The sequence below is a fragment of the Saimiri boliviensis genome, chromosome 4, assembly GCF_048565385.1.
Source record: "Saimiri boliviensis isolate mSaiBol1 chromosome 4, mSaiBol1.pri, whole genome shotgun sequence".
In the NCBI taxonomy this organism is placed as follows: Eukaryota; Metazoa; Chordata; class Mammalia; order Primates; family Cebidae; genus Saimiri; species Saimiri boliviensis.
The window spans coordinates 37,323,585-37,467,763 of NC_133452.1; the positions used below are offsets into that span (position 1 = coordinate 37,323,585).

General features: G+C 37.5%; 1 protein-coding gene across 2 annotated transcripts; it reads left to right on the plus strand.

The window, feature by feature from the left end:
* Positions 1-3,921: 3,921 nt before the first annotated feature.
* Positions 3,922-114,626, plus strand: MOXD1 (monooxygenase DBH like 1). Of its 2 annotated transcripts, none has more exons than XM_003932439.4 (12): positions 3,922-4,287; positions 29,424-29,570; positions 31,143-31,307; positions 31,445-31,528; positions 78,919-79,098; positions 79,389-79,491; positions 83,373-83,539; positions 84,610-84,801; positions 86,752-86,811; positions 91,672-91,814; positions 112,400-112,568; positions 113,375-114,626. In XM_003932439.4, exons 1-12 carry the CDS (start codon positions 4,024-4,026, stop codon positions 113,537-113,539), a joined length of 1,839 nt encoding a protein of 612 aa, XP_003932488.2. In that variant the 5' UTR covers positions 3,922-4,023; the 3' UTR covers positions 113,540-114,626. The 2 variants fall into 2 exon arrangements, with proteins under 2 accessions (XP_003932488.2, XP_010341315.1); XM_010343013.3 differs by lacking the exon at positions 3,922-4,287 and adding an exon at positions 9,157-13,476.
* The last annotated feature ends 29,553 nt before the right edge of the window (positions 114,627-144,179 follow it).

Here is a 144,179-nt window from a genome sequence, read left to right on the forward strand (position 1 = left end):
TTATTTATTTATTTATTGGAGATGAGGTGAAAGCTAGAGAAAGCATATAGTTAAAATAAAAACCCAAAACACTGTAGTTTTATTATTGGCTTTTCTGCCACTGACTCATAGTATGAATTTGAACCAGTCACCTATCCACACAAATGACTTAGTTTATAGACTAACGTAAGAAAATGCTTTGGCTTTCCTATTTTGGAGAACTGCTGAGATCGCTTACATAAATATTTTTCTTTGAGCTCCCTAGAAGACAGGAACTTTATAAATATTTAGTATTATTGTTACACCTTAGGTACAAGTAGACAGAAAAATGATGATACTCTCAAGAATAAATAATTATTTTAGACCATCCTAGCTCATACAGAGAAACTGCATTGGCTTATAATTGTCCTTTGGGTTTCTTTTTTCCTCACTGCTTCCCCCTACCCCTTGCAGTTGACTAATGTAGAAATATAAATAAACCTTAGCAGCAGAGGGTTTGGAGGTAAGGAAACTCAGCATGGGGCAGTCACACTGGCAGATTGCAAGCTATGTATCAAAGTGAGGAGTTAAAATAAATATTGCATTTCAAATCCTTGATTGAAAAGTGTGAGAAAATGATTCATTTTAGAAATGACTAATTTGGCTGAATGTTCTGAACTTAAGACCTCATTGAATCGCTAGTTTTGACTATTTGATTTCTTTTGTCTATTCATGTATCCAAAGGATGTACGTGGAGAGAAGCCTAAAAACAGTGCTTGTAACTGGTATATTTAAAGTTGGTCCGTTTATTTCAAGCAGAGTCTTACAAAATTAATTCACCTGTTTCTCTGCAAATGCTTGCCCAACCGACTGTTCCTCCAGCCTTTTCATGGAACTGGTTCTGGAATGATGTTCCCGGAATGCATAAAAGGTTATTTTTGGATGGTGGAATTTCAGGTGATTTTTAAATTTACTTTCTTATTCACACTTCTCTGCATTTCCTGACCTTTTTCTTTAAATAACCAGCAATTTTCAGTTTTAACAAAAGCAATAGTTTTAAAAACTAATTTAAAAAAAACAACTAATTTTGAATCCCCTTACCATGATTTTATTCTCTTCTATGCCATATTCTCTGAGTTTTTAACAGACCTATGCTTTCTTCCTGCTTCCCTTACAAATTTAAGACAAGTAGCAATGCACTAACTGATTTCTAAAATCAGAAAACTGAGTCCACTATGCAATTGAAGTGTAGAGTTGGTTTTGATCCAGAGAACTCAAGCAGTGTACAAAGCACACACAGATAACATTTTCTATTTTGTCTCAAATTACTGGGGTGATTCAAGCCAAAGCAGACTGGGTCTCTTGAGTATGAATTATGCTAATAATGTTCTGTTTGTTGCCCTGATCTCAAAATGGTTTTATTAGTTTTAATGTTTCTTGAGTGTTCAGGGCGTTTTGGATGCAATACCCATCACAACAAAAGACAATAACTTCATACTCAATGAAATAATAAAAACAATTTAAAACTTTCTCTTTTGTGTATTCATGTGTGGTCTTTTCTATTTTTGCCTCAGTACCAATGCAGAGCAAAACACTCAGTTACATCTGGGACCAAGCTTTCCCCCATAGAACAACTTTGTTAAGAGAATGCTTACAGGAGGGTCTGGGCATGCGTGTATTCACTCTTCCTACAGATATTCATGAAGCATCTATTGCATGATCTCCACATTCTGGGCAATGAGGAACCAGATGTGGTTCCTGATCTGAAGAAGCTACTGGATGAAAACAAGCCTGTAGACAAAAAGCACACTGAAGTGTAATGGGTGCCATATGGGGTCTGGCAGAACATTCCACGGAGACTACTGTGGACAGTATCCACAGATAGGATGCTATCTTACAGTGAAGTGTGAGAAGGAGAAGAAAACACTTCAAAGGAAGGAGGAGAGAAATGAAAAACCCTGCAGAGCAAGCAATGCAAATAGGCACAGTAACGCAAAATAGCGTGGCTCTCCATTGAGGATCCCAGAGGGAGTTTTCATGTGGTCTAGAGGCCAATGGGTGAGTGAGAAGACAGTGATAGAAGGTGAAGCCAAAATAGTTCATGGTGGAAGAATTATGGAAGGCATGACTTCTTTTTGTTTTAATAAGGAGACAAAAAGTCCTGATGGATGTGAATTTGGGGTTTATATAATGAACCACAGGAAGGAGTTGTAGCAATGTGCTTGTTCCAGGTTCCTCCAAGCTAGGAATAAAAGTAGGGTCACAAAACAGAAAGTTTACCTTTAATCATTCTACAATAATCTTACTTCCCTGAAATCCCTGCCCAGGATAGCAAGAGGATAGTGAGTGTGGCCCACAGAGTGCCATGAGCCACTCCTCTGGGGCTCCAGTCCCCCTATTTTGTTCCTCTTTCTCTCCATATCCCCCTTCTTTTCTTCATGGCTGAAGCCAAGTCCCTGGTGCTTGTAGAAAGCCAATTCCAAGGTTGTCACCCTTACATTGCTGTATGGTTGTTGCTGCCCTCGACATTTGCCTGGTGGGTCCTGGTGGAAGTGAGGCACCAGCTACTTATATTTCATAGTCTCCATGTCCAGTTCTTTTAAGGCTTTGGAAGCTCTATTATTTCTCATTTTATTTCGAGGTTCCAATATCAGTCTTCTCTGATGCTGGCCTGTTGCCTTTGGGCAGCCCTGCAGACCTTGATCCAAACTCTCCTTGGGAAAAATCCCTTCCCAGGCAAGTCTCTGCGCACTTTGGTAAGCAGATCCACCTACAGGTCACCTTCAAGACATGGTCAAATATTCCTGTATTCTTCGCAGAACATAGATTAGATGCATGATGGTAATTTTGGAAAAGTTATCGGAAGAGATAGGCAGGGGGAAAGAGGCTGAGACACGAGGTGAGGAGGGAGAATGGCGCGTGTAGGTGGCTTGTGCGCAGCCTGCTTTACTAACCCTTATTTTTCATCTGGTAGTCTCTCTTATTTGTTTTTCTATTTTGTATTGTTTGTATTTTCATAAATACAAACTTTCGAACTATTTTGGAAACTTGGCAGATTATACGTAAATAAATAAATAAGCAAGGTCAACTTTAGTGGCCATATTGTATTTAACATTCTGAAGACAGTGGTCAAAGGCAGAGGCAAAACCAAAACAAAACAAACTTCTGATAAACATGGTTATGGCCAGAACTTGGAATAGGAAGAAAAGAGAATGTTAAGTTAAAATATAACTCTCAAATGACAATTCAACCCTGACCACCTCTGCTGGTGGCAAAGTACTTTGGCTGACTTTGTTCCCTCAACGCCAAACCAAACCAAACGATAGCTAGGTGAAGGCAAGCGCCAGGGCTCCAACTCCTGCCGTGTGGAGCAAGCTCTGGGGCCACGCAGGGTGGGAGGGTGAGAGAAATCCTCGGAGGGAAGTGAACTGGGTTCCTCCATGGAAGTAGGGACGTCACTGGAAACAAAGGCTCTGGAAAGCAACGGATACAGATATGTGAAGGTTACCCTGGACGGGGGCTTTTTCTCCATCGGACCCCAGACCACCCCTTTGGCTCACTCAGTTCCCCCCGCTCCAAGCTGAACTTGCCCTCTCTCGTCAATTTCCATTCTTTTCCCGGGAACGTCTGGCCCGAGTTCCGCAGAGCTCACGCTCTTCCCGCTCTAGGATTCTCTGGCCCTCCTCCTTTTCCCTCTGCCTCTGGCCCCCTTTTCTCCTCTCTCGGCGTCTGCCTCCTCCCTTTCTTTCCAGGAAGCCCCTCGCTTTCCTTCCCATCCAGCCCCGACCTCGGGGACCAAGTCAGGGATCGGGGAGGCAGGTGGATCCGAGGGAAGGGCCGGGCAGGGTGGGAGTTGGCAGGGCCGGGACCGGACGGGACGGGACGGAACGGGGCGCGCCCTGCCGGCCGCAGGGGGCAGGGAGAACGGGTCTTGCCCCTCCCGGGCGGGCGCGCGTCCGGCCCGAGGGGCGGTCCCTGGGCTCCCGCTCGCCGCCGCCGCTCCTCGTCCTGTCCTTGCTCCGCAGCGGCGGGAGCCGGGTGCCGGCGGGCAGGAGGCGCCCGAGGATGTGCTGCTGGCCGCTGCTCCTGCTGTGGGGGCTGCTCCCCGGGGAGGCGGCGGGGGGCTTGGGCAGGACCTACCCGCACTGGACCCTCCTCGACTCGGAGGGCAAGTACTGGCTGGGCTGGGACCAGCGGGGCAGCCAGATCGCCTTCCGCCTCCAGGTGCGCACCGCCGGATACGTGGGCTTAGGCTTCTCGCCCACTGGGGCCATGGCGTCCGCCGACATCGTCGTGGGCGGGGTGGCCCACGGGCGGCCCTACCTCCAGGTAAGCGCGTCTCCTCCCGGAGCCCGCTCGGCAGAGCCGGGTCGCGTCCCGACCCCAGCGAGGGCGCAGGTGCGGGGCGTCCCCGGGGCCAGGAGCTCAGTCTCGCCTGGCGCAGCCCCGAGCCCCCGGCCAGGCTCACTCTCACCTCTGCGGGCAGCGTCTGCGCTTCCCGAGCCGCGGAAGGCGCGCGGAGGCTGGGCGCCCTGGGAAGCCGAGCACGCGTGACCCCAGGCAGGTTTCCTTCTTTGAACACTTTCCTATCCCCAGCTCCCCACTTAAAAGACACCCCCCCACCCCCGCCTACACACCTGCAACGCATCCCCCTTCATCCCTGACGGGAAGGGAGAAGGACCTCAGCTTTGGCTTTGCGACCTAACGGGACAGCTCTCAGAGGAGGGAGGGGACAGAGCGCTTTAGCGCTTCGCGGACTTGATGTCTAGGAGTGGGAATCTCAGAACTTTCCAAATCGTGGCTATTTTGGAGCCCCCAGGCGCGGGGCTGATAACAGCTACACCATTCTCCAGAAGAAGGTCCCTAAGAATCGCTTAGGGACTTTGCTATTCCGAGAGCTGTTCAGAAAGCCACATTTAGAGACTAAAATAGAAGGTCCCCGTGCAAAACCTGTGAAGTGGCAAAACTTTCGCTTACTTTAATAACCAACAAAGTTAATTTGACCGCTGCTGATTTGCTTTGAAGGAGCCTAAGTAACCACCTTGCCTGTTCATAGGTGGCGCCTTACTAAACAGAAAAAGGAGAAAAAGATTGTGAGATGACCAAAATGATTAGGTGATTAGGTTTCCTGGACATCCTTGTTTAATCGTGACCAACGTTTGGATGGCGGTGAATGTACACACTTTGTTGCTTATAAAATTACATCCAAACATACAGCCCTTTGCTAAAAGTCTTTTGATCCATATGAAAACTCGTAATTGCTCTGGCATTGCATTAAGGCTTTGATAATTTTAAAATCGGTGTTCTCAGTGGATTTAGAGTGCATTTCTTAGTGATTTTATCCCTAACTTCTCAGTTCGATTTCTACACCGTTTAGACTGAGATAAGCCAACAAAATTGAACCCTGATTCTGGCACTGAGCCGTTAACTCTGGCAGGAAATAAAGTGACAACAATAAAAAGTTCAAAACCACTCTATTATCTATTTTTTTTCACAAATTAATCGTTTCTTCCCCGAAATAAGTAATTTTACAACTCCAATAAAATAAAGTTTATGAGGATTGCATTCTGCTGAAGTCACTGATGTAAATCTCCTGGTGCAGCATCTCAGACATTAACTTTATGAACCAAGGATTTGACCAGAAATGCAGGCCTCACTAGGGGAATGACTTATTCTCCTGGGATGTAAAGTAGACAATCCCCTATTTAAATACCTATTTGAGCCAATGTTTTCTAAAAATCGAAATTTTAACCGTTTGTTTCCGGTGAGGAGTATAGCATGCCTTTTAACTATCCTTGCATGTTCTGCAAAAGGGAGAATGAGAGCTCTTACTATGTTAATATTAAAATGGAACACATTTTGAATGTTAACTCCATGTTATTTTCCCCCAAAGAGTAGCGTTTCTAGAAAGCCCACGCAATTGTAAGTCAAATGAAAGGCCATGAGTAGAATTCTGATTCAACACGCCATAATAGGCCCACCACAAGGATAAACTTGCTTAAACTACAGTGTTTTCACCCTGTTGGTGAAAGATTGCATAAGACTTAATTAAGTACTCGTTAGATTGATTTTGAAACATAGAAATTTTCTTTAAGTAATTAGTGAATACACATCACTATGAGATAAATTAAGAATGGCTACATTCCCAATATATTTAATAAATAGGATTTCCCCTTCATTTTTATTCCTATGAAAATAAAATTAGTTTTACATGTAAAGGATGATCATTGTCTTATTTGGCTGACATATTTTTACCTTTCCATTTCCATAAACATTGTACTCGTTTTAAGGCATATAAAATGCATTAAAAGTATGCTATTCAATTAAACAGAAAGACAGTTTACTTAAAATCTGTTTAATAAGATGAAATACACCAAATACTATAAGTGAAAGAAATCTATTTCAGTTTTTATCATCCAGGCTGAATGATTCCATTTTCCAGTACTCGAAATTTAATCTTCTCTCTAGAAACTATTTATTTAAGATTCTTCATACACTAGTGTGAGAAAGGTATTTTCAGTAACTGTACCAAAAAGTAAATAGTATTATTTTTTCTTTTCATTTTTTTCAGACAGAGTCTCACTCTGTCTCCCAGGCTGGAGTGCATTGCCACGATATTGGCTCATGGCAACCTTCCCTCCTGGATTTAAGTGATTCTCGTGCCTCAGCCTCTCAAGTAGCTAGGATTACAGGCACTGGCCACCACATCCAGCTAATTTTTGTATTTTAGTAGAGATGAGGTTTCAGCCTGTTGGCCAGGCTGGTCTCAAACTCCTGACCTCAGCTGATCCACCCTCCTTGGCTTCCCAAAGTGCTGGTATTACAGGTGTCAGCCACCGTGCTTGGCCATAAATAGGATTCTTAAATGTAGCATATGTGATTCTATTAGTAGAATTTATATTTTGTGTGATTTTGCTCCCGGTGAGAACAACATTTATATAGAACAATGACACAAAATAATGGGCTCCTGGGGCATCAATATATGCATAGCAGCCACTAAGAGCTGGGCATTGATACCAGGGTGTATGATAATAACCTAAGTCGCTATCCTAGTCATCTCATCATGTGGCTTTTTTGCATATTTTATTTTATCCTTTTAAATTTAATTATAAACTAAGACTTCACTTTTTAAAAATTATTCTGATTTTTATTTTCCCAATTATATTAAACTCGTCTTTTCAAAAGGGTGTTAACTTCTTGAGAACTATATAAGTATACATTTTTATCAATCAGGTAGAGAATCGTTGGCTTACTGTCACAAGTCCAAATGTCTGTAGATGTCAGGAAAGAAATCTAAGAGTGACTGGAGGCCATTAACTTAAGTGAAACAAGCTAGATGCGGAAAGATAACTACTGCATGTTCTCATTTATAAGTGAGAGATAAAAAAATGTGTACACAAGGATGTGGAATGTGGAATGATAGACGATGGAGACTCAACAGGGTGAGGGAGTGGGAAGCTGTGGAGGAATAGAAATTACTTATTTGGTACAAGGTATGTTGTTTGGGTGATGGATACACTAAAAGTCCTGACTTCACCACTATGCAATCTCTGTGTGAAAAGAATCTGCACTTGTAGCCTATACATTTATACAAATTAAAAAATGAGAAAAAAAAGAGTGATGGGAGCTTGAATGGAACAGGGAGGATGTAATGCAACAGAGAGGAGACGGGACTGAGGGAACCAGGGGTTTTGTGAGCAAATTACTGTTATAAGGGAATGTAAATCCAGCATTGCCAGATCTTCTGTTTGTTCTATTTTTTTTTTTTTTTTTTTTGGAGAGAAGACAAAAAATTAGATTTTCTGTACTCTTTTCTCTCTCTCTCTCTCTCTCTCTCTCTCTCTCTCTCTCTCTCTCTCTCTCTCTCTCTCTTCTCTGTGTTTGTATAAAAAGATTCAAATTCTTAAATGCTGGCAACGATTCAACCATCATATAGTGTGCCTGCACACACATTCACATACAATTTCAGCTGGGATATATCTCACAGACAACCTAATTTGGGACTCAGAGAGAGGCTAATATTAATAAAGAATCAACCCAAATAATGAAAATTCATGAAAGGGAGACGGGCAAGTCCCATTTCTTTTTAGGCCAGTTCTATTCTACGCCAGAAAATGGGTCCAGCATTGGGGGCCTTGCCCACTGTTTTGGCTGGCTGTTCTTGTGTAACAAACTATCCCATACAGAGTAGCCTACAACAATGACAGCATTTCTTTTGCTCATAAGTCTGGAATTTGGTGGGGACAACTCCAAAGTGGGTGGTTGGAAGAATATGAAGCCTTGTTCCCTTGAAGTTATGGCTGGCAGTTGATGTTGGCTCTTGGTAGGGACCTTGCCTGGTGCTGTGGTAGGATCATACCCTCTCTATGTGGCTGCTCGACTTCATCACAGTACAGTAGTAGGTACCAAGAGGGGACCAAGAGGCCAGGAGGAAACTGGATAGCCTTTCATGACTTAGTCTTCTACTGTGGTCACAAACCCACTAGATTCAAGAGGGAATGCAGACTATCTGAACATCACATTGGAAAGACAGTCACATGGGAATTCAGCAGTGAAGCCCCAAGTCTTGAACTTTCTATATTGGGAGAGACTTTTTATTACTGATTCAATTTCATTACTCATTGTTGGTTTATTCAGGTTTTTTAGTTCTTCCTGATTCAGTCTTCATAGGTTGTATGAGTCAAGGAATTTATCTATTTCCTTTAGGTTTTCTAGTTTGTGAGTGTATAATAGTCCCTGATAATCTGTTGTATTTCTTTGGTATCAGTTATAGTTGTCTCCTTTTTCATTTTTGATTTTGTTTATTTGGGTATTATCTATTTTTCTTGGTTATTCTAGCAAGTGGTTCATCAAGTTTGTTAATCTTTTCAAAAAACTAACTTCATTTTGTTGATCCTTTGTATTTTTTTGTCTCTGTTTTGTTTAGTTTTGCTCTGATCTTTATTATTTCTTTTCTTCTACTAATTTTGGGTGTGGTTTTTCTTGTTTTTCTAGTTTGTTGAGGTGATTGTTTATTTGAAATTTTTCTACTTTTTGATGTAGGTGTTTTTGCTGTAAACTTGCATCTTAGCACTGCTTTTACTGTACCCCATAAATTTTGGTATATTATGTTTCCATTCTATTTAAGATTTTTTAAATTTCACCTTTAATTTCTTTCTTGATCCAGTGTCATCCAGGAGTATATTGTTTAATTTTCATGTATTTGCAGTTTCCAAAGTTCCTCTTGTTATTAATTTACAGTTTTATTTCCTTGTGATCTGAGAAGATACTTGATATGAATTAGATTTTTAAAAATTTTATTGCGACTTGTTTTGTGTCCTAAACATTTGGGCTGTCCTGGGAAATATTTCATGTGCTGATGAGAGGAATGCATATTCTGTAGCTGTTGGATGAAATGTTCTGTAAATGTCTGTTAGGTTCGTTTAGTCTAATGTGCAGTTTAAATCCAATGTTTGTTTGTTTGTTATTTTCCATTTAGATGACATGACTAATGCTGAGAGTGGGGTGTTAAAGTTCCTATTACTCTGTTGGAGTCTGTCACTTCCTTTAGATCTAATAATAATTGCTTTATGGATTTGGGTGTTTTGGTGTTGAGTGCATATATATTTAGAATTGTTGTGTGTGTAAATATATATGCAGCTCTTGCTGAGTTGCTCCCTTTATCATTACATGATAACTTACTTTGTCACTTTTTAGTGTTGTTTACTTAAAGTATGTTTTACCTGATATAAGCATAGTCACTCTTGCTCACTTTTGATTTTTGTTTGTATGGAATTTCTTTTCCATCCTTTAATTTCAGTTAATATGTGGCTTTACAGGTGAGATTAGTATGGTAAGCAGTGTGTTGTTAGGTCATATTTCTGAATCCATTCAGTCAGTCTGTATTTTTAAGTGAAAATTTTAATTTGTTTACATTCCAGTTTATTATTGATATGTGAGATCTTATTCCTCTTATTTTATTAATTGATTTATAGTTGTTTTGTGTATCCTTTGTCCCTTTCTTACTCTCTTGTTTTTCATCATTGTGGTTTTGTGGTTTTCTGCAGTGGTAACATTCTAATCTTTTCAATCTTGCGTGTTTGCTCTAGTCGTTTTTAAATTTCATGTGTTTTCATGATGTTAGATATGGTTCTTTCACTTTTGGGTGTAGAACTCCCTTGGCACTTCTTGTAGGTCTGGTTTAGTGGTGATAAACTTCCTCAGCTTTTGCTTGTCTGGGAAAGACTTCATTTATCCTTCATTTTATAAAGAATAACTTTTCTGGGTATGGCATCCTTGGTTGGCAGTGTTTTTTTCTTTCAGAACTTTGAATATATCAGCTTATTCTTTCCTGACCTATAAGGTTTCTGCTATTAGTCTAGTCTGATAGGGGCACCTTTACAAGAAACTCTGTGCTTTTCTCTTGATTTTTATGAGTGTTCTCTGTGTCTTTGACTTCAATATTTTGACTTTAATGTGCTGAGCAGAAGAACTTTTTAAATTGTGTCTATTTGGAGACCCCTAAGCCTCTTGTTTCTGGATGTCTAAGTTTTTTGCAAGACTTGAGAAGTTTTTATTCATTGTTTTGTTAAGTAGGTTTTCTAACCCTTTCATTTTCTCCTCACTGTCTCAGATCCTAATTCAAATATTTGGTCACTTTATAATGTCCTGTGTGTTATGTAGGCTTTGCCCATTCTTTTTTTTCCTTTTTATTTTTGTCTGAGTTATTTCAAAAGACCTGTCTTCAAGTTCTGAGATTCTTTATTTTGCTTCATCTAGTCTATTGCTGAAGTTTTAGAATGTCTTTTGTATTTAGTTCAATGAATTATTCATCTGTGGAATTTCTGTTTGGTTCTTTTTTTATGACATCTGTCTCTTTGGTAAATTTCTCATTTATTTCCTGAGTTGCTTTTCTGGTTTCTTTGCATTATTTCTCAGTATTCTGTTGCATCTCACCTAGCTTCTTTAAAATCAATATTTTGAATTATTTTTGGGGGAAGATTTTTAAAATTTCTTTTTGATGACAATCTGTTGCTGGAGAATTATTGTGTGCCTTTGGAGATACCATATTTCCTTATTTTTTTTCATGTTTCTTGTGTCCTTACATTGATAATCTGTGCATCTGAGGTAGCAGTTGCTCCAATTTTTTGAATTTGCTTTCATAGGGGAAGACATTTCTTGAAGATGTATCTATGGTGTTGGCTGGGTAGGGCACTTTGGCCTTGACTTTAGGTGTGGGCAGTTGTATAGTCTCTGTATAATTTTTCCAGCTACATTAAACAGTGTAAGTGGTGTCTGCAATTTCCTCGGTGGTTTAGGGTGTGATTATTAGTGGAGGTTGTGGTGAAGTTTTGCTGGGAACTAGGACATTAAGTGGGCCAGTCTTTGGGCATCAGTAGTGGCAGCAGTGGGTTGACCACTAGCCTGTCCAGGTCCTGGGAATGTCATGGTGGGCCAGGATGATAGGCAGGTTATCATGCCCCTGGGTAGCAGGTGTGCTGTGGGCAATGGCAGTCGATCTGGTGGGACAGCTTTCTGGAACCCCAGTGGTCAGTGCTGGTGTTGGTGATGTCAGTGATGAACTGTGCAGGCCAGCCCCCAATCCTACAGATGGCACATGAAAATGTACAGCTGCCTTTTTGTTGGGGTGGCAGGGTCACTTCCAGTGGCTCATGTCTCAGCCCGACAGTGGTGTCTGTGAGTAATGAGTGTCAGTTGGGCTCCAGGGATATGAAGGTGCAGGGCTCTTGGGCCCCAAGGCAGGACTCATTTTGGCAGAAGCAGGGCCTCCATAATGTCACTGTGCTGCAGCTGCTTAGGACGTGGGGTTTGCAGAACTCAGCATGAGCTTCCTCTCTAGCACAATGCCATTATGTGATCTCCAGGCAGTTCTCTATGTTAGTTTTAGGGCCTATGAGAGTCAAGGGGCTGTCCTGTGGCTAGCATTGTAGAATTCTGTGGCAGGAATGTGGACCACTTGGTGTCTCTCACTTACCCTTTCCTCACTTTAAAGAGCCTCCCTGGGCTCCTAGGTGATCCCAGCCAAGTGGCTTCCTTGCTTTCCTCTCATTCCTTGCTTTCAGTGACTCCATCACTTCTCTGTTGAATTCCAGTATTCTCTCTGAGATGATCTATTCAAAACGTGATTATCTAATTGCTATTTCAGCTCCTCTCCCTGGAAAAGGTGAGTACCATCAGGTGCATGTAGTCAGGCATCTTGAAGCTTCTCTACCACCACTTTTGAGTACCTGTCTACATGCATTCGTTCTCTCTTGGCAAAATTGGGGGCAATTTTTATTCTCCTTTCCTTTTCCCACGCCCTGCTCTCTGACACACAGACATGCACACTCACACACACACACACACACACACACACACACATACACACTCCACTCACAAGGAGTTGGAAGCAGTTGGTAATTTTTAAATTGTCCTTCTATTCCATACCCTCTCCACCCTAGAAAAAGACTTCTGAATCTCAGCAACCATATGTTTTTCAGTGGTTGCCAATCACTAATTCAGGGTTAGATCCAATGAGACTACCTCCAGAGGGCAGTGTGACATTTACTTGCAGACTTGTGGAGTTACAAAATCTACTAAAAAATACAAAAATTAGCCAGGCGTGGTGGCGGGCACCTGTAATCCCAGCTACTCAGGAGGCTGAGGTGGGGAGAGTTGCTTGAACCCGGGAGACGGAAGTCGCAGTGAGTCGAGATCACGCCACTGCACTCCAGCCTAGGTGACACAGTGAGACTCCATCTCGGGGCAAAACAAATCAGATTTTACTTAAGGCCACAGACCCTTTAAAACTATATCCAGGGACCTGGCATATGGAAATTTGTGCTGCCCATTTTAACCTTTCTGACTCTATCTGGAGATATTTTCTCAAAGAGGATATTAACAGATATGATCAAAATGGGAAAGAAAAGAGAAATGTGGTTGTAAAGTGAAGCCTATCTCAGTGTCATCTGTTAGATAAATTGTTCTGGAGCAGCTCATGCTTGTGGAAACATTTCCCTTGGATGCTGGGGAGGTCGGTTTCTACGCTGTCTTTAACAGAAGTGCCAGGGGTGAGGTGGGAAGCCATCTCCTTTTGCACTGGCTTTTCAGAACCTCACTATTTTGTCTCAGTGAATCAGTTCAACTTTCATTGCCCTGATGAATTCATGTCCTTTCCTTCTTCTGTGCCCCTTTTTGATACATAGCAACTCCACCCCCATCCGAATCATTTAGCAAGTGAGTGCCCATTTGAGGCAAGTAATGCAGCTGATGAATGCTGAGTTTGTGTGAATTAGAGAAAAGAGCAGCATTGTTGGATATGCCTGTTGAATTTGCACAAAAATTGATTCACCCTTCTTATGGGGGTATACATCGCTGGTGAATGGAGGCTGAAACATGTTATCATTTCTTACAGGTTTGCTTGCTTGTCTCAAAAACTGAGGCCTTCTGTGATGTGAAGTGTCTTCAGCAGCAGGGTAATTGCTGCCGGGCCACTCGCTGAGGAAGTGCTTAGAACTGATTTGGAAATCATAGAAAACAGTGAGCATTCTTTGTGGTTAACGATGTGCTTCTTTTAAGTGCACCCCAGCCAACGGCAACAAAGAAATGTTTGGAAAGCAAATTGAAAGGCTGTAAGGGAAAGACTAAGAGAGCGTACAATCCTGACACAGCTCAGCTGGTGCATTGTTAAGAAATTTAAATTTATAAGTCTTCGGATTATGCCCCCCAATTTCCAGACAACGCAGGGACCTCTCCAAGCGTCATGCTTTGTGCAGTAGTAATAAGGACACATGCTCCAGAGTAACCCTGGAACACAGGTTGATGCTCTTCAGCTGTATGCTTCTCCCTGGCAGAGCAGATGATTTCGTAATTAGCCTGAGGAAACAGGCAGCCCTAACAGCCAAGGAAACAATGCACCTGAATTAACAAACGAAGTTCAAGGCTTTAGGCAAACGAGCTGGAAGGAGAGGCAAGAGTAGAAAGTGAACGGTGGTTTATTGATTTTTCAATTGTCATAGAGCCTTATTAAAAATAAAGTTACTGGTGAAAGGGGTGAATTTATTACACATTGTCGTATTTCTGCAAGTATTTGATTCATATGTAATACAAAAAAACTGTGCCTATGGATGACTCACAGTGCTTTTTATTGTAACTTAAAAAAAATTGGTAAAGAACTTTTAAGCAGGAAAAACATTTCTCCAGGAAGCTTCTTCTAAATCTCTTTCTTTTTAACTTGTTAAATTTCAGTAGAAAAAAAAAAGCTGTTCATAAGGGCACTGTATAGCAATATATGCAAAAATGTCAGCAAAAATAATTTCAAAGGATAATTTTTATTAACTGTAACCTAGGGGTTATATATCTGAGTATCATACAGATCATGTACAGATCAGATTCAATTTATTATGAAGGTCTGTCTTATTCATCTAATTTAGCCAAACATTGTAAGAAAATCTTGACAGCATTCTTGCTTTTTGAGCTAAATGTCGTTGATGTTTTGTGCATTTACTCCCTGCCTCTTAAGAGCTCATACTTTGGTTGATTCCCCTCAGACTTCCCACTCTTCCTTGCCTCTCCCCGTAGTGTTTCAGGTGAGTAAACGAAATCTTAGGTAACTATTAAATGGCTTATTGGAGGCCATACAGATCAGTAGCCTGGATTTATTTCCTCTGTGTCCTCGTTCTTCTCCTGAAAGCAAACTGAAAATTAACAAGAACATATGTTAATTTTCCTCCTAAACAGTGAAAGAACAGGTATGATCAGATACATTTTAAACAGATTGATAAAATGAAATCATATCATTTCTCTTACTGCTGTTATTCCACTATAAATGGCATACTTATACATTTCCATAATACGATTTTTATGGTTTTTCATTCATCATATGCCATACCTTGTGAAAAGTCTTTACTGTGTGTTCTCATGTAATTCTCATGATAGTCCCATGAGGTCAGTATCTCATTTCTCTCATTTTGTGGGGTTCCAGGTCACACCGCATGGCAATCGTCTATGGATGTCATATGGCTACTTCAGTAAAATACTCAGAATGTTGGAATGTTCATTTAGTGAATATTTACTTGTATTGTGGTGGGCGGGTAGCAGTAAACAAATAAGCAAGAGAAAAATCAGAAAGTGCCAAGTGCTGTGCAGATAATGAAAATGGACTGATGTGACAAGCAGTGTGTCTGTGTGGCTATTTGGGATCAGGGTGCGGATACTCAAAACATGTAAGAAAACAAGTGTCCCAAGTTTCGAAGGTTGTCTTTCGACGTTAACCGTAGTGTGTACAATTCAAAACATTATATACTATGAAGAAGATCATTTGGCATGGGCATCAAAGAACTCAGTACACCTTGAATACAGGAAACTACCTACCTGGGGAAAATATAATTAATGTTTTTTCAAATGTGTCTGAACCGCATGAGCTCTCTCTTCTATTTCTGTGGCATTGTTACACACATGCTTAGTAAGCTCAGCTAGAGTCTTTTAAGCTTTGATCTAGAGACTTGGTGATTTTATAGCAATTTCTTTCTTAATACTAGGCATGGATGTGTTTTTTCCAGATTCTGTATTACTTCTCATCAATAATATTAGAGAACTAAAGTCTTTGAGAAGATAGATCAACAAAAAAGATGTATGTCTGGGGAAAATTTCCATCTTTCATGCAATTTTTAAACTAAAACTTTGAAATCTCAAGTTTCTTAGGAAAAACTAAATTTCCTCCCTTTTTTTCCCTATGAAGTGTATACATTGAAATCTCACTTATAAAAGGAAACCCATGGTAGGTAGATGCTAGCCCTCCTGATACTCGGGAGACCCAGGTCCTTTCGGATAGGGCCAAAATGAGTTCATACTATGGCAGATTGCAGTCCAGTAACGAGCAGGCAGAGTTTTAATAGAGAAGTGAGAACTGGGAAAGATACTTTTTATTCCTTTGTCAAAATTTCAAGTTCATCTGCACATTAGAATCACTTGGAGATGTTTTAATAATTCCAGTGCCCAGGCATCCCCACCCCCCACCAGTCAAAGCACAATCCCTGGGCGGTGGACAGAGGCATTAACGTATTTTTCAAGTTTCATTGATTCCAATGTTGGGTAAGTTCAGTAACTACTGACCTATGTGGTTAGGTTCTTTGGTAGGAATTAGGCAACTCGACTTGCAGGGATATGGAAAATTCCAGGCATAGGGTGTGGGGATACAAAGCAAGATTCCACACACAGCCATTCAGAGTGACCATCTGATGTTTTAAGCAAGGGCTAGCATATGCTTGCACACTTCAGATTATTTTTTAAGAAAGGAAAATAAGCTGGGTTTTCCTAGCATGGAAACCCTTCTGGGATAAGCTTAACGAGTTTGTTGATAACTCTAAGTATTTTCTCTAATTTATATAGTGAGGGCTGGGCACAGGGGCTCACGCTTATAATCCCATCTACTCAGGAGGTTGAGGCAGGAGGATCACTTGAGGCCACGAGTTTGAGGCTGAAGTGAGCTATGATTGAACCATTGCACTCCAGCCTGGGGAAAGGAGCAAGACCCTGCCTCCAAAATGCTAATAATAATAATTTATGGACTGAGACAGCAATTGTTGAACTGAGGGTGGAGGTGTGTTTCAGAATATTCTGAACTAGGAACTTTTCTTTCTTCCTCATAGCCTCCTCCCATTCCTACACACCTTTTGTCAACTGGTATCAGCTGCTATCTTTCTAAGCAACAGGAATAACGGCACACACAGAGTTTAAAATTTAACAGTTACGTGTGGTCACAGGGCATCAAAGCAACGTTATTTGGTCTCATTAGTAAATGAAAGTCCCAGGTAATTCTGAGCTTGTATTTAAGCCAAGAGAAGTGTTCTCCAAAATCTTTTGTTAGAATCAACAGTGACAAAATGGACCCCCTTTTTATTCTGAAAAAATTTCCAGCATCTTTCCGGTTATGTAAATAGATATCCTTTCCCTTTCCTCTCCATTCTCCAAGGTTACTAATAAGCAGTGAAATGCCTGCAAGCTATAGTTGCAGAAGGGAGGAGGAGGAAGAGTAGCAGCAGTGGTGGATAATTAGTACCTTATTAGAGTATGGAGGAACATTTGCAAGTCGATGCTGTGTCAATGCTGCCAGTTCTTCTGGAGGTACCAGGAACAATTCCATGTGCTTGGCAGATGTTCAAGAAATATCAAGCAGGATATCTTCTAGACAGGGTGTGAGTCCCAGCACTGCTGCTTCTTATTCATTTTGTGGTCCTTGGAGAACTCCTTAACCTAAGTGACAGTTTCCTTCTGTGAAGAAGGGAGATCGTATTTAACTCATGGGCTTTTCTGAGGATTGAATGAAATAGGCGTGTTAAACTCTTAGTAGAGTATGTGACACACTGAAAATACTCAATAAATACAAGATATTATAATGAATCCATCGCTTAGTGTAATGAGAGAATGGTCAGAAGACCACATGAAGACAAATATTCCAGCTTTTTAACTTAAGGAAAAGGTCTGCACTGAATGTATACATGGGAGAGATTATAGTAATTTTTGCAAGAAATTTGAAGTCAAACTTTAAGCAATTGGTTTGTGAACCCCTTGGAATCATTAATGACTAGAGACCAGCATGGTTTCAGTACACACAGACTATACAAGGTGGCATTTTCTTTTGCGTTTGATTTGTTGGACCAGTAGATTACGGTATTAAATATAGATACATCTGAGTGATAGTAAGGTATGTTTGCAGGGTTTCTCATCATATCCTTGTAGAGGATGCACTAAAAAGTTGAATTAGTTATAATCATAAATATTTAAAACCCATACCCCAAACTTTTTTTTTTTTTTTTTTTTTGAGACGAGTTTTGCTCTTTCGCCAGGCTGGAGTGCAGTGGCGCGATCTTCACTGCAGCTTCTGCCCCACTGGGTTCAAATGATTCTCCTGCCTCAGCCTCTTGAGTAGCTGGGATTACAGGCTTGTGCCACCACACCCAGCTAATTTTTGTATTTTTAGTAGAGACAGGGTTTTGCCATGTTGGCCAGGCTGGTCTCAGATTCCTCACCTCAAGTGATCCCCCCATCTCGGCCTCCCGAAGTTCTGGGATTACAGGCATGAGCTACTGTGTCCAGCCCCAAACTCATTATTAATAGACTGTCGGCATTAGGTTACCTAATGAGGACTTAAAAGATAGTGGTATTCTAAAATAATCATAGGAAACTAAAGTTAAAAATTCATTGAGGGTACAAGTAAATAAAGTTCAACAACTCTTAAAAAATGATCTATCTGTGTATGTACAAAGTATAAAATTGTACTTAATTGGAATTCATATGAAAAGACTCTAAATATTAGTTCATATTGTATTAGCTCAATACAGTATGGCTGCTAAACAGATAAATGCAATGTTAGCCTATAAATTGTACTGTTCACATCAAGGGAAGTAATATTGACGTATCATCCCGTCTTAGACTGACTACACCAGAGGACTCCTTCTGGAAATAGCTTTTAATGGACATGTGGATAATTGGAGAATATCAAAGAATTGCATGATGAGTGAAACCTTGAGAAATCTGAGTACCTGGGGAGTGAAAAACAGCTGAGAATATTTTACTTGAATAAAGACATAATCATTGTCTTTAGAGTAGTAGTGGACGATCTTGCTCAGGAAAGGTGGATTAGTTCCTATTTATTAAGCCCCCGAAGAAAGAAAAGAAGACCCAATAAATATACAATAAAGAGTAGAAGAATGTAGCTTACTATAAGGAATACATTTTTGACAATCAGAGGTATTAAATTTGAGTGGATTGCCTTGTAAGATTGTGAGGTTGTGAGCATTATCACTGGAAGTATTGAATACTGTGTGATCATTTCTTAAAATATTTTTGAGACAAATTCTCCTTTGGTGGGAACTGGGATTATGTATCTTTCAGTTTATCTTCCAACTTATGCGTGATGCTAAAATTACTTTGCATTTACACTTTCAGGTTATTCAAGAAATGAATAAAAGGGAAGATATCAGCAACTATAACACTGTCTGTATTATTTTTTCACCTGCCTCAAGAAGTTCACCTGGTATCTGGATAGATATGCACTGAATCATTACAACGGTTATGAGAGTATTTCATCTCTTTTCCTGTTATTAATTTCAGTATATTGGCTGGGTGCAGTGGCTCACACCTGTAATCCCAGCACTTTGGGAGGCCAAGGCAGGCAGATCACTTGAGGTCAGGAGTTCAAGAGTTTGAGACCAGCCTGGGCAACATGGTAAAACCCTGCCTCTATTAATAATACAAAAACTAGTTGGGCATGGTGGCATGCACCTGTAATCTCAGTTACTTAGGAGGCTGAGGCACGAGAATCACTTCCAGGAGGCGGAGGTTGCAGTGAGCCAAGATCATGCCGCTGCACTTCAGCCTGGGCAATAGAGTGAAACTGTGTCTCAAATAATAATAATAATAATAATAATAATAGTAATAACAATAATTTCAGTATATTTTGAATCTCTATAGTTGTTGTGTATAAGTTTTGAAATCTGAAAAAAAATCATAAAAAGAAGGAAAAGAATGTTTTATGACTGGTATATATTCAAAAGAAGGTGGAGGGCTTCAAAAGCAAAGCTGAATGTGAAGTTTCTGAGGTCCTGAGTCCCTCCCCTCCTGGTGCCTTACTTTGATCCTAGAACAGTCTATATATTCTCTGCCTCCTGGCCTTCCCTTTAGGTAGGCAACTTAAACTTAACCTGGCTTACCTCCAACCTGCTTCCTTCCCAGGCTTCCCCATCTCTACAAATGGCACTTCTTGTTAGCTCCAGTCAAAAGTTAGGGGCCATCCTTGTTTCTGCTCCTTCCTTCACCCAATATATAAAACTCATCTTCAAGTTCTATTGACTCTTCCCTGAAGCTAAATCTAACACAGGCGCACCTCTCTCCAGTGTTACAACTACTCAAGCTTGAATCTGCAGGACCACTGCCAGCTCCTAAGTGTCTTCCAGCCACCACTCCTATTCCTTCTCATTCTTCACATGGAAGCCACAGAATTATAGAGATACAGATATAGATATACATTATGCCACTTGCTGTTTATAGCTTCCTACAATAGCGTGTACATTATCACAGTGTTTGGGGCCTCATCTGATCCCTGCTGACCTCGTGGACCCCTTTGGGCACTGTAATTCAGTCCCACAGGCTTTTGTTGTTTCATCACACTGGATAACCCAACCTCCTGTCCAGGCCCTTTTCAGTAGCTATTCTTTCTTCCTGGAAACTACTGTCTCTACACTTTGCATGGCTGGTTTCTAATTGTGGAAGGAAGAAAGGAAGGAAAGAAGGGAGAGAAGGAGGGAGAGAGGGATAAAAGAAATAACCAGTTTTATCTTCAAAATTTATTCCTTGCCTGAAATGGACATGACCAGTTGAAATGGACATGGCCTGAAATGGACATGATTGAAAGGGAGAGGGAGGGAGGAAGGAAAGAAGGAAGGAAGGGAGGAAGGGAGGAAGGAGGGAAGGAAGGAAGGGAGGGAGGAAGGAGGGAAGGAAGGGAGGGAGGAAGGAAGGGAGGGAGGAAGGAGGGAAGGAAGGGAGGGAGGAAGGAAGGGAGGGAGGAAGGGAAGGAAGGGAGGAAGGAAGGAAGGAAGGGAGGGAGGAAGGAGGGAAGGAAGGGAGGGAGGAAGGAAGGGAGGAAGGAAGGAAGGAAGGAAGGGAGGGAGGAAGGAGGGAAGGAAGGGAGGAAGGGAGGGAGGAAGGATAAAGGAAAGAACAGTTTTATCTTCAAAATTTATTCCTTGCATAAAATGGACATGACCAGTTAAAAGACAAGATTGAAAGGGAGGGAGGGAGGAAAGGAAGGAAGGAAAGAAGGAAGGAAGAAAAGGAAGGAAGGAATAAGGAATGGAAGAAGGAAGGAAGGAAGGAGAAGGAAGGAAGGAAGGAAGGAAAGGATAAAGGAAAGAACCAGTTTTGCCTTCAAAATTTATTCCTTGCATAAAATGGACATGACCAGTTAAAAGAAAAGATTAAAAGGGAGGGAGACAGGGAGGAAAGAAGGAAGGAAGGAAGGAAAGAAGGAAAGAGAAAGGAAAGAACCAAGTTTATATTCAAAATTTATTCCTTGCATAAAATGGACATGGACCAGTTAAAAGAAGTCATTTAATTTTTTTTTTTTTTTTTTTTTTTTTTTTTTTTTTGAGACAGAGTCTCACTCTGTCGCCCAGGCTGGAGTGCAATCAAGCGATTTTCCTGCCTCAGCCTCCCAAGTAGCTGGCATTACAGGCACCCACCTCCACGCCTGGCTATTTTTTGCCGATTTTTGTATTTTTGGTAGAGACGGGATTTCACCAGGCTAGCCAGCCTGGCCTCAAACTCCTGACCTCAAGTAATCTGCCCACCTTGGCCTCCCAAAGTTTTGGAATTATAGGCGTGAGCCACTGCACCCAGCCATCATCTAAATTTTTTAAAAATGAAGGTGTTGGGATAGGATGAAGGCAAAGTGGGTATCTTACTTGGATGGTGTAGTCTGAAACTGTTTTTTCCACTGAAATGTATTATTCCAAGTGAAGAGTCAAAATTTTGATTTTATTCTGTATCTTTGATGATTTTATAAATATAGCAAGGTATCACATTATCCTACCCAACAACTGAAATGAGACATTTGGCATGAGATGAAATTCAGGATGTGTTTTTAGAAGGTGACGCTTAAAGAACAAACAGATTGCTCAGGTGGGCCTCTTTCTCCTTGGAACACTGGCTGTAGGGTTTAAATTTTGGCACTTTGATAGGTATTTAACAGATCCCTTATTGGACATAGATAGTTTCAGTTTTATCTGAAGTGGTTTCTAAAAGGTAAGCCCCTTCTATTTTGACATTCCACTTCAAGTTCTAAGATTAGTGAAGAAATAAGTTATTAAGATCAGCTTATATTGAACTCTGAAGATTGTGTTTCTATAATTTGTTTATACGGTTCTATGATTTTTTAGGATCAAAGATTCCCTTTAACACAAAATATTTATTATTATACTATTAATATTATTAAATCGCCATAGCACTTATTATAGAAATTGATATTATAAACAAATGTTTGAAGTAATGAGGCTTTAGAAATTTAGAAAAATAAGAAAACTACAAGCACCTGTTGAAGAAAATGATGACAGATGGTAACATTTTTCTCAAGAATCTCCCAGCAGCTGTGCTTACATTCAGTTTTCTAAGCTCAACCAAGGTCTATTCATATCTTTTATTATACCCGTAAGAGTTTTCACTTCCTCCTGTGTAACATAGCACCAGTCAAAGATTTTATTTGAGAGAAAAATGACTGACAATGAGAGAAGCAATTTAACATCTGTGTCATCATGCTTTTAAATAAGAGGTCCATAGCAAGCTTTTTTGGTGTCAGTTTGAAAGTGACGGTAAATACTCAAGCCATCTTGCTAAATAATAGATAACTTCCTCTCAGCTTCTGATGGCAATTTATGTTATTGGTGCTATAGAGCTTTTGACACCTCAAGTACATATTTCATTTGTTTTTCAAAGCATGATGTGTTCGAAAGAGAAAATATCTTGTGATGACATGTTTCAGGAGTAATATTCTATGGTATAACTGAAAATTAGCTTTATTATTGGAATTGAATTATTAACATATTTTCAGGTATAACATTTTTATCTAAAAATGTATGAACAAGCTAAATACATAATCAATATCATAATCCACAATAAAAACAAAAAAAGTCATGCCTCAGTGATGATTTATGTTGAAGCTGATCTTAATCAAAGTGTTTGAATTCGAATATGACTGAGATCCACATAAAGCCATTCATATAGAGTAACATTACCTCAAGTAAATTTCACTTTCCAGATCATTAATACTGTATAAGTGTGAGAGTGACTTCTGTATATCAGCTTTTCATTTACATTTTAAAAACATCTATGTTTTTGTTCTTAAATTCTTACAAAATTTCTACAGAATCATGATTCTCTTAATCTACTCTCTCCTTACCTACACAAAGTCCAATTTTAATGATTCTTAATTAGAGCTACTTTTATCAATATTGTGTATTTATGATATATATGATATATTAAATACATATACAATTAACTTTTTATAATGATTGTGACATCAGGCTATGACAAAAGAGTGCACAGTGATCAATATTTCTATTTTTATTTTTAAAAACCTGGAATATAAAGCACCATAGGAAGATGGCTGAGGAATGGCCTTTACCATGAGTGCATAATAGAGCTGCATTCGATACTATTTGCTAAATAAAATAAGGAGTGGGTGAGGATGTTATTTGGTTCTAATTCTAAAGGTGAAATCAGATGTAGTAAAAATGATCTGGGAAGTTTTCTTAAATATCTCCTAAGTACTATATCGTATGGTTGTGTGAATCAACTTCTAAATGACTTTAACTGTATTCAAACTCTTAATTGGTCAATGTTTTACTGTGTTTGTTTCATTCTCTAGTATATTTTTTTAGAGAATGATGGTAACACGATAACATATCCATTGATTATCCACTTGAATAACATTTATCCCTTTGTCAGACTGTCAGGAAACTTAAATTCATTGAACACTTGTTTTCAGGTTTAGTCAATCTAAATCTCAAGACTGATGGTTTTATTGCTGACTGTTCCTCTATTTCCCTTTTCTTTTCTGCTTTTCTTCCTCCAGGCAAGAATAGTTAAATGCAATGAAATTCAGGACCCAGAATTTTTTTTTTGTTTTGTCTTTTTCTCTTCTTTTACTTCATGTAATTGTGCTTTTAAGATTGTCCAATAGACCACTTTTATTGTATAATATTGACAGCATTAAGACTGTTTTATTACAGTCTGAGTATTTTCTTATACAGACAGAAGAAATAAGGTACTACTGGGGAATACTTTGGTCCCATTAAGGTAAACTCTTTGTATACCACAAAGCTGTGAATATCAGATGATGGGTTCTTATGTTCTTATATTTTATTTTCAAAATTATCTCCTTATTTAGATTTAACAGAAAAGAAAGGCAGGATGCTCCTTTTCAAAGTGTATGCATGTATTTAACGAGAATCTTCAACATGCCAGTCACTGTGTTGTGTACTGAGGATATAAATTAACATTAGAAAACCTTCTGAAACATGACTTCTCCCTGTAGATGTATTCTTTTTCTTATTTATTTAAAATAGGTAGGGGATTATCTCCTTGTGTAAAAGGATTTTAAATAGTTGTTGCATGTATAAACTCTTTTTTTTTCTAAATACTAATGTCAGTTTCCTAAGATTCATGTGCATGGAGGGGCTGAAAGGTCACAACAACATTCCCAGATTTCCGTGCCAGATGTGTCTGTATGGCAGATCATGCAGACCCAAAGTCATTCTAGCATCTGGTTAAACACATGCCATACCTGGTCTTAACCATATGTAAATAGAATTAAGATTAGATGGAAAAATAATTGTCTCCCCCACCTTTGTTTTTGTTCTATTGACAGTGTAAATAAGTATTCCAAGACACAAATTTATAACTGAATTACTAAGATTAACTTCTGAATTCTAGGCAATTATCATATATTGAAAAGATCAGGCAATGCCTAGAATAGATTGCATGCTACACAGGAATGTAAATAGAGGAATAGGGATTCAGAGAGGGAACCATGACTTCCAGTTGGAATGATCAAGGAAAACTTCATAGGGGAAATAGAATCATGAGCCTTAGCGGGAAAAAGAGATTCAGTAAGTGGAGTTAGTGGAGAGGATGGATTTCTTAGTTGAATGAAGAGAGGAGGGGGATAGGGAAGAAGAATGGGAACAGAAGCAAAGAGCTGAGAAAAGGCAGAGTAATTGAAGGGGACAATGAATACAGGTCCTGTGGTGAGATTGATAATAGGTAACCTGGAAAGCCAGGTTAGGCTTGATGTGAGGAAACCTGGACTCTAAATTACAGACTTTGTACTAAATACTGTTGAATAAAATGCAGTGACACACTGAGAGTGATTTTCAAGGAAGACCGTGACAGAGTATGTAAATGATAGCATGTGGGAGAAAGGAGAAGTCAAAATGAAATCGAACTAAAAGGCAGGTTAGTTTTTAAAGGAAGACTTGAGAGAGGCAGGGCTATGTGTGGAGATGTGAGTCACAGGAAAGAAGTTAAAGAAAACTACAGGCCAAGTGTGGTGGCTTACACCTGTAATCCCAGAACTTTGGGAGGCTGAGGCAGGCAGATCACTTGAGCTCAAGAATTTGAGACCAGCCTGGGCAACATGGTAAAAACCAGTCTCTACAAAAAATAAAACTGAACCCGGGAGGATGAGGCTGCAGTGAGCTGAGATCGTGCCACTGCACTCCAGCCTGGATGACGAAGTGAGACCCTGTCTCAAGAAAGAAAAGAAAAAGACTACAGTTTTGAATTTAGATAGCTAGGAGAATGGCAGTATAATTAAAGAAATTCAGGAACACTAGTCTTCCAGGTAAAAGATGAATACAATTTTGAATCTATTGCATTTGAAATGACAATAAGACTTCCAAGTGAAAAAGACTTTTGGATATGTGATACTGAATAAAGGGTGAAGATTTGTAACTGTTGGAGCAGATGTGATTCACAAATGATGAAATATGAAGACAGAAATAAAATTTTAAGGACAGAACTTTGAAGTCCTTAGTTAGGGAATGGGAGGTGAAAATATAGCCAGGGAATAACAGAAATAAACTATTCAAGGTGGACAACCACTACAAACTTGTAGTGCTTTCCACGTGGAGAATGTGCCTTGTCTTGTTTCCAGGACTTACTTGTACCTAAACTTAGGGGGAGGAATTCAGTCTCATACCATTAAGTATGTTACCTGTAGGTTTTTTATAGGTGTCTAGGGTTGAAGAAGTGCCCTTCTATTGCTAGTTTACTGAAGATTTTGCAGTGAATGAATGTTATCAACTCTTTTTTTTGCATATATTGAGTTTACCAGATGGTTTTTCTTTTTTAGACTTTTGATGTACTAAGTTGTATTGATTGATTTTCTGTTGTTAAGACAACTCTGCATGGTCATGCTATATTATCCTTTTTTTTATGTTGCTGACTTCTATTTGCTAAGAAATATTTCTATTTCTATTTTTAAGGAAATACACATCTAGGTCCATGAGAGATAATGATCTGTAATTTTTTTGGTAGTGTCCTTAATTTTGGTAACAGAGTAACGTTGTCATAAAAAAAAAAATGAGTTAGGAAGTGAAAGCATTTGGCCTAGAATTTTCTTAGGAAGGTTTTTACCCATGAGGACTATTCAGAGTACTTCTCTTTTTCTGAATGACTTTGGCTGGATTTTGTCTTGTAAGGACTTTGTTTCTCATCTAAAGTATCCAATTATTTGGCTTCAGGGTAACCATAATATTATTAACTTTTTAGTGTCTGTAGGATCTATTGTTATGCTTCTCCATTCCATTTACATCTATTTTCTATTTATTCCATCTTCTTTTTATTTTTTCCTCTTTCTGCTTTCATTTAAAATCAGTATTTTATTTTGGTTCCATATAGTAGATATTTTTTAGGATAGAATGAAAATGGGAGCTCTCATGTATTATAACTGAAATTCTCTCAATAAACTGAGATGTGTGATCATAAGCTAAGGGTGGGGAAATGTTGGAATCTTGCATAGAGAAGGTTTAGAATATTTGTTTTGGGAGGTGTCTTTGGAAAATAGCAAGAGATTAACATGGATTTCCAGCCATCAGTGAGGGCCTAGCTGCAGTAAACATGTTAAATAATAATATTATTTGGAAAGTTAAGGCATATTATAATCAAATCTAAAGATCTGCCTCCAAATAGAACCTAAAAGTTGGAAACTGTGAAAAAAAATTTTTTTTTGAGACGGAGTTTCGCTCTTGTCACCTAGGTTGGAGTGCAGTTGCACAAACTCGGCTCACTGCAACCTCCACCTCCCAGTTTCAAGCAATTCTCCTGCCTCAGCCTCCTGAGTACCTGGGATTACAGGTGCCTGGCACCACGCCTGGCTAGTTTTTGTATATTTAGGTATAGAGACGGGGTTTTGCCATGTTGGCCAGGCTGGTCTTGAACTCCTGACCTCAAGTGATCCACCCACCTCAGCCTCCCAAAGTGCTGGGATTACAGGCATGAGCCACCATGCCCAGCCTGTGAAAAAATTGTAGTGGAATTATAGTGGTGGCTAGGTTAGTTCACATTTAAATTTTGTTTAAAATAAGATCCAACCATTTTTTCCTTCAGAAAGGTTGAAGATATGAGTTTCTTTTAGACAACTGCATTTTTCCTGGAGTCCAGAACTTTGAAGTAATTGGTGGCCGTCTTTTCTAAATATTAGGCACTCACCTGATTACACAGGGCAGATGGCACAAGGGGTCATCAACGTACGTTGAGTGAAATTTGTCATTTTCTAATAACTAACTGATGTGAAAAGCCAGAAAAAGATGGAAGAGCCAAAAGGAGTTGGTATGGTTGAGTGGAAATAGAACGAGTGGAAAACTGGCAAACCAGCTGGATAGTTTGTGGAAATAATGGTTTTGGAAACTTATTTGCAAGACTAGGATAATTATTCTACTCTTTGAACTGATTACTGTTTGTATTGTATTGCAAAAACTGCTTGGATCATGTAATAAAATATGAGTTCATTGAAAAGGCACACTTAACTGATCTAAATTTCTCTTTGTCTACAGACATTATTTCATTTACATATGGTAAAATCTATGTGATGAAAAATGGGAAAATCACAAACTCACAGGTGTATTTCATTTAAATTGCTTTCACAATTGCAATCCAGTTCTCAGAATAAGAATTTTGACAAACCTCAACTTTGGCAGAAGAAAAGTAACATTTTATTTGAAAAACTGACATAGTTTCTGTAGACAGAAAAAATAAACAAAAATGTACATACCCATCCTATTCCAGCAGTGGCCACTACACTGTAAAAGAGTGAAAAAGGATCCAGACTCTGGGGCCAGAGTACCAGGGTTTGAAACCTGCCTTTCCGTTTACCAGCTGTAAATCCTGGACAAGTTGCTTAACTTCTTTGTGCTTTGATGTCTTCATCTGTAAAATGGAAAAATAGTTTTATCTAATAGATTTGATTTGAAGATTAGATTAGCTAATACAAGTAACAGGTGTAAACAGGGCTTGGTGAGTATAAGAAGCTGTAGTAGTTACTGTTACCGTTGTGAAGAAAGGTGAGTTAGACTCTGCATTGCCAATAATTTGGGGTTTTTACATATTAAAGAAAATCTAGATCTGGTACCCTGGATGTGAAATGTATGCACACTTGATAATTACCATACAAAGGTGCTAGGAATAAAAATGCCAAATGCCATCTATTTTAGTATGACTTTTATAGAAACTGTGAGGTTTTATCTTGTATGTTGCATTTTCTCAGTCAAACATCACAATCAATTCTTCAAATACAAATTTACTGTTAGTAAAAGGAATTATAATTATGTTTCAGCATAATTATGTTTCTAAATCAAGGGTACAATTTCTCAAAAATAAAATATCATTAAGTACTGGAAAACCAGTAAGGCAGTAATTAAGGCAAATTTTATGTCTTTCATAACTGACAAAAGTTAATACTGTGGTTTTGATGACTCAGCAAAGTAGGCGAATGTTAAAAGGCATAAGAAGATATTTTGGTGATAAAACCAAACTATGGTGCAAAAGAGAAGAGGAAATTAGTATTAAATGAGTGCTAACCATGGTGGGCAGTTATGCCCTGCCCATACTAGCTGATTTATTTTGCAAAATGTATAAAATAGGTATATATTATCCCCATTTTGCTAATATTAAAACTAAAGCTTTCAGAGTTTCACTTCAACAGTTCTTCAGGGCTGTTTAAGAGTACAGCTGGGGGTCACAGCCTAGTCATTTTCTTGCAAAGCCCATGTTCTCTCCACTGAACTGGTCTGTCTCTCAGAAGTGATATGTACACCACTAAACAAGTTTAGTACAAAAATTATGGCCAATCCCTAAACACAAAACTTTCCTAGTTTTTCAATATTGTCTAATTCAACTGGTTTCCTTTCTTTGCATATTTTCTATTGCATTTCATTTGAATAAGGATATGCCATGAAAAGTCATAGTGAAACAACATATAATCCGGACTTGCCCATGGATGTCTTTGCTCTTATGACTAGTGAAGTGGGGCTCCAACAGGAGTTGTAATAGAAAGATCGATGACCTTAGGGCTGATTCTGGCTTTGCTGCTAACTAATTATATCACTTTGCGGTAAGACATTTCATAGTGCTATTGTCCCTCTTTTAAGTTTTACCAGGAAAGAAAGGCACACAATGATATCAAAGGTTACTTCATTCCATCTCGTGATGCTCTGTGATGTTATCAGTCTACACCATGTTTTCCTCAAAGGCCAGAAGTTCAAAGATGGACTCATTTCCCAGGGACCTGATTCTCCAGTTGGAGTACTCCATCTCCTTGGAAATTCCCGGCATTTATAAAATAACTCTAGATAACAAGATTTTGTTTTTAAATAAATTCATTTCTCTCTGTATTTAGGTATCCTGATTTTTCTTTCCCATATTTTCCACAGGATTATTTTACAAATGCAAATAGAGAATTGAAAAAAGATGCTCAGCAAGATTACCATCTAGAATATGCCATGGAAAATGGTACCCACACAATAATTGAATTTACCAGAGAGCTGCATACATGTGACATAAATGACAAGAGTATAACGGTAAGGCGTCTGTGAGTGAATTCATGCACGAATAAATTGAATAGTTATACCTGTGAATCACTTTAAAGAATAAGAGAAACGAGTCATATAGTCTTTTTAGGAATATTTTTGAAATCTTTTTTAGAATCCAAAAAAGTATAAGACTACAAATTTCAATAAAATCAACTTTTGTGTGACTTAACATTTTGAATATCCCATTAAAATTTATATGATTTAGTATAAATTCATTTTAGTTTCTTCTCTACAAAGTCAGAAAATATGCAACAGATAAATGCTTGAAGAAATGTATTACACAAGAGAGAATTGTGAATCTGAATATTAGGATATAATTCATCTGATTTGTAATGGACTCATCTGTAAATTTCTAAAATCAAGATGAATAGGTGGCTGATTATAATTGCCTACTGGCATATTATATGAGATTTCTTATAATTAATATCTTTATGCACATGCAAATTAAATATTTGGAAGATATGTACTACTTCAGAAATTTCCATGAATTGTTTGGATTGATTTTATTTTGTATAGACCAATATAATTATCTTTCACTATTTGGTAAATCAAAGCTTCAAAAATGGGAATGTAAAAAATATGAAGCATCCTGATTAGCATTCAGCATAGAGAGTGAAAGAGGCAGAAAAAAACACGTGAAAGAGGCATTACTTTTTATGCAATATACAGTGCAATTATACTTTAATTGGAATAATAATTACAGTCATTTGACTTATTAAGGAAGAGTGTAGCAAAGAGAACATTTAAAATAAATAGCTTTTGCTTTATTGTTTATTTTCAAAGTTTTTATTACAAAGATCTGGCAAAAACACCTTTATCTGTGGGAGGATTGAACAGTTTCTTTACACCTCAGCAAACCCTTCCCCCACCCTATAGCCCTTTGGGCAATCTCTCTTGGTTGCTCAGTGGAAACCAATTTCACCTGACAGTACTTTCCCTAGTTGCAGTAAACCAGTTCCTAGGAAATTCTCAGGATTCATAAAATGACTATAGATTCATTCTAGTATAATTAAAAAACTCAGAATCAGAAATCCTTCTATATCTATTCTTTCTTTAAATTTATACGTGTGAGTAGGCTAGTTCCTAGGAAAACATCTACTGTAAAAGGAAAAGTCTTAAGGTAATTTTAATTTTCATTGTATTAATTTATTTTTCCCTAAAGTAGTCCTTGGCATTTAACTTTCCAAAATCTCTGCTACTGAATAAGAATATTTGTTTAGACGCTACCAGTTCCAAGTTTAAAGTTTCAGCACGGTGATGATTTATTGTTGTCATATTCTTAAGAGTGTAATTACTGAGTTAGTCGTCTTTCAGTATGGTTTGGAACACACAGTCTCGCATGCTGAGAGATGATTCCTTCCACAAAGTAACTCATGTGTTTGGATTCTTAATGATTTAATCAAATTTGTGCAATTAATGTTAGAGACCATGTTGAGAACTCCAAATGTTATTTTCTTTTCTTCACTTCTATATCTTGTTTACAATAGAGTTCTGTAAACTCAACTCAATGGTCAGGAAAGTGGTCTCATGAGACCTAATCACACTCATGTCCATTCCCAGGATAGCACTGTGAGAGTGATCTGGGCCTACCACCGTGACGATGCAGAAGCTGGTCCCAAGTACCATGACTCCAACAGGGGCACCAAGAGTCTGCGGTTATTGAATCCTGAGAAAACCAGTGTGCTCTCTACAGCCTTACTGTACTTTGATCTGGTAAATCAGGACGTAAGTGTTTTCAGGTTTTACGTTTATAGGGATGGGTTTATTGAAAGTGTATATGAACATTTTTGCTTATATTATTTATTTAGTAGCATGTTAAGAGAATGTGACTTTGTGTCTTCCCCCCATTTTTATTAAGACAGGTTCCCATTCCAAACAAAGATACAACATATTGGTGCCAAATGTTTAAGATTCCTGTGTTCCAAGAAAAGCATCATGTAATAAAGGTATGTGATTCACAGGCTAAAATCAGTTTATACAAATGGAAGAAAAAATTGATGTTGTTAATTTGATGAAAACAGTACAAAATATAGAAATGTTTTTCAATTATTTGAAAGTTTTTTGAAAAAAAAAAAAAAAAAAAAAGAACTGGCTTGGTTGACCTGCATACTGTTTTAAAAGTCTGAAAGCTTGGATTATAGCTAATATTTTGGTTATCTCCTAATTTTATGTACATCAAAGGTCCTAATTTTGGTATGCACCTGAACACCACTAGTTATTATTTTAGGAAACATTTCTACAAACGGAATTGCTGAAATTGCAATTTAAAATAATATGTTTACATATTGATAAATTATGCCCATAAAGGGTACATCCCTCACCAATAATGATCGAGAACATCTGCTTTATTGAAAATACTGGATACTGTCATTTGAAAAAAAAACACTGTGATAATTTTTTTTTTGAAAATAGAAAAAAGAAAATTAGTGAATTCAGAAATAAAAAAAATACAGAATTGGGTAATAAATAAATTCAATTTGCCTGTGGCATACAATTCTTTTCCATTCTCCTGGAATGGGCCTCCCAGAACTTTTGCATCTACCTAGTGAATGAACAAATATTTTTAAAAAGTTACAAGTCCTTGGCTCTATGCTAGTAATTGTTGGCAATTCCACAGAGGCCAAAGGTATGATCCGTGCTCTCAAAGAACTTACAGTATACTGGGGAGACATGGCCAAGATACCAGAAAGAATAAGATAGAATTAAATAGTGCATACAGAATACTGTAAACATTCAGAAGGCCAGACTTTGCTGCCTTTACATCAGTCCCCAGACTATGTAGTGAAGTGGCATGGACAAGGAATGAATTGCCAGACTCTGGAATCTAGAAGGAAATACATGGGTTTGAGAATCGTAAGTCTACCCTTTAATTAAACTGTGTACTCTGAGGTAAGTCTCTCTGGGGTAGTGCTGTAGCCCTAGTTTACTCATCTGCAAAAGGTGGACAGTCATAACACTTTCCCTACCAACCTCAACACATTTTGGCAGAGATAGAAACACTGAGCACATTCTCCAAGTTTATTTGTGACTTAAATTTGTAAAATTCTAATGTATTTCCCTAGTTGCCTTTTGTTTACAAACATTTTTGTTTACAAACATTTTTGTTTACAAACATTTTTGTTCACAGATCTGCCTTTGGTTCACAAAATAATTCATAACTACATACAGAGGCAAAGGGGTGGCTTTGGGGAATGTTATTGAGTTAATACGTTGTTCTGAATATTTCTAGGATATTTTTGCAAACAGGAGACTTAGCAACAACGTGACTGCAAGTGAGTCATTTACCTCTGTGCAATAAGTTATTTTCTACTTTGTGTAAGGGAAAAGGAAATGCAAATTCTAATTTTGTATAATTAATACCATGCCAAGGTCCTTCCTTTTACCAATGAAAAGACTTTCTCAGAAAAGAGGATGTTTCATTTATATATACTATATGTCATTTGCAGTAAATTTAATTGAAACTTGGCGTAAGGGACAAATGTAAAACTATAGATTCAGAAATAAAAACAAATGTTTTTGAATAATAGGTCCTTTATCCACTTTCTGGCAAACATTAATTGTACATTTCTTAACCACTTAATGTTAATGCATTTTTATTTTTTCTATTATTAATGCTAATAATCAAGTTGAATGAAATAAAAATAATTATATATGTTTCAGGGAGGTCAATATATGTTCTAGCTCCTTATGTTGGATATTTGCTTGGTACCTCATCTTTCTTAGCTAACTTTCCTATAAGAAGCATATCAAATAATACTCGGATACACTTTCCTATAAGAAGCATATTGAGTAATTCTCAGATAAATGAACTTAGAATTAAGTACTTTGGGGACGACATAGCTGTCTTCACTAGATGTTTGCATCAACATGAAAGGCATTGGAGCATTTTTGGCAATGTTTGGAGGTCTCCTAGACAACAAAAATTCTTTACCTTGAGCAAGAGGGGATTTGAGGGAAGGACAGTAGGTCATAAAAGAATGCTTATATACACTTTTGTTATTGTTATAGGGGACAGAAATTTGGTGGCTAGAATTTAAAATTCCATTATTATGTGAGAATACCACTTACAGGGTAGATTTCTTATCTTGCTAAATCTTAAAATATTTTAAAGTTTCTTAAGTATTATAAAACATTTTCCTTGAAAATGAACTCAAATAAGATACTATTCAAAAAGCAAAGAAAGCTCCACTGGAAACATAAATTCAAAATATTTAGTAATATGCAAGTGGTTTTAAGGCAGTCTTTCAAAACCAGATTTCATTTGCAACTTACTCAAGGTATCAGTAAAACTTTAATGATGTAGAAGTCATAGATCTATGACTTGCCTTAAGCTGATTTCCATGCTCTTTTTTTCTAGTAGAGAGAATTTCTAATAATTTAAGAAAAGTATATATTCTTTTCATAAAATCAAAGACTCCTATTTTTTGAAAAGCCATCAGTTAAGGGCTTCTCCTTATTCTTTATTTTATATTCCACAAATCACTGTATCAAAAAGCCTCAGTCCTTTTCTGCTGCAAACAAAAAGAACTTTCACAGAAAAGAGAATATTGATTTTATATTGTGTTGTGCAGTGTGCAATTGCAGTGAGTTTTAAGAATATCGATTACAGTTGAATTGTGAGAAATCAGTTTCATTTTCTGGAGTCTAATTCACACAAAGAATCCATTTGTATTTGCAGTTCAAATGTTGATAGTGCCTGGATCCACTTACCTGTGGTTCTATGGGTTAAGTTGCCCATGGTCAGCTGTGGTCTGAAACTATTAAATGGAAGATTCCAGAAATAAACAATTCATAAATTTTAAGTTGCATACCATTTTGAGTGGCTTGATGAAATCTTGCACTGTCCTGCTCCATTCCATCTGGAAGATGAATCATTCCTTTGTCCAGCATATTCACACTGGAAACGCTGCCCACCCGTTAGTCATTTAGTAGCCATCTCAGTTATCAGACTTACTGTTGCAGTTAACAGATTGTCATGGTATCACAGTGCTTATTTTTCTTAACATTGGCCCCAAAGCACAAGAGTAATGATGTTAGCAATTTAGGTATGCCCAAGAGAAGCCATCAAGTGCTTCTTTAAGTGAAAAGGGGAAAGGTCTCAATAAAGAAAGAAAAACGATGAGGTTGCTAAGACCTATGCTGAGAATGAATGAATTCTGCCTGTGAAATTGTGAAGAAAGAAAAAGAAATTCGTGCTAGTTTTGCTGTCTCACTTCAGACTGCAAAAGTTATGGCCATGGTGCATGATAAGTGCCTAGTTGAGATGGAAAAGACATTAAATTTGTGGGTAGAAGACATGAGCAGAAACGTGTTCTAGTTGACAACGTGCTGCGCTGGAAAGCACGGAGCCTATACAAAGCCTTCAACAAAAAAATCCCCTGAAATGAGTGACACAAAGCCATTTAATGCAAGTGAGGGATAGCTGCAGAGATTCGGGAATATGGAAGGTCAGTAGTAGCCTAATACTACATCACAATGCCTGCGTCATTGATCACACTTCATTTTGTTATGTATGTATTGTATCATCTCACATCACAGGAAGGGTGAGTACAGTACGATAAGATATGTTGAGAGAGAGAGAGAGAAAGAGAGAGAGACCACATTCACATAATTTTAATTACAGTATATTGTTATAATTGTTCTTCTTTATTGTTAGTTATTATTGTTAATTTCTTACAACAAAAGATTTGGAAATCTCCTAATTTATAAATTAAACTTTAATGCATGTATAGGAAGAAGCATAGCATGTATAGAGTTTGTAGTTTCTGCCATCCACTGGGTGTTTTGGAATGTTTTCCCCTTACATAATGGAGGACTACTGCATACATTTTATACTTATAATAACTATAAGACTGAGCAAAGAAAATATATCCATAGTTTGATAAGAATCAGTAAATTTAAAAATATTTATTACATTTGAAATGTACATTTTAACCATGTAAAAATTATTCGCTTCTAAAATTATAAAATAAGTTAAATCTCTAAAATGACTAAAATATAAAATAAACATACATGATTTTATCTCTAGAAGAGATAGGATTATAATAAAATTATCGGCTGTCACAATTTATTTGTGATCTCAATTTTTTGATTTGCATTTTGATTCTTGAAAAAAAAGTTTAAAATTGTGACTTGAAAATGTGAGTATTATCAGATGACAGCATATCACACTTTCAGGTAAATATGGGAATTGTAGAAGAGAATATTCTTGGGACTTTATATTTAAACTGTACTTTTCATGTGAGATCATCTCTGGGACAGGTACTTGAGCCCACTCTGCAGCCCACTTCTCCATATTTCAGCATGACACTCTTTAAACTTTATTTTTCATGTGACTTTACTGTAAATTTAAAGTTTTTAATGAAGGATGATTACAGTGAACAATAATGTCATTGTCATGACTGTGAGTCATGGTTGGATATACTTTGCTAGAAACTGGGGTTATTAATTGGTTTACCACACTACTTCTTTTGAGGGGATTTTACTGTCAGAGAATTCTCATAGATGAACTACACTCCTAATTCATCTGCTTAAATGTAATGAGTCTCATTCCATTTCCTAAAATCTTGTTGATGACCCATTATGGCAAAAGAAAAAAAAAAGCCAGCCGAAATCCTCATTCCTTAGTCCTGTCTCCTTAAAGGACTAGCTCCCTAATAGGGAAGCAGTACACCTCATGCTATGGTAGGTGAGTTCCGGATTGGATGGATAGTTCAGGTTTGAATTCCTTCTTTCCATTTATTAGTGGTGTAACTCATGGAAAAGCTGTTAGCCACCCACAGCTCAGTATTTTCATTTAAAGGGAAATGGTGCCTCCTAATGGGATTGCTTACATTAAGGATCAAACAGGTGTTGCTGTTTTTGTCAGCACTTAGCACAGTATCGGACACTTAGAAAACTATGAATAAACTCAACTATTATTATCAGGCAACTATTTTCAGTGTTGCTCCCTGAATGACTTTTCATTGAAAAGTACTCTTTAGTGAGGAGACCCAGAAAAGGTTGCAGCATCAAGCTAAAAGGTTGACCATTGCTGAGTTTTAAGAGAGGATTATACTTACTAGTTGTGTGACCTCAGACAAATTAATTTATCTTTCTGTGCCTTAGTTTCCTCCTCTGGAAATTGGCAATAATAATAGTTCTTACCTCACAGGATTGCTATGAGTATTAAGTGAATCAAATGAGTTTGACATTTGTAAAGTATTTATAACAGCGCTGGGAACTTAGTTTCTGTTAAACAAAGTAAGAAAATTAAATAACATTTTGTAGATCACTAGCAACAAGCAGTTGTTAATCTGTCGATCATCTTATTAGGTTTCTGGGTTACAGAGGGATCCCAAATAAGTTAACCCTTTCTAGGCACTCAGAGTTCCAAAGAAAACCCAACTTGTTCATTACTTCATTTTGGGAGGTCACCTTGAAAACTTTGAGTTTTGGAGAAATGAGAAGTTGAAGTAAAACACTGTCATCATCATCTTCATCATCAATTGATACAGAAAGAGAAATGCTATGCTTTATTACTTGATACTGAACAGAGCATCTTTTTTTTCCATGAAATATCTATGCTTCTGTTCTCTTCTATTGGTAGCACCCATAAATCTCAGTGATTTCATTTGGAGAATGTTTCCTAGAACATGAAAATTGAAGAATAATTGACATTGAATAGCCATGGAATGTCCTTGAAGCCAGATTACTGTAGAGCCATGAAATAGTCACTCAAAATTGATTTTCATATAGTAGACACATAACATGAACATTAGACTTAATACACCATGTCAAATAGACTTTGCTGCCCATTTTTTCTACTGTGTTCACTTAAAAAGACACAGCCAAATGGAAAACCTCATCATTATCACATTTCTGAAATATCAAGTGTGGTAGGGGGTTTCTATTTTCTGAGAATGTGTACATCTTTGGGGTTAGATTTAGTAAATTGTGGGAATTTGAGCATTTTCAATGTCAAACTACATGATTTTACAGCTGTCAGAATTAGCTCTTCTCTGACAGTATATGTCTTTCCTTTTTTCCTTAAATAATATTTCAAAATATATTTTAATGGACGCAGTGTTTCCCCCTGATGGAAGTAGCGTTTTGGTTTGTTGTCAGCCTGCATTTGCACAGAGGGCCCAGTCTAATTCTCACTGTTTTTTCGTGTGTTCACCTTCTGTTTCCTTTTTCACATGGGAGACTACGTGTTTGCTGTTGAATATTGACTTAATGGTTGTCTTTTTACCCATATTGATTCCAATTCTTTAATTTTTTCCTTTTTACTTACTGATGTTTTCCTTTATCCTTTCTTATTTAACTCTATTTTCTAAAGGCAAATCTATGGGTTTTTAGCTAGATGCATGTTGAAAGAAATTGACTTTTACAATCTATCTTACATGAAAATACTTTCCATTTCTTTCAATACTTTGCAATACTATATTTGGTTATTAAATTATTAACACCAATGGATTACCACTACACCTCTGGGTTTTGTCATCACTTGATAAAATGGATGACTCTTGATCTTCCAGAGAAAAAGTTATGCCATAAAATCAAAAGAATCTTTTCCTTTAAGAATCTGTGGTACAATGTTTATGGATGACAAAGATTATTCCTCATTTCTAAGTCTAAAGTTTTATTGATTTTTTTAATCTACTAGACAAGAAATGAAAATACTGGGGCATTTATTGTGGCTGAAACTATAACTTTGTACAGAAAAAAAGTTGGTAGGAACACTTCCCCTAAAAATAATGACTTGACTCAAATTAATGCATTTTAAAGACTGCTAACTTAGATTGCTCAATGTCATAAAGTTCATTCTAGATCTTCTTGAGTTACATCTACTTCACAGAAACACTGGAGATTGTCTAGCTGCATGGGTGTTCTTATTCATCACTTGAGAGTACAAGGTAATTAACTTTGCTTTGAAAGCATGTTTTTTCATGGAAGTGATTTATTGCTAACTCTGTCACTAATTAGCCTTCTGACCCTAGAGAAAGTACTTAACCTTGCCTGGTCCTCAAATTCCTTGTCTGTAAGATAAAGGGATTGGACCAGATGACCTCAATGGGCTCTTTCTACTTCTAAATATCTGTGATTTGATGAAAACAGGAAGAAAAGTCTATGCTGGAGTTTGGCTGCTGCCCTGTGGTCTGAGGTCCTGACATGCATGCTTTTTAGTCACTGGGCATGCCGAGGTGAAAATGCTGCCTCCCTTGAAGTTAAAAGGCCCCTTTCTTTAGCACCTCGAGCATGGACTTGGAGCAGAGGTTTTGAGGCATCCTAGTCCTTTCTAGAACATGCCAAAGTGCCCCAGAATCCCCAGAAGAATCCAGAATGTCTAGAAACCTTTGTAGCTCCTTAATCTGTTGACAGAAACACTTGATTTTTTTTAAAAGAGGCTCATAGACTTTCTTCTTTCTGGGCTATAAACCACTCACTTTTTAATCTTTAAATTCCCATGCACTTAACTGAACTTGTTACAGATATTATTTAATGGCTATTACGTTTCAGTAACAGCTGGTTCTAAACACAAAAAGATTACAAATGTGAAGTATTCACGACAAATAAAATTTTGAAACCACAGCTCTTTACAGTGTCCATGTTATCTAGTGGTTGTGGCACGGCCTATAGGGTCAGACCAACTGGTTTGAATCTTGGCTCCCCAGCCTACTTATGCGGAGTCCAGAGCAAGCAATTTAACATCTTTGAGTCTCAGGTTCCATCTGTACATAAGACTCATAACAGTATTTGCCTTATATGTTACCTGTCATCAAATGAAGGCAGTATCTGTAGGATGCTTATATATTTAGCAATGTATTTTATAGCTCAGTAAGTACTGGCTACATTCCTAATTTGCCTTAGTTTTCAGATACCTCTTAAGTCACAGAGATAAAATCATTTTAAAATAAAGATTCAAATCAAGAGGGCCAGGGTGAGCAAGACTTTACTGAGATAAGCTGGTGCAGTGTACAAGGATTGGCTCTAGAGAAGGTAACAGTTGTGTTCAAACTGTGTTTCTCATTCACTCGATAACTTTGGGAAGACTAACTCTCACAGCTTGCATCTTGACTTGCAAAGTAGGACAAATAATTTTCAGCGAAGATGAAATGAAACAAGTGAAAACACCTGTTGCATAATAGGCTTGTCATTGCTTGTTTTCTTCCCTTGAAGGGGATTATAGAGATGAATGACTGAAACTTCTAGTGTGTTCTCATTCTTAGAGTCAGGGCTGCACTGAAACAATGGTAGGCAGTTAGTCTCTATTCTATTTTGAAGAAAAGATTCCCTGGGAATTAGATTTCATACTTGCTTCCATTACTTTAACCCAAATGAAATTTAAGCTAATTTCTTCCTGTTCTTGTCTAAGTAAGGATAAAAACCAACTGGTGACTATCCTCTGGGAAGTAGCCTTTCACATTCTTAAGTCACCCGTTAGTCTTTCATTCTATGGCCTTAACTAATGCATTTTCAACTGACATGAAACGATTTTTTATTTTTTAGTTTTTCTGCCACCACCCAAGTCTACTCCAACCTTGTATATCTTTCTCAAATAGTAAAAAAAGTTTAGATGACAGAATTGAAAAGCACTAGCACATTTCTTATTCATTACAAAAATTAGTAAACAATTTAGTTAGCAGCACTTTATTGAAAGGATACTAAGATATTTAGGTTGAATATTAGATGTTGATAGCACCATGGGATTAAGAGGTATGGTAACATTAAATTTTGAATGACTTTTACTTACATACAAGGAAGTTTGTAGGTGAAATACTTTCTTATTTTTTTGATACTTTAAATACATTATCTCATTAGATTTTCACAGCCTCCCACGAAGCAAGTTGAATAACCACCACTTTCCATGTGAACACACTGAGGAACAGTAAGCTAGCTTATGTAGCTTGCTCAGCGTTACACAGATTAGGTAAAGTACAGCCAAGACTCGAATGCAGATCCTCTGAGCAATGCTAGTGGGGCTTTCTCCATACAATTCAGCTAGCCTTCTACTTCTAAGTATCTATCCAAGCCTTATTATTTTTTTCAAGATGCATATGTTACATTAAAAAATAATTTGTGTGGGAGATGTCTGATAGCTTATAACTAGTCATGAGCCCCTTAAGTAAACTTCTCAGAGCCTGGGCTGCTTTTTACTTTTTGGCAGCTTTATTGAAGTGTAACAGATACACAAAGAATTGCACAGTTTTAATGTGTACAATTTGATGAGTGTGGACATATGCAAACACTTACAGTGACATCACCACCCAAGGTAATAGACATATTCATCACCTCCCTTGTTTCCTTGTGTCTCTTTTTGTTGTTGTTGTTGTTGTTGTTGTGGTAAGAACATTTGACATGAGATCTATGCTCAACGATTTGGAGGTGCACAGTACCATATTGTGCTGGACTCCTTCTGAGTCCTACAGAATTAATGCATAGACACAGGACTATGTGACCCCACCAGAATCTTTCGGAGACATCAATCCAGAGATCCTGGGAACTGACTCAGACCTAGTCGCATATGAGTACACAGAGGCCGGGTGATTTCACCCTTGGGGGTTACAAATGCTTATTAACAATGGATGACACATGGGAAGTTTCATTTGTGATTTAGGAAGTCATTTAAGTAAGATTAGAATTAAGATGATTAGGCTAAAGATTATGCATATGGCTGCAAAAAGGCTTCATGTTAAATCTTGGAGATGATATTAGAGAGAAAGGAATTGGAAATAATTCCAGTGGAAAGAAGTTAATGAGCCTGCTAATCTTATTAGACACATCCTGTAGTATAAAGATTGTTGGAAACAAGCCGAAAGCCTTCTGTTGAAGCCGAGTTAAGATCTTCTTTGGAGTTAGGTGAAAATAATGGTAATGGACTGTTTGATTCCCCTTTGCTGTAATGGTCTGTAAAAAACTACTCGTGAAAAGAAATACTAACATTTTTCACTTTCAAGTTAAATTTATGACAAAATGCTTAAAGTGCTCTAAAACACGAAGAGATATATGTTGTCGGGAAGAAAACTAGACGTATTGGCATCTCAGAAAAGACCTAAGAACCAGACTAACAGTCTGGGTTGTAAGCTTGCCTTAACCCTTGGTCAGCTGAAAATTAATGTGACTACATCACAATGCCTCTCAAGAGACTGAATTCATGTTAATAACACAACTCAAAGACTATAAATCTGTACAACTGAGAAGTTATTCTATGTAATCTTTAACCCTTGAAATTCTGTGTCTTCTTTCATTATATTGTGGGAATTGACAAAGTTGGAAATTTATAGAATAAATGTATAAAAATATACAAATAAAATTATAAAGATTGTCTTAAAATTGTGAGAGGAATTCAGATAATTTTTGTGTGTTGCCATAGGATAGAATAGGTCAATTTTACTTTTATGTTGTCTATTTTCTTTTCTTTCTTTCTTTCTTTCTTTCTTTCTTTCTTTCTTTCTTTTTTTTTTTTTTTTGAGATGGGATCTCACTCTGTGACCTAGGCTGGAGTGCAGTGGCACAATCTTGGTTCACTGCAACCTCCGCCTCCTGGGTTCAAAGGATTCTCCTGCCTCAGCCTCCTGAATAGCTTGGATTACAGGCACACGCCACCACATCAGGCTAATTTTTGTATTTTTAGTAGAGATGGGGTTTCACCTTCTTGGTCAGGCTGGTCTTGAACTCCCAACCTCATAATCTGCCTGCCTCAGCCTTCTAAAGTGCTGGGATTACAGGTGTGAGCCACCGCACCCGGCCATATGTTTTCTGTTTTCAATGTAAACAATTGTATACTTATCAAAACAGGAAAATGTCTATTGCCCTATGATGCAACAATGAAATTTTTAATAGTTTTTATAAATGGAGCTGTTAGTAATGCAGAAAAAATTATATATGGAAACACTTTTCATAAATGTGATATTTTGTATTCTAGTGCATATATCTCATAAGTCAGAGAATACTTTTTCACACCCCCCTTTAAATAATTCATAATAGGCTGCACAGTTGGATTCTTTAAGGTATCAAGACTCTCTTTGGGTCATTTAGCATGAATGTATGTATACATCAGAAATTCAGATTATATATAAGAGCTTAATAATATATCTATTTCATGAAGAAAAATTTCTGTGTACAGTTTCTAAAATAGATCCATTACACCATAAACATGAATGTACAGAGTTAACCTCCATGTATATATCTCACTAGAACATAAATTTTTTTTTTCCTTTCATAGAAGAAATTATCCCTTCTGTCTGGATTACTTTAAATTTCATCGTAAAACTCAGCGGTGGTTCCAGGAAACAGCTGGTGTTTTTGCCTCTCCACTTTCACAAAAAAAAAAAAAAAACATGCAATGCATTAAGGAATAAGCTATCTCAAAACCATAAACCGGTTAACTCTTTTTTATGTGTTAAAGAAGAGTTGTTGCCTAACTAATATATCAAGAATGTTATGGTTGAGGTTTGCTGCATTGGGTCATTATTGTAGTTTTCTTGATTCATAACCTAGAGTATGGATTAGAATCAGAATCTGCAGGGATGGAGTCCAGGCCTTTGTGATGATAGTGGTTGTTGCTGTTTTTTGGGGGGAAGTTCCCCAAGTGACTCTGATATAAACCCTCCACTTGAAAATAAGTGTTTTATATTTATTAAAATTTCCCAGGAGGTTGCATTTGTTAAGTTATATTGTATGGCACCTAGTAAAATATCTTTCATATTAAGTAGCACCAATACATCTTATTATAGTAATAAACTATTTTATTCAACAAATATCATAAAGTGTGAACACACATTGACTGTCTCTCAAAATATATTATGGTAGTTGCCTGCATGTGAAGAAGAGTTAAGCAGTTTATGATTTTGAGATAGTTTATTCCTTGATGGATTGCATGTTTCTTTTTTGTGTGTGTGAAAGTGGAGAGGCAAAAACACCAGCTGTTTCTGGAACCTCAACTGAGTTATGATAAAATTTGAACTAATTCAGATAGAAGGAATAATTTCTTCTACAAAAGAAAAAAGATGTATGTTCTAGTGAAATATATACATGGAGGTCGACTCTGTACATTCATATTTGTAATGTAATGGGTCCATTTTAGAAACCATACACTGAAAACCACCTCACTGACTTTAAAATGCATCCCATTACCAATAAAGAGAGATCTTTGCACCACTGAAATCTCAATAAATTGCTCTGTGTGGAATTTTAAAAATTAAGTAAAGGCAAGACCATGTAAATAACTGTTAATAATGCTCCCATAGCTTCTCAGCCTTTAGCTTGTCTTGAGGAAATGTTGAAAATATAGGAGAGACATTTTGGTTTATGGTGTGTTTCAGAAATCAGATGTGTACTCAATATGTCTACTGTGTATCTTAATCAGCTGGAAACATTCCTTCACACAACACCTCTAAATCGTGAAGAAGAATTAACGAGTATCTAATGAGTGTCTGCTTTGGACAGAGCTCGGTGCTATGTCTTGTATATAAAGCAGTATAACACATACCTTTTTACCCCAAAGACCTCACAGTCTGGATGGGAAGAAGAGATGTACACATAAATGATACAGAGCCACAGGCTGGCAAATCGACATTCGTGTCAAGCTATGTGATAGTGGCAGTAAATGGCAAGAAGAAAGGAGAAAGCAGTGATTGTTTGGGCACAGTCCCATGCCATAAAGAATAACTTGGGGAAAGTACAAAGTAGATGAATTTTAGGCAGGGGGAAGTAGGGGCATGGTGAAGATGACTGCAGAGGCAGAAACAGAGGCAACCTCTGCTTATGTGCTTAAGCATCAAAATAAAATTTGATGATAACCAACATTTATTGAGAGCTCTGTCCATTTTGTGGATTGTCAGTCCTCATAAACAACCTGTGATGTAGGCAGTGTTGCTATCTTTACTTTATAGATGAGAAAACTGATGCCCAGAGAGGTTAAGTAACTTGCCCATTGCCAATAGTTTTCCTTTCCCTGGAGAAGATGACCTATTTAAAAAAATAACTAGATATAAACACTTTTGCTGGTTTAGTCTCCAAACATGACTGTTAGGTCTATGGAAAACAGCATTTATTGACTAAAAAAATAGGACCCTGATTTCAACATTAACATTCTTTAGTATTACACATTGGTCTGTGAGGAAGCTCCACTTGGTCCCACATGTGACAAAGAATACTTGTTACAACCAACATCTGCCCATACTAAAGCCAGCCAACAGCTGCTGGCTAAACTTTAAACCCATAGTCTAATACATCAAATTAGAATGCAGAATCCCTGCAATTACTTGTCAGGATAACTGCATTTTTTGATCAGAGAATGCCTTAACCATATCAAAGTCCCCAGTGTGTAATACTGAAGGGGGAACTGAAGTCCAAGGCTTTTAATACCTAAATGGAGTCACTAATTTTATTTTGAATGATACTATTGTGTGGTGTTAACAAATTTTACTTACTGTCAAAACTCTGGCCAAGTGTCATATTGTCTAAAATAGAAATAAAGCCAACCTTGTAATTACACACATGTGCATGTAACCATTTAGTTCTTTAAAGTGAAGTGAGTCGGGCACAGTGGCTCTCACCTGTCATCCTAGCATCTTGGGAGGGGAATTCAAGACCACCCTGAGCAATACAGGGAACCCTTATCTCTATAGAAAAAATTTAAAAATTTAGCTGGTACCAGCTACTTGGGAGGCTGAGGTGAGAGGATCACTTGAGCCCAGGAAGTTGGGGCTGCAGTGAGCTGGTTTCTCACCCCTGCACTCCAGTTTGGGAGACAGAGCAAGATCCTGTCTCAAAAAAAAAAAAAAAAAATAGGAAAGCTGCAGGCAGTTGGGAAGAGGATGTTGGCCTTTCAATTCTTGTGGAAATGACAGTCTTCCCTAGAGCTAATGAATTGACAGTGGAGTCTGTTAGAACCATGTTCATTTCCATTGCCAATGTCAGCTGTGTTTTCTTAATAATTTAAATGTATGTGATACATGTGAGTTTCTTTATAGAAAAGGCTTGTCTCATTTAGCTTTTTATTTTATTGAAAAATGGACCTAAATAGGGTCTCAAGGACTTACTTACTTTTTATTGCCCAAGCTTTGAAAAAAATACTGCTTTAAAGTCATCCTCCAAAGATGTGTATTTGTTTCTCTTAACTATCAAAATCTTCCATAGTCTTTACACAATTACCTTTATTAATGAAATAGAGTATTTTCTCCATAATAGCTGATTTTAGTCTCATACCTTCACGGTAAAATTGGTCCTTTTGGATAGAAACCAAACAAGGATTTTATCAACAAGGCTTGATAATATCAAGCCTTGTTTTTGAATATGCCCCTTTTTCCTTAACTTTTATGATTTTAATGTTAGTATATACCCATATATAACATGAAAATAATAATTTATGTCTTCTCAAGATTACTTTGAAAATGCTTTCAAGGTATTGAATTTTAGAGAATGAGTATATCTCTCCTTCAACATGTGAAATATGAAACAATTTCAAAATAAAAAATATACCCAATATCTATATACCTTTCTACTGTATCAACTTGTACCAATCTATAATTAAATAACTTTTAGAGCTTTTGAAAAAGCTCTAAATTACTTGGATATTATTATTCAGTAATTTAGAACAGTTGGACATTCACTTTGATTTCATTGACTTTTCTGAGATATTTAAAGAGAGAAAAATTTAAATATATTTATTTATATCAACTAGATTTTATATGGTATAGTAGTTCCTTTGTAACTTGGAATTCATTACTTTTACTGTCTTTCCTTTTTATTTCTATAATTATTTTTAAGATAAAGTTTAGTTGTTTAAGAACTAGACCTCCAAATGATCTTTATTTGTTTAGTAAGGCAAGCTCTCATTGTAAGTGTTTTAAGATTCACAGATGAATTACATTTACAAGGTTAGAGAACTAAGTTCTTATTTCAATGATAAACAGGAAATGTCATTACTCTGAGTAATATCTTCCACTCATATAGCAAATGGGATTTTCCAACAGATTGTTGGTTCAGTCACATTTTTTTCAGACTATACTCCAAGTGCTAAAACATATTTTATGAAATAATTTATTTCTTCTTTAGCTTGAATTAATAATCAGATAAAATTCATATATGCTCCTGGACTGGCCTTTAACAATCTTGAAAAGATATCACAACTGTTGAGTTTTTATCGCTCATCATTTGAAATATTAAGGAGTTTGTTTCTCTAGAGAACACTTTGTTTTGTAATATGAAAATGTTTTCTAACATATGTATTTGTTTTATTTCCAACGTTATATATACTTTTTATAACAAGTAAAAAAGTAAAAAATATAAAATAAAAATTAGTAGTGTCCTCTTTCTCCAAATTCCACTTTCCTGAGGTGACCGTTGCTAACAGATTTATTTCTTTCTAAAACTTTATGCTGAAGAAAACATTCACAACATTTATATAGGATTTTATTGGATTAATCTCTTTTATTTTTGAACAAATTAGGATCACTCCATATTTATTACTTTGAATTTTGCTTTTCAAATTAATGCCCTTATCATTACTGGGCAAAATGTTATAACACATTATTTTTAATGTTTACATGATTTAATCCCCTATTATGTATAAACCATAATTTTTGCAGTCATCCACTTTTGATGCCTTCAAGATGACTTAAGTTTTTTGCTACCATAAACATTGCTTCTATAAATGTTCTTGTAGGTATAGCTTTATGTGTCAGTGGTTTCATTTCTATAGGCTAGGTTGCTAAATGCATTGAATCAAGATTACATGTATTTCAAACTTTAATATATTTGTCAGGTTACTTTATAAAATTCACACACTAGCCATATGTGAATATTTTCTCATTCCCTCTCGAGCACTGGATATTTTAGTCTTTTAAATGTATTGCCTATTAATGGGTGAAAACCAGTATTTCTGATGGCTTTGACTTGCTTTTCTTAGCCTACTAGTGAGGCTGATGCTCTTTTTATTTGTTTCCTCTTCTGTCAATTTGCTGTTCAACCCTTTACCGATTTCTTTTGAAAACATTATTTTATTGAATTGCCTAGATAAAAGTGCACAAACATAGTGTACAATTCATTGAATTTCATAAGGTGAACTGACTCATGAAATCAGAATCAATATCAAAAATAGAGTAGCAACTCAGAAGTAGTCTTTGAATCCCCTCTCAGGTACTGTTTGTCCCCAGAGCTCACCACGGTGCTGACTTAAATCACACTTTATTAATTTTGTCTGTTGTGAACTTTTTGTAGATAGAAACACTAGTGATCTTCTGCATCTGGCTTCTTTTGCTTAACAGGATGTGCAAATTGACCACGTTTGTAGAAAAGAATGTGTTCATTTTAATCTTTGAATTTCATTTCTGAACATGCCAGAATTGTTTATTCATTTGTAGTGGTTAGCTATTTCTGTGTACCAAACCAACCCAAAGTTCAACAGCTTTAAATAAGCTTTAAATGAAGAAGTGTATGTTATAGTTTACAAGTTAGCTGGGTGGTTCTTCTGTTTGTAGCTGGGCTTACCCGCAGATATGCAACCAGCTTGGGTTGGGTATGCAGTTCACTAATGGTGCCGGGGCTCTCTTATGTGATTGGGAGTCAGCTCTTTGTAAGCCAGTCTAGGAGGCCTCAGCGGAGCAAGGGGGCTGTCCTTTACAGTATCTTGTTCTTGAGAAGTCTAGACTGGGCTTGTTCAGATGGTGATGGCAAAGTTCCAAAAGAGGATAGAAACTGCAAGGCCACTTGAGGCTTGGTTTGGGATTAGCACACCATTATTCTTCCCGTCAGAAGCAGGCCAAGTCTATATACCAGAGAATGGTGATAGATTCCACCCCTTGATGGAGCTGCAGCCAAACCCTATCTCTACTCTGTCTCAGTTGTACCATTTTACATTCCTGGCAACAACGTATGATTATTTCAGGTGCTTCAGTTCCTCACCAACATTTGTAATAGTCAATCATTTTAAATTTTAGTCATTCTAGTAGTTGTATCTATAATTTGCATTTCCCTAATGATGGTGAACATCGTTCATGTGCTTATTTGCCACTAATGTATCTTTCTTGAAGCAGCTCATCAAATCTTTGCCTATTTGTTTTTAATTGAAGATTTATTTTCTTATGTTTGAGTCTTGAATGTTCTTTTTTTTTTTCTGAGACGGAGTTTCGCTCTTGTTACCCAGGCTGGAGTGCAGTGGTGCGATCTCTGCTCACCGCAACTTCTGGCTCTCGGGTTCAAGCAATTCTCCTGCCTCAGCCTCTTGAGTAGCTAGGACTACAGGCACTCACCACCATGCCCGGCTAATTTTTGTATTTTAGTAGCGATGGGGTTTCACCATGTTGACCATGATGGTCTCGATCTCTTGACCTCATGATCCACCCTCCTTGGCCTCTCAAAGTGTTGGGATTACAGGCATGAGCCACCGCGCCTGGCCTTGAATGTTGTTTAATATTCTATATACAAGTTGTTTCTCATGTATATATATATATATATATATATATATATATATATATATATGAGACTTTATATATATATAAAACTTGGAACTATTTTGTCTTAATCTGTAGTCTGTCTTTTCATTCACTTAACAGTGATTTTGAAGAACAGAAGTTCTTAATTTTGTTAGTCTTAATCTCAGTTTTTGTTCTTTTGTAAATCATGCTTTTGATGTTGTAGCTAAGAAATTTTTGCCTAACCTAAGGTCATAAATAGTTTCTTACTTAGCTTATCTTAGTTTATCTTGCCAGTTTTATTAAGAGGTCTTATATATTTTTGTCAGATTTATTCCTAAGTTTTTTATATATTTGATGCTATTTAAAATGGTATTTACTTTCAAATTTGTTCTCAAATTGTTGCTAATATATACAATTTATTTTGGCACATGAATCTTGTATTCCTAAAACACACAAAACTCACCTCTTAGCTCAGGTAGCATTATTATGCATTCCACTACATTTTCTCAATGGATGAAATATCATTTGAGGATAAAAACAGTTTTCCTTCTTCATTTCCAACCTAATGCCCGCCCACTCTTCCTCCCTTCTCTTTCCTTATTGCACTGTGTAGAACCCCCAGTATAATGTTAAATATAAATGCTAAGAGTGGATTCTTGCTTGTTACTTATCTTAGAAAGTGTTCAGTTTTATATCCCTTGGTAAACTGTTAGCTCCAGGTTTTTTGATCACTCTATTTCTATGATGACTCCAATTACATGTATATTAGGCTGTCTGAAACTGTCTTTATTTTTTTTCAGCCTTTTTATTTTGAGTTTTCTTGCTCTCTATTTTCAGATACACTAAGTCTTTTCTTCTTTATTGTCTAATCTGCTTTTTGTAACATGCATTGTATATCTCATCTCAGACATAGTTTTAATCTCTAAAAGTTGGATTTCAGTATTTGAATATCTTCTATGTGTCTACTTAACATGTTTAATTTTTGCTTATCTTCTGGAACATATGCAAGGACATTATAATGACTGTTAAATGTCCTGCCTATTACTCTGTCATTTGCATGATTTCTGTCTGTGTTAGGTTTAATTGAGTTTTCTCATTATGGGTTTTATTTTCTTAATTCTTTGTGTGACTGGTATGTTTTTGTTAGATGTTAGACATTTTAAATTTTACCTTGCTGAATGCTGGATATGTTTGAATTCCTGTAAACACTCTGTAGCTTTTTTTCTGGAATTTAGTTAAGTTATTGAAACCAGACCTTTGGGTCTTATTTTTAAGCTTTGTTACAAGGTGCTAATTTTATCCACTATATTTTTTTCCCTATAGTGGATAAAGTTCTATGTACTTTATCTAAGTACTCTGCCTAATGCTCTATGAATTATGAGGTTTTTTACTCTGTTGAGAAGAAGCTCCTTTCTTTGTGTTTTGATAGTTCTGTGACTTTTCTCTCTAATTCTTTAAAGTGATTTTTATATGGCCTTGTGTAGTTTCCTCCCATGCATGGGAGAATCAGTGCTCCGTAGAATATTTGAGATGGACCCTCTGCAGATGTCTGGAGTTCCCTCTCTGTGCAGCTCTTTTATCTCCCATGTTTACTCTCTGGGCTCCCAACTGTACCTTCTCAACTCAGAGAAAATGCCAGATTTGACCTGGGTTTCTTCTTCCTATAAAGTAGCCTGGAAACTCTCCCCAGAAAGTAAACTGAAGACATTATGGGACTAACTGATTTCATTTGCTTTTTGTTTCTCAGAGATCACCCTCTTTTTGCCTAATGTCTAATTTCTTGAGACACTTCTCAACATATTGCTCATTAAGGGAGTGCAAGTTAAAGCCACACTAGAATACCACTACACACCTATGCGAATATCTAACATCAAAGGGTTGGCAAGATGTGAAGTAACTGGAATTCTAAAACACTGCTTGTACAGTGTTTTAGTAGAACCACTTTGAAAAACTATTTTATACTTTTCTTAATTAAACATATATTTACCATATATTCCAGCTATTCTTCTACTAGATATTTGTCCAAGAATAACAGAAGCACATGCTGTACAAAGACTTGCATATAACAGTGTTCATAGCCGATTTATTTGGAATAGTCAAGAAATAGAAATAATCTAAATCTTCCACTAATAGGTGATAAATAAATTATGATATACCCATACAATGGAGTACTGCTTAGCAGTTAAAAACATGAACTATTGATACACACAAACCAACATGGATTAACGTGAAAAGAATTATGCTGAATGAAATAAGCCAAACAGAATACAAACACATTTCATTCCTTTAGTAAGAAATAAAATTCTACAAAGTACAAGTTATCTACAGCAATACGAAGCCATTCAGGAGTTTGCTGGGGATGAGGCTGGAGCAGGGAGGGAAGACAATTAGGAATTGCCCAAGGGCATGAGAAAACTATTGGGGCTAATAAGTGTATTCATTCTCATGATTGGGGTGATGGTTTTATGGATGTGTACATATATCAAATATTATCAAATTTTATAATTTAAATATATACAGTTTAGTGTAGGTCAACTATAACTTCATAAAAGTAAAAACTGTCTTGGAGAAGCTTTAGATCAGGATGATATTTTCACATTCAGTAATCCCTTCACAAATTGTTTTAATATGTTATTTAACTCATCCATGGAGTTTTAAATGTCAACTACTACATAATTTTTATTCCTAGAAATTCTATTTTGTTCTTTCTCTTATCTTCTGATTCAACCTTGAGATATTTTGCTTATCTTTACAAGTCAATCATTATTTTTAAAAAATCTTACTCACATCTTCTGGTTCAACCTTGAGATATTTTGCTTATCTTTACAAGTCAATCATTATTTTTAAAAAAAATTTAAATGTAATAAAAATTTTAAAAATCAAAATATGTACTTATTTTATATTTAATGTCTGATAATTTCTGTAACTCAAGTCCTTGGGGATGTGAGTATGTTGTAGATAGTCTTTTGTTTCCTCAAGTGTTTGTCAAGTTTTGCCAAGTGACCCTAATCCACAGGAATGGCAAGGTGCTGTAGTCAGGACTCTTTTTTCCAGTAAGTATTATACCATATTTGCTTTTGTCAGAAAGCAGGGATGCATACCATGAGGGATCCTTTATTTTTTGGTCTGAAATCTCTCCTACCATACAAGGCTACATATTCAAATCCCGCTGTTATGTGAGGGTGGACTTATATGTACACTCCATGGGAGAATATTTTTATTATTCCTTTCTACCCATGACTTAGTCAGCTTGGGCTGCCAGAACAAAATATCATAGAGAAATTTACTGCTCATAGTTCTGGAGTCTTGGTAGTCCATGATCAAAGTACTGGTAATGTAGCTTTCATTCTGAGGCCTCTTCTCTTGGTTGTAGGTGGCCACTGTCTCACAGTGTATCCCCATGTCTGCTTCTTTGTGCGTTGTCAGGGAGAGAGATAGATTAAGTTCTCTGTGTCTCTTCTTACAGGGGCAGTAATTCCACCATGAGAGCCCTGCCCTCATGACCTTATCTAACCCTAATTACCTTACAAAGGTCCCATCTCCAAATACCATTACATTGGGGTTAGGACTTCAACATATCAACTTTGGGGAGACACAACCTTTAGTCCACAACAACCCAATATTGTGGCAGAAACAGGTTTTTTTGATTCGCCACCTTTGCTAGCAGTTAGATTTTATTCATCCATCATTTCAATGGAGTGTATCAACTTGGAGGGTCCAGTTTCTATGTCTAAAAGAAAGGAGCAGGAGGCAAAAGATGTGTACTTTAAGCCTCCATCATTCAATTGACCTATTTTGTGACCATTATTTTTGGAGACTCTAGAATCATAGTATGAGCATATGTTCACACAGTAGCTTTACCTTCTGTTTTTTCTTATCACTTTGATTTCAATTTAATATTTTTCTTTTACCTTTGAGAAATTTCCTTAATTTCTTGCTAACTTTAGCAATACATTTTAAAGCATGTTTGTTGTAATATATAAGAATCTAGATGTTTTCCAAGTAAGGGGTGCTCAGAGCATCTAGTTATCCTTTTCCTGGAAACTCAGGTCTGATAGGTATGCTTCTATTTTAACAGACTCAGAATTGAGAAGGTGGAAATGCCCTGATCAAAGGCACAGAGAAAAGACATTTCTGATAGTATTTGGGGTCTTTTGACAGGCTCACAAAGAACATGGATAATAGTGAGTTTTTCTTGTGGGAAAGAAGGACTGTTGGATTTTGAATAGAGGAATGGCATGATACATTGTAGAGATTTGAGAATACAGATGATTAGAGCCAGGAGTATAGTCTTATATATTACGACAGTGTAGGTGAGAGTCAAAACAGCTTCAACTGGGGAAGTGGCTTTGGAAATACAGAGAGAACGGGCAGCTCCAACTCAGATGGACAGAGTAATGTGCAGAGGCTTACAACATGAATTTTAGCTCCAGAATTACTGCAAGAGCATACCAGGAATCCCAGGAGGACCCAGAGAACCTCTGAAGGGAGTGGACTGCTCCTGCAGGGCTCAGGAGACACCCCAAATACTGTGAGTGCCCAAACTGCGGATGCGGAAAAGGGAGATCCTCCACTCCCAAACACACACCCCACTGGAGAAACTCAAGGTCTCATTTGTGCGAGAAGTTTCCGATCTTACCTGGAGCCGAGTCCATTTAGAGAGCTGAGCAAAATCCAGTGGTAGAGGAAGAAAAGGAAGAGGGCTTGAGAGCTCGTGGGTTCCCAAGCAGGCCATCCCTGCTTGGCACCACAGGGTTCCTTTGGGAGGGTGACCAGAGGTGTGAGGTAAAGCGCTGCAGGGAGAAGGAAGTCCCCAACTGAACTTTGTAATAATTTGAACCCAGTGAGAAGCCTACTGGTCAGAACTCTGGTGTGCAGACTCTACAGGCAGGGGAAAAACCAAACCCCTTTCTTTTTGCATCTGGGAGGTGGCTAGCCTGAGGCAAATTCTCAAGGCCTGCTCACCTGTTGCCTGGAAACAGACTCGAGGGTGTTACTGAGTCTTCCCAGGCAGTAGGTGAACAGGTGGGAGGGAGACTGGTCCCTGGGGGGCGTGGAGGGAGGGAGACTGGCCCTTTGGATTGTGTGGGAGCTGGGTGAAGGCTGTGACTGCGGGCTTTCCTTCAGTTTTCTGACCACCTGCATGACTCAGTAGAGGCAGCCATGATCCTGCTAGGTATACAACTCCATTTACCTGAGAACCTCACCCCCGTTCCTCACAGCACCTGTAGCAAGTCCCACCCAAGGAATGTCTAAGCTCAGACATTCCTCACACTGCCCCCACCTGATGGGCCTTTCTAATCCACCCTGGGAGCTGAAGACAGAGGTCATATACTCTTGGGAGTTCTAGCCCCCCACCCACCACCACCACTGGTTCTTCTCCACCTCCCAGCAGGAGACCAACCAGCACAAAAATAGAACATTAAACCACCAAAGCTAAGAAACAGCATAAAAATAGAGCATTAAGCTACCAAAGCTAAGAACTTTCACAGAGCCCATTTCACCCCCCTGCCACCTCCACTAGAACAGGTCCTTGTATCCATGGCTGAGAGACCCATAGACAGTTCACATCACAGGACTCTGTGCAGACAACCCCCAGTACCAGCCTGGAGCCAGGTAGACTTGCTGGGTGGCTAGACCCAAAAGAGAGATAACAACCAATCACTGCAGCTCAGCTCGCAGGAAGCCACATCCATAGAGAAAAGGGGAGAGTACTACATTAAGGGAACACCCTGTGGGACAAAATAATCTGAACAACAGCCTTCAGCCCTAGACTTTCCCTCTGACAGAGCCTACCCAAATGAGAAGGAACCAGAAACCAACTCTGGTAATATGACAAAACAAGACTCTTACCACTCCCAAAAAATCACATTGGCTCACCATCAATTGATCCAAACCAAGAAGAAATCCCTGATTATCCTGAAGAAGAATTCAGGAAGTTAGTTATTAAGCTAATTGGGGAGGCACCAGAGAAATGCAAGGAAATCCAAAAAATGACACAAAAAGTGAATTGAGAAATAGTCAAGGAAATAGAGAGCTTAAAAAACAATCAAAACTTCAGGAAACCTTGGACACACTTATAGAAATGCAAATGCTCTGGAAAATCTCATCAATAGAAGTGAACAAGTAGGATAAAAAAATTCAGAGTTCAAAGACAAAGCCTTTAAATTAACCCAATCCAACAAAGACAAAGAAGAAAAATAAGAAAATATTAGCAAGTGCTCCAGGAAGTCTGGAATTACGGTAAATGACCAAACCTAAAAATAAGGAAGAGGTATTACTGAGGAAGAAAAGGAATCTAAAAGTTTGAAAAACATATTTGGGGAACTAATCGAGGAAAACGTCCCCATCCTAGCTTGAGACCTTGACATCCAAATACAAGAAGCACAGAGAACATCTGGGAAATTCACAACAAAGGATAATCACCTAGGCACATTGTCATCAGGTTATCTAAAGGTACGATGAAGGAAAGAAGCTTAAGAATTGTGAGACAAAAGCACCAGGTAACTTACAAAGGAAAACCTACGAGATTAACAGCAGATTTCTCAGCAGAAATCTTACAAGCTAGAAAGAATTGGGGCCTTATCTTCAGAATCCTCAAACAAAACAATTATCAGCCAAGAATTTTGTATCCAACAAAACTAAGCATCATATATGAAGGCAAGATACAGTCTTTTTTAGATAAACAAATGCTGAGAGAATTCGACACAACCTAGGAACCACCACAAGAACTGCTAAAAGGAACTCTAAATCTTGAAACAAATCCTGGAAATACATCAAAATACAACTTCTTTAAAGCACAAGTCACATAGAACCTATGAAACAAAAATACAATTTAAAAAGCAAAAACAGGCTGGGTGTGGTGGCTCACGCTGGTAATCCCAGTACCTTTGGGAGGCCGAGGTGGGCACATCATGTGGTCAAGAGATTGAGACCATCCTGGCCAATATGGTGAAACCCCCTCTCTACTAAAAATACAAAAATTAGCTGGGTCTGGTGGCACACACCTGTAGTCCCAGCTACACAGGAGGCTGAGGCTGGAGAATTGCTTGAACCCAGTAGGCAGAGGTTGTATAGAGCCGAGAACGCATCACTGTACTCCAGCCTGACAACTGAGACAGAGTCCATCTCAAAAAAAAAAAAAAAAAAAAAAAAAAAAGCAAAAACATAAAACAAAAAATCCAAAGTACACAGGCACCAAATAGCACAAATCATGCAACAGTCCTTACATCCCAATACTACATTGAATATAAATGGACCAAGTGCTCCACCTAAAAGATATAGAACTGCAGAATGGATAAGAACTTACCAGTCAACTATCTGCTACCTTCAGGAGAGTCACCTAACACATAAGGACTCACAAAAACGTAAAATTTATGTGGAAAAAGGAATTTCATGCAAATGAATATTAAAAGCAAGCAGGGGTAGCCATCTTTTCATGAGACAAAACAGAGTTTAAAGCAACAGCAGTTAAAAGAGACAAGGAGGGATATTATATAATGGTAAAAATCCTTGTCCAACAGGAAAATATCACAATCCTAAACATATGTACACCTAGCACTGGAGCTGTCAAATTTGTACAACAATTACTAATAGACCTAAGAAATGAGATAGACAGTAACACAATAATAGTGGGGGACTTTAATACTGCACTGACAGCACTAGACAGGTCATCAAGACAAAAAGTCAACAATCAGTGGATTTACACTATACCATGGAACAAATGAACTTAACAGATATATACAGAACATTTCATCCAACAACTGCAGAATGCACCTTCTATTCAACAGCACATGGAACTTTCAATAGACCATGTGATAGGCCATAAAATGAGCCTCAATAAGTTTAAGAAAATTGAAATTATATCAAGCACTCTATCAGACCACAGTGGAATAAAACTAAAACTCAACTCTAAAAGGAACCTTCAAAACTATGCAAATACATGGAAATTAAATAAACTGCTTCTGAATGAGCATTGGGTCAAAAATGAAATCAAGATAGAAATCAAAAAATTCTTTGAACTGAAAGACAATAATAACACAACCTATCAAAACCTATGGAATACAGCAAAGGTGGTTGTGAGAGGAAAGTTCAAAGCCCTAAATGCCTGCATCAAAAAGACTGAAAGAACACAAACTGACATTCTAAGGTCACACCTCAAAGAACTAGAGAAACAAGTACAAACCAAACTCAAACCCCGAAGAAGAAAGGAAATAACCAAGATCAGAGCAGAACTAAATGCAATTGAAACAAACAAAAAACAATACAAAAGATAAATGAAACAAAAAGCTGATTCTTTGAAAAGATAAAGTTTATAGACCTTTAGCAAGATTAACCTAGAAAAGAAGAGAGAAAATCCAAATAACCTCATTAAGAAACAAAATGGGAGGAGATATTACAACTGACCACTGAAATAGAAAAGATCTGAACACCTTTATACACATAAACTAGAAAACCTAGAAGAGATAGGTAAATTCCTGGAAAAATACAACCCTTCTAGCTTAAATCAGAAAAATTTAGATACCTTGAACAGACCAATAGCAAGCAGCAAGATTGAAAGAGTAATTTAAAAATTACCAACAACGAAATAAGTTTGGGACCAGACAGATTCATAGCAGAATTCTACCAGACAAATGGTGCTGGGATAATTGGCTAGCCACATGTAGGAGAATGAAATTGGATCCTCATCTTTCACCTTATACAAAAATCAACTGAAGATGAATTAAGGACTTAAATCTAAGACCTGAAACTATAAAAATTCTGGAAGATAACATTGGACAATCCCTTCTAGACATTGGCTTAGGCAAGAATTTCATGACCAAGTAACCAAAAGCAAATGCAATAAAAACAAAGATAAATAGTTGGGACCTAATTAAATGAAAGAGCTTTTGCATGGCAAAAGGAACAGTCAGCAGAGTAAACAGACAACCCACAGAGTGGGAGAAAATCTTTACAATCTATACATCTGACAAAGGACTAATATCAAGAATCTACAACAAACTCAAACAAATCAGTAAGAAAAAGATTTTTATCAAAAAGTGAGCTAAGGACATAGTAGATAGATAATTCTCAAAAGAAGATATACAAATAGCCAACAAACATTTGAAAAAATGCTTAGCCTCACTAATGATCAAGGACATGCAAATGAAAACCACAGTGTGATTAACACCTTACTCCTGCAAGAATGACCATAATCAAAAAATAAAAAAAGCAGGAGATGTTGGTATGGATGAGGTGATCAAGGAACACTTCTACACTGCTGGTGGGAATGTAAACTAGTACAGCCACTACGGAAAACAGTGTGGAGATTCCTTAAAGAACTAAAAGTAGAACTACCATTTGATCTAGCAATCTCACTACTAGGTATCTATGCAGAGGAAAAGAAGTCATTATATGAAAAATATACTTGCCCATGCATGTTTATAGCAGCACAATTCGCAATGCAAAATCATGGATCCAACTCAAATGTCCATCAATCAATAAGTGGATAAAAAAACAATTTCATATATATACATAAAACATATATATATATATATATATGATGGAATACTACTAAGTCATAAAAAGGAATGAATTATTGGCATTTGTAGTGACCTGGATGAGGCTGGAAACTATTATTCTAAGTGAAGTAACTGAGGAATGGAAGACTATCGTATGCTCTCACTGATATGTGGGAGCTAAGCTATGAGGACGCAAAGGCATAAGAATGATACAGTGGACTTCAGGGACTTGGGAAAAAGGTTGGGAAGGGGCAAGGGATAAAAGACTACAAATAGGGTGCAGTGTAGACTGCTTGGGTGGTGGGTGCACCAAAATCTCACAAATCACCACTAAAGAACTTACTTGCATAACCAAATACTACCTGTACCCCAGCAAGCCTTGGAAAAATAATAAAATAAAAATAAATAAGGAGAGAATGCACACAAGGATTATGGTGGAGGTAGATGAAAGACTTGGCACTTTCTTTGTTGTTGTGGGTAGGACTTTAGTAAAAATTCGAAAAGAAATGCTGGTTTAGCAGGGAGTGAAGATGATGCAGTCTTTTTTGGAACCATTATTATAACTTGATTTATATGATCTTTTTATTATATTTCTTCCTTTATCTGCCAAGGAAAGAGATTGGCTACATTCCTAAAACTATAAATTTTTATTTGAAAACTGATTCAGGTTGTGAATTACAACATTTAGATTAAATGTGGTTTTTATCCCATATGGAATAAATTGCCCATGTTTTTTATATGTTTTATTCATGCATAGATCCATTTATGGCTGTATACCTGAGAATATTTAAACTTCTGATGAAAAGTATTAATTGCAAAAGTTATCTTAGGCTTAACTTAAAGGAGATGTTGACACTTTTAGGGAAATAAATTGGACTTGTTAAGACTAATGACCCCTAAGTTTGTCCTTGGGACCCACCTTGGTCTTTGAGTCTGGCAGGTCACTTCGACATTTGAGTACCCAGTAGGAACACTGAAATGTACTGAATTAAGTAGGGGTGAAGATAAATAGCAAAGTAAAAATGACAGAATCCTGGGTGGTTGTTATATGAATGATGTTACATTCTTTTTTCTGTTAACTTTGTGAATTAAATAAAATGCAGGCAACCAAATAAACCCAAAGATAGTAAAACAGTTGCCTTCCTCTCAAGAAACCTACATCTATAGGAGAAGACGTTTTTATACCATATCTGGAAAGCAACAGATTGAAGAGCTTTGAAAAAGTAAGTTCGGTGTGAACCTCTTTATAAGATAAACAGAATTCCTGGAGTCAGAGAAGGAGGAAGATGGAGATTCACCCACAGACATGAAGACTAGTGTTTTATCTAATGCAGCCATAGCCTGAGTTTAGTGTGTTTTCTCTTTCTCATGGAACTGTTCTATAAATGAGAACGTTTTAAATGAGGACCTCATGTTCAGACCCATGGAGAATAAGAAAAAAAAAAAACAAAAAACAAAAAACAGAGAAGAGTGAGAATTTAACAAGTCGTCCACTTCTATTCATTTGTTTAACTTTCATGGTTTGTAAAAGATTGCATTTCTTCATTGTAGCAATGGTTCATCACAAATTCTGTGAGAAATTAAGCATAGTCTTTTAAATTTTTTGTTACCTTTTTCCAACTAGAGGCCAACACTACATAAAAAAAATCAAATGACTTTTTTGTTTTCTTTATTTGAGGTGGAGTCTTCCTGTGTCACCCAGGCTGAACCTCCATCTTCAGAATTCAAGTGATCCTCCTGCCTCAGCCTTCTGAGTAGCTGGGCTAATTTTAGTGTTTTTAGTAGAAACGGGGTTTCACTATGTTGGCCAGGCTGGTCTTCAACTTCCGACCTCAGGTGATCCATTCGCCTTGGCTTGCCAAAGTGCTGGGATTACAAGTGTGAGCCACTGCTCCTAGCCTAAATGACATTTTGAAACGGTCCTATAAATTTAAACTACAAAAGTATTTTGAATCTTATTTTAATTCCTTTTCTGACCAGAGCTCTCTCCCTTGCATCTCCACTGTATGCTGTACAGATAAGAAAGGCAGACAGTCACCTGAAGAATGAGACTTAAGCCATTTGGACCAGGGTGCAAATCCAAGCCTGCCACTAAGAATATATGTGAATTTCTTTAGTTTACTTAATTTTTTTGGTTGCAAAATGAAGACAGTAATACCTGTCTCAATGTTGTATAAAGATTAAATGTGATAACTTGCATAATCTCCTTGGTTCATATAAATACTAACAAATGATAGTTATTGTTGATATATAAGCACATTTTTAGTGGAATTTATCTTTTATCTGATCATAAACCTTTAACTCCTTGACAATTGATCCAACTGTGCCTTGGTTCTGCAGCCTTAGGTGCGGTTTCTGATAATGCTTAGTAAATATGTGTTGGGTGCGTGACTCAAATCTAGACTCAAGTTGATAACGGGGAGTTGGAAACAACGTTCAAAAATTTATTTTTTCCCTCGGAAAAATGCATTTTGAATGGATGGCACTGTGAATTATGCATCTAATCCATCTAAAAACAGTTCTGCTGTGTTACTTGTAGACAGTTCATAAATGGGCCCAAAAAAATATGATTTAAAGACCTGGGCTTTTTATTGGTTCTAAAGCACATTTCTTTTGCATCTTAGAGAGAAACCACTTATCATCAATTTCTCCTACTTTCATTACTGGATAGAACAGAACCTACTTTGCAGGCATTTAAAAGACCAGTGAATTCTATGTTGGATAAAACCAACATAGAATTCTGCCTGAAGCAATATTATTAATTTGTATTGCCTACAATTAGATTTAATCTTTAGACTATGCCCAGAGAAATAAAAAATGTCATTGATGTTATTTTCCTGCTCTTAGAAAAAACAGATGGGCCATTTATGAAATTTCTTCATTAAATAAAATCCTTAAATTATGATGAATAAGTGCTAAAATAATATACTTTTTAAAAAATTGTGAAAATCATGACAAATTACATATAAACACAGGAACTAGAAGTTTCAGGATATGAAAGCTTTTTTTTAAAAGGAAGCTAGTTTAAAGACATGCATAACTAAACTATTATTTGTATATGTAAGTTATATTGGACTAAGTAAAAAACTAAGTTTTTTTTCTTTCTTCTAATTTGGGCTCTGGCATTTTATCATGAGAATCATGTGTTAGTAATTAAGTTCTGCCCTTTCTTCCATAGAATTATTAGGCCTTAAAATCATTTAAAAAAAATCCCCCAACAACAATAACACACAACAACAAAAAATCAGACTCACAATTACAACTTCAAAGAAAACCAAAAAAGCAAAATATAATCCAGAAAAACAGAAGATATATGATACAGAACCAAGGAAGGGTCTTGGTATCCTTGCTGGGATCTCCCCATCAGGAGAGGTGACTGATCAGAGGTAAAACCACATGTACTAGGATCTGTCATTTGGGCTGTCAATCTTCACAGTAGGTTTAGGTTAAAAAAAAAAAAAAGAGAGACTCATGTAGTTATTCTAAAGGCCTAAAAACTGAGAGGATATAATTGGGTTTGCAGAAGAAAAATCTCTTGTTTTAGCTACCCAGTTCCAAATTCTTCCTGGTCAATAATTACTCTAAATACAAATTTTACATTAAAAAATAAGAAGAGATACATTACATTGCATTGACTCAGTAATAGGGAAGTAAATATTTTCAAAGGTTTTTGGAGACTATTATCTAATTATGTATGATAGCATACCGCAAATATAATATGAATGTAATTGGCAAGGAAATATAGACAGACAACGGATGGGGATTATGAGAACTAACATTTTGAGAACTAATAGGATAAATGCCTTATATATACTCTACACTGTATGGAATTCTTTTCTATTCTTTTTTCTTTTGAAGAGGAAGAAAAACTTACCAATTTATTTTATGAGGCCAGTATTATCTAGGTTAATATAGCCAGACAAGATCACCCCAAAGAAGGACTCTACAGACCATTGTTCCTCATAAATATAGACACAGAAATTCTCAAGAACACTATAAAACTGAATCCAACAGCATGATAGTATTTTTCTGTGTTATCTACTACAAATATTATTTTAGGTTTTTACATTTAAATCTAAAATGTACCTGGAATTGGGTTTGCAGAAGATGTTTTATAGTTGAATATGTGGGGTAGGAAATGATACAGGATTTTTTCAATGCTGCTTAGCAAGCCAGAAAATTTTGTGGCCAGTGGGACCTCTGCTCATTTGTTACCATTGCCCTGCTCTGGGCTGTGGCTCCTGGGCTGGCCTGGCCCTGCTGTTGCTTCCTGTCACATGGGGCAGCTGTGTTACAGCTCCTTTTGTACCCACTGTTTGGCAGGTTCCAGCCTCTTGTCCTGTGTCTAAGAAGAATGAGATTACATGGACAACTGAAGAGTCAGCAGGGTGGAGAGTTTTACTGAGTGATGAAACAGCTCTCAGCAGAGAGGGAGACACAAGTTGGGCAGTCTCCTTACCCAAAGTTGGATAGTACTCCCAACTCAAAGGTGGGCAGTCCCCCAGTGTGGCTGAGTCTGGGACTTTTATGGGTTCAGAATAGGGGAATGTGTGTGGATTGGTTTGTGAATATGCAAAAAAGAGTAAAACAAAGACACCACTCAAAGGTAACATGACAGTGTAAAACACCAATTAAGGAAGGGTAGATATTGTAAAATAGGAGAAGGGTGGGGATCAATCAGAGGAAAGTGTGCCAAATGGGAACAGAGGTTCTCAATCCAGTCCATGGACTTATCCAAGACTTGTGCCTTGATTTTCAGGCTTTAAATTGTCTTTAATTTGAAGGTCAGGTTTCACCAGGGACCTACCCCTGTCTGCCTCCTGCCGCTATCAGAGTTAAGATTCATTTTTCACTCCCATAAGAATAACCAGCTGACCTCAGGTCATTTACTAAGAAGACTTGCTTCACCTGTGTGGAATTTTCTAGCTCATGCAATCCTCATGATCACCGTGTGTGGTAGGAAACAGAGACTCATACAGTAAATTAAGTTGTCAATTTGTCATGGGCCATTCAGTTAGTAAGCGATGAAACCAGAATTTTAAAAAATACACTATAAAAGTAATATTTGCTCATTGTAAAAATTCAAATATAGAAGATCATAAAGTGAAAAGTAAAATGCCCTAACTTGTATTAATGCTACTCAAGTGTCACGGCTTATAAAGCAAACATTAATATTTTCTTGTATTTTTCTGAAATTGTCTATACATATGAAATCACATACCTTTATATCTATTTCTGTTTATATTTTCATTTCTTTCTCTATAAAGAGAAAGATATAGAAAAAATTTCATATATCTTATATGTATACATAACTTCCTTGTTTTATCTTTTAGATCCTGATAGGATTACACTATGAATTTTGACACTTGCTTTTAACATTTAACAATACCTTTTGTAAAATGTTCCACTTCAGCATGTATACATTTTATTCTTGTATGAATATTTGAATTTAATATAATTTAATTAACAACATTAAATTATTTCCAGTTTTATGCTATTATATTCTTTCTATTCAAATTGCCTGTAACAGCCTTTAAAATATTGCCAATCTGATAGGTGAATACTGCCAATCTGATAGGTATGTCGTTGTTTTCACTTCAATATATTTAATGAATGACTTTTACTACCTTTTTCTAGGTTTGAAACCACGTGGATCTCTTTTCCATGAATTTTTTTTTTTTTTTTGATAGAGTTTCACTCTTTCAACCAGGTTAAAGTGCAGTGGCGCAATCTCAGCTCACCGCAACCTCCGCCTCCTGGGTTCAAGTGATTCTTCTGCCTCAGCCTCCAGAGTAGCTGGTATTATAGGTGCACACCACCATGCCCAGCTAATTTTTGTATTTTTTGTCGAGATGGGGTTTCACCATGTTGGTCAGGCTGGTCTTGAACTCCCAACCACAGGTGAACTACCTGCCTCAGCCTCCCCAAATGTTGAGATTACAGGTGTGAGTCACTGTGCCTGGCCTTCCACGAACTTTTGATTCATGTGCTCTGCTTATTTTCACAATTTGGTTTTTTAACTTGTTTTATTAGAACTTTTTTTTATATTAAGGGAATTAAGCCTTTGTTTGACATAAGTGTTGCAAATAATTTCTCCATTGTTTTGGTAATTTAGGGTTTACTTATCTTTGCTTAATTTAATGTTGCTTTCAATTCCTTCTGTTAATCTTTACTTCCCTGGAATGGGAGGATGGGTCGCATAAAAGAAAGTTGTAGTGTTCATGCATTTTTTAATTGCATAGTTCTGTCTCCCCTGTTCTGTGATGTGGAGTTATGTCCCTGTATGTTGCCCATTTCTGCAGTTTTTCATCCTCCATGAAACATGTTGTTCCATGTGCATCTATCTATTCTGCATAGGAGTTGAAGTGCGTGTATTGCCAAAACAAACAAACCACCAAAACCCCCAAAAACAACTATTGGAAAAGTTCTCTGAATCATTTTTTTCTGCAGTATGAAAAAGCAAAATCATATATATCTACTGTATATGAACTGTATATGCATTTGACTCTATGAAATGCTGGAATTTGAAATACAGGTTAAACTAAAAAACAATTCATGTATCATTTAAAAACAGCTCATACTTATAGAGATGTAAGCAAGAGCATGTCAAAGAATAATTTGCAAGGTCTAGTCTTCATGTTTTCTCAATTACACGCACACAGACACACATACACAAATAATAAAGGCCTTGAAAAAGTCAGCCCCATGTAATGAATTGGTAGCAAGTAGTAAAACAGTGAGTTACGACTCCAACTAAGGAGAAAAAATTTCACATATGAAATAATTGCATTCAATAAAAAAGTTATGTATGTGGTAAATTGTACAGAACTGAGTACAGTTTTAAACTAATGTTTACAACAAATTATGTGCTAGACACATTTCTCCTTTGGTTTTTATAATGGATTAAAAGTTGATTTAGGCCAGGTGCTGTGGCCCAAGTTCTGGGCCACTGTGTAATCCTGGCGCTTTGGGAGACTGAGGCAGGTGGATCACAAAGTCAGTAGTTTCAGATAAGCCTGGCCAAAATGGTGAAACCCCATCTCTACTAAAAATACAAAAATTAGCTGGGTGTGGTGGCACATGCCTGTAATCCCAGCTACTTGGGAGGCTGAGGCAGGAGAATGGCTTGAACCCAGGAGGTCGAGGTTACAGTGAACCGAGATCACACCACTGCACTCCAGCCTGGACAACAGAGTGAGACTCCATATCAAAAACCAAAAAGTTGATTTGTATTTCTATTTTATAACTAAAGAAACTGAGTTTCAGTAAGGTTAAGTAATTTGGCTCAGGTCACTCAGCTCGTAAGGGGACTTTGGATTCCAAACCAAGTCTTTGGCTTCAAGCTACCACATAGTACTGCCTCCTAAGAGAAGTTCTGAGAAACAAGACAGATATAAGCCAAAATAATCAAAGAAGCATCCAGGGAAAACAAAACTTTAGCTTTCAGAAATGAATAGGATTTAAATGAGCAAAGTTGCGTAAGGGGGACTTATTGCATGGGGAAAACAGCATGAATGAAATCATGACTGTAAGAATGAATGTAGTGCAGAAGGAGAAGGGATTTCTACGACTGGAATTCATGCATAGGGGACCATGCAGGTAACATGCAGCTAACGACAGAATTCAGAAAAAGAAACGTTGACTTAACCAGCTACAGTGTGGGCAGTGTGGAGACAATGAATATGATTGGTCAGATTAACAAGGTGAAAAGTGCCGATTTGGAAAGATCATCTGCCTGGCATATAGAGTGTTATCCAAAAGGCAAGTTACTAAACATCTGTCTTATTCTGTGTTGCTGTAACAAAATACTTTAGACTGGGTAATGTATAAAGAACAGAAATTTGTATCTTACAGTTCTGGAGGTCAGGAAATCCAAGGTCAAGGCCCTGGCATTGGTGTCTGCTTGTCTGGTGAAGGCTATTGTCTGATTCCAAGATGGTACCTTGTGGCTCTGTCCTCACATGGTAGAAAGTAGGCAGGCAAGAGAATGAACCCAGTCTCTCAAACCCTTTTATAACAGCCCTAACCTCATCTATGAGGTCTCTGTACTCATGACTTAATCACCTCTTAAAGACCCTATCTCTTAATACTATCATATTGATTATTACATTTCAACAGAAGAATTTTTAGGGGACATATTCAGACCAATAGCAGCATCCAAGAAGATAAGTAGGTGGCTATTGATACAATTCCTATAGGGTGAATGAGAGATGTGGATTAGGATGATAGCTATGACTAAAAAGCGTCTTGAAGGACATTTTGCAGATGAGAAAAGGGAAATAAGATGAGTCTTGTTGTTTTGGTATGTTCTAAATGTTCATTGTTCTGTTAAAAAAATGATAGAATAATTCTATAAATTTATAGAACCAGGCTTAGCTATAAGTTATTTTGGGAATGCTTTGTTTATTATACATGTTTTTCCAGATAGCTGAATTAACAAAGTTTCCACCTTAACCCATTTCCCATTTAGAAAAAACGGTGTAGCTTGCTGCCAGTGCTCATTTCTCAGGGCAAACAAGAGATGGGGTAATCCAGATTTGAATAGTCCCTTAGCCTTTGTTGCTTGTCTGAAGGGAGGAAGAAACAAATAAAGGGTGATTGAAGAAAATAATTGTCACTGACAGTTACTATCATCATCAAACCCATTTTTATTTCAACTGAGTGTTGCTTGAATTTATTTGAAGCAAATTCCTTAGCCTAGAGGTTCATGGTATTTCAAGAGCTGTGGCTTCGGCCGGGCACAGTGGCTCATGCCTGTAATCCCAACACTTTGGGAAGCTTAGGCAGGTGGATCATGAGGTCAGGAGTTTGTGACCAACATGGTGAAACCCCACATCTACTAAAAATACAAAAATTAGCTGGGCATGGTGGCGCATGCCTGTAATCCCAGCTACTTGGGAGGCTGAGGCAAGAGAATTTCTTGAACCGAGGAGGCAGAGGTTGCAGTGAGCCGAGACTGCACCACTGCACTCCAGCCTGGGAGACAGAGTGAGACTCCATCTCAGAAAAAAAAAAAATTATAACAAGAGCTGCAGCTTCATTTGAGCTTGCCCTTAACATTGTATTGTCTTCAACCTTAGGCTCTTTTGCCTCATGGTAGAGAAATGGGAGTGCAGACTTCTGATGCAGCACACGTTCTCTTTCACATCCAAGGGAAAGGAGAGGATAGCTTTTAGCTACCATGTGAAAGTCTAGGGATTCCTTGTGATTGGACTAGCTTCAGCTCCTATGAACATTGGGATTACATAAGTGGGTTTAGGCCACCCAAGGAAATTGGGGATCATTCTTAGCCAAATGGTGTAGCTCAGAAATTCAGGGTTCCTGATAGGAAAATCTTGAAGAATTGATGCTGGAAGGCAACAAAAAATGATTATTCTCTAGCCTTAGCTTCGCTATTGTTCTAGAATTTGAATCATAAGACTGTGAGATTCATGTCTGATGTATCGTTATTTCCTCCCTCAGCACCTAACAGAGCACATAGTGTGTAGATACAGGTGGGGCTTTTGTTAGGTGGGAGGGGGTGTAGTTGTCAGTTGAGTCCATGAATGAACATTCATTCATTCATAGGAGCATCTCTTGAAAGAAAACATTTTTAAATCAAAGTGATAAAGAAAATTTATACTTAAAACTATGTAAGAACATACATGAGTGAATGTAGATAAGTTTTCTTTGAGAAAAGAGAGATGCCATATTTCAGAAAAAGAGCTCTGCAGAGAAAATATAGCTAAGTCTTATACATAAAAATTAGAAAATCACCTGTAATCTCAGCACTTTGGGAGGCCGAGGCAGGTGGATCACGAGGTCAAAAGATTGAGAACATCCTGGCCAACATGGTGAAACCCCGTCTCTACTAAAAATACAAAAAAATTAGCTGGGCGTGGTGGTGCACACCTGTAGTCCCAGCCACTCAGGAGGCTGAGGCAGGAGAATTGCTTGAACCCGAGAGCCGGAGGTTGCGGTGAGCCGAGGTCCTGCCACTGCACTCCAGCCTGGTGCCTGGTGACTGAGTAAGACTTTGTCTCAAAAAAAAAAAAAAAAAAATTAGAAGATCAAATCCTTAATATATTGAGATGGCACACACCAATATATATTTCATATGATTACATAGTTTGCAATAACATTAATATTTATGATAATAGTTTTTGCCTGAATATTTGTGTCATACAAGCATTAAAATTAGATTTTGAAATATTGGAACTTGTGAATGGATTACTTGTATAGATTTACTTGTTGTCTGTGAGGGAAAAATGTTAAAATTGCATTTAAAAACTCAGGATCCAACTTGAGATAATAATACTAATACAACAGTTTGAGCACCTACAAGGTATCTGTTGCTTCACATGGACCAGCCATTTAATGCTGAAATAATCTTATAAGTAAGCCTCATTATCACTAATTTACTACTAAAAGAACTGAGTTAGTGAGAAGTTAAACAACAAAAACAGAGATAGAAAATAATAAAGCAAGAATCAAACCCAATAAAATGTGTACCAAAAAAATATTCCATCATTATCCTGCTTGTCTTATTTGAAATATAGTCCCTTGAGACGTGGATTTATGTGCGATCGATTTACTAAGGAAGTGCCAGGAGAAAACACTGGGCTGGGGGTTGGCAGATGGGGAGAGTAAGGCTAGGGAAGAAGAAGCTGAGCAAGAGTGTGATTCCGTTGCATTTCCAGCCTCAACTTAAACCCAGGAAAACATGTCCCATCTGGGCAAGGTTGCTGGACAGCCCCATCCCCATACCTTTCACCTGCCCCAGAGAAATGTATATTTTGTGGCACTAGCTCTCTGTACGGTAGCCCTCCTAGGAAAGTTGCAGATGCAAATGATTATAAATGAGACACCTAGAACAGGACCTGCGTGGTGGGTGCACAGAAAGAGCTCCAGGGATCTGAAGTGTTCTTGGTAGAGCACTGATGTTATCCCATCTATGACCCTGCTAATAAAGATAAGAGTATACCGTGTGGTGGTTAGGAGCACATTCTTGATCCAGGCAACTGGAGTCGAATCTGGGCTGTGACACTTGGTCAAGTTTCTTAACTTATTTGTGCTTTATTTTCTGTATCTGTAAAATGTGGACTAATTCTTTTACTTAAACACATAAGGTCATTTTGAGGATTAAATGAATGTATATATTCATCTAGTCTGTATGTAGTCTAGAGCTGGATGGGAAGCAGAGCTATTATCACGTGACTTACATCATGTCCCACAGCTGGTTAGTTGCAAAGCCAAGATGGGACCTCCGGGACACTACTACTTCTTGCTGGCCATATATGTATTAATTTAAAATTGACTACTTCTTGCTTACCACAGATATGTTAATTTCAAAATTTCATAAAGTTCTCTGTGATCTCTGGTATATTGAATATCTCAAGTAATCGAAAATTAATATATATGCTAATATAGGGCCAGAGGATACCTTAGAGTTCATGAGTGATCTATTAAAAATTCAAAGAACAATATATACACTAAGCATGCTGTGCTACAAACTCTCTTAAAAGTAATGTTCTGCTTTGTTTTGTTTGTTTTTATATTCTTGAAGTGTTTGGCCAAAGGACCTAATTCATTCAAATTTTAAAATAAATGACTGTAAATCATAATGTGTTATCTCTCTTCAAGGGTACTTACATATTCATCAAGTCAAATAACCTTAATCCTAAGTGCCTCGGTGGAAATTCAGAAATCAGTAAGCAAGGGAGAAAGACATTGGTATGTAGCAGAGGAAGTGCTATCTCTGCTGGCATATCTGCCATGATATCTCTCGCAGCATATCACTCTTCAAGGGCATTTACTGAAGTAACTTTATTTGGAACATACGCAGGTCAAATTAAGAACAGTAAATAAACTGGAAGATTAAAACAAGCAAAGTAACTGTATGTGGCAATGTTCCAGTGTGAAGAAAACAATTTCAGGTAGCACATGCATGACTACACAAACTTATTGATGAATTGATGATTTATACCTACTTGTGTTTGATTCTTAATCAGGACTTTTGTTTGCAAGCAATAGAAACCCAAGCTGAACTAGTTTCAGAAAAAGGAAGGAATGTATTGACTCGGTTATTAAAAAAACTTGAATAACTAAGCCACAGTTGGCAGAGATGCACTGGTTTCAGGAGCAGCTTCAGTGAAATATTCTAACTCTGCCCAGCCTGTCTTATCTTGTCTCTGGTACCTCTCTGTGTGCTTGCATGATGGTATCTCACTGAATGCTGGCTTCTTTCATGTACTGAGAAACATCATCCCTGGAGGTTGCTGAACCTTCCAACTCATATTCAGCTTCTAGAGGGGGTTGAATTCTTTTTCATAGTTTGAAAAATTCCAAGATAGTCTGGGCACCATTCCCTGAATTGGCCAGTTGTGGCTGGCAGGGCAAGGTTGTGTTTGAAGATGGTAGACCTATGAGAATTCGGGACTATAGTAGTGGGTGAGTTATTTCCCAGAAATAACTCGCCTTCATTTCTTCCCCTTTCCCCTTCCTTTTCTTCTTCTCTTTCCCACTTAATCTCTTCTTGGCATCACCTCATGGGCTTTAGCTAAGTCCATTCATGCTGTGGCCCTTGACACCACATCAGCAAATCAGGGTTTGCGTTGCACCCTTACCTTCTTCAGAATGGAGTGTCTGTGGTGCAAAGATGCCATTCCCTTGTTAATTTTGGTTGCCTCTCATATCTTGGCTATATTGTCATGCTAAAAGAAAGAGCCCTTCCTGTTAGGGATGAGGATATGGCAGAGACACGGAGAGTGAGGGGTAGATACCTCTGTGCTCCCAGTGTCACGTGAGCTTGTCAGCATGATCATATGCTCATCCATCTATAAAGTTAGTCCTGGCTGAAATGTCCTCATAGGCAGCATCACTTTAGGAGCTAGCTGACCTTTGGATAACTTTTTTCAGAGACGGATTATGGGCTTTTATGTGGGCAGCAACCTGTGCCTCAGGTGGGTACATAAAGCAGGGTGCCAGGAACAAGAATGGGCAGGAAGAAAAGCGATGGGAATTTACAAAATTTCCAGCTCATTACAGATTACACTCATCACCTCTCTCCTTTTGTTTTAGTTTGGAGTCTATCGAGTTGCAAGTTGTTTTGAAGAGCTGTGTTCCACTCTTCCACTCATGTTTTAACAAGCAAGGAGCCACATGTTAAATGGGTAGAGCTGGAAGAATGAGTACAGGAAAATTATTCAAAAGAGCTCTAGTTGACTGGGTGTGGTGGCTCACGCCTGTAATCCCAGCACTTTGGGAGACTGAGGTGGGCAGATCTCACGAGGTCAGGAGATCAAGATTATCTGGGCCAACGTAGTGAAACCCCGTTTCTACTAAAAATACAAAAAAATTAGCTGGATGTGGCGGTGCACGCCTGTAGTCCCAGCTACTCGGGAGGCTGAGGCAGGAGAATTGCTTGAACCCAGTAGACGAAGATTGCAGTGAGCTGAGATTGCGTGACTGCACTACAGCCTGGGTGTGGGTGACAGTGTGAGACTTCATCTCAAAAAAATAAAAAGAGCTCTAGTAACCTCCGTGTGTTTCTCACATATTGCTGAGTATACTCAGACAAGACAAAAAAGGTACTTTCTCCTGCTTTACCCCCAAAATTAACAAGTAAAGCATGACACACATATATTTAGCTATAAATAAAGAAATCTATTTAACTTCAGTCATGTATGGGAAATGTATATTTGTGATGAGTCCGTGTTACAAACAAGGACAGAGACAATCATGACCTGGGTATAAATGTACAAATCTCCAAATTGTTAGTTTATGGTAGAAAATTTAGGATGTATGAGTTTCCTAGGGCTGTAATAAGTGACTGCAAGCTGGATAGCTTGAAACAGAAGAAAAATTATTCTCTCACAGCTCTGGAGATCAGAAGTCTGAAATCAAGATATAAGCAGGGCCAGGCTCCTTCCAAAAGCTCCCCTTCCTTGACTCTTCCAGATTCTGGTAGCTTCTGGCATTTTTTGGCTGTGGCATCATCTCTCCAACCTCCGCCTGCATCTTCATGTCTCCATCCTCTCTGTGTGTGCGTCTGTGTCTGAATCTCCCTCTCCTTTCTCTCATAAAGACATGAGTCATTGGATTGGGAGCCCACCCTAATCCTGTATGATCTCATCTCAACCAATTACATCTGCAAAGACCCTATTTTCAAATAAAGTCCTCTTCCAAGGTTCCAAATGGACATGAATTTTCAGGAGGTGCTGTTAACACAGCACAGGGAAATCAAGCAAAAAAATATGTTTCTTTCAGTCAGCATTATTGTTTAGATAATTGGCAATTTTAAGCCTGCAAAACCATATGGATTTCTGTTGGCCAGTACTCAAGTGTCTTTCACAAAAAGCCTTTTCTGAGTTGAATCTGTTTTCAGGGTAGGTGCTGGTGAAGGGAGACCAGCAGGTAGACACAGTTTTGCCAGAGATCTCATTCCATCAATCACTGAAGGAAAACATACATTTCCCCTAAGATTTTCTTGCCTGATATTCTGAAATAGTTTCTCGGTTCTAAGTTCGAGGGAATTCTGCAACACATAGACTTTTTTGGTCTTATCCCTGTACTCAGTCCCTTGGTCTTAGGTTCTCTGTGTCTCATGCCACTCCGTATAGCTCAAGTTAAGCAGAATAAGATGCCACCAAGTGTAGATTCTTTGAATTATTTTATTACTTTTTACATTATAAAAAAAAAATGAATCTATGGAATAGGTTGTTGACATTTAAGACTTTCCAATAATATCATGCCCTTTGCAACAAATTCCAGCCCCAAGCTCTGCCCTCAGGCAACTATAGAGTGGCTAGAAATGCTTTCCTCTGTCACCAGAATAATGAAGACATTTGCTGAGAGCTGATTAGGAGGTACGCATAGATTGGGAAATGTTTTAGAATAGCCGCTTCAGGGAGATGAACAGAATGCAGAGCAAAACCAGACTGACTTTCTGAGGCAAAAGTGTGAGTTATGACCTTTGAAGTCTTCTGCGAATAGTTGTATAAAGTACATCTTCAGTGTCCCAAGTGGAGGATGAGAAGGAGCAGATTACAGGAGTGAGTCACCATTTGAGCATTTGGGTCAGCTGTGAGAGTGCTGATGAGTGCTGAGTTGAAGTGGCCTTCCAGGAGCAAATGGCAGGCTGAGCAACCGGAAAAGTGCGAAGGAGCTAACAGGGAAGGAAAGAGACGCACAAAGAATTTCAGACATAGTGTACTCACGGGCAGATACAAGGACAGATGTGACAATGGGATTTGGTAGCTGAAGTGGGAGGCAGTATAGTGGTGATAATCAAGAACTTCAGAGGCAAATGAATTTACTGATTCAGACTCACTGATGTTGGCTTCATGGAAAGGGTAGGTATTCATTTTATTTCAATTCAATAAATAGTTATTAAGTGTTCTTTTTGCTGCAGGGGCTATGTTAGGCATATTTGACCTGGATAAAGTAGGTAACAAGAGATGATGAGGTTAGGAAAAATGGTCATTGCCAAGGTCAGCTTTATGGTCAATGTTAATTTCCACCTTGGTTTTGGCTACTCTTGAGCAGCTGTTTATTGTTGTTCTTTTCTTTTCTTGCTAAGATATCTCAAATGTATCCGAAGGCTCCAGTCACTTGATCTAACAGAAGAGACTATTTTCCTCTTTAAAAGATTCTTTCAGGTTGAAGTCTTTTCCTTTCTTTTTCATCTATGTTCGGGTTTCTGGGCTGTTCCTTTAATACGGCAGTTAACAAATAACCCCCAGCTGCTAGGCCCTCCTTGCCTGATCTGTTTTGCCATAGAAGGTAAACTCAGGTCTCATCATTCTAGGTCTGTAAACCCCACTTTTGTACAAAAATATGGGATCAGTAACACAGTTTGACGTCATCAGGGGAATTTCCATGTTTGCATCTTGCCCCCACTTCCACATGCACTGCTTTATATTCCTTTTTATTTATTTCTTCTGCCATCGTATAGCCAGGCTACAAGCAAAATTAAATTAAATGTTCATTCCAGGGTTAGAAATACCAATTTATCTACATTCATGTGCTTTCTATGGCCATGACTTTCTTTAATAATTCCTACAATTTTAATATTTTTTAGTAGAGGCAACTCTTGGCATTCCCACTGTGACTGTGGTAATAATGTGAGTGTGGGAAGTAACCAGAATCAGGAACGCTTTTGAAGTGCTACTCTTTAGTATACTGATACATTACAGCCTAACTTTTCTTAGTATTTTAAGTAAAAAAATGTATAACTCTTATCATCATTACAAACAATGCAATAATGCAAAAGCAGAAGTCTTATTTTTTCTGTGGACAGTTACCCAGCACACCAGAGAGTCGGGTTAATGGCACATTCAGCCAACAAGCAGGAGGGGGCATGGAGCTCTGTGTGTGCCTCCCTCGGCCTCCTCAGACAGTGCCTTGGCACTTCTGCCTTACTGGCACTAATGAAGAATATCATAACACACACACAGCTTAACACACAGTTTGTTGATGGTTTAAAACGTTTGTAGAATTTGTCGTGGGAGTAGAAAATAATGAGTAGCCACCATCGGGAGATTGGTCGCAGTGTCCTGGCTTCATCAGGCTCTGTGAGCACGGCGTGAAGCATTGTGGAAAATCCTATCCTGTGCTCAGCATTTGAGCCAATGGCCCTGTCCTGCGCTGATCAAAGTGCTCTCATTTCCTCAAGCCGTATCCTCCATTAAACGGGTTATGTCCATCCTTAAGGAACATTCTTGGTGTCTCATTTAAAATCCCCATGGTGGTCTGAAAGTTTCCTCTTTAGAAATTATTCTTCTATTCTTCAGGAGTTTGATAATCAGGTGTTCTTTTTTCCTCTCATATTAACAGCCTCTTAATTTATATTTATCCTTACATGGCATCTCCAAGCACTTGTTTTTCTCTTTTTCCCCCCTTTCTTTGCTTACATCCTATTTTGCCAAGGGCATGCTTCTTCCAAACCTTTTTATCCTCTGTTCCCGTGATCAGTACCCAAGTGTGCAGCAAGCTTCCTTGTTGTTTTATAGGTTGATGTTTTTGCTTAGGAAATTCTCATGTTTTAGGCTGTATCCTCAATCCGTAATCTGAAGGTCAGATTACAGTGTAATTCTTCTTGAAGCCCTCATCAGGTTTCGAAGAGAAGACTTTTTGTTTGCCCTTTTTAGGAAGGAACGCATTGAAAGGCCACGGGTCTGTCTTCTCATCCTAGAGGCCAAGGGGCCCTGGGACTGGGGTGGTCAGGAGGCCAGGAGGCCCCTCCCCAGGTGTAAGACTCTCAGTCTGGTGCTGCTCCTCTGAGGGCATCAGCATGTGGTGGTCCCTGCTAGTGGCTTCCAGAAGCACCTTCTGGCATTGTTGATGACAGGTGATGTCGGTAGCTTGTCTTACTGAAGACTTTCATCCTCCCTCCCACTGGCAGCAACTTCCAGGGTCCCTGATGCGTCTCCAACACACTTCCTGCAATAGTGTAGCCATTAGAAAAGTACAGACTTTGGGGTCAGACCAGCCTGGTTTAAAATCCCGTCTACCATTTCCCAGCCATGGTTCTTTGAACTTGTCTAATCTCTGAGTTTCAGTAAATTTCAGTAAGATTGAGGATTATAATGTCTTTCTTATAGATTTGTTGTAAATATTAAATACATAGAATGATGCATATGTGGCTAGCAGATAGTAGGTCTAAATACAAGACAGATGTTATTATTATTCCGGGGATAAATTGGTAGCTCGGCAGTTTGGTGTTAGTTTCAGCACTTCCTAGGAAGACAAAAAAAAAGCACTTGCTCTTAAAAGATTCTTTCAAACTGTTTATTTGAAGCTCCCCAAAGTCAGGCACCACCCAGCATCACACACCCTTAACTCCCTCTTCCTACACGTCAGTGAAGGCCACTAGTGTCTGAAGCTGTCATGACAGTAACCAACTCTCCGGTGCCCTAAAGCCTTCTTTCCAAGACCTACCTTGTAGAGCTCAGTACAACCTTCAGTTTGCCTGACTTTATGAGGCACTCAGCGAAAATCTCACATGTCTGAATATTTTACTGTTGACATCTTAGCAGCGCCCTGTTCCCCTTGGAAGACTGAGGAACCCCAAAAATGTCAAGTCTCAGGCAGAAGCTCAAACTAGACATAGAAATGACATTCTAATAGAAATTCTGGGTTCTACTTCTGTGTAGTCATTGTTATTATGCAACCATGCTTGAACAATAATAACTACCCTTTTCAAGCAAAATAGAAAAGTTTCTGCCTTTAGGGCTCATGACCTCTTAGAGACAAAACAAGTGCAAACAAAACCGTGTGCAATGTTTTTCCCTTGCATGTGATGTTAAAAATGTACCCGAGGCTTAGGTGTGGTATGACTCACTGTGTAACACAAAAGAAAACTGGATTTAAAAACTTGAATTTCTTGGCTGCACCTTCAGACTCTACCCACTACATTCCCTTTCCCCCCTTGCATAGATTTTCCTACAGAAAACAGAAAAACTATGGAGAAAATGGTAAACAAAGCCATAAGAGAAAATAGCTGAAAGCACTTCACGTAAATGTGCATGCTGAAAGTAGAGAGCAAGCAAGGAGTTCAAAATGCAGTGCTGTATTTGACTCGTGAGGACTAAACACGAAAGTGCTGATGAACTCTAAGGCTAAACTCTTGGATATTTAGGAGCACACTAGGGCTTCTTTATCAGCTGAACAAAGATTCAAACAACTCTGAGGGGAAAGAAAAAAGAACTCTGTAACTCAGGGTCCCCAGCCTTTTTGCCAACAAGGAAGTGGCTTCTGGAGGACAGTTTTTCCATGGACTATAGGATGGAGGAGATGGTTTTGGGATGAAACTGTTCCACCTCAGATCATCAGGCCTTAGAGTCTCATAAAGAGCACTGAACCAAGATCCCTCACAGACACAATTCACGGTAAGATTCGTGCTCCTGTGAGAACTGAAGGTCACTGCTGATCTGACAGGAGGTGGAGCTCAGGCCGTAATGTGAGTGATGGGGAGGATCCATGCAGATGAAGCTTTGCTCCCTTGCCTGCTTCTCACCTTCTGCTGTGTGGCCCAGTTCCTAACAGGCCTTGGACCAGTATTGGATTGGGGACCCCTGCTGTAATTGATGGCAACACCTATAGCTCACCTACACCAAGTACAAGGACCCATTTGGTTTACATATAGAATCTCTGGGATGCTAGGGTGTACTTTACTCATTCTGAGTTGATTCCTAGGTTCTTGGACTAAAGTGGGTGAGTGTTATGAAGGGAACTAACAGGGCAAACAGTGGAAGGAGCACCTTCACGTGGATCATGCTTTTCACATGAGGACCAATTTCACTGCCCATTCTACTTGTTTCTAGTTTTTCTGTCTGAATTCGAACAGTGTCAAAGGAGCATGTAGCTAACAATGCTTTTTTCCCTCTTTCAAATTGTAATAATAAAATTGTTACTAGCTTTTGATCTTAATCATTAAAATAAAAGTAAAATGTGCAAGGAAACTTGCAGCAAGTTTCCTTGTTTCATGTGTGGATTTTTTTTCTTAGGAAATCCTCATGGTTTAGGCTATATCATCAATTCTGAGTCTGGAGGCCAGATTACAATTTGATTCTTCTTGAATTTTATTGATTATAAAGTCATCAAAAAAAATGATTGGCCAGGTGTGGTATAATCTCAGCACTTTGGGAGGCCAAGGCAGGTGGAACACGAGGTCAGGAGTTTAAGACCAGCCTGGCCAAGATGGTGAAACTCCATCTCTACTAAAAATACAAAAATTTGTATTTTGTATTACAGGCATAGTGGTGGGCGCCTGTAATCCCAGCTACTTGGGAGGCTAAGGCAGAGAATTGCTTAAACCAGGAGGCGGAGATTGCAGTGAGCCGAAATTACGCCACTGCACTCCAACCTCAGCAACAGAGTGAGACTCCATTTCAAAAAAACAAAACAAACCAAAAAAAGATTGAGCCCTAGCCTTCTTCTCAGGACCATGCATTTATGGAGATGAATGAGACCTCATCTCTCAGCTCTGGTAGGGATGAGTAAGGATAACATTCTGAGGTGGATGAGAGGGAGACTCGGAGCATTTGTGCCTACAGCCTTGACTTCTTTCTTTCTATGTGAATATATATGTATATGGGAGGAGGAGGAAGGGCAAGCCTGGGAGAAAGCATGCAAATTTCAAAACAGTTGCTCTGAAGAATGGGCAAAGGACACGACAGTGAGTTAACAGCCAAAAAAGCCGGTTAGTAAAGCCCTATGTTTCTTGGAGCAAACGATTGTCTCATTGTGTTGTTGCCATTGTCATCAGCATTATCTTTACCATTGTCACCATCTCCAGAACAAATTAGACTTGAACTACACAACCTTTACATAATTGAGAAGAATATTCCTTTGAGAAACTGATAATAGTTTATGTTAGTTTTCATGCTTGTTGTGGGATGTTGTAGGGTGGTTTTATTTATTGTGTCCTTCCTCTCATTTTTGTCTGTGTAGGTTGAGCCAGTGATACAGAAAGGCCATGAGAGTCTGGTGCACCACATCCTGCTCTATCAGTGCAGCAGCAACTTCAACGACAGTGTTCTGGCGTCCGGCCATGAGTGCTATCACCCCAACATGCCCGACGCGTTCCTCACCTGTGAAACCGTGATTTTTGCCTGGGCTATTGGTGGAGAGGTGGGACTAGTGATTGCTGAGATATAACACAATTAATTGGTCATGTTTCCCTCCACAAATAGGACTCCAATTAATGCAAGTAAAGCTCTAACTCTACTTTCGATATGAAGGTTGCTTAACTCCATTTTCCTAGGAAGGGATTCTTTCCTTAAGTCATTTTTATTTTATTTCATCCGTTGTAGATTAATGGGCTTCCAGAGGGTTGAAACATCCTTGAAAATGGCTGGTTTTTGAGTGGAGCTCTCAAGGACTCTCCTAGGACACTGTCTCACGGCATTTTCCATATTTAGGGCTTTTCTTATCCACCTCATGTTGGATTATCCCTTGGCACAGCATTAGATCCCCATTATGTGCTCCTAGAAGTCCATTATGACAATCCGACTTACAAGGAAGGTGAGTTTATTGCTCATATATTTTAGCTGTGATTTTTATAAAAGTTTTGTACCTTGTAACTCTTGTGTTTAACAGAGTTGAAACAAAATAGCAGCCAGTGTTAGAAAGAATTAACCTCTACATTTATTATTCAAATTAGGATACTTTTAAAAGTGAAAGTGGGTACCATTTATAATTATACTGTAACACTAGGCATTAACTGGCATCAAACCAGGTAAATGAGCACATGCAGTCACTAATCTTAAAAAATCATTTGCATACTACCTACCAGGAAGTAGAATAATAGACTTTTCCTTTGTGATGTGAATTAGTCCCAATGCATGGTGTTTATGGAACATTTTCTTTCTAACTGCAAGTAAGAGAAAGCTACCATTTACTATACTGAAAAGCGTAAGCATTTTCTTGCGTGGTAAGCAAGTCATAGATATATTCAAGAAGTACTTAGGCAGTGACACTGTATAATATAATATTGAAGTAAAGAAATATATATGATTGCTGAAATTATTTGTATGATATTCCAAATCCCAGCACTGATAGATTTAATATGAAATTATCAACAGAAGCAACTCCAAGTTATTATTTTACATTGACTCATGCAATTTTTCAGCAAATACCGAGCACCAACTATATGCCAGATCTGTGCTTGAGGATATGATGCGAGTGAAAAACAGATGTTGTTCCCACCCTCATGGAAATTATAGCCCAGTGGGAAAGAGAAACAACCAAATAATCACAGCGATCAAATGAAATTATAGATACTCCAGTTGATCCAAAGGAGATATCTGACACTATGAGCGTGTTTAATTGGTGACCTAATCCTGCCAGGGGTGTGTGGTGGTGGGGTTGGTCTAGAAAGTCTTTGTTAAAGAATCAAACTATTCATCTGGCTGACTATAGATGCTGAAGTGTTAGGTTTCAGTGAAGAAAGATGCTGATGAACCTGCAGGGGAAGGCTGAAGCGGACCATCTAAGGTCTCGTAGGGCCCATTAAGGATGTTGACCCTGAAGACAATGAGCAGCAATTGAGTTTGATACAGTGGAGTCAAATAATGTGATTTGTGTTTGAAAAGACCACTCTGGCTGCTGCAGTATGAATAATAGATTATGAAGAGAGGACATGTGGTATGATATTTAAAGAGTAATGTTTCTATGAAAGTAGGTGTTAAGTCATTCTGTTGGTGAGCAAGCCAGTATTCTTTTTTTTTTTTACCCTAAAGTAATTAATAGGAAATAGTTTCTCTCTGAATTCACTTTAATTTCCATCCACCAATTATATCCGATACTCTGAACTGTTAATCTATGAGAATTACAGCTTAAAAACACTCATAAACCAAGCATTTACAAAATAACCTGTTAAAAAATTCTAAAAGTTAGATTTTCCATGAAATCGTATCTGACTATAAAGTATAAAAGTTATCATCACAATAACAATGGGATTAATTATTGAATATGTCTTATATTGTAACATTTCTTTTAACAAATTGTACATTTTGGATTTTAAATTATTAGTAGAATAAGTATTTTACATAATGTATAATATATCTCCAATTGGAAATTCTATGTGAACTGCTTCCTTTTATAGTCTTTATTACAAAAGTGGAAGACTTAATTTTTTTGCCTTGTCTGTTGTCAATTAAGTTGACTTTCTCATAGTTTCAATGTAAAAATGAAATATCAGCTTATTTTTCTAACAGGTTAATAGAGAACTCAGAATTTTTAGTACTTTCTATTTTTATTCATATACATAATTAGACCAAATTCTAGATTATAGTAATTTTATTTTTTATAAATATAGCATAATGTGAATTTGTTTCCAGGAATGTTTTTTAATAATTATGTTTTGTTTGCTTAATAAATTATTACTTTATTTAGTAGATTATCTATTAATGGTCCAAACAGCTAATGAAATTAATGAACAGAACTATAGTAAATGCAACTGAAATTTCGACTTATGTTTTTTTCCTGTTAAACTGTTATAAGGAGGTAGATCCCCAAAATATAAAATACAAAACAAAATTCTGCAAGACATTTCCAGAGAAAATTCTAAGCTCAGTATAGATGGTCTACATTATCATGGTCATGTGTATCTGCTCTGGTAATTACATAAGAGAATTGATTTTTATGATTAATTTGTTTAACAATTGATTGAAACCCTGATATATGTGTGACTAGCTGCTATTTATTGAGCACCTCATTTGTGCCAAACCCTGTTCTAAGAACTTGGTGTTTAAGCCACTTATCACCCTTATGAGGTAATAGTGCTGCTATTATGACCATTTTCCATATTGGAAAACAAAAACAAACTAATTAGGTACCTTTCTGTCTTCATCTGTTTTGTGCTGCTATAACAGAATACCATAGACTGGGTAAGTTAAAATGAACAGAAATTTATTCCTCACAGTTCAGGAGGCTGAGAAGTACAAGTATATGGTATTGGTATCTGATGAGGGGCTTCTTGCTGTGTCATAACATGGCAGAAGGCTTCACATGGTGGAAGGGTGAAGAGAGCAAGAGGGTAAAACCCGCTTCTGAAATAATGGCATTAAGCCATTGACAGGAGCAGAGCCCTCATGACCTAGATCTCTTAAAGGTCTCACCATTCAATACCATCACAATGGCAATTAAATTTCAACAACATTCAGACCTACTTTTTGGAAGGGATAAACATTTAACTATAGCACTTGCCCAAGGTCACATAACTCATAAGCAGCAGAGCTGGGATTTGCAGCCAGGTGGGTCAGCTCCAGAGTCGGTGTCCCTAACTGTCACACCACAGTGCTTCCTTGTGATGACCCTGAACATCTGAACAAGCTGAAGTCAGCAAACACATAGTAAATTATTTTATGTTCACAATAACAAACTCAGAAAGCAGGAAAGGAAGCTTGGATTTTTCCAAGGCTGTTGGAGAGGTTGTGATATAAGAATTTCCTGGGATAATTATTGGAATACTTAATTTTGACAACTTATTTTGTCATAAATCATTCAAAGTAATGGATATCTTCTAAATGTGTATGTTTGTGAGTAAGGGGTATATGACATACAATGAGGAATATTTGATATAAAGACCTTGTGTTTAAAAATGATTGTCTGGAACTAGACTAAGCTGCTTGATGTAAAGGAGACAAGAAACCAAACTGAGGGGAAGAGATCAATCTGTTAGTTACAGGTGGATAAGTAAGTCACTACTGCAGAAGGAAGTCAATTAATTTCTAAGTTAGTGAAACAAATTTATGAAAAGTTTGGGGCTCATGCTCTCCCTCCCTGTAATGAATATGTCATAACAACAAGTGTGTCTTATTCTTCTCTCACCCCCACAATGCCTAATAGAGTGCTGTTTATATAATGGAGTCTTAACAGTTGTGTGTTGATTGAATGACTGTTGAATGAAGAAGACAATGGTGACAAGCTGTAAGGAAATAAAGTTAATCTTTAGTAGTTTTCTTCATCAGCAGATGGTTTCTAAACTAAGGAATTTTTACCTCAAAGTAAATGTTATTGAACTTCATCTTGAACCAATATAAAATAAAACTTTTAATGAGTTATATATTCTAATGAATGACTTTAGAATCTTCATTCTGTCTTCATGTTAGATAATTATGGCATATAACAGCTAGATAACTGACACATTTCTCTTGTGGTATGCTGTGGGAGTTCACAAAGGTTGCAGGCAATATGGCTACTCATCTTTTAATTCTTGTTTATGAAAGTGATTGTTGTCCGCCACTAATTTCTGCTTGTATTCTTGTCCTTCTTGACCGTGTGTGGAAAATAAACCTATTTAAACTAAACATGACAACTTAAAAATCAAACCAAGAATTTTCTTGGGAATGAAAACTTTTTTAAGAACTCAAACTCACTTCAATTATGTGTATTTGTTCTAGGCTTAATAGATAATTCTGGACTGAGGTTATTTTATACAATGGATATAAGGAAATATGATGCTGGGGTGATTGAGGCTGGCCTCTGGGTAAGCCTCTTCCATACCATCCCTCCAGGGATGCCTGAGTTCCAGTCTGAAGGTCACTGCACTCTGGAGTGCCTAGAGGAGGTAGGCAGCATCTCAGTCTGAGCTGCTCTCTGCAGATTCATCCATGCTCTTAGAAACTGTGGTGTGAAAAATTGCATGTGTGTTTATGATTGATTCCTTTCTTGTTGACACATTGTGAAACCATTATTGCAATGTTAGTAGGGCCTTTGACTGCTTTTTTTAATCTTGAAAGCTACAGGAGTAGAACTCTAAAGACAGAAATTATTGACAGGGTATTCTTCTTACCTGTCTTTTTTTTTGTTGTTGCATGTCGCATGCTTTATATCGTTTACAATTTCTACCTTTGTTTGTGTAGTCTTTTTTTTCCCTTCCCTACTTTACCTTTTATCCCTATTGATTTTTTCCATTATTCACATTCACTTTCCTTTTTTCTCTGCCTTACAATTTTCTTCCCTTCCTTCACACAGAGCAAAATAACTAATATAAAAATAGATATTGGATAGGAGAAAAGCTGAGTATAAGTATTTAGTAATGCCCATTTTTACTAAGTTTTTTTAATGAAAATATTTCAACATGGATTATATTCTTTATGAATTATAAGATTGTGGTTGTGGAAAGTATGGCAGACTGGTGAGGTGGAAAAATTATGCCCTTCTGAATTATTTAGGCCACAGTTCATATAAATTGCCATGACCTCATTTACAAACTGTAGGACCATGGGCAATTCATTTAATTCCACTGACCCACTTTAGCTTTCTTATCTGGAAAAGTGGGAATAATATTTTCTTTTAAGAGTTTGGGTTTTCAGGTTATTAACATAGTGGAATCTTTTTGCTAAGAGCGTTTATTGCCTCTTATCCTCCTAAAAGAAGGAAAAATGAAGATAACCTGTAGAAATGACTGGTAGGTCCCTCATAAGCATCAGTTCCCCTATTTTTCTCCCAGTAAATAAATGTTGCTCCACAAGGAGAACACTGAACAATCTGAATTCAAAATGTTTGGCAGTTCAAGCATTCATTTAAGTTGCTTTAGCTTTTTATCTCAGTTGTCCCTCCAAGTGTGTTTGAATGTGAGCTGTCTGTACATGCACTTGTTTGGGCTAATTGCATCTTCCTTGGTGTCCCCTGCAGGCTCTGGAAGCCGAAAAACCAAGTGGAATTCATGTGTTTGCTGTTCTCCTCCATGCTCACCTGGCTGGCAGAGGCATCAGGCTGCGTCATTTTCGAAAAGGGAAGGAAGTGAAATTACTCGCCTACGATGATGATTTTGACTTCAATTTCCAGGAGTTTCAGTATCTAAAGGAAGAACAAACAATCTTACCAGTATGCATGTTTTTGATCTTTTTCATCGACTGTTATAAAAGTCACGAGACATATCTGCTGAGATGTGGCAAGGTTTCTAGAAGTGAAATGAATTTTTCCTTGTGTCTGTATTCTTAAAAACCACCCCCTGTGGGTGTTGAGCAACCCAGATGGAATGTGTTTGATCTGTTTTCCAAAATTGAAACTCATTTTTTTATGATTCCCAGGAGCAATTCAAGCTGTTAACAGGAAAAAAAAAAAAAAAACAAAAACAAAAACAAGAACCTCAGGTTCTGAGGACTAAAGGTTACTTTTTTTTTTATGCTTGACATTCCAGTTAGCGAGTCTTTGGGTTGTAGTTCTGGCAGTGGTAAAATCAGAGTTGTCTTTATGCTCTCTTGAAAAGATAGGATATATTTAGAAGTTTCATTTTAGTAAAAATGAATGTAAGGATATTTCTTTTACCTGATAAAGCTATTTGGATATAGCTAATTAAACTATGCTGTGTGATCCATCTTGACACAGTACATGGGGTTATGGTGAAAGAGAGAATAGAATGAAGACTTTAAAAATGTTATAATGCTTTGTTTTCTCAAATATTTATTCCATGACTATCAATTTCAATTGTAGTATAATTTTCTATTCTTATTTTACTTTTAAAAGTCAAACCCCTTTGCCATTTATTAAATGAGAGTAATAGCAATATCTTTTCTACGTGATGCTGGAGGCAGGGATTTTAGATGGGATGAATTGTCAGGGAGAAGACATGGCACAATAGGATGTAAAAGGGAAGTTGAAAAAACAGAAGAAAGTCATGGAGAGGAAAGGGATCTTCTTTTTACTAACAGCTATCCCTTAAATCCGTAGCTTTGGATCTATATTCCCTTTAGAAATTTTGATACACCCTGAGAGTAGAAAGAAGAAATTAGAGAAACAGTGATCTGGTCAAGCTTCTTAAGGATTACACTCTCTCTTATTGTGATGTGTCTGGAGCTTTCCAAACAGTGTTATCTGAAATCTTCCTAACTGATGTGCCATGATCGGGGCATAAGTGTGATGAGATACTTATCTTTGGACCCTCTGAGTGGTGTTGCAGGGAGGTCAGATTTAAGGACTAACACCCAGCAATGACTATCTCAGATCCATAAACAGCTTCATCCGCTTACCTGAAAGGGGAAACAAAAAAAAGTTATCATTTTCCAGGTCCACTGTAATGTACAAAAGGATGGAAAATACTAGAACAATAAATTTCTGTTCATTTGCTTCACAATTCAATTTTAAGGAAATAAAGTAATGACTAGGGAGCTTTAAAGAAAATAAGATAAATGAAGACGTGATCACAGTAACTACTATGTCTGACATTTATTAAGTGTTCATCTGCTACCAATGACTATGTGTTATATCATTTGATCTCCTCATAATAGCTGTGGAAAAAATAAGTACTATTTTTATCTTTAGGTTTTAGATGAACAAATTGTACCTGGGTTATACCTAGGTCATCCAGCTAGAGTATTGTGGAGTCTGGCCTGAACAGAGTCTTTTTTTTTTTTTCCCCCTTGAGACAGTGTCTTGCTCTATTGCCAGGCTGGAGTGCAGTGGCGTGATCTCAGCTCACTGCAACCTCTACCGCTTGGGTTCAAGTGATTCTCCTGCCTCAGCCTCCCGGGTTGCTGGGACTAGTTTCACCATGTTGGCAAGAATGGTCTCTGTCTCTTGACCTTGTGATCCGCCCGCTTCAGCCTCCCATAGTGCTGGGATTGCAGGTGTGAGCAAGTGCGCCTGGCCGAGAGTCTTATTTACTTGTTTTTTACGTTAGCAAACCTAGAATTAAACAGATCAGAGGTCTTCTGCTGAATTAAATTACTTGATGCATCCATTCATACAAAAATATTAACTGTTGACCTACAAATGTATTTGATAAATACATCAGCATAAATCTTCAAACTGAAAGCTTTTACCTTTATGTTTCAGGGAGATAACCTAATTACAGAATGTCGCTACAGCACAAAAGATAGAGCTGAGATGACTTGGGTAAGAAAATTTTATTATTAATTAAAGTTCATTTATGGAGAGAAAGAAATAAACTTGATTTTAGAAGAAAATGGTAAAAACCATTTTCATTTGGAAAGAAAAGTTCTAAAAATTTTGAGCATCAAGTATCCTAAAAGTGGTATCAGTGATGTTTTAGCACTTTATGACTTAATTAATGATATTATAGTATTAAATAATATTTGGAGTATAATTTATTGATTCTTTCATGGAAAACTATCCTTAGTCTTTTAATTTTTCTCATCTAATATTTTTAAAAGAACTGTGGTCATTAATTGACTATCTACTTGAGCCTGGCTTAGATGAATCCAAACTTGCAAAGGAAGAAGGAACTTCATGACCTTGAGGCCTCTGACTCATAGAGAATTCTGTTTCCAACAGATTTATTGAGGGAATTCCACTAAGCATTCAAGAAATAGATAATTCATGTCTTACTCAATCTCTTTCAGGAGCACAAAAAGAGAGAACATCTCCCACCAACTTATGAAGTTACCATAATCTTAAAACTAAAACTTCACAAGGGTAGTATAAAAAAGGCCAGTAGTATGCACCTGACGGAAATAACTTGGATAAAATTTTGACAAAACAAATCCTTCTTTTATACAGATCTAATGATGAGACCAACTTCAGTTTAGCTAAGGAATATAAAATTGATTTAAATTAGAAACCACATTAATGTCTTCTACATGAAAATATTGAAGGAAAAAGACATATAATCACCTCAACAGAGCTAGAGAAAGCAAAATTCAAGTTTACTGTTAACAGGGGAGACATTTAGCAAGCCTAGAACAGGAAGGAATTGTTTTAATGAGGTAAAAGTTAGCTATGAAAAAGCTATAGCAAATATTAAATTAAATTAAATATCAGAAGTGTTTTTTTCAAATTAGGAAGAATATAAGGGCATTTGTTATCACTATTTGTATTTAACATTGTACTGGAAAAGAAATGAACATGAGATATAAGGATCAGAAAGGCAGAAGTGAAGAAGCAAAAACATTATTCACAGATATTGTAATTTTCTGCATCAAACCCTCCTCCAAATTGATACTATCTAAATTGCAATTCAGTGTATCAGAAATTATTTCAATAAAATGCAATTTAAAATAGAAATTATACAGAAATAAAATCTAACATGTTTGATCCCTGTGAAAAAACTTACAAATTTTTATTCTGAAACATTGAAGAATGCCTAAAGACATTAAGTGTTCATGGACAGAAAGGCTCAGTAAAATAAAATACTTCAATTTATATTGGTCTATAAATTTGATATTATTCCAGTAAAGAAAATTTAGAGAAGTTTTATTATCTGAGGTTTGTGTATCCTAAGAAATCTTCACTGACCAAGGTTGCAAATATTTTCACCTATTTTTTATTTATATAAACATTCTGCTGTTTTAGCTTTTACATGGAGCAAGTTGATTCTAAAATTTACACGGAAGAGCAAAAGGTTAAAAATAGGCAAGATAGAACTAAAAAGAACAAGGTAGAAAACAATCTACTAGATAAGAAGGTTTATTTTAAAACTAGTGATTAATACAGTATGCTTTGAGTCCCAAGTTAGAAGACTTGGAACAGAAGAGGGATCTCAGAAACAGACCTACAAATCCTACATTTGGACTTGGTTATGATAGACATAGCATTTAGATAAATGGAAAAGGATAAACTTTTTATTAAAGGATGCTGGCACTACTGGATATCCATATGACATAAATAAAACTGAGTCTAAATTTCACACAGTGCATAAAAATCAATGCCAGATGTATTAAATATTTAAATGTGAACAGCCAAACTTTAAAACCACTGGAAAAAAAAATCTGACTATATCTTTATGACTTTGGAGTACTTCTTTCATAAGCAAAACATAAGAAGCACAAACTGTAAATAAAAGATTAATCAATTTGACTACATCAAAGCTTTTGCTTACCAAAATAAATACTATTAAGAAAGTAAAAAGAGTTTTAAACCAGAAAAAAAATTTGCAATACGTAGATTAACAGAGCATTAGTATCTAGCTTATAAAATAGAGTCCATAAATCAATAACAGAAGAAAAGCATACAATAAAAGAGGTGAAGACAAAAACATTTCAAAGAAATAACCCAATAGATAATATAAATATGCAAATGTAAACCAGAATGAGATATATTGAACTCACCAGTTTGGCAAAATTTAAAACAGCATTTCCATTGTGCTGAAACTGAGACACTTATACACTGCTAGTGATAATATAAATTTGTAAAACCACCTTGGGGAAAAGCATGATATTATCTAGTAAAGTTAGAGATTCATATATACTCTACCCAATTCCATGCCTATGTTGATTTATCCTTGGAATTACTTTTGCAGAATGTGTTTTAGGAGAGAAATACATCAACTATTCATAATAGCATGTAATAATACAGGAGTGAAAAAATCTAGAAATGTCTCAAATACCCATCAAAAGGAGAACAAATAAATGCTATATAATATAATGAAATAGTGAAAAGTTATGAAAATTAATGAACTAAAGCTGCACATATTAACATGAATGTATCCAGAGAACAAATAATGTTGATTGAAAAGACCAAGCTTGTAACAGAATATATGTAGTGTGATATTATGTATGTAAAGTTCAGGAACACAGAAAATTAAACAATATGTTGTTTACAGAAAATTAAACAATATGTTGTTTAGGGATACATACTTCAATATACTGAATGTAAAGTGTAATGAAAAGCAATAGAAAGATAAGATACTAAGATAGTAATCACCTTTGGTTGGAATGGGAAGAAGAGGGATAGAAGCTGGGCACACAGCAGGTAGTCAAGGTACTGGTGTTGGTTTTATTTTTTTCTCATGCCTTATGTATAATTTTTGTTGTTGAAATATTTTCCCAAAGACATAGTAAATGAGTTATTATTGTAGTGGTTATTTTGGCGCACTGTCTTCACACCCTTTTCAGGGCCAACACAACCAAACCTCAGCCACTGGGAATATCAGATGATAATATAATAGCTCACAGCTGTGTCCCTCATTGGAAATTCCTCCTTGGAATCAGAGCCATTCTCTGATAACGAGTTATACTCCCTTAAAGTTATACTCCTTTAAAGTTATACTCCTTAAAGTTATACTCCCTGCAGTAGGACAGCTAGCAGCCAATGACTGGTTGATAAGAGGCTGCAAAGGCCAAGCTTTCTTTCTACAATTTGGTACAACTCTGAACAGCTAACCTAACTTAAAGCTAAATTAAATACAATCTTTACTGAGGCATCAGATGTAACTTTATTTGCAGATCAGCTTCTCTCTTTGCCTAATCCTGCCTTGCTCATCAAGAGCAAACACCATGTTTTCGCAATTAGTAAAATCATTGTATATTAGTCCCTACATTAATTTATAACATGAACAATATTAAGTTTCTCACCTTTGTTTTCAAAAGCTGGATTTTTCCGGATACAAAATTCTTGGTTGGCAGTTGGTTTTTCCCGGTAACACTTGTGAATATATAATTCTAATATCTTCTTTTACTCCCATCATTTATGATGAAATATCAGCTGTCAATTGTATTCCTGTTTACCTGTATGAGATGTGTCATTTTTCTCTTGCTGCTTTCAAGATTTTCTCTTGTCTTTTGCTTTCAGCAGTATGACTGTGATGTGTCTAGGTATGGCTTTCTGTATTTACCTTTGGCTTTTGTTGAGCTTCTTGGGTCTGCAAGTTAATATTTTTTGTTAAATTGGGGATTATTTTGAGCATTATTCCTTTTAGTATTTTTTTTACCTTTTTGTCTTCTCCCTCTCATTCTGGAACTTCAATTACATGTATTAACATACATGAAAACATGCATATATTTTAGACATCAATGCTAGAACATTTAATATTGTCCCACAGATTTCTGAAGTATTTTCACTTTTCTTTCATCTTTTATCTCTCTGTTCTTTGAGTAAGACAATTTCTATTATTTAATCTTCAAGTTCACTGATATTTTCCTTGCTCATTTGAAACTTGCTGCTGAGCTCATCCTGTGAAGCTTTTATTCCATTTTGGTACCTCTCAGCTCTAGAATTTCTATTTTTAAAAATGCTTCTCTTTCTCTGATGTCATTCCCTATCTGTTCACTCATTTTTAACATATTTGCCTTTAATTACTTGAATATATTTTTCTTCAACTCTTTGAAAACTTTTTAAACAGCTTTATTGAACATATTTTCACCTGCTTTCAAGTCATTGTCTGATAAATCCAGCATCTCAGTCTTCCAATCCATTTCTACTGACTTTTCCCCCTCAAATGTAGGTAATAGTTTCCTGTTTCTTTTCCTGCTTAATAATTTTTGGTTGAAATTAGACATATTAGATAATATGTTGTAGTAACCCTGGATTCTGTTCTTTTGAGGGTCTTCAATCTTTTTCCAAATTTTAGTAGATAATTAACTACCTGGATTCAAAATGTAAAATCTTTCTCCCCTGTGGTATGCAGTGGCTAATGTTTATACACATGAAGACAAGATTCTAGAAAATTCAATTAAATCAGAAAAATTTCTCTCCAAAATTTCATCAGACTGATTGATTGGTATTATGCTAACCAAACATCTTTATGTTTCTCTGAAATGTTCACTGTGTTGAAAAGTTTACCTCCCATCAGCAGAATTTTATTAGTTTATTTAAGAAAGGCAGATTTTAAAAGTAGAAATAATTCTATTAATTTTTAATTGTGTTACTACCTTTTAAAAAAGCCAAATTTTTACTTTTCAGTTTTAAGACTTATTAAATTTAATACTGGAAGGAAAGGTATGACGTTGATGACTTACCTGCTTTAAACATCAAAGGTGGTAGAACATATACTTCGCTAAATAAACTGTCTGTTTTCAGGGAGGACTAAGCACCAGAAATGAAATGTGTCTCTCATACCTTCTTTATTACCCAAGAATTAATCTTACTCGATGTGCAAGTATTCCAGACATTATGGAACAGCTTCAGTTCATTGGTGTAAAGGAAATCTATAGACCAGTCACGTAAGTAGTAAATGTATTTCGTGATGAGGTAACGTACTCCAGAGAAAGATGGGCTTTATTGTCATATGTGATCCATTACCATGTTATAGAAATTTTTCTGTACTGTTTGTTTCATTTGATTACTTTTTTTTTTTTTTTTTTTCCTGAGATGGAATCTTGCTCTGTCACTAGGCTGGAGTGCAGTGGTGTGATCTCAGCTCACTTCAATTTCTGCTTCCCAGGTTTAAGCAATTCTCCAGCCTCAGCCTCCCAAGTAGCTGGGATTACAGGGGTGCACCACCACACCCAGCTATTTTTTTTTTATTTTTAGTAGAAGCAGGCTTTCACCATGTTGGGCAGGATGGTCTTGATCTCTTGACCTTGTGATCCACCAACCTTGACCTCCCAAAGTGCTGGTATTACAGGCATGAGCCACCACACCCGGCCTCTATTTGATTACTTAACTGGGGAGACTCAAGCTTTTTGATTACTATGTCTGGAGTCCCCAAGACTACCCTCAGGTTCTGTGATTTGCTAGGAGTACCTAAAGGACTCAGCAAATGGCTTTATTCATGGAAAATATTTGTTAAGATGAAAGCATACAAAGCAAAAAGAATGAAAGGAAAAGGCATATGGAGCAAAGTCCAGAGGAAACCAGGAACAAGCTTCCAGGAGCTCTTTCTCAGTGCAGTCATCTAGAATGCACCAAATTCCACCATCAACAAATTGTAACAACATGTATGAAATGTTGTCTATTGGAGAATCTCATCACAGATTCAGTGCCCAGAGTTTTTTTGGGGAACTAGTCATATACATGCTCTCTGCCTGCCACTTACTAAAATTCCAGACTTCCAGATGGAAAGCAGGTGTTCAGCATAAACTGCCTTGTTTGCAGTCTAGGCACAATGAGTCACTTTTATGATTTAGAGAAAGTTCATACAAATATAGGAAATTGTTCACTATTTAAGTTTCTAGGCACCTGCCAAGGGTTATCCTTGCAAGCGGGCCTTTCTGAGGTGGGCCTATTATGTTAACTCTTCAGGTACAATTGTATATCATAGGAGTTATTTAAGATAAAATAGACAAGATTCTTATTATTCCTGTCCTCTTAAGATTATATTCTGGAGTGAGGACGAGGTAATAAACAAAAAAAGCAAATATGATATTTTAAATAGTAATAGATGTTATGAAGACAAAACAGTGAAGGAAGTATGTAGCTTTTGTCAATAGGATAAAGAAAGCCTCTCTGAGCTGGTGATATTTGAGCAGCGACCTACATGATAAGGAGCCAGCTATAGAGATATGCGAATACTACACAGGAAAAAGAGCCAGTGTAATGAGCCTGTGGTGAGTCTGAACTTACCATGCTTGCGGAGCAGCAAGAGAGTGCATTTGGCTGGAGAAGAGTGAAGTGTGATAGGGAATAAGTGAGGACATATGAGAGTAGGTGGGACCAGATTATTTAGGACATGATGAGCAACATAAGGCCTTGGGCTTTAAGTGCAAAGGGAAGCAATTAAAGGATATAAACAAAGTCAATTTGGTTACTGTGTTGAGAAAGGACGCCAGGAGGGCTAGATTGGAAAGAATATCAGGAAACTTGTGATTGTCTAGCTGAGGGATGAGGGTAACTTGTGTCAAGGTTGTGACACTGAGTTCATGAGATGTGTTCCAGTCAGGTTACCTTTTGAATGGAGCACCCACAGGCTTGTCGATCAATGGCATCTCAGGGGGCAGTGAGGGATAAAGCAGAGAAAGGCTCAGTGATGATGTGTGAATGGTGCTAGAGGAACATGCCTGAGGTTGATACTGAGAATTCTGTTTTGGATATATTAAGGTTGGTGTATCTATTCTGATCTATTCTTAGTGATCTCAGTGAGAGGAATTAAAATGGCTTGTGGAAATTTGGGGGTGGTTGAATTTCTTTTAATATAAAAAAGATTTTTCTAATGATTGGTACTTTCCAGAATGAAAGGAAATAATGTAATTAGAGAAGATAATACACATAGAGTTTTGAGACATGTATTTTAAGGACAGAGTGGAAAAACATTCAGTGAGGATATGGTAAAATGCAGATGCTGAAGGAGGATGGAAATATGGTCAAGTTTTTGTGCCTAAATATTATAGGGATTATAAATTATGAACTGAGAACCACTCCTCTTTTTGAATTAAATTTATCATTCATAGAAAGATTTTACTGTTGGATAATTTTTGTCCAAACAACAAATTGACCACTAGAAGAAATACCTATATCTACTAAAATAAAAATAACAAAATGCTTACATAAATTGGTTTATAATTTACTGAGTATTTTCATATGCATGTTTTTATTTAATTCATTTTTACACAACTCCAATAGGTAGATCAGGACATGGAATCCTGGTTTTATAGGGGAGGAAATAAAAACCAAGAGATTAAGAGATTATTCAGCATCACATAGTACCTAATAAAAGGGAGAGTTGGGGTTTGTGTTTAGTCTCTGATCTCTTTCTCTCCATATAACATGCACATATAGGCAGATATATACATATACTTAAATATATAACAAATAAATAATTACATATGTAACAAATTAAAACAACAAAAATGCCAGCATCACATAAAATGTCATTTAAAAACACTAGGCTATAATCTTGGTTTTCAAATATTGATGTTATATTGTTCCTTACTTAGCCTTGAGTTGTCTTTTTCTCATTTAGAATATTTTTTACATATTGAATGGAAACTTTTTCTAATCGATGGTTAATTTGAGACAATGTTAGAAATAAATGGATATTAAAAGCTGTATGTTTGCAAGATGATTGAAATGCATTCTACAGCCTATATGTATTTTTAAGTTTAAACAGTATGAAGCCTCTAAAAATGCTCAGTTACTGTTTCCCAATGAGATCCATCAGTGTCCATACCTTTGGTCTCCCTCAGGAAATACTCAAGTTGGATTTTCATCATTTGGAAAGACAGAGAAAATTGATTTACAGAACAAGGCTAGTTTTGACATGATGTCATTCTCCGCTGCCAAAAAAAAAAAAAAAGGAAAAAAAGAACAAAACCCATTTAACTTCATGGTTTTCTTATTCCTCAAAAATATGAGCACAAAAGAGCCTCTATTTAAAAATACATGTTTAGACTTTGAATTAGATGTTCAAATCTAGTTCATCACCACAGTGACATAAATGATAGCGAAGGCCAAACTAACAAGGTGCTGGCTCCAAAATTAGAATGAGAAGTGGCTTAGGTGCTTTTTTCTGTTTTGCTTAAAAGAATATTACTAATTGATATTCAGGATACAATACTAAAACCATCATAGAAAATATGAACAAAACTTTTCTATTCTGTACTTTTCATATAATGATTAATCTGTGCTACATTTTATTTTAAACATTCTAAAGCAGTCCTAGGAAGGATTGATAGAAGAATGAGATAACTACATCTTGTCTCAATTTTATTGTCTGTTCTGGAGGGTGCTGTTTCTCTCTGCCTCCTACAGATCTGGCAAGTCTTAGGAAGAACAAAAACCCTGCAAAGATCAAATAACAAAATAGATAATGAGTTTAGATAAATTGTGTATTCCCTGTTGTACCATAAATCAAGACTGAATATGCAGGCCTTGTGAGATTTAAGTGATGGAAAGTTTAGTTCTGTTCCTAAAAAAGAATCAAATAGCTGTTTCTCTTTCTCCTTACAGGAAAAAATCACTTTATATTTTTACTACTTAAAACTCACACACGCTTATTAGAAAACATTCAGGTAATGCAAAACAAGTGTCATAAAAAAGGCAAAAGCAACGCCTCAAATTCTAATCAAAATAACCATTGCAAACATGTTGATTGAATGTTATTATAAACATCTGAATATGTACATATCTACATAAAATGAATTGATTAAATACAGTTATAAGAATATAATTTGTGCAGAATTTTAAACAAAACCATTGAATTCTAATTTTGTTTTAACTCATAAGAAAGAAACTAAGGTAAAACTGAACATTTGTTGAAATTCAAATAAATATTGGTGTTGTTTTTAACCACAAGAAATAATATTTTATAAAGAGGATCTCAAATGTTGAGAAAACAGATCATAAAATCATTAAGTCATTAGATTCACTATGTGTTTTGATTTTAGATCATGAAAGATGAAGACATTTATACTTTCATGTTTTTTCCACCTATGCTTTCTACACCACCAAGTACTTATTATTTTTATTATAATTTTAATATTTTTGAGATTTTAAATTTTTACACTCAATTAGGAAACTATCATTTCCAGAATATTTAACATGACTGGTATATATAAATTGATTCAGTGATAATGAGACCATCCTGGCAAACATGGTGAAACCCCATCTCTACTAAAAATACAAAAATTAGCTGGGAATGGTGATACACACCTGCAATCCCAGTTACTTGGGAGACTGAGGCAGGAGAATCATTTGAACCTGGGAAGTGGAGGTTGTAGTGAGCCAAGATGGTACCACTTCACTCCAGCCTGGTGACATAAAAAGATAACCATAATATTTATGGATTTCTACTTTAGTGAGTTTTAAATTTGAATCATTAGGATTTTATCTTCAAGTTGTCTGATCAGTAAAGGCTTCTGAGTGCCTTATGCCCCAAGTTCTTTTACATTTGGGAATTCTACACTTTTATTTGGACAGCACTTTGGTTAGATATAGTATTTTGGGTTCATATTTCTTTCTCTTGGGAGATCTCCCTGGATAAATGGAAGAATGTTTCCTTTACCTCTAGAATTCATATGTTAAATTGAATACACTTTAGTGCTGAGGATCTGAATTAAGTTTTCCTGGAACACAAAGTGTTCTCTTTTTTTTAAATTCTGAAAAACAAAAACAAAAATGGGATACATATGCAGAAAGTGCAGGTTTGTTACATGGGTACATGTGTGCCATGGTGGTGTGCTGCACCTGTTGACCCGTCCTCTAAATACCCTCCCCTCACCCCCCAACCCCCAGCAGGCCCTGGTGTGTGTTGTTCCCCTCTCTGTGTCCATGTGTTCTCATTGTTCAGCTCCCACTTAGGAGTGAGAGTATGTGGTGTTCGTTTGTCTGTTCCTGTGTTAGTTTGTTGAGGATGATGGCTTCCAGCTTCCAGCTTCATCCATGTCCCTGGAAAGGACATGATCTCATTCTTTTTTATGGCAGCATAGTATTCCTTAGCATATATGTACCACATTTTCTGCATCCAGTCTATCATTGATAGGCATTTGGGTTGGTTTCACATCTTTGCTATTGTAAATAGTGCTGCAATAAACATACAAGTGCATGTGTCTTTATAGTAGAATAATTTATATTCTTTTGGGTATATACCCAGTAGTGGGATTGCTGGGTCAAATGGTAGTTCTAGTTCTAGATCCTTGAAAAATTGCCATACTGTCTTCCACAGTGGTGGAACTAATTTACATTCCCACCAACAGTGTGAAAGTGTTTGTATTTCTCCACAGCCTTGCCAGCATCTATTGTTGCCTGACTTTTTAATCGTTGCCATTCTGACTGGCACGAAGTGGTATCTCATTGTGGTTTTGGTTTGAATTTCTTGGATGATCAGTGAGGTTGAGCTTTTTCTCATGTTTCTTGGCTGCATACATGCCATCTTTTGAGAAGTGTCTGTTCATATCCTTTGCTGGCTTTTTGATGGGATTTTTGTTTTTTTTTTCTTGTAAATTTGTTTTAAGTTCCCTGTAAGTTCTAGGTATTAGACCTCTGTTGGATGGGTAGATTGCAAAAATTTTCTCCCATTCTGTAGGTTGTCTGTTAGCTCTGATGATAGTTTCTTTTGCTGTGCAGGAGCTCTTTAGTTTAATTAGATACCATTTGTCAATTTTGGATTTTGTTGCAATTGCTTTTGGCATTTTTGTCATGAAGTCTTTGCCCATGCCTATGTCCTGAATGGTATTGTCTAGGTTTTCTTCTAGGGTTTTTATGATTTGAGGTTTTACACTTAAGTCTTTAATCCATCTTGAGTTAATTTTTGCATAAGGTGTTAAGGACGGGGTTCAGTTTCAGTTTTCTGCCTATGGCTAGCCAGTTTTTCCAGGACCATTTAGTGAATAGGTGATCCTTTCCCCATTGCTTGTTGTTGTCAGATTTGTTGAAGATCAGATGGTTGTAGATGTGTGGAGTTTTTTCTGAGGTCTCTGTTCTGCTCCATTGGTCTGTATGTCTGTTTTTGTACCAGTACCATGCCGTTTTGTTTACATAGCCTTACAGTATAGTTTGAAGTCAGGCAGCCTGACGCCTCCAACTTTCTTCTTTTTGCTTAGGATTTTCTTAGTTATACAGGATATTCTTTAATTCCATGTGAAATTTAAAACAGTTTTTGCTAATTCTGTGAAGAATGTCGATGGTAGTTTGATGGGAGTAGCATTGAATTTATAAATTACGTTCGGTAGTATGGATATTTTCACGATATTGATTCTTCCTATCTGTGAGAATGGAATGTTTTTCCATTTGTTTGTGTCCTCTTTTATTTATTTGAGCAGTGGTTTATAGTTCTCCTTCAAGAGGTCCATCACATCCCTTGTCAGCTATATTCCTAGGTATTTTATTCTCTTTTTAGTGATTGCGAATGGAAGTTCATTCATGATTTGGCTCTCTGCTTATCTATTGTTGGTGTAAAGGAATGCTTGTGAGTTTTGCACATTGATTGTATCCTGAGACGTTGCTGAAGTTGCTTATCAGTTTACGGAGTTTGGGGGATGAGATGTTGGGGTTTTCTAAATACAAAATTATGTCATCTGCAAACAGAGACAATGTGACTTCCTTTTCAAATACCCTTTGTTTCTTTCTATTCCCTGATTGCCCTGGCCAGAATATCCAACACTATGTTGAATACGAGTGGTGAGAGAGGGGATCCTTGTCTTGTAGTGGTTTTCAAAGGGATGCTTCTGGCTTTTGCCCATTCAGTATGATATTGGCTGTGGCATGGACATAAATAGCTTTTATTATTTTGAGATATTTCCATTAATACGTTGTTTATTGAGAATTTTTAAGATGAAGAGATGTTGAATTTTATCAAGGCCTTTTGTGCATCTATTGAGATAATCATATTATATCAATAGTGGTTTTTTTCTTTGATTCTGTTTACGTGATAGATTATGTTTATTGATTTGCATGTGTTTAACCAGCCTTGTATTGATAAAGCCAATCTGATCATGGTGGATTACCTTTTTGATGCGCTGCTGGATTCTGTTTGCCAGTATTATATTAAGGATTTTTGCATCCATGTTCATCAGGAATATTGACCTGAAGTATTCTTTTTTGTTGTTGTGTTTCTTCCTGGTTTTGGTATCAGAATGATGCTGGCTTCACAAAATGACTCAGGGAGGAGTCCCTCCTTTTCACTTCTTTGTAATAGTTGCTGAAGGAACGGTGCCAGCTACTCTTTGTACCTCTGGTAGAAATTCAGCTGTGAATCCATCTGGTCCTGGGCTTTTATTAGTTGGTAGGTTATTAATTACTGCCTCAATTTCAGAACTTGATATTGGTCTATTCAGGGATCTGACTTCTTCCTGGTTTAGTCTTGTGACAGTGTATGTGTCCAGGAACTTATCCATTTCTTCTAGATTTTCTAGTTTGTTTCCGTAAAGGTGTTTATAGTATTTTGTGATGGTTGTTTGTGTTTCTGTGGGGTCAGTGGTGACATCCCTTTATCATTTTTTATTGTGTCTGTTTGATTCTTCTCTCTGTTTTTCTTTATTAGTCTAGCTAGCCGTCTATTTTGTTAATTAAAAAACAAACAAACAAACAAAAAACAAAAAAAAAACCAAAAAAAAAAAAACCCAGCTCCTGGATTCATTGAGTTTTTGGAGAGTTTTTCTAGTCTCTATCTCTGTTAATTCTTCTCTGACCTTTGTTATTTCTTGTCTTCTGCTAGCTTTTGGATTAGTTTGCTCTTGTCTCTGTAGCTCTTTTAACTGTGATGTTAGGGTGTTGATTTGAGATCTTTCTAGCTTTCTGATGTGGGCATTTAGTGCTATAAATGTCACTCTTAACACTTCTTTAGCTGTGTCCCAGAGATTCTTGTACATTGTCTGTTGGATTCAAAGAACTTCGTTTCTGTCTTGATTTTATTATTTACCCAAGAGTCATTCAGGAGTAGGTTGTTCAATTTCTATGTATTTGTGTGGTTTAGAGTGAGTTTCTTAATCCTGAGTTCTAATTTGATTGCACTGTGGTCTGAGAGACTTTTTTATGATTTGAGTTCTTTTGCATTTCTGAGGAGTGTTTCACTTCCAATTATGTGGTTGACTTTAAAATAAGTTCCATGTGGCACTGAAAAGAATGTATATTTTGTTGGCTTGGGATAGAGAATTCTGCAGACATCTACTAGGTCCACTTGATTCAGAGCTGAGTTCAAGTCCTAATTATCGTTGTTAATTTTCTGTCCTGTTGATCCATGTAATACTGAGAGTGGGGTGTTAAAGTCTCCCACTATTATTGTGTGGGAATCTAAGTCTTTGTAGGTTTCTAAGAACTTGTTTTATGAATCTGGGTGCTCCTATATTGAGTGCGTATATATTTAGAATAGTTAGATCTTGTTGAATTTTCCCCTTTACAATTACATAATGCTCTTCTTTGTTTTTATTTGTTTGTTTTTATGTTTGGTGGTTTAAAGTTGGTTTTGTCAGAGACTAGGATTGCAACCCCTGCTTTTTTTTTTCTTTCAATTTGCTTGGTAAATTTTCCTCCATTCCTTTTTTGTGAGCCTATGTGTGTCTTTGCATGTGAGACGGGTCTCCTGAATACAGCACAATGATGGCTCTTGACTCTTTATCCAATTTCCAGTCTGTGTCTTTTAATTGGAGCATTTAGCCTATTTACATTTAAGGCTAATATTGTTATGTGTGAATCTGATCCTGTATCATGCAGCTATTTGGTTATTTCACACACTAGTTGATGCAGTTTCTTCATAATGTCATTGGTCTTTATATTTTGGCATGTTTTTGCAGTGGCTGGTACCAGTTTTTCCTTTCCAGATTTAGTACTTCTTTCAGGAGCTCTTCTGGGTAGCAAAATCCCTCAGCATTTGTTTGTCTGAAAAGGATTTTATGTCTCCTTCGCTTATGAAGCTTAGTTTGACTGGATATGAAATTCTGGGTGGAAAATTCTTTAAGAATGTCGAATATTGCCCTCCAATCTCTTCTGGCTGGTAGAGTTTCTGCTGAGAGGTCTGCTGTTAGTCTGATGGGCTTTGCTTTGTAGGTGACCTGGCTTTTCTCTCTGGCTGCCCTTAATAGTTTTCCCTTTATTTTGATCTTGGAGAATCTGATGATTCTGTGTTTTGGGGTTGATCTTCTCATGGAGTATGTTAATAATGTTCTCTGTATTTCCTGAATTTGCATGTTGGCCTGTCTTTTAGATTGGGGAAGTTCTCCTGTATAATATCCTGAAGTGTGTTTTCCAGCTTGTTTCCACTTTCCCCATCTCCTTCTGGTACTCCAATCAGTCATAGGTTCAGTCTTTTTATGAAGTCCCATATTTCTTAGAGACTTTGTTCATTGCTTTTCATTCTTTTTTCTCTCATCTTGTCTGCATGTCTTATTTCAGCAAAGTGGCCTTCAAACTCTGATATCCTTTCATCCACTTTGTCGATTTGGCCATTGATATTTGTGTATGCTTCACAAAGTTCTCATGCTGTGTTTTTCAGCACCATCAGGTCGTTTATGTTCCTCTCTAAACTGATTATTCTTGTTAGCAGTTCCTCAATATTTTATTAAATTTCTTAGCTTCTTTGCATTGGGTTAGAACATGCTTCTTTAGCTCAGATTAGTTTTTATTACCCACTTTCTGAAACCTACTTCTGTCAATTCATCCATCTGGTCCTCCATCCAGTTCTGTGCCCTGGATGGAGAGATATTGCAATCATTTGGAGGAGAAGAGGGACTCTGGCTGTTTGAATTTTCAGCATTTGTTCACTGATTCTCATCTTCATGAGTTTGTCTAGTTTTGGCCTTTGAGGCTGCTGATCCTCGGACGGGGTTTTGTGGGGGCTTTTTGTTGATGCCATTGTTGTTGCTTTCGCTTGTTTTTCTTCCAGTGGTCAGATCCTTCTTCTGTAGGGCTGCTGCAGTTTGCTGGGGGTTCATTTTAGGCCTTATTCAGCTGATTCACTCCCACACTTGGAGATGTCACTCAAGGAGGCTGGAGAACAGCAAAGATGGGTGCCTGCTCCTTCTTCTGGGACCTCTGACCTCAAGAAACACCAAGCTGTGCCAGCGGCTTGCTTCTGTACAGGGTGTCTGACAACCCTGTTGGAGGGTCTCACCCAGTTGTGTGGCACAGGGAACAGGACTCATTTAACAAAGCACTTTGTCCCTTGGTGGAGGGGGTGTGCCTTGCTGGGGGAAAACCCACTCATCTGGACTGCCCGGATTTCTCAGAAGGACCAGGAGGAAAGGCTAAGTCTGCTGGTCCACAGAGACTGTGGCCACCCCTCCTGCTAGGGGTTCAGGCCTAAGAAGATATAGCTTCTCTCTCTGCACCTCTGGTTGGAGTCATTGGAGTTCTTGCAGAAAAGTGCCACCCAGTAAGGAAGGATGGGTCAGGCCTAAAGAGGCACTCTGGTGGAAGACAGCCACAGCTGGTGTGTTGGGCTGTGGGGGCCAAGTTTTGGGACCAAGTCATCCAGCTTCCCTGGCTCCAGCAGGAGAAAAGTGCAGCCTGGAGCTATAGAGATGGATGCTGCCCTTACCCAGCCCAGGGAGCTTAGTATGTTAGGCAGTTGCAAGTCCCAGTACTGGTTGCTGCCCCTCTCCCAAGGAGCTCAAACACCTTAGACAGCAGGCAGCTGCAGTGTTGGTTGCCCCTGCCCCTGGGAGTTCCATAGGCTTAAGCAGATTCCAGCTGAGAGGCTGCTGAGAATCTGCATGCTAGACCCCGATGGCGATGGTGTGGGTTTGCAAGTAGGATCTTCAGATCCATGAGTTGCACAGCTCTGTGAAAAAAAGCACAGTTTCCCCAGCTGGGTAGCATACTCACTCACTGCCTCCCTCGGCTGGGGGGAGGGGGCTCCCCTACCCTTTGTGACTCTCAGGAGGGCTGCCACACTAAACTGCTCTTCCTTCTCTCCATGAGTCACACCAGCCTCCTAGTCAGTTTTGATGAGAGAACCTGGATGCCTTGGTTATCGGTGAAGGAGTCACATGCTTATTATGGTATTTTTTTGATGGGAGCCTCTGAACGCCACTGTTTCTAGTCAGTCATCTTGGCCCCACCCCCACAAAGTGTTCTTTCATTACGTATATTCACTTGTTTTCTTCATTTCAGAGAAATTTTCTTGTATTATATCTACACATTTTTAAAAAATCTATTTGGGCTTTTTCCTCAGGCATTTTCTCTTACAATTTTTCAAGAATATTTTTCTGGGCTGGGTGTAGTGGCTCATGCCTGTAATCCCAGCACTTTGGGAGGCCAAGATGGGCAGATCACTTGAGGTCTGGAGTTTGAGACCAGCCTGGACAACATGGTGAAACTCCACCTCTACAAAAAGTACAAAAATTAGCTAGGTGTGGTGGCATGCACCTACTCAGGAGACTGAGACAGGAGAATCACTTAAATCTGGGAGGTGGAGGTTGCAGTGAGCTGAGATGGTGTCATTGCACTCCAACCAGGGCAAAGAGTGAGACTTCGTCCCCCTCTCCCAACAAGAGTGCTTTTCTGCATCTTGCATTTTCTAATTTATTTGGTGCTAAATTTATTTTGTCTTAAATTTATTTCCTTTGGTCTGCAGTCTCCCTTTTCATCTCATTTTGTTGTTTTATCATCTTGTATTTGAGCTCTTATTTCATTGAATTTATGTTATTAAATAAACTTATAACATGAAATCCTTGTTGGAATTATCTCCAGTATAATTAATTTTTACTTTCTTCTAGGCCCAGTTGTTCCTGTCTCTTTACAATTAATATGATATAATTTGCTTTTCACCATATGTTGACATGGTTATTGTCTTATTTCTTGCTTATGCTGAGGCAGTTTCATCCAAAACTTGTTTTCACTCTGATAACAATGTAGGTGAACCCTTGACTTCATTTTAGGCATGTGTGAGCCTAGTTTTCTTTCTCTCCACACCACAGTTTGAGGTTTTGGTGACGTATTTTAGGTAAATATTCTCCTATTTTTTAAAGAGTTTAGCATGCAAGGATGGAACTATGTACTCAATATTAGAATGTACAGGTTTTATGTTATTAAAAGTCTGCTCAAGGAAGTTTCCTACCTGGTTGGGACTGAATCACTATCCACGGGGTAACAACCCATGCTTTATATAATGTGGTCAACCTTGTTGCAGCCCTCAAGCCTTTCTTTCTAGCTGGGAGACTCCATTTTACACTGTATTTTCCAACATTTATTTGCTCAGAGACTATGGGGAGAAGTCTCCAACCCCCAGGCCACACAGTAGGAGGTGAGTGGCAAGCAAGCGAGCAAAGCTTCATCTGTATTTACAGCTGCTCCCCATCACTTGCATTTCTGTGTGAACTTCACCTCCTGTCAGATCAGCAGTGGCATTAGATTCTTATGGAGAGTGAACCCTATAGTGAATTGCACATGTGAAGGATCTAGGTTGTACACTCTTTGTGAGAATCTTTACTGATGATTTGTCACTGTCTCCCATCATCCCCAGATGGGACTATCTGAGCAAGAAAACAAGCTCAGGGATCCCACTGATTCTACATTATAGTGAGTTGTATAATTATTTCATTATACATTACAGTGTAATAATAGAAATAAAGTGCACAATAAATGTAATGTGTTTGAATCACCCTGAAACTATCCCCACTCATCTACTCCCCAGTCCATGCAATAATTGTTTTCCATTTTACTGGTCTCTGGTGGCAAAACAGTTGGACCACTGGTAGGGAGGATTGAAAGTTGTACCTTGTTGAGTTAGACTTACTGATGTTCTTCTTTAACAATTAGACTTTAAAGTTTATGGCATCGTGTTATGCCTCTTTTTTGCCTGCTTGTTGATGATATATTTTTATCTATTTTGTCTTTATTTTTTATAGCCATATTGCTTGAGGTGTAACTTACATATGATAATATGTATTTACTTTAAATGTACTGTTAGACAGTTTTATCAGATATATACACCTGTTTGGCTCCATCACACACAAAATACAGACCATTTCCATCTCTCCTGAAAAGTTCTGTTACACCTGTCTAGAGACAATCCCACCTCTCATTCAAAGCCCCAGGAAACTGCACACCTGCCTTCTGTCACCATACATTAGTTTTATCTTTTCTAGATTTTCTATAAATAGGATCATATATTATGTACTCTTTCATGCCTGGCTTCTTTTACTCAGAATGTTCCTGAGATTCATTTATGCTGGTGGATGTATTAGCAATTCATTCCTTTTTATTGCTAAGTAGTATTCCCTTGTGTGGAGACACCACAATATATTTATTAATTCACCAGTTGAAAGACCTTTGGACTGTGGGTTTCTGGATGTAATGAAGAAAGCCACTATGAACATTATCACGTTGGTCCTTATATAGACATATGTTTTCAACTTTCTGGGTTAATGTTCCATGTAGAATCACTGGGTTGTATGCGAAGTTTATGTTTACTCCATGAGACTCTCAAAATGTTCTTGAAATACTATCTTTTTTATTCCTACCAGTAATGTGTAAGAACTCCTGTTACTCAATATTCTTGGTAGTATTTTATATTTTCAGTATTTCATGTTTCATCCATTTTACTGTGTATCTAGTGGTATTTTCTTATGGCTTTATCTTCCATTTTCTTTCTGACTAAAGATATTGAGCCTCTTTCCCATGCTTATTCGTTATTGTAAAGCAGGTTCACTGTGCAGGTTGTCTGAGTCCAGTAAGACAGAACACACTTGTACACAACAAGTTACATTAAATGGGTTTATTGCTTACAGATAGGCAATGAAAACAACAGAATCTTAGAATTTATTGCAAGCCTGTTCTCCAAAGCTCAGGAATTTGCATGGAATGGATGGAGCCTCTACTGTACATGTCCCAGTTGCGTTGCAACTCAGAGACCTTGAAAAGCAGCCCATTATTGGTTTTATATCCCAGGGCTATGTGAGATTCTGGTCTAAAGCATTGACGGACTCCGTTTCCAGGGAATCTCTTAGTTGGCTTTGGGTGTGATAACAAAATAGCTTAGACTGGGTAATTTACAAACTACAGAAAATTATTGCTTATTGTTCTGGGGATGGGAAAATCCAAAATGAAAGCACCAGCAGTTTCAATGTCTGCTGAGGGCTTGCTCTCCACTCCAAGATGGCACCTTCTTGCTGTGTTCTCACAGGGTAGAAGGTACAAGTAGAAGTTTCCCTCAAGCCTCTTTTATAAGGGCACTAATTCCATTCATGAGCATGGAACCCTCTTGACCTAATTACTTCTTCAAGGCCCCACCTCTTAATACACTGCACTGGAGATTAGATTTCAACATGAGTTTTGGAGGGACGTGAACATTCAAACCCTATTGAGGGGTACTGCAACAGAACCTGGGCTATTCTAGTCAGTCTCTTCCTATCTCAAGATGTTGCATTTCCAGCACATTCTGTAGTTATTCTTGAGAACTATAAGCAAAAATGAGAATGGATTGGATTGGTCCAAGGCCACCCAGAGAATTATCCTGAAGTTTTATATGTATACACACACTCACAGATATATGCATATATATGTACATATAGGGGTGTGTGTGTGTGTGTGTGTGTGTGTGTGTGTGTATACACAGTCAGTCCTCTGCTTTTACAAATACAGAACATGGGTTCTGCATCCGTGGATTCAACCAACTTAAGAGAAAAAAAGTTTGAAAAAAATTGCATTTATATTGAACATGTACAGAATATTTTTATTGTCATGATTCTCTAAAGTATGCAGCATAATAACCATCTACATGGCATTTACATTGTATTAGGTATTATAAGTAACCTAGAGATAATTTAAAGTAGATGGGAGGATGTGCATAGGTTATATATAACTACCACATCATTTTATATAAGTGTCATGAACATCACAGGTTTTGCTATCCTCAGTCCTCCATGGATACCAAGGACAGCTGTGTATTTCTTTTAATTGTTTATTAGAATTTTTGTTCATTGTTAATTGAATTGTTTTCTTACTATTGAATTATAAGAGTGCTTTATACTTTGGTTGTAAGTACTCTGTTGAACGCATGTTTGCAGATAATTTCTCCCAGTCTGTGGTTTGACTTTCATTTTTTAGCTGTATTAATTCAAGTTTGTTTCATAATTTTTTTGTTTGTTTTGTGCTTTTGATATCCTGGCTAATAAATCTTTGCCTACTTAAGGGAAGACTTTCTCTTGTTTTTCCCCCTGAAATGTTTACAGTTTTAGCTTTTACATTTAGGCGAATCCATTTTGAACACATTTTTGTGTGTAGTGTGAGGTGAATTCAACATTCATTGTTTTTCATATAGCTATCAAGTTGTTCAAGAACCATTTGATGAAAGAGAACTACCTTTTTACTATTGAATTACTGTGGAATATTTGCTGGAAAATCGTATGTCCTTATATTGGTTCTTTCTGGACTTTCTATTCTGTTTCATTGCTCTATATGATTAGCCTTACTCTAAAACCACACATAATTATTAGTTTTATAGGAAGTCTTAAATGTAGGTCTCCAAACTTTGTTATTTTTCCCCAAAATTATTTTGATAGTCTAGGTTCATTCTATTTTCTCATATATATAAATCGACTTGTCAATTTTATTTTTAAAAAAGGACCTGCTGGGATTTGATTGGGATTATATTGAATTTCTATATAATTTGATAGAATAATACCTTAACAATATTGAGTCTTCTAATCTATGAACATGGTATGCCTCTTCACTTATTTACTGTTCTTTCTTTTCTCTAAGCACTTTTTTGTGGTTTTCAATATAGAAGTTTCGCACATGTTTTGTTAATAATATATATATTTTTTAAAGTTTTAGTATCCTTGTCTGCTAATTCTTTAATCTCAGTCGTTTCAATATCTTGGAGTATTGAGTGATTTTTCTTCTGGTTAAGATTCACATTTACCTATTTGTCAATGTGTTTAATAATTTTTGACTAGACATAGATACTGGACATAATGCACTTGGTGTTAATTAGTAGTAAGTTTGTTTTTATTTCTTTAAAGAGCTTTGTTAGTGTGAGTCTAGAATAGATTTTTACTCTGTGAAGTCAACAGAGACATTCCACTCTGGTTAGTTTGAACTCCAATGTCTGCTAGCTCTATACAGGTTCCTTCTGGGAATTGTTTAGATTACAATCTTCTAGTTGCTCATTGCCCAGTCTTGTGGATTTTTACTCCAAATATAGTTGGCTTATTGCTTAGTCACTGATTCAGAGGATCCTTATACAGATTTTCCGTCTGTGGTAGTCTACCTTGAATATGCAAACTGCTTCAGACTTCTTTAATTCTGGTTTTCATCTCTTAACGTATTGACATCGTCGTTTCTGTTTCAAAATCCCCTTTCCTGAATTATGGCCCAGAGAATGCTTCTAGGTAGAAAGCTGGAATGAACATAATATTCAAACACCTTATTTGTTTCCTTTATTTTGGGGATCAAAGTTCTGTGCTGTTTTCCATCTGTCCAAACCAGCTATTTCATATGGTTTGTTGATTTTTTTTTTATAGCAAGTTGGTTTCAGTTACTCCAACATGGCCAAAAGTAGAAGTCCATTAATGAATTTTTGTTTCTTTTGCTAGTTTTTGATCACATGTTTACTTGCTTGATGAATGGAGAGTCTGTGATATATTTCATTTAGTTATAAGTACATGAACACTGTTTCTTGGTTAAATTTTCTATCCATCTTCCTTCCTTCTCTTTCTTTACTCCCAAGAAAGAAACGAGCAATAAAACTTTTAAAACAGGAGTCCAGAAAGGCTCAGATAAGAAATGTAGCCACAGATTATCTTTCTCCATCTGCTTTTCAGTTTATGTTGAACGGGGGATCAAGTATAAAAATCATTAAACTGTTAAAATTTCCATTGATCAGTTTGAATTTATAAGAATAGTTTTACTTTTCAGTTAAAAATTAAAAATTACTCTACTATGGTGTATTGCAGTAAACTTTTCTATATTGTTAGAAAAAATGTCTCAGAGTTTAGATGGAATTTACAAAAGAAAATTGCCCATCAATGTTAAAGCACTGTTTTTTATTGACTAGAGTAATATAGATATAGTATCATTCATTTACATGCATGTATGGATAGACATTTACACATTGACAAGATATGCATAAATGTAACTTTTTATTTCTATAACATTCCCACTTATTTCTAACTAATCCCTAGTCCCAGTAAGAGCAGAAATACTTGCTACTTCAAGGTTACCTGTTTCTGGTTTGAAGCTTATTCATTTTGAAAAAAGTGTTCAGGATAAATATTCACTTCTTCTGTCTGCTCTTTTCTCTAGAGGATGATCTAGAAGTGTGTAGGTTAGCGATGACAAGTAGGATGTTTACTAGTAAAAAGTTATTACAGAACAGGGGCCTAAACAAAGACAGTAGGAGTGAAAAGGAGATGATAAATATGAGACAAAGATGCCATCTCAGAAACGTCGGTGACCACATCCCCAGGTCACCCAGCCTCAATCATTCTGTCTCCAACATAGGAGCCACTGGGCTTCCCTTTTCTACGTATCTGTTCTAAAAACTGACCAATGGGGTTACACCTCTTCTGTCACTTCATGTTGGGCAAACTCAGTAATAGGCAATTCACTAAGTTATTATTGCAGCAAAGCTTTTTAAGATTTCATCAGTGTATAATGGTCACACTATTCACTCTTACTGGCAAGGCTCCAGAACATTGAGGCTTTAGGCCAACTGAATACTCTAGTGCCACCTTGTGGTGTTTTAGATTGTTACAGACTGATGATTTTCCCCTGGCATTTCTCGGTTATAAAATTGATTTTCTCTTTTTCAAATTAGGCATTTTATCTTTTTGCAAAGTAAATTTTATTTTTAATATTTGACCTAAAATGATCAATACATATAGCTTTTAGTGCATCTAAAAGGATATTGCATGCAAATATAACTTCTTTCAAGTCAAGTTTTTGCTTTATGCTCATTCTTCATTGTATCTCTGTACAAGTTGTTACAATATGTTTAATTTTAAAATGCTATGGATTTTTTAGATCATAAAAATATGTTTAATGCTAAATATGTTTAATGTAATGTGATGCTGATTACTTTTACTTTATGGTGCTTAAACTTCAAGATCTTTGTATAAAATAATGCATTTAAAACTCAACAAAGATATATTGATTTTAATTAAAGGAAACTAAAACTGAAAAATATAAAGATCTGCAGATATTACCTATTTTTCTCATTGAAATAATTCAATGTTGACATTAAATATTTACCTTTATAACTCCAAAAAATTAATAAAGAACTTTTAATTTACTTAAAAAGATGATATTCAATGTGCCTGAGTGGGTTTTGTATGTCAGAGAGGGAGAGAGAGTAATGACATAAATAAATGATAAACTTGTGAAGATTGGCCAGGTGCGGTAGCTCATGCCTGTTATCCCAGCACTTTGGGAGGCCGAAGTGGGCAAATCTGAAGGGAAAGAGATTGAGACCATCCTGGCCAACATGGTGAAACCCTGTCTCTACTAAAAATACCAAAAAAAAAAAAAAAAAAGCTCCAGAGGCTGAGGCAGGAAAATAGCTTGAACCCAGGAGGCAGAGGTTGCAGTGAGCTAAGATTACGCCACTGCATTCCAGCCTGGTGACAGAGTGAGACTCCGTCTCAAAAAAAAAAAAATTGTGAAGACTAAATATAAGAATGTATATTTCTCAGCTGAGATTATTTGGTAATTACTAGAAATTACTGGAACATCTTGGGATGTTATGGGTGCCAAATACTTCCTAGTTGCCGTGATAATTTCCTGCAAGGTCCATGGATTAATGTAAAATTTTGTGATATACCAACACTTACACTTTTCCCTTTGTCAATAATCAGTAACATAAAACTTACATTTAATGAAAGGCAGCACCTGAAAAGTACCTTTTCAAGCAGGTCATGTCACTGTTGTGATTTTTTTTTTTCCTTTCTTGGATAGTTAGCATGTGTTTTTTGGAGTGGCAAGTGAAGACAGAGTGTATTGTATACACAGTATTTTTCTTCTCAGCACATTTTTAAAATTTCATCTTTTAGGGATGCACGTTCAGATTTGTGACATGGGTATAGCGTGTGAAACTGAGGTTTGAGGTGTACCCAGGTAGTGAGCCTAGCACCCAACAGGTGGCTTTTCAGTTCTTGTTTCCCCACTTCCCTCTCTCTCTATTAGTCCCCCGTGTATGTTTTTCCATCTTTATGTCTATGTGTACTCAATGATTAGATCCCACTTATACATGAGAACGCATGGTTTTTGGTTTTCTGATCCTACGTAATTAACTTAGGATAATGGCCTCCAGATGCATCCCTGCTGCTGAAAATGACATGGTTTCACTCTTTTTTGTAGCTATACAATATTTCATGGTGTATGTGTACCACATTTTCCTTATCCAGTCCACCTTTGATGAGCACATTAGTTGATTCCATATTTTTGCTATTGTGAGTAGGGTTGTGGTGAACATACGAATGCGTGTGGTCTTTTTGATGGAACGGTTTATTTTCCTTTGGGTATATAACTAGTAATAGGATTGCTGGGTTGAATAGTAGTTCTGTTCTAAGTTCTTTGAGAAATCTACAAACTGCTTCCACAGTTGGCTGAACTAATTTACATCGCCACCAACATGTATAAGCATTGCCTTTTCTCTGCAACCTTGGCAATATCATTTTTTTTTTTTTTTTTACATTTTAATAATAGCACTTCTGACTGGTGAGATGGTATCTCATTCTGGTTTTATTTAGAATTTTCTGATGATTATTAGTGACGTGGAGCATTTTTTCATTTTTTTTTTTGGCCTTATATATATCTTCTTTAGAGAAATGAGTAAAATTTTTAAAATGTTGATCAAATCACATTTTTTTTTTTTTTATTTATCGTCTCACTTAGCTAAGCTAAAACAGAGCGACTAGCAGGGATCAGGCTTTTCTAATGGAAGGATTTGAACTTTCCATTTCTCACAGTATCTTTTAGGCATCTGCAGTTTTCTGTACTACAGCATTAGCATTGTACTCTTCAGAAATTAATGCTTACCAGTTAATTTGTTAACTAGAACTAAAACAAATTAGTGTAGAATTGTGAGATCCTGTGGAAAATTTCTGAGACAAAATTGTTTATTTAAAATTTGACCAGGTATAGTGGCTCAGGCCTCTAATCCCAGAACTTTTGGTGGTGGAGGTGGGAGAGTTGCTTGAGCCCAGGAGTTCCAGAACAACCTTTGCAACGTAGTGAGAAGCCATCTCTATTTAAAAAAAAAATTAAAAATAAAATTAATGCCCATCTGCTACTAAAAAAGTAAATATTCTTTGAAAATATTTTATTTGGTACATTTCTTCTAGTAATTGCTGATGAGTTCATTAACGTTTTGCATTAGGTCAGCTATGTGTGTGAAAATGAATAAGTGTGAGGTCTGTTGTAGGATGTTGAAAAAGTAAAGGAAACGGGTAGTGCATTTGTTCTAAATACGACTAATGATGCCTTTTAAATTCAGGACCTGGCCTTTCATTATCAAAAGCCCCAAGCAGTATAAAAACCTTTCTTTCATGGATGCAATGAATAAGTTTAAATGGACTAAAAAGGAAGGTCTCTCCTTCAACAAGATGGTCCTGGGCCTACCAGTGAACGTGAGATGTTCCAAGACAGATAATGCCGAGTGGTCGGTAAGCTCTTTTTAAGCTCTGACAACACAGATGACACATTTATCTTTTTTTTTTTTTTTTTTTTTTTTGAGACGGAGTTTCGCCCTTGTTACCCAGGCTGGAGTGCAATGGCGCGATCTCGGCTCACCGCAACCTCCGCCTCCTGGGCTCAGGCAATTCTCCTGCCTCAGCCTCCTGAGTAGCTGGGATTACAGGCACGCGCCACCATGCCCAGCTAATTTTTTGCACTTTTAGTAGAGACGGGGTTTCACCATGTTGACCAGGATGGTCTCGATCTGTCGACCTCGTGATCCACCCGCCTCGGCCTCCCAAAGTGCTGGGATTACAGGCTTGAGCCACCGCGCCCGGCCCATTTATCTTAATCTATTACAGGAAAACCTAAGGAGAAGACAGGTATCCATAAATCCAAGGGTCCAGTTGCACTTTAATGTCTGATAACTTATTTGTTCAATGATTACTTGGGTTATTTGTTCAATCATTTGTTCAATGATTACTTGACTGAAAACTCCTCATTCCACCCTCTTTCAAGAGATAAACTAATTCTAAAACTAAAGTTGGGATACAGCAGGAATAGTCTGGAATGAGTGCTGCAAAAAGCAATAGAACCTGCTTTGTATTCTTTTCCAAAGGGGTGCCTGGCCCTCTGCTGTTTCCTCCGAAACCCTAGGTTTCTGACTCCCCCCAGTGTGTGACCCTTTTGGTAACCACTCCTGCCCCCTGCAGAAGTGTGGGCAGCTGAGCATGCTTGGTCTCTGCCCTGCTGTAAATCAGATGCTCATTTGCATTGTTTGTGCTTCCGTTTTCAGATTCAAGGAATGACAGCATTACCTCCAGATATAGAAAGACCCTATAAAGCAGAACCTTTGGTGTGTGGCACATCTTCTTCCTCTTCCCGGCACAGAGATTTCTCCATCAAGTTGCTCGTGTGTCTGCTGCTACTCAGCTGTACGCTGTCCACCAAGCGCTTGTGATCAAAATCCTGTTGGACTTGACAATGTTGTCTATGATCTGAACCTGTCATTTGAAGTACAGGTTAAAGACTGTGTCCACTTTGGGCATGAAGTGTGTGGAGACTTTTCTTCCCTATTTTTCCCTCCCTCCTTTTTCCTTTCCATGTTACATGAGAGATGTCAATCAGGTTCCATTCTCTTCCTTAGAAATATTTGATGTTATATACAGACGATCAATAAAATAAAACTGGCCTGACTTAAGAGAACCATTTTTTAAAAATCGGGCTGTCACGTGGGAATAAAAGAATTCTTTATTTCCTACTACATTCTGTTTTATTTAAATACTCATTGTTACTATTTCACTTTTTGACTTGACCTTTGTATGTCTTTAAGAAATTCCTTTCTTTTATAAAAGGGACTATTCTTCATTCCCGTTTTCTTTTCCTTTCTTGTTCTTCTAGTGTGACTTTCCAGGTGTAACAACAGTTCTTCCTGTCTTATAACATTGTCCAGTTCTGGTCTTTTCTGTGAACTACCATTGGGCCCCTTACCTCAATGCTTTATATTGATGCCCACTCTAGTTCCCTTGTTTAGCTAAGTCTGTTGGTACCCCAAATGACCGCACACCCATCTTACTTTTTTTTTACCTTCCTTTTTTAGTACTGGTCAGTTGAGGTTTTCTTGAGCTCTGTCACTATCTGAAAAGAAAGAGGCTATGGGAAACATAGAAATGGTGTGTATCAATAACTGATCATAGGCTGAGGAGAAAAATGTGGCTGGCTGCAAACCCTGTGCCGTGAGGGGACTTGTATGAGATTCCAGGTCAAAGATCGACCGTGCGAGCCAGTGCAGGAGGGTGTAAGGTCTGAATAGTTCCTTGCTGACTGTTGGGTGACACATGTACCACATACTGGCTCAATTTAAGTCATGGTTCTATTGTAGATTTATTTTTATATTCTTTAATAAACGACTTAAAATTGTCACCAATTGAAACTCTTGTCACTCTTTCGGTTTTCTTTGTGCAGCTCAGCCAAATCTTGTTGTATGCCCTGTCTTCATCTCTTAAGCTAAATCTGTTTGGATCACATTAATAAACTAAATGAAATTACATTTTTGTGTGGTATTTTAAATGCCTCTTAAGAAAAGTAAGGGATTCAGTACTAGTATTCTCAGTAAAAGTCAATTAAGAATGTTGCGTTTTTTATTCCATTTTGAAGTTCTTTTTGCTCTACAATTTCAACACAAACCACACTGCTTTTTAAACAAATAAGCTTTGGAGTATTTGCTTCTTGATTCTTAGAACTTGTACATTTGATGAAATGTTTTTAATATTTATGAGGCATATTTTAAGAGTTTGCTTTTTATCTTATAAGTGCTATTTCACATTCTGTGAGTTTCCATTCAAATATTTATATGAGAAATGTAATTCTAAACACTCCCTATTTGAAATTTTATGTTTATTTTTACTTCAGAATTTCTGAATTTGAGGTATCAAAGTCAAAAGATTTCCTCTTGAGATTCTGTAATATTATATTTGTTCTTACCAAGAACAAATGTTCGGTAATATTGTATTAGCTCTTGGTAAGGAAGGTGAACATACCAGCGAGAAGATAGTAAACTGCTTTGGAAGGTAACATTTGTGGAGCCAGATCAGGGAATCTGTATTTCCATCGATGTTCCTAAGAAGAAAGTTGACCTTTTTTTCCCCTAGAAATTCTCATGAATATATGTGATTTCAAGGAACTGACTCTATTTCAAATTAGGATAGGTTATCTGTTGTAAGTTCTATGGAATTCTGATTATATTCTAAATCATTTGATCTTACCTTGAGCACACCTTAAGAGCCGGGCTTTTCATTACTTTTTCAGGGAGGCTTTTAATTGCCTCCCTGGATTAAATAGCATCACCTGACACCTGGGCTATCAGGCACAAGTGCCCGAGACTTCGGGGAGAATGAGGTCGCCATGTACGATGGTCCCGAGTTGGACTGTTAGGTTCAGAGGGTGTGGGGAAGACATAACTGATGAAACCAATATTCATCAGTGCCACGTGAAATTAAGGGTATCCGGGGTGATCATTTTTTTTCTGAAGGGGGCTCAGGCAGAATCAAAGGAGTCCTAGCAGTTGTAGAGTGATGTAGTCAATACAGGTAGGCATGTTAAGAGTTTTGAACTTTGTTCTAATGTCTCCAGAGGCCAATGATGGGTGGCAGACAAAAGGACATTTGGAAGCAGTATGTAATGGCCCTGCATAATTTGCTCAGCCAAACTCATTATTGGGTATAAAAGCCATTTCCATTTTTAATATAGGCATTGCTGATTTAAAAGCTTTGAAATTAAAATATTTTTATATCTATCTTACATTTAGATTATAATAAATGGAATTACAGAAATAATCATTGCATATTTTCAAGAATTTTGATGAAATATTGCCAGATATCTTTAACTTATTCTCAAATGGTTTGGAAAAATATCTATCTATCTATCTATCTATCTATCTATCTATCTATCTATCTATCTAACTATCTATATATCTGTCTGTCTGTCTATCATCTATCTGGCATCTGTCTATGTATCTAGAGAGGATGACATGTGACATGTAATAATGGGTGAGTCTGATTGGAGAACATAAGACTTCTTTGTACTATTGTCACAATTTTTTAAGTTGGAAATCATTTCAGAATAAAAAGCTAGAAATGCAAAACACATCATGAGAAATCCAGCTACAGCACAGTGATCTGGGTAGGTTTTCTGCCCTATGCAGTACTCCTACATTTTGAGGTGGCAAAGAGAGAAACCGGGTGGTGCTTACTCTCCAGATGCCCCTGGGAGAGGGGAGAGATGACTGAAAGATTGTCAGTTCTGACAAAAGATAGGATGTGCTTCCAGCTTTAAAACAAACAAACAAACAAAACAAACAAACAAACAAAAAACCTGGAGGGCTTGAGGGACTGAGGGAATGAGGAAAGATCCCAAAAACTTTAAAAAAAAAATGGAAGAGGTCTTGCAGGCTGGGAGTCATTTAAAAATACATAATATTTATTTTGTTCTCCACCCATTATAAACCTAATGTGTAATAATGCTCATTTGCTAAAGAAAATTTAGAAAACTATAATTTTAAAAAACAATAAAATCTGTTAATCCTATTGCCCAGAGAATCAATACAACCTGTTAATAAATAAAAATAAATAAAATCTGTTAATCCTATTGCCCACTTTTAACTTTTACATCATATGCTTCTAGTATATGCTTGTGGAGGTGTATATTTGTGTGTATTCATTTATAGGTAGAGAGATAGCAGGTTAACAGTAGCTTCTGAAACAAATTCCAAAATAACAATGCTTTAACACAAGTTTATTTTGTATTCAATTAATTGCTCAATGTTCCTTGTGGTGGTGATTCTGGGACCCAGGATCCTGTGGCCTTACCAACCCTAGGGCCTCAGGATCATCTGCATTCAGCCTGCTAATGGAGAAGGACCTGATATAGAAGGGACAGAAATCACTTCGACTTTCACCACGTTGGTTAAAATAAGTCACATGGCCTCACTGAAATGCCAGCGGGGCTGGGAACGTCATCCCTCTGTGAGCACATGGAGAATGGCAACACTGCAGAAAGGAAGCCATCTCTGCTGAAATCCAGACTTTTAGTAAAGTTGACTTCCATCGACTCATGATTCCAAGATTTTTGACTTTTAAAAACAATGACCAAAACATCATAGTGTTGTCAACTATATGTTTGGCAAAATAGGATACTAAACAGAATAGTAACTATTTATTTAATAAAGTCACAGATTGTATTGAGACCATGTTGAGCCATGTTCCATACTACAGCGTTGGGCTTGCAATTGTGATGAGGCTCATAGCCGACTACACTAAACCTATCACCAACATTTCATTTTACAAAACGGAAGGATTCAAAATAAATATCAGTTCTTCAAATGGAATAAATTTAGCTTTATGGAAAGCTTACAACATTATCATCATCATGGACCATCCTTTCTCCATAGATTATTTGAACTATAGACTTAGTTTATATCTTTTTGATCATCTTAGCCCTGCAAATCTTTGATGGTTGTATCTAAATCCAACATACTCAAACTAGTACTTCATGAATAGAAAACAGTCAATTGATCAGACTCATGAAAGCATCCATTACTCCCCAGGTTAGAGCTGTGATCCACGGAAAATATAAAGAGTCAAGAATATTGTTACATACTTAAACAGGCCTCCTGCATAACATCTCTCTTAAATAGAATACCGTACGTTTGAAAGTCCAAGAAGAGTTACATAGTATGGAACATTTCTCAAACTCATTTCACCAAATCCCTGTTGTAGTGGAGCAACGTTCCCCAAGGAACAAACTCTGGGGCACACAACTTGAGCAGAGCATGTCCAGGTTTCTTTAACAAGTTTGCAGAAACTTCCAAACTGTTCATGGGCAACTGTAAAACGTAGCCCAACAGGCATACGCCTTTCACTTGGGTTCACTAGTCTATTTCTTTTTTTTTTTTTTTGAGACGGAGTTTCGCTCCTGTTACCCAGGCTGGAGTGCAATGGCGCGATCTCGGCTCACCGCAACCTCCGCCCCCTGGGTTCAGGCAATTCTCCTGCCTCAGCCTCCTGAGTAGCTGGGATTACAGGCACGTGCCACCATGCCCAGCTAATTTTTTGTATTTTTAGTAGAGACGGGGTTTCACTATGTTGACCAGGATGGTCTCGATCTCTTGACCTCGTGATCCACCCGCCTCGGCCTCCCAAAGTGCTGGGATTACAGGCTTGAGCCATCGCGCCCGGCCCACTGGTCTATTTGTTATTTGCTGTCCTATTTTGCCAATAAACACAAATACACCCTTTTTTTTTTTTTTTTTTTTTTTTTTTTGAGGCATTTCTCAAGCAATCCTCCCATATCAGTCACCTGAGTAGCTGGGACCACAGGTGTGCACCACCATGCCCGGCTACTATTATTATTATTATTATTATTATTATTATTATTATTATTTGTAAAGACAGGGTCTCATCATGTTGCCCAGACTCTGCTCAAACTCCTGAGCTCAAGCAATCCATCTGCCTTGGCCTCCCAAAGTGCTGGGATTATAGGCTTGAGCCATTGTTCCTGGCCCTCAGTTTTTTATTAATCTTCAGTGGTACAACTTACACACAAAAAAATGAAAAAAGTTTACTATTTCCTAAAAGAATATGCTAAAATGAATTAGTTGACATCAGTAAGTTATTTAAGAAATGTTAACAAGGCTGCATATCTTTGGAACATTTCACCTATAGATACAGACTACATTTATTTCATAAGTAATTTTAATCCTTAAGAGAAAGCTAAATTTCAAAATCGTGCCTTATTTCCCAAGAATGGAAACAGAAAACATTAGAAAACAAAATTGATCAGATAAGTTACAAGTGACTCTTTTTAGCCAGTCATAGCTTTTTTCCCCTCCCTCCTTCCCTCCCTGCTTCCCTTCCTTCCTTCCTTTCCTTCTGTCTTTTCTTCCTTCCTTTTTTTTTTTGAGACAGTGTTTTGCTCTTGTTACCCAGATTGGAGTGCAATGGCGCGATCTCAGCTCACTGCAACCTCTGCCTTCTGGGTTCAAGTGATTCTCCCACCTTGGCCTCCCTAGCAGCTGGGACTACAGGCGCGTGCCACCACGCCCAGCTAATTTTTTGTATTTTCAGTAGAGATGAGGTTTCACTGTGTTGACAAGTCTGGTCTCAAACTCTTGACCTCAAGTGATCCATGCACCTTGGCCTGGCAAAATGCTGGGATTACAGGCGTGAGCCATTGTGCGTGGCCAGCTTTCTTGCTTTCTAAGCGTCTTCTATCACAAAGAACAAAATATTTGCAGTGACTTGTTTGCTCATCATGATATTGCTAAATTGCTTAACCATAACGAAGACCTTATGTTAAAAAGGCAACTTTTAATGAAAGTTATTTTGTAGGGTTCCCTTCATTGTCCTTTGGTTAACAATAGCATGAGAACTGTGGCCTCAATCTAAGATTTATTTAATAAAGACATTTCTTTTTCAATTTCTTTAATATTTGTTGTGGAATTGATATAGTATGAAAAGAAGGAATTTGGAGGGAATAATATACAAATGTAGAATGAAAGTCTGAATTACACAAGTTTCCCTCTTGTTTTTTTAATAATCTATTAAATACTGCCAGTCAAAATAATGTCATATATTTTTATAATGCTTTGGAATTTGCAAAGTGTTTTCACAGTATTCTCATTAATTAAAGAGACTCTCATGAAAACTTCTTTTACAAATGAATAGTTATATTCAGAAAAGGTACATAGACAGCATATTGTACTGTGGTAATTACGGGAGACCTAATTTCCATTTGCTTTATTTTAAACTATGTGGACATAAACTATATCCAAAATGACTTAGTAAATTTCTCTTTTCCCATTGGTAAAGTAGTGACAATAATTTCTTATGTTAAGAAGTTGTTTTGTGGATTAAATATGGTAATAAAGATATAGCATCTGACACATTGAGCTCAGTCAATATCAGTTTTCTTCTTTTCTTTGTAAGACTCCACATTTAAAGTGCATAATTCCTGGCAACAGATGCAGGTTTTCTGTTATCTTTTCTATACCATTTTCCAGATATAATCAATTGAAATTTGGCTGTAACTAAAGCAGTTTTTCCAAGTGAATGGCACGTCATCAAATGAATATAAGGTCTGAGTGAATCTGGCAATCACTCTCAAAAAGAAAAAAATCAATGACTGACTACGTGTCATTTCTCATGTTTCCGAAGAGGAAAGACATTATACTTTGCTCTTTTTCTTCCTGGAAATAATCTGCTCTTATTGAAACTAATAAAGTTAAAATGAACTAATCTGCCTTTTTTGTTTTTCTATAATTTGCAAGAATGGAGTTCTAGTTTTGTATGAGGAAAGCTTTATAATTTTGATCTATTTTTCTTTTCTTCATGAGACTTTTTCTTCCATATTTGGTTAATGTCTCTTCATCTCAGTTTGACTGTTGCGTAAGTTGTCTTCTCTTCTGATAATACATTTAAAAGACAGATTTTTTTGACATAAGTCTATCAAATAAAACTAAATATATTAACTGAAAATAAGGAATGACATGGGAAATAAAGGGGAGAGGAGAGCTCTGTATATTTGACAAGGGAAGTGTTTCTCTCCTAGAGCCATTAGCTGGATTACTGCATATCTGATATAAATCCTGCCAACGTTGGCTTCCCAGCTCTGCCCTGACCCTTCCCAGCTCTGACTCTATCTACTTCTTTCCCTATTACCTTTATTTTTTGCTAATTCTAAATTCAAGTTATCTTAAGCTTTTTAAAGATTTAAAAATCTCCCATTTTTATGACTAACAGAGATTTCCTAATGTCTGTTCTTTACTTAAGTGACATGTGGTTGTACAGATGGATTCTTCAGGAAGTCCATATGCAGCCTTTAAATAATTTTAAAATGATTCTTCTTGAGGGTTAAGCTCTAAGATCAATCTTAAGTCTCTTAATCTTTTACGGTAGTGATTCTAAGCCTCTTTTGAAATTATTTAAATTTTTAGTTTGTTGTAGCTAGCATTTTATACTTCACCTTCTGTTTTGAGATTACTGTATTTAGATATTTAACATCCTGTTCTTTTATCTTCAATTTTTTCTTTTTAAATTTAATTTCCAGCCTTAATTCTAATTATGTTAAGCATTTTTTGCTAATCTTCGAATTGTTTAGTCCATTAGTGATTTTAAGAAGATATTCTTCTTTGTTTTAATAACAGCTTGAGGAAGTGCCTAAGTCCATTGTGAGCAGTGGTAAGAATGCTCTTTGTAGACAGAAAAAGCGAAGGATTTTTTTTTTCCTTAGAACTCCCTGCATCTACATCACTGGCTCCCTGTAAAGAATTTCCGAGGCCGAATGAGGATTCTCCAATGAACATGCCCAGTCATTTGCTAATCTGGCTAGAGTCAGAAGCACCATCACTCAGATGGGATACTGGACTTGAAAGAATGGAATTGCTTTTCATAGACTATTTAATCGTCATATGAAGAATCGTGTTTTTTAACACTCCATTGTCTCCAAATTACAAAACCATAGGGTTTGGAGTAAACTATGACAATTTCCTTTCCCTAGTCAGGAGCCGTATATGAGCAGTGCACTTGGAGAAATGAGCAATGTGGTGTACTAAGCCCTTTCTGGAGGTTGTCAGTTTTAAATAATTTTAACTTTTCATCAATCATTCACCCTTGAACCACTCTGCCACATACTGGAAATACACTGGTGAACAAGAAGCCTAATGACAAAATCCAGTTAATAAAACAGAGAATAGCTATAAATTTTTTTAAAGTCTTATATTTCTGAGTCCTCTTTACTTAGCTAATATAACATCAGTTCTGATGCCCAAGGGGCATAATTTCTTTTCACATATAGTATACATATTTACTCATCATAATCTTTGACATATATATTGTGTTCAATTAAGTATTGTATTTGCCATTAATGTTTTTGGCATTTTTAGAACTATCATATTTTCTACATTATAGAAAGTATAGAAAAGATATAAATTTTTCTATATTTAGAAATATTAGTTATTTTAAGAAGATATACTCTTTAACAACAACTTAAGAAGTGCTTAAGCTGATTGTGAGCAGTGGTAAGAATGCACTTTGTAGAAAAAAAAGGGAGGAATTAAAAAAAAATTTTGTTTAAGTGGAAAAATTCTTCTAAATATATTAAAATTTATTTACATCTAATAGTTTATCTTTCTTTAAGTAAGATATGCTTGCATCTCCAATAAGAATATTATTTTTATGTAATTTGTATTGATTCAACTCTACCTAATTTATAAATCATTATTCTCAGCACTCTTCCTGCAAGAGTGAAAGAGAAGGGTGGGATTGGTGAGCATAAGGTAGTAAAGAAGGTGAATCTTGGTTCTGTACTGTAACTAATTTTACATCTCAACCAAAAAACTCTTGAAACTGTTATACAACGCTTAGTCTCCAGGCAATAGTACCTTTAGTACTTATTTTCGTATGAAGAATTGACATTAAATCTTTTTCATACTTCATTACAATGAACAAAGGATTGATTCAAAGTTGACCCAAGTACCATGAAGAAGCTAGAATAAAATATTAATTTAAAAAATTATCTTAAAGGCTGGGCGCAGTGGTTCAAGCCTGTAATCCCAGCACTTTGGGAGGTCGAGGAAGGCAGATTACGAGATCAAGAGATTGAGACCATCCTGGCCAACACGGTGAAACCTTGTCTCTACTAAAAATACAAAAAAAATTAGCTGGACATGGTGGCATGCTCCTGTGGTCCCAGCTACTCTGAAGGCTGAGGTAGGAGAATTGCTTGAACCCAGGAGGCGGAGGTTGCAGTGAGCCGAGATTGCGCCACTGCACTCCAGCCTGGTGACAGAGCAAGACTCCATCTCAAAAAAAAAAAAAAAAATCTTAAAATGGTTATTTAAAAATTTATGTATTAGACTATTTAATATGATTTAACTGAAAAACTTTCACATTTTTCTTTGTAACCCCTGTAAAATTTTTAGTACAGTCAATTGCATACAGTGATTTTATTAGAAATATTAGTTGAATTACTATGAAATTGCACAATTTTAGATACTCTCCAAGGATGTTTTTAAAATTTTCTTTTAAATAATAGGTTGCCAAAAGCCCAATAGGCTAAGTGGAGCTTAGCATAAATACGCTTTTTATAACTGTTAAAAAATCTGAATTTAGAGTGTTTTGTATCAAAGTGATGTAGAACATGTAATGTCAGATTAAATAAATCAAGCTTTTCCATATAAAGCTCTTTCATGGGCCATCCTATTGCTGGTAGAAAAACACAGTAAACAGAACTATAACACTAGCTTGAGGCTACGTCTCATGGGCAGGGCTTGCTTTGTTAAAATTGATAACCATTCACGTGATTTAGCTTCATGAACTCAGAAGCCTACAGCATAGATGATAAACCATTGCTCATTTCAGGCTGCTACCTGAAAGTCCAAAAATAGGTAGTCATTACTTGGTAATGGGAAAGGTCACACATGAAATCTTAGTGTTATTTCTTCCTGAGATAGAAGAAATACAATGGGAATGTGGTAAAGACAGGAAGGCTGGAGGCAACGAACTAGTGGGCACAGTCCAGGGAAAGAATGAACAAGACTACCTGCAAAGACAATGGGAGCTAAAAAGCAATTGAAGACAACTTCCTCTCCCATTTGCTAGGCGAGCCCTATATATGTGCATAAACTACACACCCAAGAGTTTCAAGATAATTTGCATTCAATGATTCTTTCCTGGTATCCATAAAAGCAGCATAACATTCCAGTGTAAAATGAGAGTCCATGGATTAACAAGAAGGAAAACAGAATTCAGATTTTAAAATGCCCCTCTCCCCTACCCCTATACACAAGAGACACATTTTTTTTTTTTCAGTCTTCTGCAACAGGAGATGGACTTGATTAATCAGCAAGGTTATGGGATAGTAGGTCAAGAGACAGGAGATGTTCCTTCTCCCTTTTTGTGGCAGGTGTGACTTGACCGAAGAATAGAAGAGGTGACATATCATTGAGGTCCTTATTTGGTTTTAAAGAACACATGGCCCATTGTGTGGGCAGATGTCCAGGCTGCTGCAGAAACACATCATTCCTGTAGGGCTCAGCAGTCTGGCTTCACAGAGTGAGCAAACACTGTGGCCCCCACACACAGATTCCTCACTCGTCTTTCTTTCTTCCCGGTTCTCTCCCCACCTTTCATTTCTACGGCTCCATTTCTCCATTCATTTCCTTGTCCTTTCTTGCATTCTTTCAGCTAGACAGACATATTTGTTGAGTGCCAGTGTTTGCCAGGCCATAAATAAGACACATTTTCTGACCTTCTAGAACAGCCTTACTGGAGAGAAATATAATGAACAGTAATAATACAACTACCGCTATACATATATCAGAATGACTAAAATTTTAAAAAACCTGGAAAATGCTGATAAGGACGTGAAGTATTAATTTGTAGATTTCTCACACATTGCAGCTGGGAATATAAAGTAGTACATCCACGTTGAGGAAAGGTTTGCAGTACCTTATAAAGTTAAGCATTTACTGTACAACACAGCCATCATACTTCTGAGTATTTATAGTAGAGAAATGAAACCTTATGTTCACATATAAACCTCTATGAATCCCCATAGCAGCTTTAAAAATAATAGCTAAAAGCTGGTAACCAACCAGATGTTCTTCAGTGGATGAATAGATAAACAAATGAGTACATGCCACCAATGAAATATTACTCAGCAATAAAAATGAATGAATCATTGAACACAAAACAACTTGGATAGTTCTCAACGGCATTACACTTAATGAAAAAGACAATCTCAAAAGGTTACAGAACGAATGATTCCATTTACATAATATTATCACAAAATATAGCCATGGAGAACACATGAGTAGTTGCCTGGGTTTAGGTTGGGCTAGGGTTTGATTATAAAGAAAAAAAATGAGGAAGTTTCTTTGTGGTAGTGTCTTTTTGCCCTGTTGAACCCACAGCTGCCATCTCCCCAAAAGCAATGCCAGGGGACTTTTCACAAGGGAGTGCCCCAAACGGTCCAGAGATGGGCCGGTTGGGGTTCCAAAGAGAGAAGCACTAAACGCTGGGTGATCAGTGCAAAGCACTTATTAAGGGAACATGCTCACATGTGGAGAGAGAAAGGGAGTGTTCTACCTAGGTATGCCTGCAGCAAGAGGGTCAGTGTAGGGTGTTTATACGAGCCTTAAAGGGATTTGGCTCAGAGCCAGGGCCAGTTTTCTTCAGTTTTATGCAACAACCTGGATGCCTTTCAGTGCTGAAGTCAGTACCTGAAAATGTTCAAGGCTCTGATTTAGGTTCAAACCTGCTGGGGAAAACATACAGCTGTCTGTGTCACAGAGTCGTCAAGGCACTCTGTATTTTTTTAATTTTTTTGAGGTAGGGACAGGGTCTCTCTCTATCACCAAGGCTGGAGTGAAGTGGTGCAATCATAGCTCACTGCAGCCTTGCCTCAACCTTTTGAGTTCATGTGATCCTCCTACCTCAGCTTTTTGAGTAGCTGGGACTACTGGTGCATGCCACCATGTCCATCAATTAAAAAAAAAAAAAACATTTGTGGAGATGGAGGTCTTACTGTATTGCCCAGGCTGGTCTAGAACTCCTGCCTTGGCCTCCCAAAGTACTGAGATTACAGGCACGAGCCATGTGCCTGGCTCATTCTGTAAATTTTTGATCAGGACACAGAAAGAAATCAGGGGAACTGGAGGATCCTACATAGTAGAAGAGTTCTATATCTTGATTGTGGTGTTCGTTACATGACTGTGTTTAGGTGATAACATTTCATAGAAATACATAAGCTGCACTGCCCCCTGCTCCCACTGCAATAGTACATGCAAATGCTAATGAAATCAAAATATGGTCTAAAATTTAATTTTATTGTACTAATGTCAGTTTATTGCTTTTGACTATGTACTATGTTCATGTAAGATGTTACCATGAGGGGAAGCCAGGAGAAAGATACAAAAGAGCTATCCGTATTAATTTTTCAACTCCTTGTGAGAAACTATTCCAAAATAAAAAGTATACATGCATATTTTTAAAATAATGAAAGTAAAAATAATTCACTATGTATATGCTGAAAAAAATCCCACAAATAAATAATTTATTAGAATTATGATCTGTTCTCAGTGGAAAAGCACAAGGTGTTAAGAGGGTGTTTCATTTCAGGATGAGAGTTAGGAAACAAGCTAGAACATTAGCTTGGCTCCAACTCAGGGTCAGCTGCAGTCACAGCTAGGACAGAAGCTGAGGTGTCTTTTGTGGAGCCCTTTAAGCTGCCTTTCCTACCTTTAACCCATGTTGGCTGGAGGTTTAAGGGTCACTCCAGATTCTAAGTCTACTCCTGCATCCCAGTGTCACTGCTAGGGTTGATGGAACTTCTACAAAGAGAAGTCAGGCCTTCTCTCTCTCTCTCTCTCTCTCTCTCTTTTAATCAACTTAAGCATCACTTGAAGAATGCTGTCAGCATATACTAGGACAAAAGAGTAACAATGTTTTCTCTTGGTGGCTGAGAAATGCAAACTGCTGCTCTCCAATTTAGGAGCTCATTTTCTTTAGTAGATGCTGTAAAATGTGATTACATGCTAATAAAATAAAGTTTTCTTTTCATCTGTCTTACAGTTATGAACAAGCTGACATCTGTTCATAATAAAATAACCTTCATATACTACATGGATATTGGTTAGTGCTATATATTTTACCACCTTTTAAACTGATTTTTATCTTTGTATTTAAAGTGACTTTCTTTTGGGCAGTATATAGTTGGGTCTCGATTTTTTAAAAAACATAATTTGGTACTTTGTGTTTTAGTTAGGGGTATTTAGACTATTTATATTTAATACAATTATTAATATGGTTGGCTTAAAATTTGTCATCTTGTTTTCTATTTGTTATGTTTGTCCTTTGTTCTATTTTCTTTCTTTTTCTGCCTTATTTTGGATTCAGTGTTATGTGTAGTCCCATTTTATTTCTTTTGTTGGCTGGCTATAACTCTCAGTTGTGTTATTTTAGTGGTTGCTGATGGGTTTAGAATGTGCACCTGTAACTTATCACAGTCTACCTACAAGTGATATTTTACTATTTTACACACAATGACTTACCAAAGGGAAAAAGGGTCTTCCCTTGAGACCTTTTGCTATTTTTGTCATATATTTTACTTCTTCATGTATTGTAAACCCCATGACACATATTATTTTTGCTTTAAGCTGTATTATCTGTAAATAAATCTAAATAATATGTAAAAACATTTATTTTAATCCATGCAATTAGCAATACTGTGATGATCTTCATCCCTTCGTGCAAATCCAGGTCTCTATCTGGTATCATTTTCCTTCTGCTTGTCAGACTTCCTTTAACACTTATTGTAGTGAAAGTCTACCTGTACTAAATTCTTTCAGCTTTTGTATTCTAAAAAAAGCTTTACTTAGCCTTATTTTTGAAAAATATATTTGCCACGTAGCAAATTCTGGGCAGTTTTTTTCTTTCAGTGTTTTAAAGATGTTGCTCTTTTATATTGTTTCTGATGAAAATATTTTGTCATCATTATCTTTGTTCTTTTGCATGTAATGGGTATTTTCTCTGCTTTCTATTGACCGTTAGTGCCAAACAATTGGATTATTAGATGCTCTGTTGCATTTTTTTCCATGTTTCTTGTGCTTGAGGTTCTCAGATCTGGGTTTTATAGTTTTTCATTATATTTGGAAAATTTTGGCTATGATTTCTTCAAATTTTTTTTTTCTAACTCTATCCTCCTCCTTCAGAGACTCCAATTAATACATCTGGCACGTTGACATTGTTTCATAGTTAACTGGTGTTTTATTTGTTTTCTTAAGACTTTTTTCTCACTGTGTTTCATTTTGCACAATCTTGATAGCTGCCTTTAAAGTCAATCTTTTCCCAGCAATATCACCAGGAAGTATCACCACCCAGTGTGTTTTTCATCAAAGACATTGTGATTTTCATCTTTAGAAATTTAAACTGAATTTCTAAATATCTTCAATGTCTCTATTTAACATTCCCAGTCTTTCTGCTAGTGTCTTGAACATATGAAATACAGTTATAATAACTATCATAATGCCTTTGTCTACTAATTCTGTCACCTCGACATCTCTGGGTCAATTTCAACTGTCTGACTTTTTTCTCTCATTATCGACTCCATTTTCCTGCTTCTTTGCAAAAATTCTTTGCAGTAATTTTTGACTCAATTTCAGACATTTAAAGATTTACCATGTTGGTTGCCAGATGTTTTTAATATTACTATAAATATTCTTGAACTTTATTCTGGAACACTCTTAAGTTACTCGGAAACAGTTTAATCCTCAAATCTGCTTGTGTGCTTTGTTGGTGAAAATCGCAGCTTTTAGCCCAGGGTTTTTTCCCACTACTGAAGCAAAACCCATCTTAGTATTTTACCTTATAAATTGTGAGTTTTTCACTCTGGCTGTTGGGAACAGGCACTAGCATTATTCCCAGCTTGTGTGACCTCCAAGCACTGTTCCCTCCAGTCTTTTCAGGTGGTTTTCTTCCTGGCTTCTGCATGAAATGATTAGTAGTCAACTGAATATTTAACGAGGAAAACTCCTGGAGTTTTCTCTCCGTGTATCTCTCTCCCCTCTCTTACCCTTCCTGTGAAGCCTAGCAGCCTTGACTTTCCCATAATCTCAGCTCTGTCTCCTCATTTCAGACTTCTGGTGCCAATATGTAGCATCCTAAATTAATATTCATGAAACTGATAAACTTACATGTTGAAAAGCTCATATTGGCTAATATCTGAAATGACTTGGGTTCCACTCAAATTCTTCCCCTTTTCATAAATGAAGGTAAACATTTATCTGGTTAATGGGGTTCCTTGGGTCCAGGGCAGGAATAGAAAGATTCCACCCATTGGGTGGGGCCTAGTTTAAAAGCAACACTAAGACCAGGAGAATGTGCAGAGAAAAAGAAGAGCAGAAAGCCAAAGGCTAAGGCAGATTGATCGTAGCCATAAGGAGCCGGATACCCAAGCAGAAGGGGCCAGCAGTAGATGTCCTGTCCTCCAGGATACTGTCCCAGACACTCTTCATCTATTCCCTGATAGCATTAGGTACTCACATTTTTCATCTCTGTACATTCCCTCTATATTTTCCATGTCCTCCGGCCTATAAATATTATGAAGACATCAATTACATCTGTCTTGTTTGTTACTGTCTCACTTGGTCCTAACATACTACCAGGTTGAGAGAAGGTGCTCAAGAAACATTTGCTGAATGAATGCATCTCTTTCATGGATTATTAGATGAAAAGTCAAATTGCTTCTGAGACCAGTCTCATTGAACTCCTTTGTTGCATTTACCAGAATGATTGCTTCGACCTTCTTCCTGCTTCACACTTTTCTCTCCTGCTTATGTTCTCTCTCCTCATTCTTTCCCAGACATTCAATTTTTCTCACACCCTTTCCACTCCTTATATCTGGGCTGGCAAACTCAGTAACTGTAGTGGCCAAGAAGGTGATGTGAACAAGCATTCTTGGTGATTGTAAGAACATTTGAAATAAAGGGATCTTTGGCCAAATGGGAGAATACAAGTCTCAAGTAGAGGCTTCAAGATATTTTTTAATTAAAAAAAATTCTGAGCTGACCATAAATATGTTTTTTTGTGATCCAGAAGCTTCCAGGATTAAATGTCGGTGCTGGTCAGCAGTTTGCTCTCGCCCCGGAGATCACCATTATTTGCATCTTGATAACTCCTGACCTCCAAACTGGACTAGACATAGCAGCTTGGAGTTATGCATTCATTTCAAATGTATTATATTCCTATAGAACTCATCTTATGCTCTAATTCTATGTTCTTATCTATTTCCTGTTTTAGTGAACTGGCACCACAGCATTCTCACTCACGTAGCCAGAAACTTAGAATCATCATAGATTCTATTCATTTATCCAGTCCTCACAATCTGTCTGTTCCTGTGTCTTAAATGCTTCCTGCCATCCTCACTGTTAAAAGTTCTCAAGAACTCAAGTTCTTCTTATCTCTCATCTGTTCTTTTACCATAGTTTCCTTGTCAGTGGTCCCCAAACCTGGAAGTGAGTTAGAATCACCTGGCACATTTTGTAAAAATAAATATTCCCAGCCCCCACCTCATACCCACTGAAGCATGGTATTAGAGGATGAGCCTGGAGCATTCACAATTTATTAACTAAACCAATGTGGTGAGTTTTTAAAGATACCCATCAGTAGTCTTTTTTTTCTTTTGAGGTGGAGTTTCCCTCTTGTCACCCAGGCTGGAGTGCAGTGGCATGACCTTGGCTCACTACAACCTCTATCTCCCTGGTTCAACTGATTTCCCTGTCTCAGCGTTCCAAGTAGCTAGGATTACAGGTGCACCACAATGCCCAGCTAATTTTTGTATTTTTAGTAGAGACAGGGTTTCGTCATGTTGGTCAGGTTGGTTTTGAACTCCTGACCTCAGGTGGTCCACCTGCTTCACCTCCCAAAGGGCTGAGATTATAGGCATGAGCCACCACACCTGACTCTCACCAGTAGTTTCCTTGTAACATTGTATCAGTCTGCATTTCTTACCTAAACCCACTGACACCCAGGCTGCTCTCTTCTTTTGTCTTTTGAGAGAGTGCACCACTCTAATGTGACAAAGAGAGGTTCCAGGTTCTGCAGTACAGCCCAGAAATGTCTCAAGCTCACAAGACTGTAAAATCAAAATGAAACTGAGAGCCAGTATTACGAGTTAGAAAATTATCCAGTTAAACTCTGCATAATTGAAAACCTAACTGCAACACTGAGTAATAAAATTATATTCCTTAAAAAATTATCTTTTTCATGGCTTGGACAGCTGGATTGTTATGGATGGATTGCTTAAAATAAAGCTTTCCTTTAGTTTTGCTGAGAAAATTTTAACCTAGCAGTGGAAACAAGTGTTTCAGCTGACAGTGTTCAGCTGAGAATTCTGTACATTGAATGGAGCCTCTGCTCAGCCACTGGTGAAAATCCCCCAGATACAGTGAAAATAGCTCTCTGTTTCATTGAGCCAACACTTGATCATCTTTAACAGAAGATGATCATCTACAACTTTCTCTAAAAGAAGAAAATTTTTATAAGTTGAGGCAAAAAGAAAACTAAGTTGTTGCAAAGTTTCTCCACAAAGCTTCTACTTAGGTTGAAAACATTTTCTATTTTCAAAATGACACTGCTTGTCAACTCCAGGTTTTAAGACAGAAATTGTCTGCATGCTCCCTCCGGCAGCACAGCTATCATTGATGGAGAGGCGCCATCGTGTGGCTTGGATGAAAAATGACTTGAAGTGGCGACAAACCAGTAAATAGTTGTCACATTTGTTTTCTTGCCTTTGGAACTACTGAACTCATTACGGCTTCCCTGTTTTATCTCCATCCAAATACAATAGACACGTGGCGCAAACATTCCTTTTGCAGCCGCTGGAATCTTCTGAAATGAGGACACTGTGCTTGCTGTTTTTCAAAGTGAGAAGGTTTGCTTCTTTTGGAGGGAATTAGGAGCACAGTGCCCTCTCGTGGTAGATCTGGCACTTTGCAAAGGGAGAGGGAAATTGCTTTTCCTAAAACAACTCAAAAGACGTTAAGGACTTCAATATTGCCATATGGTTGGGTGGACATTTGAGGATCTGCATGGGAATCTCAAATGCAATACTGATAGAATTTCGTATTATTGTTGCATAATAAAGATAAGAAATGTTGTCTTACTACAGCTTTTTAAAAGAAATCTGTTAGAAATAATTGCTTTTAGATCCAGTGTTTCCTTCACAGTGCCTTGTGTACATTCGTGGAATACATTGAAAAATATGGCATAGCCAAACATTTCTATTCACTTCAAACTGGAACAATTAAACAATAAAATGGACTCAAATTCACTATTCATGTCCATCTGTAAGAAATGCTGCTAAATTAAAAATTTCAGTCTCAAGAATCTGAATGTTTAGCAAGTGTCTGGCATAATGGAAACACATTGGCTCCAGTAATTTTTTTTTAAATAAATAGGAAGCTTCATATTATATTATCTGTCTGCTAGAATTCCGATATGGTCCTTCTCATGAAATAGATGGATAGGCAATGAAAGCTGCATACATGAATTTCTATATTAATGTACATACATTTCTACATTAATTTTTATATGTGCTTAAAGGAAGTTTATTATACTGGAAGGTAAAGTCCTTGCTTTCAAGGAGTGCACTGACTAATGAAGCAGATAACTACCTACCATATTTTATTGTTTAAAAAATGAATCAGATTGTTCAACAAAGTAAATTTATCTAATGATAAACTACATATTAATTTAGTTTTCCCCAAAGGAGGTATACTTCTATGGCTAATTTTGTTATTTCTCAATTTCTGCAATAAAGAGAATCTAAATGAAAATTTAACTTAATATAAAATTGTTTGCATGCTATAGCTATCCTACGAGGCTTATTTCTTCCTTCTGAATTGTTATAGAAAGTAGAATTTTGAGATCATAAGACATTCAGAGATGAGAAGTTTCCTTTTTAATTACCTTAGCACACAATCTTCAGAACAGAGTAGGTGACACTGCCTTCTACACTGGGGGACTGTCGTTAGCCATTCCACAGTGCTCTGGGAGCTATTTAGGGCCTGGAAATTGCCAAACTACTTCTGGGAGGATCAGATTCTTCAGGACAAAACACACATAGGAAATTGCTAGAAGAGAGGGTTTTGAATGTTCCCAACACAAAGAACTGATAAATATTTGAGGGGATAGATGACCTAATTATTCTGATTTCTATCATTACATATTGTATACATGTAACAAAATATCCTGCTATACCATATAAATATGTGCAACCCCCTTATGTGCCAATTAAAAATAACTAAAAAAAACCCATAGGATTTTGCTTTTTCAAGTTGAGGATCTTGAGATCGAATTTAAGGCACACCTCACATAAGAATACTTTAATTTAGGCTGGGTGGCATGGCTCACACCTGTAATCCCAGAAGTTTGGCAGGCCGAAGTGGGTGGATCACCTGAGGTTCAGAGCTGGAAACCAGCCTGGCCAACATGGTGCCCCATCTCTACCAAAAAATACGAAAATTAGCTGAGTATGGTGGCACACATCTGTAGTCCCAGCTACTTGGGAGGCTGATTTATAGTCTGATCAAAACAATGTCTCCATACAAGAAGCAATGAGGCACAGTAAAAAATGAAATACACTATCTGTCCTCCAAGCCGGCAGGAGGAATGGAGTTCTACCCAGTGAGCATTTTCCAAGGCCACAGTCTGCATGTCCATTTCGTCATTCAACCCTGAAAAGTCTGTGAGGCATTTCCAGACATTCAAGTGTATTATGTGAAAGGTCGCATACCAGTCGGGCGGAGAATCTAGAATAATAATAAAGATTCTAATGATATAATGCCGTAAGGTTTGGCTGTGTCCCCGCCCAAATCTCACCTTGAATTGAAATAATCCCCATGTGTTAAGGGCAGGGCCAGGTGGAAACAATTGAATCATGGGGGCAGTCTCTCCCACACTGTTCTCATGGTGATGAGTAAGTCTCATGAGATCTGATGGCTTTATAAATGGGAGCTCCCCTGCACATGCTCTTGTCTGCCACCATGTAAGACATGGCTTTGCTTCTCCTTACCTTCAGCCATGATTGTGATGCCTTCTCGGCCATGTGGAACTGTGAGTCCTTTAAACCTTTTTCCTTTACAAATTACCTAGTCTTGGGTATGTCTTTATTAGCAGCATGAGAACAGCCTAATACACTACAATGATAACTAGGAGACAGACTTTATCGAGGTTAACATATGCCATTTACTATACTAGATAACCATCCTATGAGGTAGGCACAATTATTTTCTATGTTGTAAATGAGAACACTGAAGTTTAGTGAGATTAAATAATTTCTTTATATTTCCCCCTCCAAAATGATAAAGAATATTCAGTGAGGATTTAGACTCTGTTCCATCTGAACATTAGACCCATGCTCTTGGGGCTCAGCTCTCTCGTTTGGACATTGAAGCCCATAATTCTGGAGTTACTATGCCATCTTCAATATTTCTTCTTCCACAGCATGAACCATTATGCCAAGGAGAGTTCAGGGGGGATTCCTAGAGGCTGAAAAGTTATTTGGATCAAGACACAATATCTTCAGGTGCTTTTTGTTCCAAGCCAAATATCTCTCAAAGGTTTAATTCTTTAGCTAGTGTTTCCCACTGCTCACCAGAAAAGAGATCCCTGGCCTAATGAAGTTTGCAAAACACTCATTTCAGCAACATTAAAAAGATGGTGTTATTTGTTGTTTTTAATTTTAGGAATTTTCAGTTCATTAAATAGTGGTAATAGTGTAAACTGTAATACTACTTAATTGTAATACTACTACTATTTAATTCTAATACCACTTGTTAACATTTGTTTCACATATGTGATACAGCAGGTATTTTGCTAAATAATATTGGCACATAATTTAGTGCTCACAAAAGTAATAAGAGGAAAAAAGCTGTTATTAGCCCCCATTTTATGAATGAGAGAATGGAGGCAGAGCAGTTAAGTATCTTGTCCAGGGGAAGGACTCCCGTGATTATTATAAATCTCCATGTGGCCTGGGGTAAGCTTCAGTTCACAGTTCAAACTTACCAAGCGTATTTGAATTTTGAGCCCTATTTGGTACAGTGAATCATGAGATTCGTTTCTTTGAGACATACTTTGATATATGCCACTGTAACAAGTAATACTAATATTGAGAAGCAGCCTTGCCAGCCCGGTATGGAATGCCTTGAATAGAATATTTAATTACTCCTGGGATATGAGTATAACCTTTTTTAGGATGCGAAAAAACAAAGCCTCAGAGCTGGTAAGAGATTTGCCCAAGATTAGGGGCAAGTGAGGAGCAGCCCATCCCAGGCGGCACCTCTGACCCCACGTCACCTTCTCTCCTATGTGCTGCTGTACCGGCAGCCATATTGTTGTGCTTGGCCCAATGTCCTGCTTCCCGGAAAGTAGAATCTTGATTTGAAGAAATCCAGAGAAAGACGAGAGCCCCGGAGAGGAAGCATTAGAGCATGGCACCTTTTTTCTGCAGAAGGCAAGACTCTCTGTGGGTCTGCCTGGAACAGAGGAGAGAGACTGGTAAAGGAGAGACGAGGGCACCAGGGCCAGTCTGGAGCAAAGGGCTGGAAGTCACCTCGGACCAAAGGGAGAGCTGGAGGGGATATGGGCGAGGGGAGGAGATCCAAAGTGGGAAGTTTGTGCTGGGGCTTGGAGTCAGCCTGGGGTAGGTGAGGACATTCCTTACAGGTCTAACATGACTTTGCCAGCCTCTCTGAGGAGGCCAAATCCCATTCTTGGGGAGAGCCAGCAGGACCACAACTGCTGTCCCACCGGGCCTGCTTTCTGCCTGCAGGCCCAGCTGCACCAGGCTGTGTGGGAGAGCAGGTGCCTCTCAGCCGGTCTAGGAGGATCCCGCCCCTTCGCTGCATTCTCCCTGCAGAAAGCTTATTGGAAAGGAAGGCACCTTTGTCCTAGAAGGGCAGTGTTAGTTAGGAGACCCTGCAGATAAGGGACATGAACCCTGGGAGGCTTCCTTTCCGTGTTCAGTTTCCTAGGACTCAGGCTGCAAACACCAGATAGGGCCTGGAGAGGAAAAACACACAAAAAGGACCTTTCTATTTGTGGTTTGCACCTGGAATTGCTGGAGTAAAAAGCTCTGTTCACTGAAATTTCCACTGTTGGCTCATTACTAGTGAGTTACACATTTAAGACACAACAAGTATAAATCCTTCAAGATGCCAAAGACAACTTGCCCTAGAGATAGCACGGAAAGCAGTGTGCTGAGGAAGGATCAGGGAGCTCTGCTGACGGTGCCACCTCCCCGGCCAGGACTTGAGGAACTCCGGTTAATTTTAGCACATTTCCTAATAGGAAACGCTGCGTGTCAGGGGCACCTCTCCAGTGCAGGCTGGAATGTGGCTCCAGAGAGGAGACCCACTCCTATTTGGTCTGGCTGGCTGGTGAAGAAAAAGGAACAGAATGTGCTGCCTCTCCAGCCGCTTGGACCCTCCTGCCACGGCATTAACTGTTCAGGGTCTTTTCCAGTACTATTAATATTCTGGAAAGTTCTCTGGCTCATCAAACTGGAGAGTTTAAAAACTTTTCTTTTCCTTACAGAACTATGGAAGAACAGCGGCGAATCACGTCATGACCACGTTTCTCAAATGGGGCGTTATGAACCGTCACGATGATTGTGGTGGAATAGAGACCACCATTTGTAAGACAATGAGAGGGACTTTGGAGAACTGAATTGACTTCCTTCAGCTCTCTAACCAGTCCAACAGGTGGGTTTTCCTAGCTGTCCGGAGCTCCACAGCTGAGTTTAATCCACGCTCTGCAGGAGAAACTATCATCTTTAATTAGCGTTGTCTGCTGTGGGTGTCGATGCCAATGGTGTGATGCCAACCATGTTGTCTAGCAAACCTAGTTTTAAACCATCCTGTTGAAAAGAAGCCTCACCCATTGCTTAGAAAGACTTTGAGGTCACCGCAAATTTGTAAGGAGAAGCAAACAGAACAGAACAAAGATTAAGAGATTTTGAAATTTACTCCCATATGATGTATTAAAAGGAAGATATACTGAAAAAGGTTTTTAGGAAATGATGCCATATAAATTTTATTCAGAAGCATTTACATGAACACATTTTAATTGCAACGTGTTCATTGCAATTAAATATAATGGCCATACAATGGCCGTGGTATCTACTATACTTGACGGATTTGTTCGAAACGCAAAAATATTTTTATTGGTTGTATTCCATCTGTAATAATTAGATCCACGACTGACTATGTTGTAAACTTCGGTGATATGGTTACTTATCATGAGCTGGTGACAACATGTTACATTCTAAGTTGATTTTTCTGCTATAACATTGTTTTTTCCCCCATTAAACTTTGTTTTAATGGGTCTCAAAATTCTGTGATAGATTTTTGGCCAAGGTGTTTCTGTTAAAAAGTAACAATTTTAAAAACTAATTAAACTGCCACATGAAAACAAAAACAAGATGCTCTACAAAACATTCTTTCCTTCTGTGGTTTTTATGATGGATTGTTTATTAACCAGTCTTTTACTGTTAAACTTAAATAGCTGATTGAAACAGTTCTGAGATGGTTCTTCCACCACTGATTAAGACTAGGATGCTGAGGTGGGAGGATTGCGTGAACCCAGGAGTTCAAGACCGTCCTGGGCAATATAGCAAGTCCTCATCTCTACCAAAAAAATAGAAATAAAAATAATTTATTTTTATTGGGCATAATGGGACATGTTTGCAGTCTCAGCTATTTGGGAGGCTGAGATGGGAGGATAGCCTGCCCCTGGGAGGTTGAGGCTGCAATTAGCCACCATGGTGCCACCGAACTCCAGCCTGGGTGAGAGAGCAATACTCCATCTAAAAAAAAAAAGACTAGGGTGACAAGTATTCGAGATACTGTTCATTTATCCTTCTGAACTTCCCAGGCAGACTCAGTGACTTTGCCAGCTCCAGCAGCCACCGCTCTAATGACAGCTTCAGCAACTGTCTGTCTCATATTATGAACAGCAAAACAACCTGGAGGAGATTAGTCAGAGAAGCTCTCAGCACACTCGGCTTTCCAGGAGCCACATCAATGATAGTATCATCACCTGATTTTGAGAATTTAAGGATGATCTTCCAGCTTCTTATGAGAACATTGATCAATTTTTTTCTTCAACTCAGCAAACTTGCAAGTAGTGTGAGCCACGTGGCAATCCAGTACAGAGGCATACACAGCCAGTGTGATTCACCCTGGGGGATGCAGGCTAATCACCCAAGCAGTGAAGCCAGCTGCTTCCACAGGTAGGTGGTTTTGCTTTCATCAGCAATGTTGCCACGACGAACAGCTTCGACAGACACATTCTTGACATTAAAGCCCACATTGTCTCCAGGAGGAGCTCACTCAAAGCTTCATGGTGCATTTCAACCCACGTTATTTCAGTTGTAAAGCTGACTGAAGCAGAGGTGGGCATGGTACTGGTTTGAGAATCCCAGTGTCCAATTGGCCCACAGAGACAGTGCCAATATCCCAAATTTCATAGACATCCTGGAGGGGCAGACGCGAGGGCTTGTCAACTGGACAAGTTGGTGGTAGGATGGAGTCCAGAACTTCAAGCAGCATGATTCCACAGGCATCAGCCATGTTTACAGGTGACTTTCTATTCCTTGAACTAAGGCCCGTGGTCACATGGCTCCAGCATGGTACCACCATCCCAATGAGAAATTGGCACAAATACTACAGTGTCAGTGCTGCATTGTCTTAATGTAAGTGCTGATGTCCTCAGTGATTTCCTCGTGTCTCTTAGGGTGGCTCAGTGAAATCCATTCTGTGAACGACAACAATTAGTTGTTCCACATCCAGCCTGCAAACCAGAGGGCTGTGCTCAGGGGTATGCCCATTCTTAGAGATACCAACGTCAAATTCACTGCAGCAACAATCAAGACAGCACAATCTACCTGAGATGTACCTGTAATCATGTTTTGGATAAAGTCTCGTGATCGTCACATAACACTTGCTAATTTCCACAGAGAGATATCAATTGTGATACCACGTTCACACTCAGCTTTCTGTTTATCCAAGACCCAGGCATGCTTGAAAGAGTCCTTTCCCATCTCAGCAGCCTCCTTCTCACATTTTGCAGAGGGTCTCTTGTCAGTCCCACCCCATGTGTAGACGAGATGGCCAGTACGGGTGGACTTGCCCGAATCTGCAAGCCCAGTGACGACAGTGTTGACATGAGTCTTTTCTGTTCCCATTTTGGCTTTTAGGGATGGATTTCACAACCCCTGTGTTCCAGCAGCAACACCTGTGTTCCTGTAGCTAAGGAAAAGCTAAACATTACTTTGGAAAGTACTTAACTTCCTTTCTGATTGACCTCTTTCACTTGTACTTGAAATTTATCTTTTAGGAAAAAATTGCTTACATCCAATGTTCTGATACAGGATGATTTTTAAAATAGCTTTATTGAGATATAATTCACATATTGTATGATTCAGCAATTAAATGTGTAATCCAATACTTTTATGTCAAAATATACATAATTTTTGAAAGTCAATACATAGGGTTTTTTTTAAACCTTAAAATAACGTGTTATAAAACAAAACAACTTCCTCTCCCCACCTCCTCCTTTCTATTCCAAGAAGGAACAAACAAAAGATGTTTTCTGCAGGAAGGTGTGTTTGTGAGACTGTGCATGCATGTGTGTGTCCTCATTAGAGGAAAAACAGAAACTGTCCATTCCATCGACTATTCAGAAACAAACAAACAAAAAAGGATAAACTGCACAAGCAGGAGCTTGGAGAAATGCCCAAGGGGTAATATTATCCTAGAAACCATATTTTCTGCTTGTTTTTAAAGATCTAGAGAGGTCCTGCCTTTGCTGCCCGACATCCCACTCCACACGGTCTTCCAGAAGGAGCCGCTAAAGGCAGGAAGTTGGAAGCCAACCTTGGGAAGGGAAAGGTAAGGACCCAGCAAGGAAGGAAAAACTGGTGGCCAGTGATCAGCTGTGTTTACCCACACTGGGCTTATAAATACAACCTAGGCAATACCCTGTGACTTGGGTGAATTGCCAGGTGCACTTGGATGAAGAGAAAACTCAGGAACACAGGAATAAGAAAGACCAATGTTTGCTCTTAATATTTGGCTGTTAAAGCAATTTACGCAAATCGCACTGGGCTGAGTAAGAAGAGACCAACCGGCTGAGCCCCAGCATAGGAGGAAAACTGTCTCAAGACATGGAAGGAGTTTTCACATCCTGTTAAACTTGGGGCTAGTGTTATTTTTTGCAGTAAAGCTATGGAAAATACTGGAAGGTTTGGGCAGGCAGTCTGAAAACAAAAATCGTGCTGCTTGTAATTGTATGCCTGCCTCTGTGCCAGCTGATGTAGAAGAGAAACCGCCCAGCTGAAGATCATTTCCTCTTGCTTGAATACCCATTTGCAATGATTGATTTTAAAGGTCACAAGAGTGCTCGCCAGCACATTTTTATATGAGGAGTCCAGCCTTCTGTTTTGACGTTAGTCAGATGCGTATGTGGCACCTGAGGTACAAGGAGGAGACAGGAAAGGATCAGGTTCCTTTTTGGCTCCATCACCGTCAGATTGGAAACTTACATGTCTGAGTGCCTTATTTTGGCCTAGACACCCCCAAGCTCATGGGAAACAAATATCAGTAATATTTTTATACTGTAGTCTCAAAATTTTACCCTTTGAATTTTTTTCACTCTTGTAAAACTTTTCTTTTTTCTTCCTTCTCTTTCCTGTATCCTTCTCTAAATATTTTCTAGACGCTTGCTATGCATGTCATGTCCTGTGCCCCTGCTGAGTATGTCCTGTGCCGCTGCTGAATACCAGACAGTTTTGCATAAAGGTGTTTGTAAATCTAGTGGAGTTTTGAAAACAAATAATAGCAACACAATCCACTAAGAGACGCACATGTAAAATATTGTGTGTCCAGATTAACAACCTATAAAACATTAAAAGTTCCCGTTAATTACTAATTTAACAAAATCATTTTTGCTATCTATCTATAGCTATCTGTCTGATTAATGGGCTACGGAAGTTTTATGTCTTCAACCTTTTTTTCTTTATAAAAAGTTCACTTATTCTCAGAAGGCTTCTTTGACTGATTTCAACCAACATTTATTAAATGCTTATTAGGGGCCAGCTAGGAAGAGTACTAGGATTTTGAGGTTACAAAAATAAATAGAAAAGCTCCTGACTAAAAATAGCTTATAGTCTTAGCAGGTGAGACAGATTCTCAAAGCAACACTCTCATGCAGGTAAGTACCTTCTAGAAGTTGTGTATGAAGTACTTACTATGACAGCACAGAGCTAAAAGAGATGGCTTTTCTCTGATGGACTTCCTAAAAGTTGGGTGGGTCAGGTGAAGTCACAAAGAAGGGAAGACATTTGAGCTAATGCTTGAAAATCACTAAGAGATCACCAGAGCAACTGGTGGCACTGTGTTTATTTCAGACTTTTATCAAAGTTTAGGTGCAACCCAAAGGGTTTTTACGGCTACAGAATGCAATTACTTCAAAATTAATGATTGCCCATCCTTGTTCTTAGGTCTTTTGGTTGCCCTGGCGAGTCCGGTCACGTGAATCAGCCCCTGCACCTTTATCAAGGCTTTTCCTAGCTTACCCAGCTCCTCCATTTATCTAACCCATGACCTGATGGTGTCTTGCAAATTAAATTTCCACCGTCCATTCACTTCTGAGCGTGCATTTCATCTCCCAAAGACATGTTAATTTGTTCTTTCTCAACAAATAATCACCTACTCTGGGTCCTATCATATAGCAGAGGCTTTGTAATTTTAGCCTTACCTTTTCTCCAACAGCTTCTATGAGTGCAAGAGATTGTAATAAAGATTTATTATTCCACTACTAATTATTCAAATGCCTATTCCATCTTTCGGCAGTAGAAGTCATCATGGTCAGCTTTCATTTGTAGTAATTTTCATCCCTGTGAATTACACTTGACTCCTGACATCAAGGGGGTCAGCTATTTCTGGGCATTTTATACTAGCATCACTTGTTCTTACTTATTTGTAACTCATCACATTCCTGCAATAAAACATAAATGCAGTGACTGCATATTGTTAATTGGCCGGCTTTTCCCGATTTCTCTTAGTATTAGATACCAGTCAGTTATAATTTGCTGCTGAGTATCCCAATTATTTTAAAATGAAAAATCTTTTAAAATGATGATTGAGTGTTTTGAGCTACTGTTTTCTCTATTTTTCTGAGACAGAGTCTCACACCATCACCCAGGCTGGAGTGCAGTGGTACAATCTTGGCTCACTGCAACCTCTGCCTCCTGGGTTCAAGTGATTCTCATGCCTCAGCCTCCGAGGCAGCTGGGATCACAGGTGCACACCACCGTGCCTGACTAGTTTTTGTATTTTAGTAGAGACAGTGTTTCACCATGTTGGCCACACTGGTCTCGATCCTGCCCTCAAGTTATCTGCCCACCTTGGCCTCCCAAAGTGCTAGGATTACAGGTGTGAGCCACTATGCCCGGCCTGAGCTACCATTTTCTAGGTGATCAAGCCCAGTCTCAACTTCAAGAGATTGAAAATGTGGGACTAATTACAAAACAAAGTAAGTTAATTAAGTAGGGACATAACTATTTAGATGGGATTGGGGCCTATGTTTGACAGTTTGCAACTGGTCAAGATATACAGTTACGGCAACAAATTCTGCTGCTGTCTTTGTTCTTTAGAGCAACCTGACTAAAAATACCAAATTGTTTTTAAGTTCTGAGAAGCAAGCCAAATCCAGTTTTAGGGACTCTGTGTTTTCTGACCTTTTCATACATTTTCTCTTTGAAGGTAGAGAAAACATTGCTTTCTGAGAAAAGGTATGTTCTTGGAACAACTGCATAAAGCTAAAAATAGTGGGAATTGAACATAAGAATGCTCATAGAGAAGAGAGCCAAACTGTAGATTCTGGTTATTATATTTGACTAAGAAAGTCTCCAAAAAAGCAGAAGACAAAATCCTAATAGGTTATATTAAACCTCCAATTGATGCTATTTGAAAAGCAGCTGTCTTTTTGCGGGTAAGACGCACTGCCATTAAAATAATCCATTTTACTTCATTAAATTTTCTGAGAACTCAATGTCATTCAATTGGCTTAAGATAGTAGACATTGTCAGCTGGATAACTAAATTTATTTTTGTAGTCATAAAATAAAAATCATAACATTCTACTACAAAGAATAGATTAACTTCCATCATGATTTTTAAAAATGTCGGTTTCCTTTCAGTTTGTAAATGTAAAGCATTGAGATTTCAAATGAGGAAGTGAGAACTGTCAATTGAAAATGACTAGTGATCCATCTAAACCCAGTGCAATGCCCTTTGGAATATACTATTTGGATATTAAAGAGAGAATAACATTTTATATGTCTGTTGGAAAACAACTTCTCTACAACTATATGTCTTAATGATGAGCCTGGAGAGATACCATTATTTTTAAAAAATTCTTCATTTAAGCCCCCATATCCTTTAATTTTGATAGTAAATGACACTATAACAACATTCCAGCTTTTTTTTTTTTTTTTTTTTGAGACAGCATGTTGCTTGGTTGCCCAAGCTGGAGTACAGTGGCGCAGTCTCTACTAACTGCAACCTCTGCCTCCCAGGTTCAAGTGATTCTCCTGCCTCAGCTTCCCTAGTAGCTGGGATAACAGGTGCGTACCAGCATGCCTGGCTATTTTTTAAAATAGTTTTAGTAGAGATGGGGTTTCGCCATGTTGGTCAGGCTGGTTTCAAACTCCTGACCCCAAGTGATCCACCTGCCTCGGCCTTCTCAAGTCCTGGGATTACAGGTAAGAGCCACTGTGCCCTGCCCAATACTCTAGCTTTGCGTGTCTGAATTAATTAGTCCTCAGGCTAATTCACTAGAGATCATCCATCTTTGTACAGTAGTAGTAATCGAACTGGCAGTTCTCCTAGCTTTCTTTATTGATAGCTTCTGAGTTCAGAAATGAATTTTCTTTGCTATTGCAAGAAATAGATTCTGAGAGTCCATAGAAATGAAGCAGGATATTTGGCTCAGAAATTCAAAATATGTTGCCTGTTCTTTTGTGGATTGACCTTTCATTTACATAATTGACTGAGGGACTTTTCAGTAATTCTACAAAGTTATTCTCATGCTCTTAAACCTGCCTGTACCCCAACAGCTGACCATAATTTTGGGTCACCTTATTTTTTGAGAACATACAATGTTCAAATTTTGGGTGAGATTTCAAAGTTAGTGCTAAATATAATATCAGACAAGACTGTCACACTGGTAAAGAGCCATGTGAGAAACACCTGGGGTATAAGGGATTGGATTGGTAATGTACTTTGAAACCTGGGCTTCAGATAGAGTGAAGAAGCCATTTATAAAGTATCCAAAGGAGTAGCTCAGGGGGTTATGGAAGTTCAAAATGTGGTTTCACACACAGACCAAACACTTTTAGGCCATCTCTAAATTATGTGAACATAAATATTGTCAAAGGCTGATTTGTTCCCTGAGCCATCTCAGTTTCAATGTGGAAATA

Excerpts from the sequence above, each read along its gene's own strand:
- MOXD1 (XM_003932439.4), top strand. The coding sequence starts at position 4,024 with ATGTGCTGCTGGCCGCTGCTCCTGCTGTGGGGGCTGCTCCCCGGGGAG. Across the intron at positions 29,571-31,142 it reads TAAATGACAAGAGTATAACG|GATAGCACTGTGAGAGTGAT; the intron begins GTAAGGCGTCTG and ends GTCCATTCCCAG. Across the intron at positions 84,802-86,751 it reads AAGAACAAACAATCTTACCA|GGAGATAACCTAATTACAGA; the intron begins GTATGCATGTTT and ends TTTATGTTTCAG.